General features: G+C 33.8%; 1 protein-coding gene across 1 annotated transcript; it reads right to left on the bottom strand.

The window, feature by feature from the left end:
* Window positions 1–13,431: 13,431 nt before the first annotated feature.
* LOC118204804 (glycine receptor subunit alpha-2-like) lies at window positions 13,432–131,820 on the bottom strand. The gene is made up of 9 exons (XM_085817897.1): window positions 131,520–131,820; window positions 53,366–53,439; window positions 52,621–52,688; window positions 39,978–40,207; window positions 36,949–37,031; window positions 32,895–33,050; window positions 29,498–29,682; window positions 26,530–26,691; window positions 13,432–14,318 (listed from the first exon to the last, which is right to left on the bottom strand). Exons 1-9 carry the CDS (start codon window positions 131,582–131,584, stop codon window positions 14,028–14,030), a joined length of 1,314 nt encoding a protein of 437 aa, XP_085674023.1. The 5' UTR covers window positions 131,585–131,820; the 3' UTR covers window positions 13,432–14,027.
* Window positions 131,821–132,486: the final 666 nt, after the last annotated feature.

Here is a 132,486-nt window from a genome sequence, read left to right as displayed (position 1 = left end):
ATTTAAAGAGTTTTGGTCTTTGATTATATACACTCCATTTAGGATGCATTGATTTTTAATGGAAAAAGGCTTTTATCGTGGTACATCTATATTTGTTTCATATTTATGTGGTAAAAAATTTAAAAAGTTTGAGAACCCCTGCTCTAGATCTATTGAAAGCACTCTGCAAGACAGAAAATTCAGCCGTGTATGTCCTATAATCAAGGTAAAGTAACACGCCGAACAAATATTAATTTAGAAGTCAAACAGAAGAATGCATGGCTAGCCATTCTAATCATATCTTATCACTATATCTTATCTCGTTCATTTGCCCTCTGTCAGCTGAGGATGATGGTTCGGTAAAACCATCGAAACTAGTCCCGTGAAAATTTGAAACATAGCTCTGATTTTTGTTGTTTGACTTCTAAATTAACGTGTAATGTGGTGTAGAGACATTAAGTTAATTGGAAAAGCCGGAAAGATGGAAAATTAGCAACCGCCTTCGCCGGGAATCGAACCGCGGACCTCTGGATTACCGGCCTAGCGAGCAGAACCACTACACCACGAAGGCACGCTGGGAAAGCGGGAGAAATACCTTATACACTCCCTTTTTAAAGGGCAACTGGGGTTTTTAGGTTACGCAATTGCCAACTCCTGAGTGTAGAGAATCCTCATCCAACACCCTTTTAGTTCGGGCGTCACTGTAGAGACATTAGGTTAATTGGAAAAGCCGGAGAGATAAAAAATTAGCAACCGTCTTCGCCGGGAATCGAAACACGGACCTCTGGAATACCGGCCCAGCGTGCAGAACCACTACACCACGAAGGTACGCTAGGAAAGCCTGAGAAATACCTTATAACGGTTTTCTTAAACAATAAATGTTTTAATTATGTATTAGGCAGACTACATATATAACAAAATACACAGTTTATTTTATATTTACACTAATTACATTACTAATGTACTTTATATTTAAAACTAGGCAGACTGTATATATAATTATATACATTATTATTAATAATGTAAGATGTAATATTGTAATTTCATAACAATTTCTCATTTAGCATTAACAACGATTAAATATACTGAAAAATGATAAAAAAGGGCAACAAAATAATTAAATTATCGTAAACATTTTTTTCACTTATCACAATAAGAGCAGTAGTCTGATTTTTTGTACCCGTGATGCTATCAAATAATTTTTTTTCAAGTTTCATATCATTTGATAAAAGAAAAACAATAGTCAAAATTTCTTTTTCATCTCGTAAGAAAAGACCATGATTTTGCGTACATTATTTTAGCATCAAAAAGTATGAAAACAACAAACAACGAATTTTACTTAAGAAGGAATTAAAGTAACACATACCTGTTAGTATTAGAAAAAACGGAAAACAAAATTAGTGCAACAAAAACGCTTAGCTTTTTCCGCATAGTTGATGATCTTATTGTTACCAGCCGCTGCTCGAAAAATCCGCAGATAGTATTTAGGATGCCCGTTATATACTGAAATCGATTTTTGGTGGAAAAGGCTTTGAAGAATTGATTCGATAATTTTCATGGTCGGAAGTTAGGAGTTTGTAAGTTGTATAATTTTCCGGCTGAAAGCATGCGTTTCGCACTTCGTACAAAAAAGAAAACACTTTTTAGAGAAATTCTAGTGATTAATATGCTGCAGTTTTATTATTGTGGTAAAACTTGCTCGACGATCGAAAGCAGAATTTTGCCACCGTATATAATCATGGTAACCACGCAAACAAACATGTCTCAAGAGGATTGCGGGAATTAAGCAAATGACATATACGGCTTCTATTTTTTGCATATTTGTAAATATTACCTCTTAGCAAACACACAAACATGATTAAAAGCCATATGTGAAATGCAAAAAACAAAAAATATAGGAGAAAAACCACTGATATTCTGTTTATTACGTACCTGCAATTTATACTTTTCCACATTTCACATAATTGTGAAATCGGAACTTTGCTCACTGAAATCCTTTACGAATTTGTTTGAGTTTGCCTTTACTTTTTAAATATTGAAGTTTCCTATTTCACACATACTTTTAAAATTTTAATTTGTAATTTCATGTATTTCTGAGCAATGTAGTCAAAGCATTGCCACGACATTTGCATTATGTAGCATGAACGGTCTTAAGAAAAGCAAAACTTTGCCCGAAAAGTAAGATTACAAAGACAAATCTATTCAACACTGAGGTAAATGGCTATTTCGCTAAATCGGCGAGATATCGCCAAGTGTGCGATGATTTTGAAAACTAATGTTTGTTGCCAAATTTGGCGAGAAATCCCCAGAAGTCGCCAACTTCAGGACATTATGATCCAGTCCTTCTATAACTGTATTCTGTAGCTGAATAACTGCAGTTGATTCCTATTTGTAATTGTAGCCAAATCCGGGCCTTATATGTAACTTTAAATAAATACGTCTTCCATTAATTACGAGAAATGGAAGGTACTGGAAATTCCTTTGCAGCCGGAGAAAATGTCATTAAAATTGCAACAGCATAAAGGAAAAAAAAATACTAAAATGATATTTATTGCACGTAAACTGTACGACACGAAGACAAATGATTAAATTTATAAGAACTTTGGAGGTTTACAGGGGTGCGAAATTAGTAGAAACAGCTGCCACCCTGGCAGCTAAAACGGCCTTTACCCCATTAGGCATGGAGTCAAACTGGGCTTGGATGACAGAAATGGGCAACTCATTCCTTGCTGCTTCATGTCTATGCCACACTTCATCAACCGTATTAGCTGGAGAAGGGTGACGGGTCAGTTTCTCAGCAATCCAAATGACCAGATGGTTTCAATGGGTGACAGATTTGGAATCCGTAGAGGCCAGAACAGCAGTCGAATACCATGTGTATCGAGGAAGGTCAGAATGCATATAACATGTGGAATTGCATTACCTTGTTGGAACAGGGCTTTTGGGGCCTCGAAGGTAGCGCACAACCACTGGATGTAAAATGTCAGAAATGTACCCATCTGCCTTCAAATTACCATCGATATAAACTAGAGATGCGTGTCGTGTGCCCAATGGCTGCCCAAACCATCACACCAGGTGCAGAGCCCCTGTGCTGATATCAAATAAAAGCAGACGACGTGCGGTCTCTTCGGACACTCCAGACATGTATACGACCATCAGAATACTGCACATAGGACCGGGACTCGTTTGAGTAGATGGCATTGTGCCACTCCTCTACTTAGCTTTGTCGTTTGGCGCACCAGAGTCTCCGTTTCTCTCTATGTTTGTCGAGAAAAGCCGGCGCCTACTGTGTACTCAGGAAGAAGAAGTGGTTAAAATTTGGGAAAGACGACTAGCAGACAAAAATACCGTCTTTCAGGCAGAGCTTCTTGCATTAAAAGCAGCCATCAATTTGGCAAAATATCAATTAGGATTAAAGGTCAACATATATAGCGACTCTGCCTCAAGTTTGGAGTCCATCCGAGGGCACAAAACAAGGAGTCCTTTGGTGCAAGATATTCAGAAAATTGTTCTAAGTGTCCCACCAGATGACAGACCTATCCTGATCTGGGTTCCAGCTCATGTGGGTATTACTGGCAACGAAGCGACGGACCTGCTTGCGAAATCTGCTGCCAATGACTCCAGTAGATTGGAAAACACAGTAAGTGTTCCGCAGTCTTATTTTAAAAAAACCACTCTCAATAGCCTTTTATAAGAATGGCAAAAAAGATGGGAAAGGGAAAGCACAGAGAGGAGAACCTACAAGTTCTTTCCGAAAGTCACGTGCTCAGCTAATACATACAGCGGAGCACAAACTCAATTCTACACCGGCCGTGGTCCCTTCCCACATTATCTTAAGAGATTCGGCATACGAGCATCAGATTTGTGGGAATGTGGTGCGGTAGGTGATGCAGATCACTTCCTCTTCAACTGCCCACAAACCGATAAACTGCATTTAAAAAGGCCAAGCAGTGAATACTGGCCGCAATGGGGAGCATACCTGCGGCAACAAGCAGACGAAAACTAAAATAGAGGAGGTAATCAGGCTATGCTCAGCAAGATACTAAGAAATTCTCCCCCTCCCTTGAGAATTGTATCTTCGCAGCATAATTTTAATAGCTATTCAAAATACTACAACAGCTGAATATCAACATTAGAAAAATAGCACAACCCGTAGAATAATAACAGGACTGTAAGAGCAAAACTATTGTAATGTAAGCATATTACTATCCATTTTGTATGTACTTGATAAATTTTATTGTAAAGCAGTTTAAATGATATTGAAAATCCAGTCAATGTGTAAATGAATTACAAGTTTAATTTGATTATCTCAGTAAAAGTATTGTAAATATGAATTCATATAATGTTTAAATGTATACATAGCTGTCATGATTTTATGTATCTATCATATGTAACTTGTACAAGACAATGATTGTAATCAACATATCTATGCTTATACACAGGCCTTGTATACCCATGTAATATTTATATGTATATTTTTACACGGAGGAAATTTTCCCTTCTGCCAGGATGACTATTAACACTGTAAGACTTTTACAACAAAGTCAGGTCAGTGGTTATCTCAGGCGGCCCTCAGTCCACGCTGCTGCAAACCTCGAAGCACCTTATGTGCTGATACTGGATGAGTTACAAACATGCCCATTTCCTGACTAATGGTCCGTGATGTGGTCGGACGGTTTTGCAGGCCTGAGCTCACAATATGTCTGTCCTCTAGGGCATTAGTCATGGGAGAGTGTTGAGATCCCGCATACCGTTTAGTATGACCCTCAGAAATCTATTGATTCCATATTTGCATGACAGTTATTGGATGTCGACTATTGCAACCGGCGATATCACGGAATACTACGCTACACTTTCGATAGGCAGCGATGCTGCTTCTATCGAATTTCGAAACTTGCTGGTTCTCTTCTTATTTGAGGCATAACACGATATTCTGAGCAAACTCCAACCTTACAAAATAGTTTGCGGATGAGAAATCAACTACACAACTTTTCTTTTATGCGGTGCTTTAGATGTGGTTTCTCCCTCCTGCGTCGTCTAAATGCCCTGAAATACTAATCATTTGCAAATCCCAACTTCTTATTCCTTTCATCTTTCATGTGATTTTGACGTTCGTCAGATCATACCTTCCTGATGTTGCAATTTTAATGGCCAGCAGTGTATATAAGACTGGAGAGAGCGTCTATTTCTCAGTGTTCAGTATAGAGTTTAGTTCGGAATACTGAAAGATCTCTGTGCGAGCCTCGCTTTTTAGATGCGCTTTGTATTGCGTTGTCTTGAAGGAAACTACTGATTGTGCTATGTCCCAGTGTATTAGTAATTTTGTGGAGAATTCCAGAACTGTAAAGTGTTTCCTTTGGGAAAATATATTTTATCAAGCTGTCCTCAGTTCTTTGTGCATTCAATCAATTACGAACTCGTACTCAGGCAACAGTATTTTCAATATTTTACCAGCTTTGAAAGTGAATAGTGGTTTTGCATGGGCAGAAACAGCGAAAACCAGGGCCGGCGCTTCAGTCTTGTGCTTCCAAAATTTTGTGGCCATGTGCATATATGGGCCTTGGTATTCATAATGCGGTATTGTATTGAACACTGAGAATTTGAACCTGGTTCCAATCTAGTGAACGGGCTGGCTGCATGCGCATTTTCGTGGTTTTTACCCTGTGCAATGTGAATACGAGCTAGCTTCCCTTGGAGAATCATCCAAGAAGGCACACCCCCACTGGTAGTAGCCTTAGCGCGTTTTCCGTAATCAAAATAATCCAATCTGATCCAAAATTTTACTTCTAAATTTTTCTTCTCAGTGCAGACGCACTGGTTGCAACACCTCTAAACAGAGCACCTGATATATTCCTCCACAGAAATTCTTTGCCTTTCTACAAAATGTATTTAGATATGAGACATTCCTCTCAATTGCACAACTGAATGTATGTAACTTATTTGTATGTATGCAACTTATTTGCTCTCTTTTTCCTTCTAGTCTGAAATTACTATAGCTGTTGCTTTTCTGGCTTTATCAAGTTGCTTAACATCAAAGCATTTTATTGTGTTGAGTAATTTGATTCCTATAAAAAGCAATATGCAGAGAGGGTCATAAATTTTTGCAATTAGAAATTACATAAAACAAAATGAGGTTAAATTATCTTACCAAGTTTTTATTTAATAGAATAAGCATATTCGAGAATTTAATTTTTAAGAGTAATTTCAAGGAGAGGTGCACCTTCATATCTTGCAAGTCTTCATGGTATTCTTGCAAGCCAGATTGCAAGTTCCCAACATCAAGTTCACACACAGAGCGGCTGCCTCACCATAAATATTAAATTTCACTCCGGTTAATGCTGCAAGTTGGGTTTTACGTATGTGATATTTAAGATAACCTCATAAAAAGTGGCGGGAGAAAGATATGAGGCCATGGGACGCCACATCTATGAGAAATTAATTTATATAGGAATATTTCTTCAACCACGTTTAAGAGTGTATATAAAACAAGTGTAAACTACTTGCAGGGGCACTTTCGAGGTATGGAATGTGGCACCATCCTCTCGAAATCATCGAGGTGCTCTTTTCATAAGATACGTGCAACTTGATATCAAAGACCCTGGTCTTTTATTAAGAACTGTTGAAGTCTGTAACATCTTCACTTTGCCGACAGCACGGTTATCATATTTATTTTCTATTTATGGTGGAACCAGTTCCTTCGAATATCCTGACTCCCGATTTAATTAAATTAACCCTTGGACATTTACTAATGTCGTGCAAATCGGGATGTAACAGGTAAAGGCGCCACATAGTTACATAAAAATCGTTATTTTTGTAAATGAGTTTCCTACAATAAGTGCGTTGTTCATCTCTTGATTGCGTTGTTCATTCCATGCCTAATCTTTAAAATTTCCAGAACGTACGTATTGCTAGCCACCACCTGCTCTCGCCTCTCTGAAATAATTTTTCAGAAAAATAGTAATGTCGTTTTCAAAAAAATATATGAGGCTCCCTGTATAATGTTTTAAAACGGGACAAAAATTCTGAATTACGCAGCACCTATTAAAAAAATTAAGCTTGATTTCGTAAAAAAAAGCCTGGATTGTCAAGAACCATTCTTCAAACCGTCCTGAGAGATAAAAAATCTACTGAAATAAATTTTCAAAACTTGGTATTCTATTTGGGAAATGAGAATCTCTTGAAAAACAGCTTTGTCTGTTGTTATGCAACTTGTGTTTCTAGTAGCTGAGCTAAGGAGCGATGCAGATGCCAATTTGTTAAGGTTTTTTAAAATGCGCGTTTGGAGCTTCAAGGTTGCTGTGTATTACTGGAGTTCCAATGACGCAGGTGTTCGTTTGAGATGCACGTTCTAAATCTAGAGTTTGCACTTTCTAGAGTCGCCGTTCCTCAGCCAACATAATGTTTGAAGGCCAAATAAAGAGATTCGGTCAAGATTATGACTCTGAAGTTGCTTAAATTCTACTAGGATAATCTAACTTATAGTCCACTATTCATGAACAACTGAATACACATGGTTTTGGTTCGTCGATCACGGAGCTGTAGTAAAATTGGTGAGTCAGAGTATTTCTTTAACGTTTTAAATCAAGATGAAGTAATGTAATGACTGAGATTTCGTATATTTTTAGCAACATTTTTGTAGTTTGTGAAGAGAAAGACATTGATATGCTTATTGAAGAACAAGACATCCAAAACACTCTTGATCAGTATCAGTATCAGTATCAATCTTGCTTTTTAGACAAGAAGAAAGATGATGAGAACTTTGGCGAACGCCGTTTCCTCCAATCCGTGAGGGAACACTCTTGATGAGTTATTTTTTAATGATAACCAGAGTTAATGCTAAGAATGTTAAAGATATCAGTGTGGAAACTAAATTTTGTGAAATAGCAAATATTCGCTTACCTAAGCTAACTTTTCCGATGTTCAGTGGTAGTGCTGAAAAATGGTTATCATTTTTTGATTTATTTAAAACGGCGATAGTGGATAATGACCTATTATTGAGTGCACAAAAATTACAATATTTAAAATGCTCTTTGAAGGAAACTGCATTAAAGATTGCTCAGGGTTTAACTATTTGCAATAGAAATTTTGAAATCGCATAGAATTTATTGTGTAAAAGATTTTGACATAAGAGAGATTTACTTTCATATTTATAAAAGAAAATATATTTATCAAATTTACAAAATGTAAATCCTACTCAGTTATTAGCGTTGGTAGACATCGTGAGAGAATGCGTATGTTCTTTTGAGAATTTGAGTTTCAAAACAGAATAATTCGTGGATACTATTTTGATGTTAATAGTACAATTTAAATTAGATTCTTCTACGACAGGATAGTGGAAAAGAACGTTAAAACATGAGGAAATACCAGCCCTTAATGACATGTTAGAAGTCTTTAAATCTCATGCCAGAACTCTGCAAGCGGGTAAGCAACGAAGTGTTAAAAAACAAACTGTGAAAGACAAATTAACCTCATTGGCTTCGCAGATTCGCGCGCAGTGTACGTACTGTAAAGCCAGTCATTCAGTATTGAAATGTTATAAGTTTTTAAATCTGAATGTTTAGGATCGTGTTAATTTTGTCAAGAAAAACAATGTTTGTTTTAATAGTTTCGTTTAAAATCATAAAGTTTTCGAGTGTAGAAGTATTGATAAATTTAAAACGTGCTTTAAAAATAATCATACTTTACTGCATTTCGAACGAGTTCAAAATGAGAAAAATCGCGCAAAAAAATTACGAACAGTTCGAATGAACTATCGGTGACGTCTAAGCCATTTTTTCTCGGGTCAGAACCTCGTACTGAATCTGCTAAGTCGGGGATAATTTCATGAGTTCTAGTCCAGTAATTAAATCTTGTGTACCAGACTTTCATTTTCAGGGTGAAATTTTATTATGCACGGCTGTGATTCAAGTGTGAGATTCATCTGGTGAATTCCAATTATATAGAGCACTCCTTGATCCTGGCAGTCAAGCGAAATCGATTTCAGAAGAATGCATACAGAGACTAGGGTTACCGAGAAGAAATGCCAAAGTTTATGTTTCATGTTTAGAGCTGTTAGATACAAGAACGAATGGAATTGCGCAAACAAATTTCGTCCGGCATTTTCCAGCGAAAGTGTCATTTACAACACCAGTATTTATCATCAATAAAATTATTGGAACATTGCTGCATTTTACATTAGATAAGAAGCACACTGAGGAATATAAGGAATTAATGTTGGCGGATCCAACATTTTAAAAGAGTATGCCTGTTGACATACATTTAGGCTTAGATATCTCTTTACCTCTTTTGAAGGGGGGTACTATTAAATGCGAGGAAAGTAAACCAGTAGTCTCTCGTTCTGAACTAGATAGATTATTTCGGGTAGTGTGAATAATTCAACAGAGGTTAAACCCACTATCTGTGTCAATAATATACAAGTGGAGACTGAGCGATTGATGTCTAACGATTGGAAATTGGATTCTGTACCTACATTTGATATGCTTACCAGCACGGAGAAAGCATACGAGGATTACTTCAAATATACATTTACGAGAGAGTAAAGTGGTATATATATACTGTGAAATTACCGTTTCATTCTCCGTCTTCTTAGCTTGGAGATTCGACACAATTATCTATGCGTAGATTTCAGACTTTAGAGAATTCACTTTTATAAAGTCCTCAGATATATAGACGATATAAAAATTTCGCAAGGGAATATATTAAGCTGAGGCATATGGAAAGAGTGCCCGAGAGAGAGATTTTTATTGATTCTACGTATTATATGATTCATTATGCTGTGTTGAAGAAAGCAAGTACTACTACTAAGCTGAAAGTCGTTTACGATGCTTCAGATAAAACAACGTCGGGACTTTTTACCAAATGACCTTTGGATGTTGGGCCAAGAGCTCAGCAAGAGCTGTTTCCTATTCTTCTTGGATTCAGAACTTAAATTACGGTTTGTGCCGATATAGAGAAGTATTTAGTTATATATATGTACATATGTATTTAGTTAGCTATTTTTAGTAGAACTGTCATTAAAATTGTTTAATATCCCCGTGCGATGCTGCACGAAATATATTTTAAGAGAGCGCCGGAAATATAAAAATACAGGAGCACGCGCATTTAACATTTAAATAAATATCTCGTAATTTATATTTAAACTGAATAAATGTAATTAAGTATTGTGTTAGCTGTGACCGTAGCTCTACTCTTTTGCTTTTCAGAAATCTCGAAAAAACGGAAATGACGAAAACTTTCTCGCGACCGGATTAAAAAGCCGGAGCGAGACATCTCAACAATTATTGTTGTTTACTTAGCTGCTGCAATTTTAAGATCGGATTAGCTTTCTCTGCGCTTTGGATTGCGTTCTATTTAACGTTTTAGTAGTTTAAAGTATAACTACTGCTTGATATTGTGTTATATTTTGATAGTGTACGAATATCTTTGTAGAAAAATCCAGCGTTTTGTTATATTTCTTGTGATAAGAATAAATTTTATTAACTTTTTTACCGGACTTGTGCATTCAATCTATTACGAACCCGTACGCAAGCAACAATACATTAATACGGAATGTAGTTAAGGAAATATATTTATTCCTTAGCTTTTTCAGTGTATGTTTTCAGCAGGGTATTTATTCCTTAGATAACAATGCTACAATAATAAACCTTTAAAGCTCTTGTAATGTGGTGGATGGTAGTGGTAATGGGTAATGTGGTGGGTGTAATGGGGTGTGTGTGTATAACTGTCCAAGCTGTGCACGTAATTGTGTTGCCCTTGATCTACGCTGTGAAAGTCCTGTGATCTATTTTAAAGTGGTATCCATACAAGATCCACGCGGTGCAAACGCATGATGAAACATTTACATTAAGATAATTCGCACTTGATCTAAAGAGAGCAGTTAACATTTATAACCTGTTACATATGGGGGTACTGCAAGGCTGAGTGCTGTGTATGAATTATATTTACACACAGGTATAGGTGAAAGTGTGCGGCGCACCAGAATTTCACCATTTGTCCTATAGTCCCGCGGCACTAACTTCTCAGTTCTGACCCAATTTTGAGAGAGAAGACTCCAGAGGCTCCGATAGTTTCTCGGCCCTCTTGTCTTATTGCCAAACGAGAGGACTTTCGGGACGACAGGAAGGAAAGTTTAAACCATGTTATAATATAACTTCATCGGCTATACTACCCTATTCAGTTATCCATGTTAACACAAGTTTCAAAATCTTTGTTATGGTCATAATTTTTATTTAACTCGGGCTATTATATGGCAAGGAAAATTTTCACAATACGTAAATCATTTCTTAAGAGTGAATATGTCATGTAAATGAAGAAGCAGATATTAATCACTATATTTGTTAACGTCTAATCACATTGGAACTTTTATTCACATTAGAATTCTTTGGTAAAGTCCGTTCCAATAACAATAATCTATCTTTTACAATTCTCAAATATCATACTGTTATAAATGAATAAACGGAAGTTCATTACTAAGGCAGATGATACTATTATACTTATGTAATGAGGAGGAATATTAACTCCTAATTTGATTTTTCTGAACAATGTTTTATAGAATATATCACAAAAAGTTTGCTTCTTTATTTATGCACCACATTTTTAAATTGTAATTTTTAAACGTTTTTGGTACTATTCGGTTTTGAGGGCCGTAAAAAATTGCCAAACTATTGTTGATGCCAGTGCTGCCAAAAATAATTGCGGCAACCCTAATGCAAGAAAGGAAGTATAATAGTAAATAACTATTTAAGATTGATGTTTTAATTTAGATGAAAGGTTAATTTCATATAATACTTTATTATTATAATTTATATAAAAAAGGCTAAAACATGACTAAATGGAAGCATAAGAGTAAATAACTACTTCAGATCATTATTATAATTTATATAAAAATTGCTAAACATAACTGAATGGATGCCTGCATTCGCTACCGAGTTATTGCTAAAGCATGATATCATCTCGTTGGTTGTTCAAACATAATTTTCTATAATGAATGATGCCTTTTCTTTGAAAAATTCTCGGTAAAGTGCAGAATCGCCCACTTATTTGCTTATTTGTTTGCCGCTTTTTACAAAGGGTGAAAACAATTGCATTTTTGTCAATTTTCTTTTACTTTTTAAGCGAAAAATAGGTCGATGTGTACATAGATAAAGTCAATGGTGTGAGCAGTGCCATTTTTGTGCAATTCTGGAAATTTGTTTTTGAGTGAAAATAGGTCGATGTGTACATGGATACCGAGTATGTGCAATTCTTAAAAACGAGTCAAGCAGTGGGTGATTCTGCACTTTACCCAAAATTCTATTGCAGGCTTTTCGTCAAGGGCAATTCCCAAATTGTTAAATCCATACGATATCAAAAAAGGATTTAAAAATTAAACTATTATTTCAATGGCGTCTTAAGAAATATAGAACTATATAAACTTACGCAATCTGAAATCAGCGCGTACGCTAGATCTGGCGCGCTGTTAAATGGGCGCGTTTGCTAGATTTCGCGCTTTTGCGCATACATTTTCGCTGCAATTTTTTTACGGCCCTCAAAACGGAATAGTACCCTTTTTTTTTTACTTTTATACACATGTTTTCTTATGCTATGTATTATTAGTATTATTAATATTATTAGATCGTATTGCGATTTATTATAAATGCTATTATTTTCTAAGTTACAAATATCTAGTTTAACATTTTTGGGGATACCAATAGATCCTCCCTTCCCTCAATGGACAGTTTTGCCTTATTTTTTGGCCAAATGGCTTTCCGCACTGCTTTTTTACCTAGTGTGCTAAATTTTAACGGGACAGGATTTTGGCTAGATTTTGCTGCTAGTTTTTAGATCGACTTTAAATTTCTAAGTTAGTTATTTTATAACCAGTTTTTCGTTGTCATATGGCAGATCGAACATTCTGGTCATTTTAGCACTGTAATTTAATCTTCATTGAATACTCACAGGAGCTCCTTTTGAGCTTTTGTGGGGTAGATAGGAAAGAAACTCAACGATTTATGAATTTAGTATTTTTCAGTATCACATCCGATCTATCCAAGTATTTCAGTATCACAGTCTACATTCCATGTTTTTTTTTTTTAATTTATGGATGACGATGTCTGTGCGTAGGAATTGGGAATTCCTTGAACGCATACCTCGAACAGTGGTTCGCTGCTGAGGGCTTAAGGATTACCTATCTATTATCAGATATTGTATCAAATCTTTTGGCCTTTCAGTGTATTTATCATATAGGTGTTAATTGCAATATAAAAAAATTATAACAATTTTAAGTTGTGAAAAATGTCGAAAAATATTTTAGTATCCAGATTCGTTAAGCGTATCAGATTCCTTTTTGTGTTAGATTTATGGAGTTAACTTTATGTGTTTTGGTTTAGAATTCTCTGTGGCAGAGGTAGGCGAATTATTGCAGCTGATAATGCCAATGTATCTTATAGTAAATAATAATACACGTCTTAACATAATAAAAACTTTTATTGAGCCAAATTGTATCCAAGAAATTATGGTAATTATGGCTATATACAGATGAAGATAAACATCTTGCTACGACTAGAATTCAGTCTTGAGAACATAGTAATTTCTTTATATTAAAAATGACTTCTGCTTATTAACAACTATTTGCTTCTCGTAGCAATGAAAGTTAAATATTATTTAACTATTTCTTGTCTCAGTAACGGTGCTCTAGGGTAGCTGATTTTAAGGCTCACGCCGACAGTTGTTGCGGTTTCCTTGTACCAGTTCACAGTGGCTGTCTGAAGAACTAGTAATCTCGATTAGTAGTTATTTAACTTTCGCTAGGCCTGTGTTCAGATGAGTAGAAAATAATCTAAACTAAAATCTGACTGACAAAAAAAGATTATTCTATCTGTTTTTCGATTTACAAGTTTTGCAATGCTTTAAAAATACACATTTTCGGTTTCTCAAAATATTGAACATTTTGTTTTCAAATTAACCTTCTGAGACAGTAAAAATACCGATATACTTTGGTTTTCATTAAAAATTTTCTTACTCAAAAAAAAAAAAAAAAAAAAAAAAAAAAAAACTATGTTTAAAAATATTTAAGAATTACTGTTATATATTGTTAAGTAATAAATCCAGTATATAATCGCGAATAATAAGAATAAACCAGGAAATAATTTTCTGCAAAAAACATCAATTTTGTGGCCCAACAAACGATTGTTTAAGCACTCAATACATTCTTTGTTTTGTACAGTCTGTGATGTAAATACAGTATTCGCAGAATTTACGTAAGTAATTTTTTCTGTTTTGTCTTTTGCAACCCATGTATTAGTTATGGTTTTTGGCCGGTCATCTTTATCTTCTTCCTCTGTATCCGACGAGCTAGTTTTCTGAAAAAGAAATAAGAAAATACGTCATTATACGGTTAAAATTAATACTATGTATAAAATTAATATTATATATGATTTTTGTAAGCTAATTTTAAAAGTAGTCATTGGGAAAAATTATTACTTGCAGCTGCTCAAAATACAAAGCAAGAGATTATTAATTATGCCCTAAAGAAAAAGCCCAATTTAGTGCCAAAGATTGTCGAATCTTGTCGAATGAACTAGTGTTTCAAAGTTTCAGCAAAACCAATAATATACAGTTTATAGATTGTAAACCTTAAAGTAGACAGAGTAGCATAAATATCCTCTTATATTATTCGCGCAGCTAAACCAAACAGGGTACTTATGTATTATCGCAACCAGGTTGGCGCGATTTGTAAGTTTGAGTAAAAAAGTATGAATACAAAGAAAATGTACATTTATTAATTACAGATAATTTTTAATACAGTTTTTATATTACTTTGTTTTAAAATATAAAATAGCAATTAAACCCTTCCGGTTTTGAATTTGAATAAGTTGCAAAATTATTTTTTCGGCGGAAATCTTTTGGCTATTGCTTTTAGCACTGATTGAAAACCGTATTCGCCATAACCATGTACACATCGACTTATTTTTACTTAAAAAAACATCCCAGAATTGCACAAAAATGGCATTGCGCACACTCTTGACTTTATCCATCTACACAGCTATTTTCTCATAAATTACAAAAATTTGCACGAAAATGCAGGAAAATTTTGTGAATCTCCACATGCTCTTTTTACAAAACTAGGTATAACACGTAGGGTTGCCGTAAGTAGGGTCGCCAAATTTGGCAATTTATGCGAATTTTGGCCTGGTTGCGTTAATACGTAAGTACCCCAAACAGTTTAGTTTTACTCTCTGTTGCATAACATTATGTATAGAAATATGTCACAAATGAAAATCTGTAAACTGCTGTAATGTGAAAAGATTTATCCCATTTTATGTACATCTTCTTGAGGAAAGTTATTGTTCATTATTCAGTGGGAGTATAATGTGGCTCAAATATGCAGCGCTTGAAATTTCCTGAAAATTCGAATAATCCAATATTTTGAAGTAGAGCCATTGACGTTTCCACAGCACTTTTATTCTCTAGACCCTCATTTTCAGTCTTTGGAGTTAATTCAGTTACATAGAAGTTTCTAAATTCCACCTTTTACAATATTGTCTAAGAACTGTTAGCAGGTGTGCTATCTTGCATTAATTGCTCGACAGCAATTATAATCATCAAATAACTAGGTGCAAAGTTTCCAGACGCTTCGGTATCAAACATTTCGAATGAAATGCTTAGTGAAGACTGTAAGTTGTCCAGACATCTAACAATTGAATCGAAAAAGGTAAAAAGGAGCTATGGGGTAAAAGTCAAAGTTTACACGAGCAAAAAAGAAGCTATCCCATTCCCTACAAGAATTTTAGAAGTTAGCAACCAAACATTACGAGATAGATCTAACTAGAATCCATATAATTCAGCATTTTTCAAACGTCTTCTAACATTGTTGTAAGGATTGAGCTTTGAAGGAACGTGAAAAATCCAGATTTAATTTAATTCTCATCGAGTCTTGAAATTCATAGTTCAGGTTGGGTTAGGTAATTTTAATATGGAAAAGCACACGAGGGCTGTGAAGGACATTCTTAGAGAAACTGGCTCGTATACTCTTTAACACGTGGAATAAAACCATGAAAAAGAAAAATCCAGCCAGCTTAAGTGTATAAGAAATTATGGTAATTATAATTAGACATAGATAAAGATAAACATTTTGCAATAACTAAAATCCAGGAACATGATTGGAAACAGAATTTTATTACGATAAAAATAATTTCTGTTTCCAGACTACTATGCGTTTCTCAGAACAATGAAAGTTAAATATTATTTATCAACTTCATTCAAAAACGGTATTTCAAGATAGTTGAGTTTAAGACCCAATCCTACGTTTTAGTGCTTTCCTTTTTAAATTATGGCTGTTTTGGCAACTCGTAATCTCAGGTATTAATTTTTTACCTTTTCCTGTAGGCCCTTGAAAAAAGATATAAACTGGGCTCAAATCCGGAACGAACTATCAATATCTTGCAGTGTTTTAACCAATTCCTTAGTGGTCGGGCCTATGTGGATTAAGCAGAAAACTTACAATCTGAGTGTAACAGCTATAGCGTATGTAGAGAGCTCCCCATCCAGAAGTCTTTTAGTGCCCTTGATGTTCAGAGAAGAGATTCTGGAATATATCACGTATGTCTCTGTAGCATGGGAATCTGCTACACAAATGCTAGAGAAAGACGAGAAACGAAATATACTTTAAAAAACAAACTATTTTCATTCGTGAAGAAGCAGATTTGCTCCTCTCAATCCGTATTCGAAACTAAAAGAGTTTTATTCAAGTGATAACATTATTTTCAAGTACTGTGCTTATGATTAAAACGTTATTGTGGGTATTAATCTGAACTTAATTTGAAAATTTTTTATTATATTTTTAATTTTAATTTTTAATAAATCTGAACCTTTTTAATTATCAATATAAGCTACAAGTTGGGTCAGTTAACTTTATAGGCTAGTAATAATAAAGTATTGGCTGCTAGAGAATGCAAAAGCCGGAATGATCACTTTTAAATAGAGCTGGCGAAATTCTAACAGTGCAGCGTTAAGGCCAGAAACTCTATTTCTCTAAGATCCAAAACCCTTATCTTTTATATACTAAAACTAACATACATTCTTGTGAGTAATACGGAAAGGAGTTTTAACACAGATTAAAATGATTATAACTGGTTAATTAATATAAGAACCTTGTACTCTCTTAATTTGTATACTCTTTCTAACGAATAAATCTGTGTTTCATAATTACATAAAAAGATTCATTATCATAATCAAATAATCACATGTTCACATTTAAACAAGTTTCGTGTATCTTTTACAACAACATTTTGTTGTAGTTATTTTCAGTTTGTCAGTTTCCATTAGCGACATATTGCACACAGTACAACTCTTTGCGTCATGTTCAAGCTTAGCTTCATTTGTAATACTTGCTTCTACAAAAAAAAAAAAAAAAAAAAAAAAAAAAGCTTTTGTTTGTTTTGTTGACTTTTATTGGTTGAAGCGCTATTGGATTTGTTGAAAGCATAGGTTTATTTAAGTAGGTAAATAGTGAGCTAAAACTAAGTGCTTTAGATTTAGTCCGAACTTTAAAATTTCTTTCGAACCTGAGATTATGAAATTTTCTGTTACTTTGAACGATTTTTTGTATCTGCTCGTGATTATTTTAATTTTCTAACAGGTTGGTTTCCATTATTTGGACTGTATTTCCTGAAGACACTATATTCATTAAATTTTTTAGTGATGAATTGCTTCTAGGAAGTTTTCACTATTGTTGGCAAAAATTACTGCTTGAAGGTTCTGCTTTAATAACATAGTTGATAGTTATAGAAAGCTTTTGATGTTTGAATTATTTCTTTACAACACGCAAGCAGACAATAAATTCTTTGGTTTTCCACAATTAGAAGGAAGGCTAGCTAAGTTTAGAGCCATAGACAATACTAATTTGTATTTTTCCAGATTATCCATTCTTAAAACGTCAACGTCATGTTCTTTAATCAAGTTATAGAGTTTGGTGATCATTGGTGGCATAAACTAAATCCAAGCTCTGTGGAAACAGAGAGCAAATTATCGCTGTGTCTGAAAAGACCAGTAAAGTAGTAAAAGGATTTAACAAATTTTTTAATTAAATCGGAACTGGAACATAAATGCAAGTCTCGTGCTTGACAAAATCAGCCAACCATTTGTGACGATGTAACTTAAAGCAATTATCAGTTTCAAGATTTGAAACTAAGTCTAGTGGGCAAAGGTTGCGCAATTTATTTAACGCGAAGTTGACTCGAACTTCTAACCGGCGTAACAATTTAAATGCTGGAAACTATAACGCAAATCCGAAGACTACAGTTGTTGTCTGAGCTGACAGAAACCTAGTAACGTGTCCTCGAGAGGTAGAAACATTATCTGTTTTACAATCAGAGAAACCTCAGCTTAAATACTCTTAACCTGATTTGTAGTTTGTTAGAGAAATGAAGAGGAGAATAGACTGTAAAGATCTAAATCATAATAACTAGTTAGATTAACATATGCATTGTAACAGCATCATCCAGCAGAACTCTTTTAAGCACAGTCACCAATAAGGTCTACTGGTTGTGTTTATGTTGAAGGGTATTGAACAGGGCCTAAACTGAAGAAAGTAATCCCTTTTCTAGTTCTCTCTTTATCCATATGTTATGCCATGTAGATTGCTATTGCAGAAGGAAGAGCAATTACAAGCATCTAGTTGAATATATAAATAAACTCTTTATCTTCATATTTTTCTATTATGCAAATCGCTCTCTGTGGACATGTGTATTCTCCTCGTTTATTCTTTTTATTATCTCGGCTTTCTATGTATAAGAATGAAACCCCGATTATTCATGTTAAGGGATGATTCGGAATTCAAAACTTTAGTGTTCGTGTCTGTGTAAATACTCGTATAATTTCAACAATTTTAGAATTGAGACTGAAGTACCTTGCTTAATTCTGAGGTCACGGAAAAAATAAAGCAGATGATGCTTTATTCTGAAATAGGAGACACAGGAAATTTAGCACGGATACTCTGATTCAAAGTCTATTCACTTCTATTATTTGTACTGTGTCCTAAGACTGGAAGAATGCTTTTATAATATTCCTTTGCAGATGTCCGTATTGTTTTATGAATCAGAACCTACTTCTTATTACAACGCTGAATATTTTTTATGTAGACTGCAAAAGCAAATGTGATATTTTTCTGGGGCATCTTCTGTCCCAGCATCCAACATTTTTTTGATAAATTCGTGATGCCAGTTTTTAGTTCAGCAGTTAGTGGAGCGCTACTGATAAGATTTCTCACTTATCTGCTTACGTGAAAATGGCGTAAAAAATATTAGATTTTCCAACTATTTCCTTTTAAATTAAAATTTCATTGAAGTTCTTGTCTGCAATGAAAACTGAAAAGGCCAGGGTACATAATTTCATTTTTTTAAATGAAATGATGCTTTAGATTAGTATCCGCTTCTTTGAAAATGGAGGTTTTAGTGCATAGATTTCGCATTTGCTTTTTGTTCGATTTATGCAGCAAATTCCGCGTAACTTATATTTGGATATCCCATCGAAATATACGTCTATGCGCACAATTATTAGAAGAATTATTTCAAAAATCTATCTTCATTATGTTCCATGCTATAACAGACTGAAATATTTCCCACAGAAAATTAAACGCTAGTAAATCGCTGAGAATATCTCCCCCCCCCCAATGTATTTCAAGGAAATTTGTAACTGCAAGGTACTATCAGAATTTCTGAAAGCAAGCTTTTTAGGTACATTAATTCTTTGATTCTCGTCAAATTTATTTTGAAATACTCTTCAAATTAGAATGACCTTATTGTTAGCTTTCTGCAAACTAATTAGCATTTCGTTTTCTTGATTGGTAAATGTTATCACACGAGAACGCCAGCTTCATCTGTATAATGGTTAGCGCTATTGTTTGTCCTATCCTGTGGCCTGGGGTCGAATCTCGGAGAAGGCATGGATTCTTGTAAGTGTATAGTGTCTGTGAGATAAGGGGACACTCAAAATACATGGCGAAGCCAAAGTTCTCTCTAGTGGTTGATAGTAGGGAGGAGGGGTAGAAGTCAAAAGTGTGACGGCGCTTTACACCTGGAAAGGTCCGACAGTAACTAATCTCCCGTTGGAACTGCCCAGTTAGCAGCCTGTACCTGTAAATGCACAGTGTCTTCGCGGCATGGGGCTACTTAAAATACTGATGAGTTCCTAAAGGTGTGATGATAAGGGAAGAGGGATGGAAGAACCTTGAATTCGCCCCCCTGGGGGATCGTATTCATCAAAATTGGGAAGGATTTACCCAGTTTTCGCAGGTGTAAAATCAATCGCCCCCCATAATGTACCTTGGGAAACACTCTCAATGATGATATAGCTAAATGGCCGATATTGCTTATTCTCGATGAATGCAAGAGTCGGACCATTTGAAACAACAGGATGACTCAAAAATTATTTGCGCTTGGTTTATTTTGTGATTATAATGCAGATTAATCACAGTAATCTTTATTCTATTCGATTTAAATAACAATTAGTTTTTGCACCTCATTGGATAGCATAATAATGCAATTTCGTTCCTTGACCAATATTTGTTCAAGGCTTATTATATCATGTCTATAACATATAGTCATTTGTCACTTATTGTCATTAGTAACAATAAACGACTGAGTTTTCTGCATAGAAATTGTTACATGTGCGCAAGAATTGCTCATAATCTTAAAAAATATAAGCATCTTCGATTTTTCTTTCCCCTGCTATCAGTGAAAAATTTGCTTATGCGGGTAAAAGTATTATGAACTGAAAGTAGTTCTTAGTTTAGAAACTTCCAGTTCTGTCTTTAAGGAAATTCTTCTGAGAAAAATAAAAACGTAATTTAACTCTTTTTACTTCCTTGTACGAAATGAAGGAAATATTGTAATCGTGAAAAATTTCGGGCATCATATTTCAACGAAAATATCCATTTCAACGATATTTCTGCCTGACGCCTGTACGTACGAACAGAATAAAGGACTGTTTTGCTCAAAAAAGTATGCAAAATGGACTTAAAATGGATTTAGAACAGATTTTTCCTTGACGTCTGTACGTACGTACGTATGTATCTGGCACAACTCAAAATCGAGTAGCCGTAGAACGTTAAAATTTTGTATATGGGACTGCTGAAATATGTAGTTGCGCTCCTCCCTTTGTGCTCCAATCGCCTGCACCCAATCGTATAGAAATATACATAGATATATTCCTACTTTGTTACCTGGCAGTGAGCTTAGTTTTTTATTCTTATATGTTGGTAAATTGTGCATTTTTCGCTTTAAAAGTGATTGAATGGTGTAGGTTTTATGTTCTGGTTAAGGTTTTTATGCCTTTAGTTAATCTGCAGGCAGTAGTTACAGAATTATGAACAATTTAAAAGTTTAAGTTCCGAGTTAAATCTAACGAACCGCTATTTGTTTGCATTTGAAACTTAGTAGAATAGCGAATTAAGTCAGTTTTTGCACATTCAATGCCCTAAAGTTGAGTGGAACGAAAGGCAAACTTTATGTTTTGTGCACCTAAAAATCTGCCCTCTTGCCCGCTGGCAGAATGCTCGTATTGCGTAGAAACACTAATTTAAAATATCAAAATTTTTTTTTTTTTTTTTTTTTTTTTTTTTTTTTTTTACTGTATTTGGTGTCTTTTATGGTTTTCAGTATTTTACAATTTTTACTGAAAATGTTTGGAGTTTTATGTATTTTTGCTTTGCCGCAAAGGGAGAACTGAATTAACTGAATGATTAATTTATCTCTAATGAAATTCTAGAAAATATTTTGATATGATGTACTGCAAACAAAGCGTATTATTTAATAGGCCATACAAGTCATGTGGCGTTTCCACATCAGATTTTTTTTTTTTTTTAATTTTTTCATTTGGTGTGACGAAGAGTGATACTGATGAAATATTATGGGGTTATTACGTCTAACAACTCGAGACGCGCAATGCTAAAAGGAAATTTTTCGAGAAACCAGCTTCTATCCAGTATTGGTTTAAACGGGAAGGTTCTGACAGTCCCACTGGAAGCTGTATCCCACCTACGTACGCTGAACATTTTGCGACTCTGGCGAATTTGTTTTTCGGCGCATGCTCTATCTCAAATACATTTTCGCGAAAGAACTTGTTTTTTTGGCAAGTCAACCCTTAAATATCCTGAAAGCCAATATTGCAAGTCATCCCACATTCTTTGACAATTTGTTTCGAATTTTCCCTCTTTTTTTCAAAATAAAAAATTATTATTATGTCAAAAATATCCAGTAGGAGCTAACCAGCAACGCCGTCCAAAAACCAAAAACAAACAAACAAACAAAAAAAAAAAAAAAAAAGCAATATCATTAGGGCAAAATTAGAAACTAAAAAATAAACAAAGCAGGAAACACCATCAAAAGCATTTGCGGCAGATATTCATTGGGGTCTGCAGTTGTTTGCTCAGTTTTAAAGACTAAAGAGAAATACTTATCTGAGGTTAAGAATGCGCAGTCTATGCAGTCTGTGCGATTACGAAAGAAAGATTACCCAAATGGAAGTTTTTACCTGCGTGGATTAGAGATCGACACAAAGATTAAATATTCCGTCATATATGGCATTACTTTTGCAGAAGCATTATCTATTTTTAAATGGTCTAAAGAAAAAAAAAAAAAAAAAAAAAATTGAAAGTAAAGTGTTTAAGATTTACTTCGTAATTTTTAATATAGATATTTTGAGTTTTTATGTTTTTTCGCCTTCTCGCGAAGTGAGAACTGAAATAATTAAATGAGAAATACTTAATCGTCTGTGAAAAACTGTTTCTTTTTTGTTTTGTTTGCTTAGTTTCTTTTATACATCATTCTAGCTTTATTATAGTATTTGAATAGAACATGTGGCAACGATAAGATAATTTTATTCTTTAAATGATATAAATTTTGTGCATTATGAGTTATAATATGAATGAAATATATAAGTTAACTGTTATATAATTATTATATCATATAACAAGTTACTTACTTTCCGTTATATAATTATTATATAAGTTGACTGTTATATAATTATTAATACTGTTAAGTGAATCTAGCGCCAGAGTGTCGCTATGGTAAAGTGAATTTTAAAGAATGCATTTATTCTATTGTGGTTTATGCGCTGTCGGCGAAGTAGATTTAATTCAATCCAATAAGTTTAAATGAAAGGCAAGAAAAAATTAGTATAATTTAATATTCCGTACAAGGAAGTCATGTGGTGTACACATCAGATTTTTTCTTATTAATTTTCAACTGTAAAATATGTTCACTTATAAATGTGATATTAATAAAGCGATTATTTTTAGTTCAAAAACTAATGACTGAAATTATTTGATATTTGATAATAATGAATAAAAGTTAATAGAATTTTTCTTCATCACAAACTGAAGAAACTCAGCGTTCAATCGTTTTTTTATTTCCTTGTACGAAGTAAAAAGGAAGTATTGTAATCGCGAAAAGTTTCAGGCAGCATATTTCAACGAAAATATCCATTTTGACCACTTTCAAATGCAATTTAACGATGTATTTCCGTGATATCTGTATGTAAGGACAGAATAAAACACTCTTTTCCTCCAAAAAAATTATAAAACTGCTTTAACATGAATTCTGAAGAGAATTTTTCTTGGCGTCTGTACGAACGTACGTACGTACGTGCGTATCTCGCATAACTCAAAAACGAGTAGCCTCAGAACGTTGGAATTTTGTATATAGGACTGCTATAACATGTAGATGTGCACCTCGTATTTTGGTTGCAATCGGCCACATCAAACGTATAGCAATGTATTTATATATATATCCACTCTGTTACCCGGCTCAGTGATCTCAGTTTCTTTACTCTTATATGTTTGTAAATTGTACATTTTTTGCTTTAAAAATGATTGAATTATGTTGTTTTTATCTTCCGGTTAAGGTTTTTATGCCTTTAGTAAATCTGTGTGCAATATTTTTAGAATTATCAACAATTTTAAAATTGTTTAAGTGCCGCTAAGCCTAATAATGTTTATTGGAGGCCATTGCTTTTGTTTACATTTGAAACAGCAGAATAGCGGATTTGCCAATCTAGAGAAACTTAGCTTCGCAACAACAAAGATAACGCCTTCATTTATTATTTAAAACATGCTTAATCCTTTTTGGAATTTTTTCGGGGAAATAAGAGTTTAAGATTTACTTCATAATTTGTAATACAGATGCTTTGATTTTTTATGTATTTTTGCCTTGTTCCGAAGTGAAAAATGAATGAATTGAATGAGAAATACTCAATCGTCTGTGAAAAACTGTTTCTTTAATTTCTTTTATATATCGTTCTAGCTTTGTTATAGTATTTGAATAGAACATGTGGCAACGATTAGATAATTCTTTAAATGATATAAATTTTGTGCATTCTGAGTTATAATATGAACGAAATATAATACTGTTAAGTAAACCTAGCGCCAGAGTGTCGCTATGGTAAAAAAAGTGAATTTTAAAGAATGCATTTATTCTATTGTGGTTTAAGCGCTGTCTGCGAAGTAGGTTTAATTCAATCTAATAAGTTTAAATGAAATGCAAGAAAAAATGCGTGTAATTTAATATTCCGTACAAGGAAGTCATGTGGTGTACATATCAGATTTTTTCCTATTAATTTTCAACTGTAAAAAATTTTCCTTTAAAAATGTGATACTGATAAAGCGATTATTCTTAGTTCAAAAACTAATTCAAAACTAATAGACTAACATTATTTGATTCTTGATAATAATGAATAAAAGTTAATAACATCTGTATCTTCGAATTTTTGAATAATATTTATGCCACGTTGTAAATTAGCTAGCTCTATTTTAGATTTTCTGATGCGTTATTCACGTTAGTTTTTAATGCTAAAGAAAATAATGCAAGCTCAAATAAACTCTGTAAATACTAATTCAAATCTTGAAATCTTCGTAACTGCATATTTGAAGCAAATTCATAATTGAAATTTGTTCGCGGGCCGTATAAAATTGCTTCGGGGTGCAGTCAGTGTTAAAACCCTGATTTTTTATATGGTTTTCTTTGTTTTTAGTCAAACAATTTTTGATTTATAAGCAGGTGAAATGTTCATTTTTTAATAAATGTTTCTGTCTATTTCTTTGACTTTTTCACCGAAACAGAAACTCCTTTTTTCGGAACCAGTTTCCTTAGCATTAAATCATTTCAACTGGAAAATAACTATCTCTTTACGAGTTCTCAATTTATATGAGATAAATCGGGCCCACGTATTTCATAAAGTCAGATATTAATTGCATATATCACATTTATGCAGCGAATAAAATAAATTATGCTTCTCTATAACCAAAAGCAAGTAATTATCCGGCTGAACGTATCCCGTCATCCGTCTACTAATACGAAAAATGGTTTACTAAAGAATGTAGGTGAAGAAAAATTGTTATTTGCTTCGAAAGTACAGTATCTGTGGAACCATTCAACGCTAGCAAATTTGAAAGAGTCGGAATTCTTGAATCTAGTGCATAAGAATTATTTTACCCAAGTGGTAAATGATACCGCTCTCAAGTCACGGACTCAGGATCTGTCCAAAAGCCAAGCGGCCTCTTTCGCTGCGCCTCTAATTTGACTCATAGATTTGCCACGAGCAAGCTTCCGCTTAAAAGCGAAAGCACTGAACAACTGCTAACCACAAATCACCACAGCACTGCGGTCGCCACAAAGACTTTAAACTCGCTCTTTTCGTAGAATATTTAATTTTATTGATGTTGCAGTAATATTTTATTCGTAGGTACAGGCAAATAAGCATTTCCTTTTAAGGTATTTTCTCCCTCCTTCCAGTCGTGGTATAACGGTAGCACACTCGGCGCATGTTCGAGAAGACCAAGATCGAGTTCCGGTGAGGATAACATTGCTCATTTTTCCCATTTCCTGTATCAAAAACTTTTATGACTCTACATCATTATTTAAAATGTAAGCCAGTCTAAGCCTGTTACAGCTTGTATTTTACTGAGCTTCGATTTCCATTAAAGTTTTGTTTATAACCTCAGGTTTTCATTCCTATCGTTAATGGTCATCATAAGAATATTTACACTACTAGTAAGCAATATTAATGTATATAATGATTTTGGAAGTCATGAATATTTCAGAAAAGCGTTCTAACATGATTAACATTTTCCATATTTCTGATTTAAACTAATTAAAGTAACAAACAGTATTAACATGTTTGATTTCCGAAAGGAAGTTAAGTCATGAATATTTCAACAAACGTTTCTCCATGAATATGGAATCTAATTAAGATTTATGAGACCGATCGATCAGCCTGTCACGGATTAACATTTTACATAGTTCATATTTTAAATAACTACAAGAGGATTGAATAACTTATAATAATAATTGTATTTTAGTCAAAACATTTATTTTTGGAATCTTTTGTTTTCAGAATTAGCATTTTCAGCATTTGTATCCATTTAACAACAATAACTTCTGCCCCCCCAAATAATGTAATGAATGATGGATTGTTTATTAATTATAAAGACATATGGAAAGCAAAACATTTTACGTTGAAAATAACAGTGTTAATTTGAGAGTTAGGACATTAAATTAGAATATGTGAAATACGTACTGTATGCGTATTGCTGCATTTTTGACACTTCTTTGTGTGGATATTGTAAGAAACCGCGAATTCTAAAAGAGTTGAGAAGACCATGATGATGCACATAAACAGCCATATATCCATAGCTTTGATATAACTCACTGGTGGCAGCTGGGCCTTGTACTGTTGGACCTACGTTAGAAATATTGAGAAGTCAAAAAAGAAAACTACTTCTAAATCTAAAAACATTATTTAGCAGCTGTTGCGCGATGCAAGGCTACAGTAAGGGCATTTATAACCATTGCTTGTTTTTTGTACAGCGTAGTAAGCTTGTATATTTAAGTTTTAGTTTTAAAAAATACGTTTCCTAGGATTTATGTTTCCCCATTTTCTGGAATATTTCAAATTGTTCTGTAAGCATACGAGTAGAATAGGTTTTGAGGCCTTAGTATAAACATTTAATGCTGATTTCTGGGGTGTTTGAAATCGTGATGCGCACGATAAAGATTACAATATAAAGGGTGTTTCACAAGGTCTGAAAAACGATGAAATTGAGTAACATTTAAAAGGAAAAAGATTTTTACTTAACATTTTTTAGGATTTACTCATGAAAACAAATTAAAAATCAAATATAAGTTTCTCAAAATGTTTGCCATTTGAAGAAACTACTTAATGAAGTCTCAGTTTGAAGTTCTGAATAACCCGACTGAGTTGGACTATTGAAATAAATCTTATCCTACCTGTTATCGGTGTTTCAGCTTTTCTGTAGCTTTTAGTTGATCTCTGTAGACTTTGCATTTTATGAGCCCATAATGAGAAGTCCAAAGGAGGCAAGTCAGGGCCATAATGGAGTTAAGCAAGTGCTCGGCTAAAAAGATTCGTGTAACCTTTGCGCTGATGTGGTTTTCATAGTGAATTATCAGCACGTCTAGGACATCGCTTGCTGGAGACGGAAGAGGTTCGTGTTGGCGAAGCCGTGTATATTGGATCCAGTGTTTCTTAGTAGTCATCAGGAATGAACCTTGTTCTCAAAAACTTAATATAACGTTCTGAATTTAGCGTACAAAAATACAGGCCACTTCTTGAAACCTTCTACATGGCTCTATTATCAACCTCAGCAACAGCTCTGACTAAACAAACATGGTATTAGACTGAATATTAGTCCAAAAATTTTCTGGGGGGGGGACAGAAACTATAAATACGTTTCCTTTGGACCCTGAAAATCTGGGCAAAAATTGGCGATACTAGCTCAGCTCATTGATGGGTTATTCAGATAACAGATTATTAAGAACATCCTTTAAACACCCTATATATTGACCTCCATGAAAATATCTAGAGCTGTCTTAACACCTCATGGATTAGCCTAATCTTTAAAGTAAATGGGTAAACCATAAATAAAGCTTTCATATCAAAAGAGCACTTTCCATATATAGTGACACTACTGTCTTCAAGAAAGTCTAACAAATATAAACGTTCTTGAGGTATAATGTGCATATTTTTTTTCAAATCCAAATTTTTTTTAAATCCGATTTCTTAAATTTAAGACCCTCGAAACTTTACAACCCCGAATCTTTCTAAACTTTATAATATACTCTATAACAACAAAAATCTACCCACCAAGAAGGAATCATTCGATTACTTTGAAATTTCGTATGCAAAAATGTTTTGACCAAATATGTAAATAATTAAAATTTGGTGTCCAGTGAATGAATAGTCCGATCTCCAGCGCATCGGAACTGCGAATCCAGCAGATGTATAGAAGGAGCTGTTCTTGAACTGATGGTTAAGAATGTTTGTTGCACTGCGATTTAGGATACCTTTCAACGACTGAAAAAATGCCTCGCCGCAGAATTCGAGATCATTACGAGCAACTGTCAGAGTTTGAAAGAGGTCGCATCATTAGATTGAAAGAGGCAAGTGGGCAAATCGGAGAATCGCTTGTCATATGAGTCAAAGCAATACGGCGATAAGAAGATGCTGGCAACAATGGGTGGACAATTTTCCTTGATAACTGGATCTCTTTGGTCGTCATAGGTACACTTACAGCACAGCGGTACGTTTACGACATTCTGAGACCTGTTTTGCTACCGTTTCTTTTGCAGTATCCTGGCCTTATTTTTCAGCAAGATAATGGCAGACCACATACGGCACGTGTTGCTATGAACTATCTTACAGCTTCTCAAACACTTCCTTGGCCAGCCAGATCGTCAGATCTCTCTGCCATCGAGCATGTTTGGGATATGATGGGAAGGCGACTGCATCTACGAGAGAATGTTGATGACCTATCCTGACAATTGGAGCAAATTCGGCAAGAAATACTACAGGAGACCATCCGGGAGCTTTATCAGTCTATGCCACGCCGTGTGGCAGCTTGGATCAAGGCTAAAGATGGGCCAACATTTATTGAGCTCATTACTTTGTAACTATATAAATCGGAAATAAATTATTCAGTTGTTCTGAAATTTAAAACATTTTCTATTCTGTACACAATCTTCCTATCCACCAATTTTTGTCTTCATCGGACAATTCATTCTTGGTGTGTAGATTTTTTTTTGTTTGTTATAGAGTGTATTATTATAAACTTTTATTTCACGTTAAAAGCTTTTAAATAAGGTACAATTCGAAAACTAATTCTAATGAAAAACATATTTAAGAATGCAGTTTTTAGAAATACATATATATTAATTAAGAAAATGCAAATGAAATTTAGTGTATGAAATACATATTTCAATTCTTGAATAATGAGGTTAATTTTTTCAATGTAATTTGTTGAGAAATATTTCAGTAATAGTTCAGACTTTTTGATAATATTTTTCCAGAATCCTTTTAAATGAAAAGAACTAAAGGGAAAGAATTATTTCCAAACTCTAAAGGGGAAGAATTATATTAGAATAATTTTTCAAACGTGAAATGCAAAATTTTCTTCTGAAAATTTACAGTATGTATAACACAGGCACGTGGAATAATAATAATACTATAATTATTCTAAAAAACAAACCTGAGTGCAGAGAGTAAGAAGAGATGTAATGCTTAACGCCACTCTTGCCGGAACTGCGTCAACTTTCAGCCAGAAACTGACCCAACTCATGGTCACGATCATCGTTGATGGGGCATACGTGTTCATGATGCTGCCCGTTAGAAGTCGCACCAGAGTAAATTCCGCGATCAAAGTCGTGTAGTTACCTATTGACAAAAGAAGCTTTAATAAATATCTGCTATATTTCCACTTAGGAAAATCAGCACTGCATGAAGCATTATTTGATGGTGTTTTTAATCGTAACATGAAAAGTAACCAACAAACATATCGAATTTAATTTTGATAGGAATGTTAAAATATTCAATACACATGAATTTTAATTTCGAAATTAATATAATTGGACAGGTAAAAAAATTAGGTATTCTTAGGTAGGGTGTTGGCTGGAGTATTTATGTGTACAAAATAATTATTCTTGTATATCATAAATTGTGAATGAATTCAGAGGCGTAGCTTGTTGAAATTCAGTAGGATGAATCGGAGTTTATTTCTATATTTAGAGAAACATCTGTAGAGATATTAGGATTTTTTGAAAGCATACATGAAAAATTAAGTTTGCCATTGTCAAGATTCAAACCACGGGTCTTTCACTTTACAGCTGTAAAAGCTACTACTTACATCACGAGAGTCCGCACGGGGTAATGAGATAATTCCTTATGTTCTTCCCTACTTAAAAATAATGAGTGGGAAGAGGTACGAAACCTAGTCCTCAAATCCAGATGGGGACGATCACGTTTTCATTCGACAGTCTAGACATTAATTTAGTCGAGACAGTCAAAGACATTTAACTTTTTCCCAAGCCAGAAAGACGAAAAACCAATTATACCCTTGCATGGATTCGCAAGATGGATCTCTCCCTTGCTAGCTGGAAATGCAACAAATTCAGCATAAGGACTTTTAAGCGGGAATGCGATTTTCAACACATTTCCTCAGCTGACTAAAATTTATTGTAATATTAATTTTAAAATTTCTTGTGGTTGAGAGAGAAAACATATTATCTTTAAATCCTTATTTAAAAATAAGGCAGTATTAAATGCTGTTTAATGCTTACACCTTTTCCTTTTTCGATAAGACATATTCTGTCTGTTAAGGATGTCTCTCCTTTAGAATTTTATAACCGTTCGCACATTACAAACCTAGTTTTTCCTGTTTCACTTTTATTCATAGCCTGTCTCCTAAGTTTGATCTTTTCAATTCCGATGTGAAGTAAACATTATGAGGATTTTCCAGCTCTTTTGAAACGGGAAACCACTAATTTTTACTAAATTGGAAGCTCCGTATCGATTATTAAGAAGCTTTGCTTGTGTCTTGTAAAGAAATTTGAATTACTTCATTCCATTTGATTCCATTATGCTCACCATGTCTCGCAACAGTGGATGAGTGGTTTAACAACCGAATACAAGCAGTTTAGCCCTGTTTTGAAATTTATAGAAAGAAAAGGATGCATGATTAGGTTTTGCGGTTTTCCTGATGTGTAACGTGAAAATAAGCCCTTTTTCCTCAGACACTCCTCTATGAACCCATCCCTCCTGTAAACATATAGTCTGGTGTACTTTGCCATGTTCAACTAACCTAATCTAACCCTTTTGCTTATCAAAATGAAGTTGCTACGGAATCAGACTAAAGAAAAGTTATTGTGTAAACAAAAAAATAAAAATTGAACTTATAAATCAATATTAGTTGGACGAGAAGTACATTTTTGTTGGTAGAAAAATTACTGCTATCCCATACTCCTCGCATTTCACTGAAACGCAACAACAAAATGCTACAAAATGTCTAAAAAAGATTGACTTCCACAAAGTAGAATAAGCTGTAATTGTTTCACAACTGAGACCCATAAAAACACCCTGCAAAACTTCCTAATAGAGAAAAATAAATTTTAGAGGCAGTTGGTGGTTGTTGTCACAGATTCGTGCTTCTTGCCAGTTTATCATTAACATGCAAGACACAAAACAATACTTATGCCTTACAAAATGTCTGTAATACTTTTAGCAAAAACTGATTATACTTCAGTGATATGTGATAAATTTAGGAAGAAAGATGTTATTACATTAGCATTTTCAGTTAGACTGAAATTGCTAATATAATTATGATTTGTCTCGATATGCCCAAAACTACAGCTAATGGTATAGGTAATAAAAAAATTAACATTGTAAGTACAGATTACGACTGGATAATTGAAAATTGCATTTACACATAATTTTTAGCCCAGAAATTTTACAGAAGAACGAAATTTACACCGCAAATGATATTGTGTGCGTAGACACATACATACGCAGTCAGAGAAAGAAAGATAGACAAATAAAAAAGAAAAATAAGAAAGAAAAATTAGAAAGACAAATAAAAGAGAACTGGATCATAATGAAACTTAAAGGAAGGCTTGCTAAATGTTGTGTTTGAATGGACTGCTTGAATGTCTCCATAGCACAGGTGGCATTTCGTGGACATTTGTCTAGAAGATTAAAAATAAAATGATGTAAAAATGTGGCGACATAATTGTGACTACAGATGACATAAAAAGTAAACGAAGCAATTCGATATTACACCAGAAACTGTTTATAAATTAATCCAGAAAATAACATAAATCTTGGCTTTTGATTCACAGTCCTCCACTAACACCTTTAAAAAAATAATTAAAGTACTAGAATCAAAATTGGGTGACTGTGTTTTATTGAATTTTGAAGTAAATGCCAGAAAAATTAGTAGAATATTTTTTAGAAACATGTTGCATTACCAACACTCTGGATATCATAGAAAACTATATACATTATAGAATAATTAAGACAGTTCAAAAGAATCAGAAAAGCAGGATCATCTTAGGAAAGAAGCATCTTAGGAAAATGACAAACTAACCTCATTTAATCAATAGTAAAAAGTGGTCTTGAATACTTAAAAATTAATGGTTTATATTGTGCTCTACCTTCTTTCTGCTGTTGTTTCTAATTCTTTTGATCTTAGCCTACAGACAAATTAGACCGACGAATTTTATTATGATCAAGAAGCAAGGACTGCGTTTGAAGAGAACTTTAGGCTCTTCAGGCTTTTACATGCTCCCATACCAGTTAAATATTATACAGTTCCAAACATTCATGCCTGCTCAGAGATACGAATTTGGAACCAAAGCTATGCCAGCTGGCCCTACCAGTATGCCAACAGTGGAACCTTTCAGATATGTGCGAGTGTTTTCAACAGGTTGGTGAAGACAGGTCACGCTTCCATAACTAAATAGTAGATACTTTTATAATTAAAAATTCTGAGAAGAATTTTAACTATACTTACACGCTACGACTTTTTTTAAAGAATTAAAACAGTGATGAAATTTTCAGGAATTGTGAATACCTACCATAAGCATGAAACCTACCGTCAGCAAATTCTTCTGTGACAGAATATGTCGTAGGCGTATTAAGGGAAAATTGTAGAGGATGAACCTCTCTCATCATCGTGATAGAATCCTTTTTATAGGGACTGATGCTGTCTCCTATCCATCTCAGAACAGCAACTGAATCAGATGATGACACTGGAAATTTAGTACAGAATAGATAAATAATTAGCTGATAAAAGTTTTGGTCTTTCCTTACTTCTATTAATTATTCATACAATGCGTCTAGAAAAATACTTTTGTTGCGTTTATTTTCTCAACCATTTATCGTAGAATTATAATACCAGTTAAAAAAAAAAAAAAAAAAAAAACTTTAAATAAGGAAAATGGTCATGAAGGGGTTTTTGTTTTGTTTAAAAAAGCAAAGTTATAAAAATTACGAAATCTAACTTTTTATAAGGTCTCCCTGTCCTTATAGTTAATTATATTTAGTAAAAGTTTATAACTATTCGAACACTCATTCGTAATTAAAAATGAAATGTGAATTCAGAAAAAGTTTCCTGAAGTTAATTGATTAAGTGAAAAGCATTTCGCAGACTGTCGGAAAACATTATTGATCAATATAATGCTTTTCAAAAAGAAGATCTAGTCAAAAAATCTTACATAATTGGGTTTCAAGAAAAGGGTAACAGACTTCAATATTGGTACATAGCCAATTAGTAACATTATGAGCATAAATTTAAAAATGAACAGCGTTTCTCATTCAATGAATTTTTTTTTCAGCTCACCTGGATACGAGTGTCCGCATAGCTCAAAAGAATAGACGTGAAAACTGAGCAGCAGAAGAACACAAAGTTTCAACTGAAATTAAAAAAGCAACCACAGAAACCTGGAATCGTATCTAGCAGGCGTATGGTAAACAGTCGTTACCAAAGCTATGAGGGTTTGAGTAGCATAAGAGTTTGTAAACGGCAGGGAATTGGTTTGTGCGGCCGACAACCTATACTGATGATAATGTGGAATGAATAAGAAACGAGGTATTAATAAGACAGCATGCTATGAGATTTTACAGCTTATGTTGTCAAAAAGGAAACTAAACTGAAGCACTGTGCCTCACTCGCAACCGAAGGAAAACCGTGCATCAGTGTATTCGCAGCTTTTGAAAAAAGCTGAAAGTGATACCATGTATGTTAGGCATACCACTATGGAAAATGGTGTATAATGTTATAGGATTTAATTAACGAACCAAGCGACAAAACGGTGAATGGCGAGGTTTTGAATCTGCATCATAAATAAAGAAGATTAAGCAGCAGTCATCAAAAGATGAATATATGTTTGAAGGTAAAATAATAAGCAATGCGCTTTCAATGTGAGGGCTTTGAAATCTTCGCGAAAAGCAGTTAAGCGAAAACTACCTGATTAGTGAGCATCAGGACTATTGTTTTTCTTGAAAGGCAAAGCCCGCGACGGACTGCTCTGTCTTTCCATGAATTTGCGAGAAAGCACAAAGTTACAGTCATTCCCCCCTTCCATAGTGCTAATATGTCTTCGTATGATACAATACTCTTTCTAAGCTTGAGAATGACTTTGAAGGGGACATAACACAGAGGCGTTCCAACTATCCAAACCAATCACATGAGTTGAGACACCCAAAATCCGAGAAGGGACTTCCTCTGCATGCTACCAGCTCGCTCGGAAACACTTGCATATTTATTCCAGTTCCAGAGGAGATTACTTTGAAGATACTCAGCACACATATTGTTGAGCATTTTGAGTTACGCTTTTTGTGTTTTAATTTTTACACTGCTCGACATTGAAAATGCAACACCAAGAAGGAGTGGTCAGAAATTTATGCAAACTTTAGAGTAGACGCACGTCACTGAGTTATGCGAATGATGTGAAATGCGCAGCTCTCCCACGCATGTGAAGTACAATAATAGGGAAGGAACGTGCAGAATGGGCAATATCCGTGTCGTTATTTCTGCCAGACAAATTATCGAAGAAAGTTGGTTTTTGTACCAGGAGGATGCGTGTAATAGGAGACAATGCCAGGCCGCCGTCAACGAAGGCACTTCCAGCGGATAGATGATTTTACGAGGGGTATGGTGATCGGACTGAGAAGGGCGGGTTGGTCCTTACGTCAAATCACTGCTGATAACCACATAAATGCGAGCACGATGCATCGGCTATGGCGAATATGGTTGGAACAAGGAAATGTGGGAAGAAGAAGGGGTGCAGGTGCAGCCAGAGTGACGACGGCACGCGTGGATCGACGTATCCGCCGACAAGCTGTGGCGGTCCCGCAAGTCACTTGTACCGCGATTCTGCAGCATGTGCAAGATACCCTGGATACTCCCGTGTTGACCAGAACCATTTCCCGTCGATTGGTTGAATTTGACCTGCACTCAAGGCATCCGTTAAGAAGACTGCCATTGACCCCACAGCATAGACGCCAACGTTTAGAATGGTGCCGGACTGGAGCGATGTGGATGACATAATGGCGAAACGTCGTGTTCTCAGATGAGTCACGCTTCTGTTTATCCAGTGACAGTCGCCGCATACGTGTGTGGCGTCGACGTGGAGACAGATCTGATCCGGCAGTAACTGTGGAACGCCCCACCGCGCGATAACATAGCATAATAATTTGGGGAGCTAGTGCCTACGATTCCAGGTCGCCTCTAGTTCGTATTCAGAGCACTATGACGGCCGAACGATACTTGGATAATGCACTGCGGCCGGGGGCAATCCCCTACGTTCAGGGAATACGTAATGCAATTTTTCTGCAGGATAACGCTCGACTACACAGGGCTCGCATCTGCCAACATACTCTGCAAGGTATACAGATGCTTCCCTGGCTACCGTACACTCCTGACCTGTCACCAATCGAACATGAGTGGGATGTGATTGGACGCTGTTTGCAGAATGAAAGGGAATGGAGAGCCATCCCTCAGGACACCATCCGCACTCTTATTGACTCTATGCCTAGACTTGTTTCTTCGTGCACCGCTGTCCGCGGTGGTACTGAGATGAGGCCGTTCTCTCTCTGTTTTCTGACTATCATTTTGAAATAAAGATCACGTATTGCTGCTTGCTGTCTCTGTCTTTTTTCCAAATTTCATCACTTTCTGATCACTCCTTCTTGGTATTGCATTTTCAATCTCGAGCAGCGTATATCTAGTATAAAATTTTCTGAATGTAAATATAGGGACTGGGAGTTCGTGTGGAAAGTTAGATTTCGTAATTTTTACAAAATATTTTTAAATTTCAAAATGGCAAACTGAAAATTTCCATCGTTTACTTAGACCAATGGCTGCGAAAATAAAGGCTGAGGCTTTTTGTGGACATGATGAATAATGGAATATTTATATAACATATAAATAGTGTAAAATTTAACTGGAAAATTTATGTACAAGAAGATTTCATCGACATTAAATGGATAATAATAAAGCGTATCATACGTTGCATTGTATTCGTAGGAATTAATTTTCTCATTTTTGAAATAAAGGTAAAGTTTTTGATGTTTAGTCTAATCCTTTAGAAATGAGCAAAGTAACGAGAAGTATTGTTATTTTAAGAAAAGAATAGATTATTAAAAGATGACAGACCAATAAAAGTCATGGTTTCCCATCAAGCTAAGTATTGCACAAATGCTGAAACACTGGTTCTAAATGCACATGCATATTTGTGCTGAAAGTCGGTTTTGCCTCGGGAAGAAAATATGGCTCGTAATTTGGTTGCTGAATTTCACCAAGTCTTTTCTCGCCTATCAGTTATAATACCTACCGAGTATTATAACTCATATCTCTAACGCGTTCTCCCCCCAAAAAAAAGAACTGGTTCGTAAGAAACTGAGGGCAGTTGAAACTACGGATAATGGATCAGCGGACACGGTCCTACAAATTTATTTGAGTTAAAAATCAGCACCTAATAATTAAATAAAATGTTTTAAAAATTGCATTCAGCTTGATAATTTTAACATATCTTAATACTTTTCTAGAATTTGGAAACCTTTCAAAAATTATTTATGTACGAATTTTTGCAGAGAACAAAGAATTACTAAAAATAAATTAATTAATTAAAACGCTCTTTTACTTACTCAAAGAAACCAGAAAGGAACACTTTTGAGTATCAAATGGATAGTTCTGTAAATCCATATTGCAAGCTGCTGTGAAGGAGTACCTAACAAATAAATAAAGCTCTCACTGTAGATCGAAGCTTTGGAAAATTTTCTAAAGTAATGCGAAATATGTACATTTATATGTAATAAAAATTATTTTTATATCACTAATAAATTGAATTTTTTATTTTATTTTTGAATATATTTTGAATTATGAAACACGACAAGATTGTTCGACAAAACAGTTCCGTGTCTCGATGGAAACTTAAAATTTAAAATTTCAAATCACTAAATTTTTAAATGTCCTCTTACATGTTTTATTTCAGCTAGCAATTCATCAAATTATCAGAAAAACGGTATAATTGATAATTAATATTTTGGTTTTTATTTAATTTCGTTGATAATTAATATATAATATTATATATACATCTCGAATAAAGCTGTAAAGAATATTAATTTGTTTATGGGTTAAAATTGCACCAGAGGCAAGAAATGGGTAGTCTTACACAAAGAATTTTACGCAGATATGATTACTAATTTTGTTTATTAATAATCTTATATAGTATAGTATATTTCAAAATAGTCTGGAATACGCAGTATTACAAGGCATTATTTTCGTTTCCATATAGTTTCACAGCATTTTTTATCTTTAGCACATATACTCTATACTTTCTTTATGGACTTCTTTAAGAAACTTTTTGTGAGGGAAAAATATTTCTTGGAAAATAGTCCCATTGCTTTACTTGTAAACAATGAGTGCTGGTCCCAAGCTTTAAATATGTATTTCCGGATGAAATGGATTCTGTATGGATAACTTTTGAAACTGTACTTTGATAAACATTCTCAGTCGGTACGCCGTGCACGTCATTTTGATTTTCGTGCAACTGCTTATCAGCATGTACAACAGGATGGAGCGAAAAATCACTTATTGAAAGTCATATTGCTTGAGTTATTAAATGGTTCGAAATCGGCTAGAACAAATTGTATTCAAAGTTGAGCCCAAAATATTGACATCTTGAGGTTTCACAGCTCAAGTGAATATCTGTACTGACTTTTTTAACGGTTTTATGCTTTTTTCGTGAATCGCTTGGTCAAAAACGCCATTATTAGCGCGAGAAATTTCTTCCCACACCGATATAAAATGTAATGCCAAAGTATGCCACTAGATGCAGAACAGATTCGAATCTGACTATTGGTTCTAGCTTAGGGTAAGCAATCACGGGCTTCCATGATCTTGAAACGAAATTTTATTGTTAATTAGTTGGTTGTTCGGTGTGTTTTCTCAATACTGGTTTCTCAGTCATTGTTTATGTTGGACTAAGATGGCATCAACTATAAGGGGATCTTTTTGAGATTTTTGTTGGTCATAAATTGAATTGGTTTATATGTTTGCTGTACTCTAGTGAGGTGTTTCTTTGTCGTCATTTCCAAAAAAATTGATGCAAATAACACCTGAGCCACAACAGTTTTCTGGAACTATAGGAAAATCCGCTAAAACATGTGAAATCCTTCCCGTGACAGGTTATGTTCTTATTCCAGTTGATCTATTCGAAAAATTGACAAAAGAGCTCAGTACTGGCCGAAAATACCTCCTTTATATTTCTAAGGAAGTATCATAGGGGTCTTTCTTCAGACCTACCAAACAGGAGTCCTGGGAAGATGGTCCACTCAAGACGTCTGTCTACAGCCAACAGAATTCTTCGCCTTTATGTATCAACCACCGAACCAACAGACGACATGAGGCTACTAACCGATTATGCTATAAAATTTGATGTGCCAGCCTAGTTTGGAATAAAGAAATTCCAGAAGCAACACATGGAGCACGTAACATTCACGAAATGATCAAGAAAAGTTAATTCTTGCCAGAAAATTTTAAGGCAATCGTTCACAAAGTTTCTTCAGAGAATTGTTACTTTGCTCACTCTGAGAACATCCTGTTGGCGATACTAGAAGATGAACGAGCACATATTCATTAACTTGGCCTGAGAAGAATACTGAAAGCAAGAAAGGAAAATGCTGGAAGGGGAAAATACGGCAAGCTGTGCGTCCCAAATTAAATTCCAATGCAGGAGAGTATTTTAAGATGATTCGCTAGAACAATCCCTTAAAACCACCGGCTACCTTGAACCTCAGCGACGAAGACCTAAGATTGATTAGAAGCGATTATCAGTTTGAAATAGGAAAGTTCCTTTGCCATTCTCAAATAAAAGAGAGGCATATGAGATTAGTGACAGAAGCGTCATTGGCAACGTGTTGTTCAGAAGCCAGGGATAGATTAATGCGTAATGAATCATATTCCGGAACGAATTTACGAAGCTCGACACCAAGTTGAATTTCTTTGGTTCTCGGGTGGAACCTGAAAATGACGAGTGATTAAGCTTAGACTTCTTTACTAACATTGCTCTACCAAGTACAATTATAAGTTGAGTTAATAAACAATTAAATCATTAAAAACATTGTTAAAAATAATTTGATGTCTTCATTAATGTTAACATTGATTTTTTTATTTACCTCATGTGGCACCTGAAGATGACGAGCTGCAATTTTTTTAATGTGTCTTTTTCATTGAACAGAAAAATTTGGTGGCTCAGGAAATAATAAAATTTGAAAAATGAATTTTAATATTTTTCACTCCATCCGAACGTACAGTAGCTCGTTAGCGGCCTTTACAAAGAAAAGGTCTCGTTGCGTATGGAACGTCTTGCTAGCGGAAATGGTTAATGTGTTATTGATTTTAGTTTTGTTTGCTTATTTTCCGAATATAGCAAAGCATATGAGGGTTATCTGTCTAAAAGAAGGGTTGCCTTTATGAAGGTAAATTCTAGGAGAAACTGGTTTTTATTTACGTTCCACAAAAAGAAGCCACAGAAAACACACATGCAGACTTTTCCTTTACCAGGATCTGAACCCAAGTTGAATTACTGATTTTCAGCGGTCTTAACCACTCGGCCACTGGGAGGGGGGCGTTATTGATTTCAGTGCATTTATAGATTATGAAGCAAAATCACCTAGTAGATATGACTAGGGCTCCATCTGGGAAAACTTTGACTGCTGTGCTTGGCGACGTAGGTTCGAAAGTTTCGACGCGTTTAGCCGTCTCGAAGAAAATGTCCGGTGTCCACATGTACATACGACAGGGCTCATACACTACGGTAGCATTAAGTTTTCCTTTATACGAGTCCAGTTTCAGTCGCGTATCGTTCCATGTGCTGGTGATGAAGACGTGCAGGTGAAAATCCTGAAATAAAAATAACACTTCTTATTAGAGGTAAGCATAATATTGATACAAAATATTATGCCATGTTTATCCACTACCAGAGCTTAGACATTTTACTGCTGGCCTCCTGGTGGGCTACAAGACATCAAAATGATCACACATTTGAAATCAGATTAAGCACATTTGATACCTTTGGCTTTATATCAAAAGTTGAAAGAATGATTTAAAAATGAGTTTTATGTCTTAAGTGAGTTAAAATAACGTTTTGAGGATTTCGTATTTCTGAAAAGGCTTACAATATTATATTTCCAGAAAGAAATAAGAGAATTATGTTTTATAATATAGAAGTTCATGTTTATGAGTGCGTTTAATACCGTTCTGTTAAACAAATATTCATATTATAAAAGCATGTACAAACAGCTTATTTGACAGCATGACTCTAAAACCAATCTTCTCAGTGATGAAGCTGGTCAATGATGAAATGGATTCGGCCATTCCTGACGAATATTAATGAGCAAATGTCATGCATTCGAGAAAAAGTATTAAATGTGATATTTTATCGTAAAACGACAGAAAGCAAGGAAATGTGGATAATTAAAGAGATATGAGCAAAGGTTTATATCATTCACTATCAAGCCATTCTCCATGAAGGGACTTAAAAATTAGCCATTAAATGAGCGCGAAAAGTGAATGAAGGTAGAGTAGAATTAACAGCTCATTTGATAGTATGACGACAAAAATATACGTATATTTTTGAGTAGCTAAACGCAGTATGTATTTTCCTTTCAAATCACACACGTATCGTTTTGGAGTCCTATTGTCTGAGGAGGATGGTAAATGTAAGACACTGGCATGCTTAGATAAGCTGTTAGATTATAATAGCAAAGAAGCTAAGCCCGAATTTAATATCGCGTTTGTGGTGTCTGTATTAGTTTTTCTAAACTAATGTCAATATGGCCGAAGAAGAAAGCAATATAATTGATGTTTTCTAAAGGGAAAAAATAAATTTTATTATTGTTTTTATTAAAATGTCTTTTAAACAGTATACTGTGTATTATTCATTTGAAACATCTGGTAGAAATCACTTTTTTGCGACATTCATGCATTAATGGAAAGAAAAGAACCTCATATTTATAAGTTCCCTGAATTTGCAAAGATGGGCGCTAGCTCTGTCTAGATTTCAGGTGATCGTTATAAATAAACTTGGAGCAAAAAACTTAAATGCAGATTCTTTGTCTAGTATCTTACACGAGTGTACGATTCGCAAATAAAAAAAAATGTATTGTGAAATTTGATGTTCATTGCTGAAGTGCCACAGAATTATTTTGGCATTATAACTCCTTTTATTGTAACTCTATGAATGGTAATTTTTATTTTATTTTATTTATTTATTTTGTGCGTGTTTTTCTGACTCTCAGTATGAAACCCGTTTAGGCTCTCTTGGCTTACAATTTTTTTTTTTTTGGTTGTGCCTAAGTGGAGAGGGATTTCCTTGCAGCTCCCATTAAAAGGTGGCTTAAACACAAGAGTCGATAATGTAAACCAAAGGACAGTGGGCAGATGTAAAGCTCCCATTAAATTGTTTCTAATAAAACACCTTTCGGAGACATCTTTTTCCTTTGTGACTGAAGAAGGTCTTAAGGAGGAAATCACACGAGGAACTAGGAAATGGAACGAAGGATTAGGCAAACATGCTGCGTGTATGAAGACGTAGTCGGACAAAATGATATTGCGCTTATGTATAAGAAATTTTACGGTGATTTTTTTTCCTTTTGGAGTGAATAACGCTGTAAATATACATTAAACTGGTGTGGGAAATTTTCCATCGAAAACATCCAACTCGTGAAGGCGAGTCATACCACCGTAACTGGTAAACGGTCTAATGCTAATTTTGTATGTCTGGCATTTACTTGCGTATCCCCCCTTTCTCACTAATTTTTTTTGCAAGGAAATAGAGAGGGGAAAATTATATGAATAACTTCCGAAGAACGCAATTAGAGTAAGAATAAAACAAATGAAAAATATTCACGACTAAACTATCGGTAACTATCACAATATTACTTATTTAAAAGAATACACTGAAATAAGAATACATAGTAATATTAACATTACATTATCTAACATGATACCTTCATTTCTACTTTTCTGTATCTTGAATCTCGTCCGCTCTTATTGCCATCAAATACGCGTAGGCTTCAGATTATTTAATGTCACTGGAAGGGTTGCCTTTGTCGGTTACAACCGAAAACATCGCGGCCAAAACATTGTGGACGAAAACGTCGTGTTCCAAAACATCGCAAAGAGAAAACATCGCAGTTCTAAAACATCGTGGTACAAAACATCGTCGTCGAAACTAAAGCTGTTCAAAAACTTCGCAGTTTAAAAACATCGTTGTAAAAAATAAAGTATCTACAAATCATCGCATGACATCGCAGACATGCTTTTTTCAGGCTTTAATAACTGTAAATGGATATTCCCGTAATGATTTGTGAGCGCAAGATGGAAAGAAGGATAATTTTTACTTTCATGTTTTTTTATTAATTATAAATTTTTGCTGAGAAAATAAGAAGGAAACTTAAGCATAGAAAATTAATGCAATTTATAGCACTTAATAGAATTTTAAACCGACATAGTTAATTAACAAGGGCCATTAATAAAAATCATTTTTAATAAAGTTTTTACTGGTAATTTTTCATGAAAAGTATAATCTATAAGTTGCATTTAATTTTCTATTCTTAAGTTTCCTTCTTACTTTTTCAGCAAAAATTTGTTAGTTAATAAAAGAATGTGAAAGTAAATATTATCCTTCTTTACATTTTGCGCTCACAAATAATTATGGGAATATCCATTTACAATTATGAAAACCTGAAAAAAAGCATGTCTGCGATGTTATCGTCATGCGATGATTTGTAGATACTTTATTTTTTACCACGATATTTTCGCCGACCATGCATTTAAACTGAGAAGTTTTTGAACCGCTTTATTTTCGACGTCGATGTTTTGTACCACGATGTTTCAGAACTGCGATGTTTTCTCTCTGCGATATTTTGTTCCACGATGTTTTGTAGCACGATGTTTTCGCCTTGCGTTGTTTTCTCCGTGACGTTTTCGTCCGCGATGTTTTTGCCGCGATGTTATCGGCGGACACCGTTTTTGTCGTCTGCTACAGCTTGGAAATCGTCGACTTAACTGTTGTTATCGTTTTTGTCACCGTTCAGTCTGTCTTCCCACGTGCAGTTATCTTCAGCATCATCAAGAACACCGGATATCTTGGATTTATTGAAACTCTTTACTATTATTTCTTCAGTCATCAGGGCCTATTCACCCAAATCCCACGAGCTAATCAATTAGACAGAAACTATCATTACGCAGACGAATCCCTTTGAAAAGTTTAGGTAAGCTCGCTTTTTGAACATTTTGAGGAAGCGGAAAATTACGTGCATGGTTAAAAAGTTTTCACGACCTTGTGCCAAAAGTCTGTGTAGTGCGGGAGGGGGGATACGTGAGTAAATACAGTATTAATCGATTTCCGGTATCAACGATTATTCCCTTCCATGATGAAAAATTTACTGAAATGTTTAAAATGTTTTAATTCTAATAAATTGCTTAATAAACCAGGTATTGAAATTTTTTAATTGTACCGTTATAAGAACTGCCCACTCTCAATGGAAGCATCCGATTAGAGTCTTCTGGGTTTCTCGTTTGCTTAACTAAAATCCAAACTTTTTAGTCTCTGCTCTCAGAGCTGTATTTAGGTGACATTTTGCATTTTAATGTAAAGCGCTGCAGTTAACTTGCAAGAAGTTTACTTGAGGACATTTTGCTGAAAAACAGCGCAATAAAAATATTCTATTTGTAGAATAGAGCTTTCTTCCAAAATAGTGGTGTAGCTATTGCGGAGGGGCGGTCCCTGAGTTTGTCGTTGGGGCAATATTTGAATTTGTTACCCCTCTTCGTAAAAAAAAAAAAGAAAAAGAAACTCAAAAATAAATAACTCAAAAAAAGTGTCAGAATGACATATAGGGAAATAAATTATAGAACTTTACGTTTACTTTTGAAGAAAAATTTTAATTCAAACATTTTAAAATTATATTATAAATTCGCCTTTTTTCCCGTTTTCCTTTTTTGGTTGCAAAACCATCGATGACAATTCAGAGGTCTACTTGACTTTTCCAGCTGCTCTCATGTAGAACGTATGGAAAGATATCTTAAATGCAAAATAAGCATTTATAGTTCTTAAATGATTTTATTTCGAAAACTCTTCTCAAGATCTCACAACTAACAGAACATGCAGCAATCGTAAGAAAAGTTTGCAAGAATATTACAGTAAAGGGGAAGTTGTTCTACAGACTGTATATTAGAATAAATTGCAAAAATTCAAAAAAGCCGCCTTTCCACGTTCCAACATTTTTGGTTTTTCTTTTGCAATAACACAAATAAAATCTCTAAAGTACTTCTCTCTTAACGAGAAATTATTCCTTATTAATGTCACCTGATCACAATTGAATTGATATTCGCAATACCTGATCAAAAATTTTGACAGAATAAAAAAGGTTTAACAGTTGAAATCTCATGATGATTTATTTGAATACTTCATCTACAGCAAAAATTATTTTTCTACTCAATTTATTTCCATACGGCAATTCAAAATCGCATTATTCATCATCTGCCTCGACGATCCACGTTATAAAATAGTTCTTCACGTGGAAAATGTTGCCTGGGCCGGCTCCTTCCTCTAACTACGCCACTGTTCCAGGAGTCTTAAATTTTTTCAGCCAGTTTGATATATCATATATTTTGCATCTTTGATTACAGATATCTTACCTTCTTAAGAGAATGTTTTGTTTATTTTTGCCTGCGAACAATTTTTATTCCGTGCTTGAACAAACATGTTCTTTCTCTTGGGCGCCTGTGCTTTGTCCTATCCCAGTGTAATGATGGAATAGTTCTCGAACAATTAATATAGAATCATCGTTGAGGCAATAAAAATTCAAATTTAAACGATAGCATAAGTGCTTGTAATTTTCAGCAGTTAGTAGCTATGAAGGTAGACAGGCACTTCAGGATAAGTAAAAAGTTTTGGTAGGAGTTAATTGCTGGGCTGGCGATAAAGAGGAAAGATTTATTCGTGAACTTCTACATACGTAGGAATTTTAGAGCTGAAGCAAACTGCATGTACTCGAAATACCGAATCGGTAATCACAAATTCATTTCGTTGCTTGCATTTTTCGATGACAGTTTGATGCAACTTTTATTCAAATTTACAAAATGAATAAGACGCAGCATGCGTGAACTCAGAACTGGAACACTTCGGCCAGGGAATGAATGTGTTTCGCAGGCATGCACAATGCGCGTATATTTTTTGGTTGGTAATTTCGAATTTTTTTGTTACTTCACTGCAATTCTGGAAAATCTGTGTTACAAACTATTGTTTACATTGTGTGTTTTAGTTGAAATAACACTATTCAATGCTGATGTTTGTATCAAGATAAGTAATTTTGATAACGTAAAGCGATACGTATTACCCAGTATTATCTAAAGCAGCGCTGTTAGACCCGCGGTTTAAGAATCTGGCATTCAGATTTGCAGATGAATCTAGATGAGTCTGCTAAAAGTGCGCTCAAAACTGAACTCGAAAAATATTTTAATCTTAATAAACAATAGACAGTAGAGCCAAACAGATCAATGACAGCAATATCCACTGACACTGACGAGGACTCAGTTCGGGAAGACTTTGATGCAAGGGTGACGTCAAACTCCGTCTCGAACTCCACTGTTTATTTCCAACATCGTCACTATGAGCCAATATCTAGAGCAGGTATGGCGAACCTTTTTCGATTAGTGTGCCAGTTAAATTAAGGTTTATTATTTTCAGATGTCCAGTGTGCCATTTGCTATATTTCTTTTTTAAAAAATCATCTTTAAACCCATGTTTTGATTTCAAACTATCGAATTATGCTTTGTAACTACATTTAGTGTTTAGTTGTTAACTTGTTGTTTAGCTATTAATGGCGCCCATGCTGTTGCTCATTTCTGAATCCTGCTTTGATGGCCTCTAGTCTTGAATTTTTTCGTTTTCTTTCTGTTTTTATATTGAGTGTTGTTTTTAGTTAATGTAAGTGAATAAAAGCAATTTAATATGTACTTGTGGTGTGCCATCGAAATACCTATCGCATCTGACTTATGGTATCGAAATACCATAAGTTTGCTTCCTGATCTAGAGGAATGCATTATCTGTAAAAATAAAAAGTCCATTAAAATGGTGGCAAGAGCGGGCAAAAGAGTACTCTGAACTTTCGGGCTTGGCAGAGAAATATTTATTGGTCATGGCTATTTCGCGAATATCCGAAAGAACTTTTTCGAAGTCAATCAAGCAAAGTGAAAGGCATCGTCATTCAACTAAAACGAATGGAAAAAAAAAATTATTTTTAAATATCAACTAGAGATTTCTTCGCTAAAAATAATACTAAATTGTTTTTTTCTCAATTGCTTTAATTACTTTTTAGAGTTTTAAAAATGTTTAATATTGCTTAAAATTTTTATTGTTTTTCTTAATTCTTATTTGTCTAATACTTTTTATAATGTTCTTTATTGCTATGACCAGAGCCAGATTTGAACTTGATAAGGCCCTAAGTTATTTGAGATATGGAGTCCTTTATAAGTCTATTATAATACATTTAAATACAATTTATATTATATTTTAATTTTTTGGGGACCTTCCCCCCAAAAAAAAGTGGGTTCCCTAAGCTATGAGCTTATGGAGCCTTATACGTACTTTTTATTTATCGTATTATCTCTTTACCAATAACCAACCTAAATAGATCAGAATATAAATAACAAGAGGAGAATAGTTCAAAGTACAATATCGTGCAAAATTTATATTATACGTATTCTAAACATATACTAGATATGTATAAACTATATTATATATATACGTATACTAGATATGTACAAAGTACGAATGAGATCATACACTACTTAATGCGATGCGATGCTTCATACTAGAATTCGATTGTATCGAAAGTAACGAGTACCGATATGATAGTAAAGAGTGTTGCTTTGTTCATACCGATAACAATTTCTCGTTACTCTTACAGTGTTAAGGAATTTACAACCGACGTGCTGTCAGGATCCCGTGTAGCGAGATTCTTGTTAATGCTCTACCTGGTGCTGCCATCTATCGGCACACAATGAAACTATTTACTCATTTGCCATCTATCGGCATACAATGAAACTATTTACTCATTTAATTTTTTCCCCAATTGTTAAAGAGAATTTACAAAATCATACATTCAAAAATAATTTCTAGGAACCTATGAGAATTTTGTTGGATGCGCTTAACTTTTTTTAGAAGGTAATTAAATTTTAATAAGAGTCCCTTTTTTTACCCATGACTGAACTTCTCGGCATTCGTTTTCAATGAAGACATTTTTAAATATGCACTAAATTTGTGTTTTTTAAGTATTTTTTTGGTCGTACTTTTCGTATATAAAAAAAAAACTACAGAAGATAAAAGCGTATACTTCAACACGATTTTGGAAGAGGTACTTTAAAAAACGATATCGACAATAATATACAAAGGCATGGCATGAATTAAAGGAAAGCAATAGGTGAGCAGCATGGAAGTATGTCATACAACATTGCAAAAATGTTCATTGTTTTGAAACTCATTTTGTTTAGGAATTTTGTTTCGTTAAGTTAGATTTCATCCACGTAACTTGAGTGCGTCAAATCGAATGCTAATGTACAAGATTACGAAATATTTCTTAAGACGACAACCATGGGCTTATGAAAAACGGGAAGACAACTATAATGAGAATTAAGAGCTGAATAATTATAAAAAATACTGGAATGATTGAAACCTTAGAACATATTAGGGAAGTACATCTTAATATTAAATAACGCCAGACGACAAATAATACAACTCGTTACTTAAAAAATATTTGAAAAGGAAAGGACCAAAGAAGAAAAGAACCAAACACATTGATATTGCATTTTTTAGAGAATAAAAATTAATTATGAGAAACATGCATTTTAAAAATTATTTCTAATAAAGGCATAGGAATTTATTAATCGTGATTTTATTTATTAGAAAATATGGAGAAAATCTTTTTTTGTAAACAGATTATTATTTTTTGTATAAATTTATGTAGTATCTAAATTAGTCCGGTTCAAAATAGTCTAAGATACCGGCAGAACTTATAATCCGGACTATGCGGGATACATTGCTATGTAACAGAAATTGATATATGTCATAATGTATAGTGAATAATTAACAAGGTACATAAATTATTCATGATAACAGCAACAAAACACAGAAATGAAGCCCGTAAAAACTTCATTAAAACAATTCCGTCAGTGTCAAAGTCATTGCTAAACTGAACTCTTATTTATTGAAAACTGTGTTAAGCATTTTGAGCAGGAATTTCCTGTATCTTATGAGATTGCTTTCTGAGTACTCCTTTGAATATTTGCTTAAAATTCTATAAATAAGCTACAAGTACTTCATATCGTCACTTTCAGAAAACTTGCTCCATGATTCATAAGAAAAACTTCATGAAAAGATCTTGAAATTTCCCAAACTCCATGTTTTGTCTATTTCAGAAATTAAATAACATTTATAAAGAAGGGATTTTTTTTTATTAACTATAGTTTAAACCCACAGATATCCTACGACATTTTCAAGGCCTTTTTATTTATTTATTTATTTATTTTTTCATTTACTGAAAATGAAGGAAAGCTTCAAAAAAAAAAAAAAAAAAAAAAAAAAAACTATATATATATATATATATATAATTCTATATTTCACATTTACCATTCTTTTTCACGTGGATTTTTTCATTCGAGCTGACAACTATTATATTAAATATTTCTCCAATTCGTGACCTTAAGATATATTTTTCTCACTGATCAATTTATACAATTTATACCTGTATCTGTGCATGTATGGGAGTATGGGAGCATGTATGGGAGAAATGCTGAAAGTTTCTATAATAGGCACAGAAGATTAAAATATATATAAGAATGATTGATCAAAACTTTCATCAGATAATGCCTTAAAAGTTGTATATTCTCAGGATTATATCTCTTGTCTCATTAATTCAGAAAAAACATATTCGTTTGGGTACTTTTTAAAGTATTTGTCCTAGTATTTTGCATTTTTAACGCATTTTCAGTTGTGACGGTGAACATCTCTGGGGACGGACTCAAAAATCTGCTACCCGTCTTTTCCTTACCAGCAGTCTCTCGAGTGGACGTTCAACTGCACGGTATTTTAAGTGCGTCCACCTCATGCAGATATTCTTTATTTGCAAGCATTCTTTCTTCTTTGGAATTGCACCTGGGCCCAATGCAATAACAAGCCGCTCCCCGACTACCACGCCAAACGTTTTATTTGATAAATTAAACTTTATTTTGCAGTTCTTCATCAAAATATTACTGAATAGTTTATAAGGAAATATTTTATAACTTCTAAGGTAGCCCAACTACCTAACTAACTGGCTACTTCTACTCTATTCACCCTTGAAAGTTACTTGTTTGTGTCAGCGAGTTATCGTCTTCGCTAAATTCTGTGCACACAAGATACAACACAAAATGTAAAAGTTAACTTAACACTTTATTTCCTCACCGGTGCTGAGTTTAACTTGTAGTAATACGACAGAGAATTAGTCTTCTTGAAATACAGTGGCTCATGTTTGTTTTCGGACACTTACGTGTTTGAAGTTTATTTGCATAGATCATATTCTAAATATTGAAACTTTAGACTTCAAATTTTTTTCTAAGATATTACTTCCTTTCTATTTTAAGCTTTGCTTGTTACAAAATAACTACAAAAATATTTCTTGTAATAAAATAATTTACTTAAAAATCAATTTAATTTAATTAATTTTAATCAGAACTCGAATACACGAAAGTTTTGTTGAGATGATTTGGTAGACGATATTTCTCATCATAAGTCTTTGTTTTATTTAAAAATACATCACAAGATTTGCATTTGGAAATTATTACTTGATTTGCAAAATGTATTAAACTGTTCCATTTCTGAAAGGAGATTGGCAGAATGCTACAAGTTAATAATAAATTCTATCGAAAATTTAATTATTCATCATTTTAAAGATGGGTAAAATATTCAGAATACTAAAACAGTCGTTGATGTAAAGCATTCAACTATATTTGATGTTATAAAACGACGGAAACTATTTGGTACTGTTGGAAGTGCGCTAAAGTTTGAACCACATTTTAGACTAACATCACGAATTTATGCTTCGAAAAGTCAAATAAAACCGGAAACTAATGCGGTAAAACTAACAGCGGACTTAAACCACGGTTTGCAAAGATATAATCCTAAAACTATTAAAACGGTTATTAAAGTTCATGGTTACATTGAGCGATTAGAGGTAGGAGATTCCTCATCGACAAGAAAATTAAGTAAATACACATAGAATTCATAAAATGTATGCTAAGCAAACATTTTTCATATTGGAACTATGTTATACTTGCAGACCAGGCCAAATTAAATATATTTTGTTCGAAGGGTGAATTATTGTGTGGCGAAACTCGAATGAAGAAAGGAATCTAAAAATCCAGTTGCCTACTGCTAAGCTCAGGGATGGAAGTTAAATGGTTTGGAAATATTTTATTACTTTAGTTTTTCTGAAAATTAATGTGAATCAGTATGAATATGTAATTACTTTTATTAAAAATCTGACAGCATCTGCAAGAAAATTTAACATGTAAAATACATTCAAGTTTATCAGGATAACAATCTTAAACATACTTGCTTGTATAAATAATTGCCTAAATACTTGCTTGTATTATCATGCAATAGCTCTAAAATTACCCAAATTTCTCAATATTCTTTGCACCTAAAACTTGTCGAGCATGTGTGAGTGAGTGACTGATCATGGAGTGATTTGTAGAAAAGATAAGACAAACATGATATTTCTTCAAAGTTCTATACTAAAACAACTTCATTTGGAGGAATGGAACAAAATGGAGCATTATTACACGAAAATATTAGTTGAGGCCATGCCAAAGTGCCTGAAAAGTATCATTTTATCTGAAGGATATCCAACAAAATATTGAATGTCCCCTAATTTTCATGTTTTTATTAAATATAATCTGTTTCTTCAAAGTGTTCGAATACGTGTGCGAGTTAATTTTCAGAACGTTTTGAATAAATTTCTTTTAAACGTATTTTGAACAACTTTATTTCAATACAAGCAGAACTTTAAAAAGGTCACAAAAAGTATATGGGAAATGGTCTTTCATTAAACCTAACACTAAGTATAGATATACTAATACTAAGGTATACTAATTAGTCGTACAGAAATGAATATATAAATGGGAAGCTCAACGGATATTTAATACTTACAACCAGGCCACTATCAGGGCATTCACATGTGTCCTGTTCAGCAACATTCCTTCTATAAACAAGCGCAGTATATGTTTATATCAGTTTGCAATTTTTTTTTAACATTGCTTCCACTATTCCTCCTTTCTATTCCTTGCCGAATCACAAAGTGAAGCATATTCTAGCACAGCAGAGAGCGTGGGACTACATCTGTTTAACTGTTAAATACGACGGCAAAGTACTGGTGTCCCCGTCTTCCGTTGCCTGTTACTTATTAGCAAGCAACAGCAGCAGCGAAATCCAAATGTTTGTTAGAAATTATGTTGCTTATAATCACGATTGCCATAAAATCTGCATAACACTCTAAATGCAGCGAGTACGTCAAAAAACGAGACATAAAGGACATAATTAACGTTAAGTTTAAATTAGGTTAAAATAACACGCCGAACAACGATTAATTTAGTGGTCAAAGAACAAAAATCAGCGTTATATTTGCAAATTTTCCAGGATTAGTTTGACATGCTGACAGCTCATTTCACTCTGACAGCTGAAGAAGGTTCGGTAAAACCATCGAAACTAATCCTGGAAAATTTTAAAATATAACGCTGATTTTTGTTTGACTTCTAAATTAATAAGCTTAACTATTAAGGTCGTATCACTCATTTAAGTTATTTGGGAATTAAAGCAGTTTAAGTATAATTTTTCTACTTTGTCACACGATATAAAACAGCTAACACTGGGATCACCTTCATGGTGCCTATATAAATGGGAAGCTAATTCTACATCACAAACACAGAGGCCAGCAATTAACTTCCTTTCAAATTCTTCCATTTGATGCTGAGTGGATCAAAACGCACAGTTTACAATATTTTGTGTAAGAAAGAAAAATTCGCGCGCTTTCCTTGCAATGCTAAAACCAACAGGAAAGTTACTTGAAATAGTTGTTCGTCCAAAACATGAATGTGTGATAGCTCCTTTAATCACCGCAAATGAAATCTAAGAAAATGGGCTTCAAAGCAAAAGTTATGGTTAATTAATCTTGCTTTTATCTATTAAGTAAAATCAAAATTGTTTTTCTTACCATTTTTCCTTCGTCAATTTCACCAATGTCTAGAACTTGAAATTGTATGAAGACATTAATGGGTTTACCTAAAGAACACAAATGAGCTAAAATATTTTGAAAAACATCAACAATAACAACAATAATAATAATAAATACTTGAAAAAATTATACTCCGCCCAAAAGGGCGTTTTTTTCATTTACAGACACATACACGTTTTGAGAGCATTTGGACTAACTCTGCTTTGGGATAAAAATATTTAAAAACAACGTATCTTTAAAATTTCCGATAGACAGTCTCGCTCGCCGGAGACAAAATTGTTTCTTTCCACACTGTGTTGCCACTGCTCGCTTTCAAATTGTTGAGCTTTTTATCAAAAATTCGTTAAAGTTTTACAAACTGTGAAATAGACAATAAAACAAATTCCAAATTTGGGCTTCTAGGTGCCCATGTTCGAGCGGAGAACTACCTTATTCAAAATTTGATGACTCTAGGTACCGTTGTTTTTTCACAATGCACGAAACATTCATTCATTGATGCAGATTCTTCATTATTTAACTTCTTTAAATATAACACAGGGCGATAATATTTGGTGGCAACAATTTGCAAAGAGATACGTCGGATTTAACTGATTCGATGCAAAATGCCGTTTCTAGACTAATAGTCCTTCTATACTCCTTTGGGCTAGTAATAATAATAATAATCATAATAATAGTAAATGCTTCTTTAAATAAATTTTGAACACAGACTAGCCTAAAGCTTTACCTTCGTGTTCTGGAGCTTTGTATATCTTATAATCCTTCGGCAGCAACTCCTTGCAGAGTTCATCAACTGATGCACTAATAAAAGAAAAAGATAAAAAATTAATAACTTTAAACAAAACTTCATTATTTATTTATGCAAAAGAATAGTAACTTCTCAGAAATAAAATTAAAAAATGAAATTTTAATTTAAAAAAATCTCATGTGTACATCACATGACTTCCTTGTACGGAATATTAAATTATACGCATTTTTTCTTGCATTTCTTTTAAACTTATTGGATTCAATTAAATCCACTTCGCCGACAGCGCATAAACCGCAATAGAATAAGTGCATTCTTTAAAATTCAGTCTATTCGTTTACCATAGCGACACTTTGGCGCTAGGTTCATTTAACAGTATTATATTTCTTTCATATTATAACTCAGAATACACAAAATTTATATCATTTAAAGAATTATCTAATCGTTGCCACATGTTCTATTCAAATACTATAACAAAGCTAGAGCGATGTATAAAAGAAATTAAGCAAACAAAACAAACAAAACAAAAAAGAAACAGTTTTTCACAGACGATTGAGTATTTCTCATTCAATTAATTCAGTTTTCACTTCGCGACAAGGCAAAAATACATAAAAACCCAAAACATCTGTATTAAAAATTACGAAGTAAATCTTAAACGCTTATTTCCTCGAAAAAATTCCAGAAAGGATTAAGCATGATTTAATTTGCAATAATAAATGAAGGCGTCATCTTTGTTGTTACGAAGCTACGTTTCTCTAGATTGGCAACAAATCCACTATTCTGCTGCTTCAAATGTAAACAAGCAATGGCCGCCATCAAAAAGATTATTAGGCTTACGGCACTTAAACAACTTTAAAATTGTTGATAATTCTAAAAATATTGCATACAGATTTACTAAAGGTATAAAAACCTTAACCGGAAAATAAAAACAACATAATTCAATCATTTTTAAAGCAAAAAATGTACAATTTACAAACATATAAGAGTAAAGAAACTGAGATCACTGAGCCGGGTAATAGAGTGGATATATATATATATATATATATATATATATTTATATTTATATACGTTTGGTGTGGCCGATTTGAACCAAAATACAAGGTGCACATCTACATGTTATAGCAGTCCTAGATACAAAATTTCAATGCTCTGAGGCTACTAGTTTTTGAGTTATGCGTAGATACCTACGTAGGTACGTACATACGTTCGTACAGACGCCACGAAACATTCTCTTCAGAATTAATTTTAAAGCAGTTTTATAATTTTTTTGGAATAAAAGAATCTTTTATTCTGTTCTTACGTACAGATATCACGCAAAAACATCGTTAAATTGCCTTCGATAGCGGTCAAAATGGATATTTTCGTTGAATTATGCTGCCTAAAACTTTTCGCGATTACAATACTTCCTTTTTACATCGTACAAGGAAGTAAAAAATCAAAACTGAAAATGCAAATAAATTCGCAGTTTCAAATGAAATAATGCACAGAATTCATAGTGCATTTCATTCGATAGGGCCTCTATTACATTACCAGGATTGTTCATGTGTTACGGCGTTTACTAGACATTGTATTCTAATATTGTTTCTGTAGGAGTTCAGCGATTGAAGAAAAGACTATGTTAAGGTGGGTAGGTGTTACTGCAGTTTAAAGAAGGTATACTGTTTTCTCCTAATATATAAAACCCTCTAATAAATTTTATCATTCTTACCCCGTGCCTTCGTAGTGTAACTGGAGGTACGTCCTGCTAGCAGTCGGAAGGTCCGGAGTTCGAATTCCGTCGAGGGCATTGCTTGCTGTCGGCCATCTGCCGCTTTAAAAATTTTATTACGCTCTACAAGATGCTTCTGAACTAAAATGTGGTAGACGATAATTCGTCAGAAGATTTCGATAATTCATCATATTGATTCGAGACGTTCGTCACAGACGCTAAGATTTAGCAAATAGTCATCACTCTATAAGTAGAGCAGAATGTAATGAAATTTTTTGTTATGACCGCTTGCCTTCGTGGTACAACTAGAAGCACTTTCGGATACCAAATGGAAATTCCAGATTTCAAATCTCAAGAAGAGTATTTCAGATTTTTTGTGTTTCCTGCCTCTAAACAAGCCTAATGTCTTTATAAACTTGTCTTGACAAATTAAAACGACACGATCTTGCCTTGAAATGAACAAGTCGAAAAGAACGGAATGAAGCTAGAAGCAGCTCTTGTATTCTGTTGTCATTTCGCAGTCTTTAATTTAATACGACTTCATTTTTCTTCCACATGTAATCATACATAGGTGATGTTCAAAGTGTTGCCATATAACAAAACAAAGACTTTTAATTTGTATTTAAATTTTATTAAGAAAAATTTTATTAATTTATTAAGAATTAGTTGGAAGTGTTAAACGTTCTTATTAATAATTTAAATTTAAATTTTATTTTTTAATAATGTGTTTAACTAATATAATTTAATATTCGTGTGATTTGTAAGCATCTGTAACCCCACAATATCGAAGTCACAATTATGTTCGTAGCACGTAAGAGACATCCATTTCATTAAATAAAGTAGAATTTGGACAAAACATTTCTGCTGAAAGAATGCAACATTATAATACAACAAACTGATATTAACAGAAACAATTTAAATACTTAATGTAGATATCTAACTGAAATAATGTAGTATATGTTAAAAGTAATATGACCTAGAAAGGTTTCGACGTTTTTGTTCTCAAAAAGTAACCCATTCTTGTATTATAGGTTTCATTCTTTGTCAAAACTGCCACATATTGTTTTATATTTATACACGTTTATTACCAGGTTTCAAGCTACTCAGATTAAAAGCTGAATAAGTTAGCTTACTAAACGCAGCTTTAAGGATAAAATATTCACAGAAATTAGACACGCATTCAAAGTAATCGAGTAGTTACAATTAAACTGGATTTTTTTTTTTGTTGGTCGTATTTGTTTTTAATCCTTTCTTTGAACTGGATTTGTCAGTAGTATACTTTGTTTTCATTCATCAATCAATAGTCGAAAGACATGTTCGTGTTTTGCAGTTTGTTATTAATGTTAAAATAACTAAGCAAAGCTGTCAGTTTTAAGAAAATTCACAGGAATTTATTTCTTTTTTAGATTAAAACATTTTTCAAAGTAATAATAATAGTAATAATATAATAGAATAAAAATGGATTTTCTAAGAGTTTAACCGTGATATACTTAACGCATTCTTCATATCCCATTTCAGAAGTATGTAAAATGTTTCTAAATATTTCTAAAATAAGATACAAATCCAAATGTGTATTCTGAAAGTTAGAAGTTTAGCAGCGGCAACTATTTATTTACAAACTGACGCGAAAGATATCTGTGCTAATCTTCTATTTTTAAATGAAGTTGGCAGCATTATTTGCAATCCGACGCCAAAGTTATAGAAGTAATATTAGTAAATAGTAGTCTGTAAATAGTAATAGTATATCTGTAGCAAATGTCTGTTCTGTTGATGATTTGAATGAAACGGTCTGTTGCTTGAAAGATCTCTAGAATAATTTAAAAAATAATGCTATGAAATGGTTCCTTTATCTTTGATGATCAAATCGTAGTTATATCTAGCGAGCATTGTTAATGATTGAACAATTCTCAAGTTCAATAAAAGAATTAATCAATCACTAATTGTGATACACGTACCAAAGCACGTTCGGCAAAAGTATGGAGCGATTCTGCAGGAAGGGTTACCATTCCTTTTGCATCGCTGGCCACAAATTCATGTCCAGAAATGAGCTGTAATATAATACTGGCAGTTTGTTTCTGAGATATGATATTTGTCAAATTAATGACATAATAGTGGTGCATGAGTATCACCTTAATTTTTACGCTGATGAGGTTCTAATAAGCTCCAGTGTAATGGCATGGCATAAAAAGTCTGTACTTTAGCGCTCCAAGTGTGTTCGAGCTGCATCTGAAAGATAGCCATTTCTGTATTTCGAATAACTCTGTTTTTTACCTTTTATACAGAATAAAGGAACTATCACAATCGCGAAAACTTTAGTCTATTATATATTTCAACGAAAATATTAATTTTGACCGTTTTCGAACCTAATTTTTTTCTTTTACTTATTACGGGTTCCGCCCTTAGGCACTACACAGAAAGGAAGGGATGCCCCGTGGAGGTCTTTTTTAAGGGAAATTGGTTCGTATCCACGTTTCACATAGGAAAAACCACGAAAATGCCCCTTCAGCCAGCCCGTTCACCCGAACCGGGAATCGAAACCCGGACCGAACTACCAGTGTTTAGTGACTTTTAACGCTCGGCCGCTGGTGAGCCTCTCAAATCCATTTGAACGAGTTTTGTGCATGATATCCGGACGTACAGGCAGAATAGAGGACTGTTTTTCCAAAATGGATTGTGAAATGGATTTAAAATGGATTCAGAAGAGATGTTTTTCCGTGCAGTCTACGCACTTACATATGTATCTATCTCGCATAACTCAAAAACAAGCAGCCGTAGAATGTTGAAATTTTATACATGGGACTGCCTGCTATAACTGCTATAATATTTATTTGTGCACTTCCGGTTTTCGCTGCAATCAACCGCACCAAACTTATATAACTATAACTATATATATATATATATATATATATATATACATATTCCCACTCTGTCAACCAGCTCGGTGAGTTCAGTTTTTATTTTTATATGTTGGTAAATGGTAAATTGTGCAATTTTTTTCTTTAAAAGTGATTGAATTATATTGTTATTATGTTTCGATTAAGATTTGTATGCCTTTAGTTAATCTACGTGCAACAGTTATAGAATTATCAACAATTTAAATGTGGCTCTAGGTCTAACGAAGCCTCATTTCTTTACATTTGAAATTCTTAGTAGATTAGTTAAGAGTTGGTGCACCAACTTCAGTGGACCGAAAAGTAAACTTTCAGTTTTTCTCAACAAAAAATCTGTCTTCGTACCCTCTGGCTGAGTTGTTTGATTTTGAGTAGAAACTCTAATTTTAATTTTAAAAATCCTTTTTTAACTGCTGTTAACTGTATTTGGTGTTTTTCACCCTGTATTTTACAGCTTTTAATGAAGAGTTTTTATGTATTTTTTGCCTTGCTGAGAAGTGAAAACTGAATTAGTTGAATGAGAAATATATCTCTAACGAATGCATGCAGCAAAAATTGTGGTACACTGCGGGGGGAGGGAGAAATAAAAAGAGAAAAAAAAAAGAGGGGAGAGTTCTATATCTCCCGTTCTAATGGGCCAATTGACAAAATTCAAATTCCGTTTTTCATGTCTTGAAAGCGCGACTGAGGATATATATTAGATAGCACTGTTCTAACATAGGTATTCTGACACAAAATCGGACTTTTTCTGAAATAACATACCAATTTATTTTCCATATTTCGATTCTACGATTCAAATTATGCCCAGATATTAAATTTTGTAAAATTTGATGCGAAATTTACGGAAAAATTCAAAAATGTATCTTGCCGAAGTTTTTTTCAATTTGGCAAAGAATAATTCACTTGTCGAACTTCTTAATATATGGCAACCAATTTTCCTTTCCCTTCCATTATGCCGGAGCGGGAAAAAAGGCACCTCGTTCCTACCTTTTTTGCATTGTGTATGAGCGGAAAAAAGTCACATCGTTTCTACTTCCAAATAATTTTAGCAAAGTGTTTAAACCACATCTGATGTTTTATCGCTTTCAACAAATAAGCCAAATTTCAAAACACGCCAATATTCACGTATATCTTCGGAAATTTTGAACAAAAAATTTTAATATTTTGCAGGTATGCTTAGAAATACGTCTACTTTAAGATGCTGATAAAAATGTTATAGCTTATAATTCAAATTTGTCTTGAAAAATTTATAAAATTATTTACAAATACAAATTTTAAAAATAAATCATAAAAAATGGGTGAATTTTATTTGGAATGAACCTGAACTTCGAAATGTGAAAGGAGGAATTAAATAAGCTTAATAAAAAGAGTGAGTCTAATCTATATATACTAAATTAACATTAAGGAGCTAACATTTTGAGAGCTAATTTTTTAAAAACTACTCTTGCGATTTTTACGAAACTTGGTAGTTTGGTGTAATTTGAGTTGTAGAATTGAAATATGGAAAAAAATTGGTATGTTATTTCAGAAAAAGTCCGATTTTGTGTCAAAATACCGATATTAGAACAATGGTATATATAAATCTAATACATATCCCAAGTCGCACTTTCGAAACATGAAAAACGCAAATTGAATTTAGTAAATGGGTCCAGTAGAACCGGAGATATAGAACTGTCCCATTTTTCTTTCCTCAGTGTACAAAGAAGTCGTCTTATGTCCCCGTCACACATTTCTCTTTCAAGAACATTGTGGTTGCATACGGTTAGACCGCAAACTTACACGATACTATATTTTTCTCGTTATGGCACTTACATAAAACTCTGGAAGAGACAGCCAGTTTAAATAAAGTAGATTAAATATAGAACTAGCGTGTTGTATAATTAAGAATCGCTGATTCCGCTTTATGAAGAACATGCTGCTATTATTAAAAGTCCCTTCCTATGCATATTTTTATCGACATCTTGAAGATTTAATATACAATAAGTTTTGAGTCCGAACTATATAAAATTATTGTTCTAACTTGGTACTCTCGATTAAGGAAAATATGAAAATTATTATTTCAACTTGGTAACTTGATTAAGGAAAATATAGACGGATAAATTTTAGAGTAATCCACAGAAGTAACTAATTTTTCAGTGCAAAAAATATTTAAATGTTAAATTGTTCCCTAATCATCAGTTTTACTTAAATAGAGAAACTCGATTCTGAAAATGGTAACGTAACAATTATCTTTTACCTTCCTAAAGCAATCCCTAATTAGAAGCTATTTTCAAATTTTAGTTTAGAGTACAGTTATATAATTTCGTCGACACTGTAAAATCTTAGTTTTTATTAATTTCTTCAGAGTAATTGTTTTAGTAAAATATTGATTAGGTTCTGATAAGTTAAATTGAAAGTGCTTCGTAATTTTACATAGCAATTTGGAAAAAATATTAGTAATTAATATTTTCACTACATCATCTGCACGGCTGAAAACAAGTGTTGTTTTCTCAACTCGCTATTCTTCCATATAAATATTTTTATATGAACGAAATCATTTATATGTTCATCTAAATACTTTTTTTTCGCATGAAATTATTTATATGCCCATACGAATAATTTTATACGAATGAAATAATTTATATGTTCATATAAACGATTTTTATCTGAATTTATACAAATCACTTTCTAATATATCTGCGAATTATAGATATTTCTTATGTGATATATAAAAGCATATCAAACATTTGATTAAACTGGCCTTTTTTCTCTAAGACATTCATATAAAAGTGTAATTTTATATTTACAGAACTTTCCTATCCTCACTGTTGACACTATTCCATAAAATTCTCTATCATAATTTTGAGAAACTTTTGTCTAAACAATAGTAAATTATAAGTGATCTTTACCATTGTAACCGGAATTTTATGGCTGTATTTGAAGGTACATGTGTAAGATGAATATTTAAGTGAATAAAACCTGCAGCAACGTTTTTGAACACTAAGTCTATTAAGGAAATGTGAGAATGCTATGTAAAATACTAATGTATGAAGATGCATAAAAATGAATAGGAAACTGCATTGTATTTACAAAACATGGCAAAAGAACCTGAAAGAACTGCTCATTGAATCTGCGCATCCTGGTGGTAAATGAAAAGTTCAGTTTATCGGAAGACGACGCGGTGATTACTGGCATTCAAGCTAAACATTTTGGTATTTTTATTTCTATAGTATTTCAAAAATTTTATGACATATCTATTGGCATTTTATATATTTTACATCTTTCTCTCTTTTCTCATCTTTAATTGCCTAAAATTCTAGAGCTAAGTTAGATTATTTGGGAAAAAAAAAAAAAAAAACCGACCCACACAGGCTCTTGCTCAAAGACAATGTACTTCTTTACGAGGAAGACGACAAATGAAATCTTTACATTTGTTTATAAATTTATCCAAACAATTTACCTTTCAAAGAATTATTTTTGATTTGAAATAAAAACAACCTCAGCCTCGTTTAGATATTTAATAATTTTTATTATTATTTAATATTTAATATTTAAAACTCTATCGATTTCAAAAGCTTTCAGACGCAAATCATTCTTCATCAAGAGCAAAGAGTGTTTTTCTCTTTGCAAAAATGGGAGGAGCAATACCCGTTCTATATCGAAGAAATGGGCGAAGTAGAGCGAAAGCGAATGTATCACTATCTGTTGAAAAACACAGCGATACATAACAATACACAATAGTAAAATTTCTATTCTAATATTACACTTGCACTGCTAACACCAACCTTCGAACAGATCACGAGATAATAAAAATCTTAACTTAATCGCATATTTGTATGCATACATTCCGTTTACATTCCGTTATCACGACGTAACGAAATGAAGACTGAGAAGGTTTGTTCACGATGAAACGTGAAGTATACTTCTTTGTTGGTAGGTGCTTCTAAAGCACTAAATCTTTATAAACACTTTGTATTTATTAAATGCACATTAATTTTAGAAATTTCAATATATCTTACAATGGGAAAAACTGAATTTTAAGGATTTGCTTTTTTCCAAAAATGCTTTGTGCGTTCGGAACTTATCGACCATTGCTAGCTGCTAGTAAAATCGGGCGATAAATTAAGATAGCAAGAGGATTATGATACGGTTGCAAGTATCAGCTGTGAATATTTCGTAGAAAGGAAGGCTGCGGAACATCTCGAATACTGCCGAATACATGTTTTTCACTACTCAGCGATTGTGATATAGTATCTTCAAGATTATCACTTGGAGTTTCAATTGCCCCCTTAGATTACTCCATTGCAGTATATCCAATGCTGTACCTCTTCAATGCAGTATCGACGGCATCTATTCACTTATTATTCATTTCTCGAACTATCATTTTATCGTATTAGGTGTTTGCAAGTCACATTCCTAGTGGAATATTTCCTGTGGATCTTTTGAGTGTGGGTGGGTGGGGGAACTCAAAAACGCGTTTGTACTTATTATTTGCTTTGAATTCTCTTTCGATTATAAAACGCAGTCACACCATAACGCAGTAACGTTTGCATATCACTCTTAGGTCCATAATTCTCGTCGTTTCCGATAATATTTTGCAACGAATTTTAGTCAGCTGATATCTGATAGGTTCCATTATTTTATTTCTGTCAGTTTTCTGCTTAGAGATTTACAAGGATTATAAAGAAAGAAGGTAAAATTAAACAGGAGGTGATATCGAGTTTCAGCGAGACACAAAGAAAATTTATAAAGCGTTAAAGAATTTTGCTATGCTCAAAGAGGAAGTGATGAAGGCCAGGAATACGTTAATGTGAGAATTTTAATCGAAGCAAAATTCAAAGTGCAGAGGATAATAATTGTTTCTTTTTGTTTACTAAAAAGCGATTTCTTTATATGGTATATTCGTGTTGAAGGAAATAAATGTTCTTTATTTACAATGTGTAATAACTTCCCGTATTATTCCTGCTCCTTTCTCTCTATCGTATGTAAAAAGATAGATCTGTACTTTTGTACTGTCCGCACTCTTGGTTTCAATATTAGATAAAACTACTGCGTTTTTAGCGTACTGCTTAGTATATATACAGCAACAGGCATTTCACGCATACACGTACGGCACACGAGTGTGAAAGTATGTGGATTTACATGCTTCATATTTAAACATAATTTCTCAAACCAATCGTCCCCCTTTCTAAAACGCTATTTTTTCTGTCATAATGAATTGTATTGGGACTGGGAAGTTTAATAGGTGATGAGAAATAAAACATTGCATTTTTTCAGAAATAAAGGATTTTATCCAACAACACAGCATTATAACAGCAAGCAAAACAGAAAGACGATTTAGGAGAAATAACTAATTCACAGAATGCATACATTTGCGTTTTATGAAGCTGCATTTCCTTGATGACTGAATTTTGTGTAAATGCAAAGTCAGAAATTAGAAGTACAGTATTTTAACACTGCGAAAGGCAGTCATATCACCTTTGTAAGAATTTTAGCATTATTTTTTGTTGGACAGAGGACTATACATAAGTGAAATTCTGTGAAAAAAACTGGAATTATCAACAAGCAAAACTATCAACTGGTTCATTACCTCTGAAGAATGTGCGTGCATTTTACAGTAGAAGAGAAAAGTAGAAGAATGCAAAAGAATAGGTAGTTAGATGCCTCATTGAAGTAGGTAAGAATCTGTTTACGAGACTTAAAAATAATGCTAATCGAGGCTTTTCAAAGCAGTGGATTTTCGACGGAATTTCTCGTGTAACAGGCGAAAATTTCTAGTCACCGTCCCAGATATAAGCTCGGCGATGTTGACGGCAAAAATCTGAAAGCTTCTCAAAGAAGCAACAACCATCTTTCCCCTTGGAAGGAATAAAGGAACCATGAACTGCAAGGAGACAGCACTGGAAAATGAACCACAGTTATAATTTTGTGCATCTGAAAAGGAGTGGTCCACACAACATAGTGAATTTTAGGATTCATTCAGGTAGAGAAACAAGAAGCAGGTAGGAAGTGACGCCTCCATTTTGGAAGACCCAGAAAGGAAAGGCAGTTTCGAAGAAATTTTAAGCATCACAGCAACAGTAGCCACCGGCTGTAGAAACGTAAACATTATCCACACAGATATTTTTCCTCATAATACTCCTTACAAAATGCTTCATTTAATTATCTTATATCTTAAAAAAATAAGTAAGCCGCAAAAAATAAGCCGCGAACAATGACGACTTTTGGTTTTGGGTGAAAAAAATTAGAAAAAAGTGATCGAGATTCCATTGTAATTTGCTTACGGGGCAACTGATTCTCGCACAAGCAGATGTATCTTCTTTCTTAAATTAATTCCTATTTAGTAATTCTTAACACTGAATATGAAGAAACAGTCTCTCATTACTCTCATACTCCAAACACTACATGCATTCACTGAAATATATACTATGTTTAAGAACAGCAACATATTTGTGTCTCTACTCCATTTATAATCATATAAAAGTATAATAATAGTTTAATATGTAACAATTCCGCGTTAACTGAAGTTGCATGTTTCTAAGCTATGCTACTTGCATGTTAGTAGTGCATGTTTATGACGTTTTCACAATATGCAGATTTTAAGTTAAGCATCTAATTTCATAAAATAGTGAAACTTTCTTTATTAATAGAAAGAATATAAATGAGTATACTCTACGTAGTTATTTAGTCCTAATAGAAACCGAGTACAATAGAGTACAACCTTTCAAAGAAGAACTAATCAGATGTTTTGAAATAACTGAACATATTTCATTCCCTCATGTAGTTACTGAGGAAATCGTCAAGGTCTCCAATGAATTTGACATAGAAGTAAACGAAATGTGTCAAACGGTAACCTAGAAACATTAGCTATCAAACAAATAGAAAGCAATAGTTTTCAAACTCTAAGGTGTTTAAGAAGTTTCCTCCCTTTTCGATTAAGCGTATATTTTGTTTTATGTACTTTTTCCTCAAAGAGTGGAAATAATTTTCTGACCTTTTGTTGTATTTCCTTAGTAAACAAACTTTCATTAGCTATTCATTAAAATTAAAAATGCAGTGTGAAGCTAAATAAAGCCATTAAATATGAATGTAAATACAACTCAAACTGTATAATAAAACAATCAATCCTGCGTGTTACTGCATTTGAATGACTAATTGGAAGAATTCCAGTTAATCATGCATTTTTATGGATGCAATATTTGCGCAATTTTTTTAGAATGAGGATAGTGTGGTTCTGTACATATTTAGTGGATCGCAGTGCTTGTGAATTATTATATTTTCTTTTCTCTGTACGCCGAAAATATGCTTACTGTAGTTCAGAGGAAAATTATTTAAATATTTTAATGAAGATTAAAGACATTAGAAGAGATATTCATTATTCCTATAGCTAAAAGTATTAAACATTCTTTTATATCAAAATTAAAGACTATAAATATATTTTTCTTGCTTAAACACACAGTCCATTTCTGTTTTGGCTAAATAAAGCAGTAAAATATTAATTTCGATCGGAAAATTTAAGATTAATATCCAATAACTCAAAAATTTTCCGTTCAAGTTTAAAAAAGTTAAAAACATTAAACAACTTAAAAAACATAAAAATCATGAACTTTAAAAAACATGCAATTTAATCTTCATATATTGATTTCAGTACAAATATCAGATCATCAAATTAATGGGAAATATTACTTTACTTCATGAAGAACTTTTATTTTGGTATATATGTGTGAGCGAGTGTCACCATGGTCTCGAAATCTTGGGTTCTAAAAGCTGGCATTAGAAATAAATAAACGTACTTGATGACATGCAACAGTATTCTTCTAGAAGTGCATTACAGATGTTGTTTTCTTGCCACCCTATCCATAAATCTAGATGACGTTAGAAATGTTATTGTTATGAAATTAGTAAGAATAACAAAGGATAAGTAAACAAATGCGGGCAGAATTAGATTATTGTCTTGATTCTGTTCGTATAGCTAGATGAAGCCCCTTAGAAAATTTGCATACAAGGTGTTTCAAAACTAGAAGCAGAAATTTCTAGGAGCGGTAGGGTACACCTAGACTACTCCAAATCCCATAGCAGTACAGGGTGGGAAATGCAATCCTAATGCGATTCAGGAGTTGTTAGGTGCTGTCTCATAAAAACCGTCGACTGCCACTCTGAAAGGCATTAGGATGACAAATATGAATACACGGTGATCTCGAATTGGCATTTAAAGAACTTAAGTATGAAATTAGTCATAACTTTTCTGATGATGAAGATGCCCGAAGCTTCTTAACGTGAGTAACGCATGGAATCTCGGGCACTTAGAAATATGCAGGGCATCCATCAGAATATGCTCTATTTCGAAACACCATCCAGTGCATTTCAAAACGTCGTTCGAAATTTCATGCTACGTGATTGTCGAGGTGTACCCTACCTAGCTTAGAAATTCGTTCCTCTAGTTCTGAATCACCCTGTATAAAAACTGGATAGTTCTATTTTTTTATCTAATGCATTACTAATCACTCCATGTTAGTATATTTAAAAAGAAATCATATCATCTGAAACAAGAAAAACCATTCTGAATAATACTGCATTTCTTTCACATAACTGTAGTACAAAATAATATACGCAATCATATCCCGTTATAACAAACTTTGGGGAATTGGAAGTTTGATTCACTTATACAAATTTTTTAAAAGTTAATTACAATTATTATTATGCCAAACTATTAAGTTTGTTTTTGTTTTTTACTGTTTCAACTTATTGTTGCGTTCTTACGGGTTCTTAATTCGTAATATATCGAATGCACACAGGTCCGATGATAGGTTGATGACATTTATTTTATGAAAAGAAACGTTTCAGAGTTCTGGAATTTTCCACAGAAATACTCGTACAGGTGCTCAGAATCACAGAGTACTATTAGTGGTTACACTTCAAACTACTAAGAACGTTAAACACAACGCAGTGCAAAGCGCCTCCTAAAGACGAAGCTTTCACGAATATCACAATACTCGGAAGTCGTTCTGAATTAACAACTCACAACCACTTCAGGACAGATGCTCTGTCCGGTATTATATAGTTTACATCCGGCCGCGCGATATTTCTAGTACTTCTAGAAATTACTGGAAGGCATATGAAGGCCAGATACGGTTACAGCCAATATAGTGCCCAATTGCATTTATCAATTACGGCACCTATCACGAAGATACAGGGAACGGACCAAAATGTCGTCAAATAGTCTTCAAGTTTGGTGACATTTGGCGATTTCTCGACAAATTTGGTGACAAAAATTAGTCTCCGAAACATCTGCCAGCATGGCGATATCTCGCCAATTTAGAGGGATAGTCATCAACTCAATGTTTAATACACTTGTGGTTGTATTCTTATTTTTCTCGCAGAGAATCTTACCTTTAAATTTTCATGTTACATTATACAGAAAAATCCAAGAATTTCACATATAATTGCACTAAAATTGTGCAGCACTAAGATCACCTATCTATGTACAAAGTTCGGAACAACATGATGAAAACTTTACATGATAAATTACAAAACGTAAACATCATGCTTCACACGTTTACCTTGAAATATGTGTCTCTCTCAAAACATATTAGCCGTCAACAGAAAGAACCGGCCTCCCCATTCAGAAGACGGAACTTGAACGTATCGAACACTAGAAAATAAGAACTCGATAAAGATTAAAAATTTCCATTCTCTAAAAGATGAATCTGCGGAACAGCCATTTAGGGATTCGTACTGACTGGCAGACAACATGTGACAAAGCAGAAAAATTATACTGATCAGTTGTTTTTCCAAAATGATTTGAATATGTGATATGCTTTAGAACTCAATTAGAAATCCATTCAAGTTCTTTTCAGTCTTCACAGCAGGACGCAATATAGTTTCCGAAGATACGCTTATTGTGTGTCACAAACTCGGCGGCACAAACAGCCCTTAGAGAACCATGACCGGCAGTGCCCTGATATCTGCTTTTCTAGACCGTGGGCGCTGAGGTGCTCGTGCATATTGATTGGTCCTCTCATAATTTAACTTGTCGCAGGACATCCGGTTTTTAGTCCCCAAGCAAACATGGTGCTCATTTTATAGACCCTCTCAAGGGGTGAAGAGCTGAGTCAACCTTGGCCAGGGCGGGGATCGAGCTCCGGATTGTGGTGTTGCTGCGCGACGTTCTAGCCACTGCGCTACCGGTCCTCAAAATATCGTCTCTAGATACAGAAAATTGCTAAAAAATATTAAAGTTGGCACACATCATAAGTAAAAACGAATTCCAAATTAAAAATACAAGCTTAGAAAGGCATACGCTCGGATACAGCAGGGCTACATATATTAAATATTTTGTGTTTCTATGTGAAGCGTCTTTCCACAGTGCGGCAAATTCACATACTCACTCACAGATTCTTCATTTTTTAACAATACAGACATTGTTAAGTGCGTGCGGGTTCGTAATGGATTGAATGCACACAGAACCGATGAGAGCTTGATGAAATTTATTTTTCCAAAAGGAACACTTTACTGGATATTTTCATACAAAAACACTCGTACAGCTTTTTTCAGTATGATAGAGCACGACCAGCAATTACTACTTCTAACTACTAAGAACGATGAATACAGGACGAGTTTCAAATGCGTGAATTCGCACAACAATCTCTCAATACTTTGAGCTAAATTCTGAACTTAACTAAACTGAAAATTGATGCTCTCTCCTGTCTAATATAGTTTTACTCCGTCTGCCGAAAAACTTCCATTTCCTTCAATTTCTCGAAATTTATGGAAGGCATGCACAGTTATTGTTTGATAGGGCCGGATACAGTTATATTTACATAGAAAATGGACCAGTTACAGTTACATAGGAATCGGTCCAAAATATCGCCCAAATAATTGCCAAGTTTGGCAATTTCTCGCCAAGCTTAGTGATCAAAATTAATCGGCAAAACCATCGGCAGCTTGCCGCTGCGCCGCCGGTTGGCAAGATAGCCATTTACCCTCAATGTTAAATAGATTTATCTTTGTCCGGTAATGCTTCGTTTCATTACAGAAGAGATATTACAATTTACATATCTTTTCACTAAATTTATTTTTATATATAAAAAATTCATAACAATATTCATATTTGTCTTTTTAGAAGCAAATAATTTTACAACATAAATTAAACTTATTCAAACCTCAGTCTCCTGTTTGCGTAATCCTTGAATCTTAAAATAATGTTGACGAAATGAAGGATGCCGAGTAGGATTTTTTTCCCTTTAAATTTACGTTTGAAGGAGATAATATAATTCAGGCAACAGTAAACGACTTCTCTTTTTGCTAATGTCTTAAATGACTAATATTTTATAGTAATTGATGATTAAGTAGGAAAATTACTTATCATTATTAATGCCAGATGTTTATATATAAATTTTTTTATTGATACACTGCTGATTTCCCGCTTAGAAAATGCAGCAGTTGATCTTAATAATAAAGATAAAAGTCGACATTTATGGATTAGCCTTTTGTACTTTTAAATGATTAACAAAGACCTCAGAACTAAAGCTTATTACAAATTATTTACACAGTTTTCTTTTTCTGAAGAGCAAAAGCAAGTAGCAAGTTTGGAAGTGTGTTTTGTATTTTCTAAACCACTTTACTTTATTAAAGGTCATAATATGACATGAATACTTTAAAGGGTATTCATTTTTGTTCATATGAAAACATTTGATTAACTGTTTTGCAATAATCGATCAATACTTCTGCTTCCCAATTACTATTTTTTACCTTTCGTGTATATTAAAACATGCTTATTGTGTTTACTTCCTATCAAACTCAAATTTCGAACAATTACACTGTTTCATATCTGTTGCCAACAACAATATCTAGTTGATACAATAAGAACAATGAAAGCACAAATTTGAAATCTATAATTGGCAACTATTATGCACAGAAAATGTAAATTTCCTTCATTGTCTTTACTTTTGTCATCTCCAAGGACAATGTAAAATGCCATATTCAGTCATACGGACTTCATTACAAAAAAAGGTAAATAAAATAATAGAGTAAATAAGTTTGCTTAAAATTTACGTTTGGAGATCGAAAGTTCCTAGCTATTTCGCTCATGAAAATTTCCACGCATGAGGTGGATTAGCTGAAGTTAGTTTGATAACCAAAATACGTGCGAGAACTGTTTGACAAACCGAATGAATATTTTTTTTTTACTCTTACGTACGAGGGATGTTCCGTGGAGGTCTTTGGAAGGGAAACTGACTCGAATCCAGGTTGATCTGTTTGCCTAGGATCGAACACGGGTCCAGCTCAAAGTATTCAGCTGTCTTAACCACTCGGGCACTGGTGTGCGGAAATATCAGTGGAAAATTTGAAGGAATAAACTATTAATATTGTTCAAATAATACATTCAATCAATTGTTCAAATATTGTACAAATAATAATGAATATAAATGTCCAAAACGATTATAATGGAATTTATTTAACAGGATGCTAAAATGTAATGCAGTTTCGCTTGTTTATCAGTTTTGTATTGAGTTTAATTTGTGGGTAAAAGTAATGTGCCTGAAAGAAATCCTCATGTTTTGGCAAAAGCTGTCTATATTACTCGTGATTTTCCATAAGCATTTATTATCTCTTTAAAGATATTAGATATTTTTTAAAAACCAGGAAATATGAAAAATTAAGTAGGATTTGAACTATGCATTTTTCGACTGTTAGCTTTGCATACCATTATTTACACCACGAGAGAAAACAGGGGGAAAGCGATAACTTCTTATCCCCCATATTTAAAAGTCGCTTGGGAAGAGGAACGTAATCCGGTCTGCCAGATGTTGGTAGTGACAAATTATTGCCCATCACATTTTAGTCTGACATCACGGCTGAGATATTAGCTGTTTGTGAAATTAGGAAATATGAAAAATCTGTCATACCTTTGCCATAGATTTCCAATTATTAGGTGAACGTTCTACCTCTCTCATCACGAAAGCACGCAACAATGCAATAATTTCGTACATTTCTACTTGTTCTTTTGATACATACATACATACGATTATTTGTATCTTAGTAAAGTACAGAATGTTTTTAATTTTTGATTAAAAATTCTGAATTAGTGTAATATACGCTGTATTCGTTCCAGGTAGGCTGGACAGGTATTAAACGATTAAAAAGAGAACTGCATGAGTTTTCCTTTCCTTGCAAAATGGAAAAGAAATATTTTTCCAGACAACGCATAAACGTTATCTGCATCAAAGTGAATAATATATGACATTAGTGAATAACTCTGCTGATCAGAGTAGTGGTTGTAAAAATTATTGTTTAGGCCTATTATAAATTAAGTAAATTATACGCATGCATCCTTTACAGATATTATTAGCAGATAAAATCAATATAAAGTATTAAGAAGTACGTATATTGTTTTTAAATCGCTTAATTAACTGGAATTTGAAAGAGTTTATCCCGCTCCGAATGGCGCACTTTCTGAGGACTGACGATATCGCAAGCCAGGTAGCTTACGCAAATTTTAAGCCATACGAAATGACAACACTTGCCAGAAATAATGAATTAACATGTTGTGGTAGCTTGATGTACCGTAACGTGACTCATGAAAATGTGAAGCTATACACATTTGTAGTCTAAAACTTTGATGGATCATTTTGTTACACGTACGGCATAGGCTTTTGCAAAATGTGACGACTGAAAATATGGTGACGAATTATTATAAGCTATAAATATCTCATTACAAAATACAGTTTATTCAGTTTTACCAGGTTCTTCAATATCTACATTAATACTGGATCAGTAAGATAACACAAATATTAAAATCTGAATAATATATAAATTTGAAAATATAATTTTTGACAATATTCCGACACGATCTCCGCCCTTACAAAAGACAGTTAACTAAATGTAGTATGTCACGTAATACAGAAAGTCCTTGATTGTTTAAATGAAAATTAGTTATTGAAATTTTGCGTAATGCGCGCAATTTGTCTCTGTTTGTAGCAACAGTGGTGAAACTTGAAAAAACAAAATGTTGCTAAATATGTTTCTTTAACGTCAGCTCTTTTCGTGTACTCATGGTTTCTGAATTTAAATGTTTATTTCTATTATCATAAGAGTGAAAAATCTGTGCGTGTGAGAACCCGTTGCAATGTGAAAGAACAGTTGCACCTTGAGAAACTAAATTTTTGACACACGTAAACGTACAGCCAAATATGAGAATCTGTAGGGTTTCTCTTATTTTGCATAACAAATTATTTAAAATTTGATACCTTTCTTGAACTCCTCAACTTCCTCTCGCCTTTCCTTGCCAGGATGGACATTTAAAGTTAAGTGAAGTGAGTATTTAAACAGGTGAATATTTCAATTCAGGGCGGGGTTTTGCTAGCCAGAGGAGGACGTTTCGTTGCTATCTCGCTGTTACGCTAGTACGCCTCTTGGCCATTCGCGGATGATTGTCATATCTACTAGGTTTTGTTGAGTTAACCTCAGTTAGCCATACTTTAGCGTTCTAATCCAGTGAGTGCTATTCTAGTCAGACTTTGATTTATATTCTACGTTTAAGTTTTACCGCAAGTTGATGGTGTTATTGTACAGCACGGAGATCGTGCCATTCTATTATTAGTTGAATTAATAAAGGGTTATTTTTCACCCTTCTTCTGTGCTGGTATTTCATTGATACCTGTGCGAGAATTCGCCAATTGTAGGATCCAATCGTGGAAAAGAACAGACAGTCTGACAGTTACAAATCTTGAAGACTGAATCTTAAATTTCAAACTTGTTTTATGCCATTCTGACAAATTCTCCGGTGATCGTGTGGTTAAGACCACTCACGGAATATTGGTAGCTCGAAACCAGTGAATGGGATGGCGTCATGGGTTTACGTGTTTTTCTCTATGTGTAACTCCAATGTGTACAGGTTTTTCCTTATAATGTCCTTCACGAAACCATCTCTTTCTTTAACCAGATAATCTTGTGGATTTTGCTGTGCCAAACCTAACCTTCTTTCAAACGATATGTGTTCCATCTCTATTTTTTAAAAACTGGATATTTTACGACTTTTAGAAAAAGTGTCATAAAATAATAGCGAAAATTATTTTAAAATGGTTCATTAGAGGTCCATTAGAGAAAGCTATTTTGATCGCAATGTACACTGCGAAAGAAAAAAAAAGGGACAGTTCTATATCTCCCGTTCTACTGGACCGATTGACGAAATTCAAATTGCGTTTTTCATGCCTCGAAAGCGCGACTTAGGATATGTATTCTACTTTTATATAGCATTGTTCTAACATAGGTATTTTGACACAAAATCGGACTTTTCCTGAAATTACATGCCAATTTGATTCCGCATTTCGATTCCACGACTCAAAATATGCCAAACTCCCAAGTTTTGTTTGGTTGGGTTTATTTAATTATGGCAAAGCACACTAGGGCTATCTGCCTAAGGGGAGGGATGCCTTCATGGAGGACTTTCTAAAAGAAACTGGCTCGTATACACGTTACACATGAGGAAAACCACGAAAACGCCCATGCAGCCAGCCCGTTTGCGGGATTCGAACCTCGGACCGAACTACCAGTGTTCAGCGACTTTACCGCTCGGCCGCTGGTGGGCTTCCCGAGTTTTGTAAAAATCACACGAGTAGTTGTTAAAAAATTAGCTCTCAAAATTTTACCTTCTCAATGCTAATTCAATTTGCTATGTATTTATTTATATCTCTCCTTTTATGAAACTTACCTGATTCGTTCCTGCACAACTCAAACTTAACCCATTTTTTATGATTTATTTTTAAAATTTGTATTTTTAAATGATTTTATGAATTTTTCAGAAAGAATTTTGAATGACAACCTAGAAAATTTTTACAGTCATCTTAAAATAGATATATTTCTAAGTATACCTGCAAAAATTAGAGCTTTTTATTCAAAATTTCCGAAGATATACGTGAATTTATATATTGGCGCGTTCTGAAATTTGGTATATTTGTGGAAAGTGATAGTAACGAAAATGTGGTTTACGCACTCTCTGTTAAAATTATTTAAAAGTAGGAGCGATGTGACTTTTTCCCCACCCATTCAGAATGTAAAAAGATAAGAACGAGGTGCCTTTTTTTCGCTCCTGCACAATGGAAGGGAAATAAAAATAGGTTTTCATATATTAAGAAGTTTGCCAAGTCAATCATTCTTGGCTAAAACCGAGAAAAATGCGCCAAGTTAAATTTTTCAATTTCTCCGTAAATTTCTCATGAAACATTACAAAATTTAATATATAGGCATAATTTCAGTCATTGAATCGAAATATAAAAAAAAATAATAAATTAGTATGGTCAAATTGTGTGTCCAAATGCCTAAATTAGAACAAAGTTGTATATAAATCTAATATATATTCTAAGTCGCGCTTTCGAGACATAGAAAACGCAGTTTAAATTTCGTCAATCGACCCAACGGAACGGGAGATATAGAACTGCTCCCCTTTTTTTCTTTTTTTTTTTCGCAGTGTATATGTACACTATTTTAAAGTAAGTCATTTCAACATCCTATATCTTTTGTTCCAAGTTTGCATTCTAAGAAATGATTTTGCTAAAGTTGTGAAAAAAATACGAAAATTATTTTTGAATTATTAGTCGTAAAAAACTAACGATTGCAGAATATATATATTGTTGCGTGCGTACGGGTTCATTATGAAATGAATGCACAAGTCCGATGAAAAATGAACAAAAATTTATTATTATCACAACAAAAATGCTTAAATTTTCTCAAATATTCATGCAGTATTACAATATCTCACAGTAGTTATCTTTTAACTACTCAAATGTCCAATAGAACGTAATTCAAAACATCTAAAGAACGCTAATCCGCGAATTCGCTATAATCGACAAGAGCAGTTTTCTAAACAACAACAAACTAAGCAACTACTACAAACTGAGATGTTTTCCTCCTTTTATAAGATTTTAAAATCACGCGCTAGAATTTTCCAGTACTTTCTCGAAATCAAAAAGAGATATTTATTTATTTAATGCACGCGCTCTTGTATTTTCAATTTTCCGGCTTAGCTTTCTTTTAATATTCGTCACGCGCTGCACTGCGCGAGAAATAAAACCATTTAATTTATAATTGAACTAACATTAGCTTTTTAAATACCAAATTCGTAACACTGCCCCCTTCCCAAGGACTGCACGTCCCGGGCAGTACAATCCCTGGACAGGAAGCTAAACTTGCAACTGTGGCATAAATGCATTAATAAGCATTACATTACAATAATAAACAACATGAACAATAAATGCAATAAATAAAAAAAATCAAATGCTATCAAATACAAATCAAATACTAAATGCAAATCAAATACTAAATACAAATCAAATACTAAATACAAATCAAATCAAATACACATTTCAAAACAAAATTGACCATGGTCTTATACTATTTACAATTATTTACATTATGTACTATGGCCATAGTAATGAGCTAACCTGTCGTAGTAATGAGCTAACCTGACTATAATTTAGGAGATAGTCTTTCAATCGAATCAGATTCCACAACCACACCTTGTCTCCTTCGTGGAATTGATGTTCAGTAGCTCTTGTGTCGTATCGGGTCTTCATCTTCTCCGTCGCCAAGTTGACTCGCTCTCGTGCAAAGTTGTGCATCACTTCAAACCGGGCCTGGAGATCTTGAATATATTCCTCAGATGAAGAAGGAGCATCCGGCGGGCGGACAAACAGTAGATCACAAGGCAGACGAAGATCACGACCGAAGAGCATCTGTGATGGAGAATAGCCGGTAGTCTCGTGGACAGCACTGCGGTAAGCCAGTAAAAAGAGTGGTAATTTCTTGTCCCAGTCCTGTTGGTTTCTGGAAACCACTAATGAGAGGTTATTAAGGATGGTTCGATTGAACCTCTCTACCATGCCGTCCGACTGGGGATGCAATGGCGTCGTTTGAGTTTTGTCAATGCCGAGTAGTTTGAATAGTTCTTTGATTACTGCCGAGGCAAAATTCCTTCCCTCATCGGAATGTAACTGAAGAGGCACTCCGAACCTGGAAATCCAGTGCTGTATCATTACCTCAGCTACTGTGACAGCCTCTTGATCAGGATGAATCTCTGAACAGGGTACGCTTCAGGCCACTTGGTGAAGTAATCAATTACAACGAGTATGTATTTGTTGCCATCAGCAGTTCGTGGCAGAGGTCCCAAGATGTCAAAGGCGATACGTTCAAAAGGCGCCCCTACGTTGTAACGTTGCAGCTTGCCTCGGCTGCGTTTCCTCTGTCCTTTCCGACCTGCACAGGCATCGCAAGATCGGCACCACTTTTGCAGTCATCCTTTACATTATTCCAGTAAAAGCGCTCACGAACTCTCTGTAAGGTCTTCATAATTCCAAAGTGACCTCCTGTAGGGCTGTTATGTAGTTCTTTAAGGACATCAGGAATCCGGGATCTTGGAAGTATAAGTTGCCATCGGAACGTCTTCCCATCTTCCGATTCGAATTTCCGGTATAAGACGCCGTTTCGAATGTGAAGTGAATCCCAGAGTGCCCAATATTGTTTGGTTGTCGGACTACAGATAGAAATGTGCCTGCCAGGTAGGTTTTCTGTTTGATGATTCCATTAAATCAATTATGGGGTTAATGTCGCGGTCTTCCAGCTGGTCTTTCCTGACTTCATCATAACTCCACGGTTCTCGATCAGCCGATGTTGATGTTGTAATTTGTCTTGCGACCGGAGTCAGCAGCTCGTATTTCGCTTCGACCCTGGAACAATATCGGCAGCTTTCCGGACAAGGTCGTCTAGACAGGGCGTCAGCGTTCCCGTGTGATGATCCCTTACGATGACGGATAGTGATGTCATATTCTTGGAGTCTCTGTATGCACCTGGCTATTTGACCCTCAGGATTCTTGAAATTTAAAAGCCAGGCCAATGAGGCATGGTCCGTGCGGAGGAGGCATTTTCTGCCGTATAGATAATGATGGAAATGTTCTACAGCTTTGACTATGGCTAGCAACTCTTTCCTAGTGACACAGTAATTCCTCTCCGGTTTAGACAGGCATTTGCTCCAGTACGCTACTACACGTTCTTGGCCGTCTATTTCTTGGGACAAAACCGCACCGACACTTTCATTGCTCGCGTCCGTGTCGAGAATAAATGGTCTGTCGAGCTGAGGATACGTCAGAATTGGAGCAGATGTTAAAGCTTCCTTTAAGTTGTTAAATGCATCCTCGCATTCTTTTGTCCACAAGAACGTTTGCTTGCTTTCTGTCAGCTTGTTAAGGGGTCTTGCGATGGAAGAAAAGTCCTTCACGAATCTCCTATAGTAGGTGCAAAGCCTTAGGAAGCTTCTCAGCTGATGGACATTTTCGGGACGTTTCCAGGAATTAACCGCTAATACCTTTTCAGGATCCGCGCGTACACCTTCTGCAGAGATGACATGTCCCAGGTAAGTCACTTCCTTTCGGAACAATTTGCATTTAGCGGGACTCAGCTTCAGATTGGCTTCTTTCAGTTTCTGAAGCACCTTCCTAAGATTTTCTAAATGTTCTTCAAAACTCTTTCCGACGATGATGATTTCATCCAGGTATATCAGGCAGGCTTCGTAGGAAAGGCCTTTCAAAACAGTCTCCATAAGACGTTCGAATGTTGCCGGCGCATTACGCAGTCCAAACGGCATCACTTTGAACTGCCAAAGTCCTTGTCCCGTAGTAAATGCCGTCTTTTCTCGGTCATCAGGATGGATTTCTACCTGCCAACACCCACTCTTTAAATCAAGTGATGAGAACCACTTGCTTCCAGAAAGAGTGTCTAGAATGTCATCAATTCTAGGAAGAGGGTAACTTTCTTTTTTCGTAACCTCATGGCGATAGTCAACGCAAAATCTTGTTGAGCCGTCTTTCTTTCTGACGAGAACGATGGGAGATGCCCATGGACTCGCTGAAGGCTCTATGACATCGCCTTCTTCCATATCTTTTAACAGTGTTCGCACCTCTTCCTGTTTAGCAAACGGTAGACGTCTTGGATGTTGCTTGATCGGGGGATGATCGCCGGTATCTATTCTATGTTGTGTCAAACTAGTTCGACCCACGTCAGAAGACGAGCGGGAGAAAACAACTTGAAGATCTTTAATGACGCGATCGGCAGCATTTCTCTCTTTATCGTTTAATTGTGCATTCTGTAATAACTCCTATGTAATGCTCTCTGAGGACACAGATTCTGGGATGTTACTCTTTCTTTCAACGCTGGTTACTGGAGTACATGTTGCAACCACTTCACCTTTCTTAATAACTCTCGACTTTTCATTTACATTGGCGACTCTCACCGGGATAACCGTTCTGGATAGGTCGACGAGGCTACTAGTACTCCTTTTGGGCTATTACAGTTATTGGGATATTCTATGATGCCGTAGCGGAAATTTCTGTTTTCGGCTATGGGTCCAGGAAGTAAAATTTCTGTTCTTGCCGGTATTGTGATATTGTCTTGTGCTATGATTTTATGGACAGATTTAACTTCTTCATCATTAACTAGAAATAACGCCATGTCCTCAGATGTAGAATGCAATTCGTTATTTTTAAAATCCAAGGAAAAATTGTATTTCCTTAGAAAGTCCAATCCGAGTATGCAAGAATCAGTGATCTCTGCTACATATGCCGTGTGATGGTAAGCGGCACTTCCAAACGTGATATTAACATTTACTTTTCCGTCGATGTCGATCTTCTCACCGGACACAGTCTGGAGGGTAACGCAGGGCGGCGTCCAGATAAATTTGTTTCCTAGTTGTTGAGCAAAATCTTTTCTGATGATGGTAACGTTGGCTCCTGTATCTATAGTCATATTGCACGGAACTCCATTAATATGTCCTATTATGAAAAGTCCAGTACTGCCGTCTCTCACTGCAGAAATCTGAAGCGCTTTAAACGGGGGCTTTTCATTATCTGGCAACCTCCGCCCCGCGAGACGGCCACTAATTAGTTTCCCTGCTGCTTGTTAGAAGCGGTCTTAACATCCGTACCCTGGGGTATTCTGCAGTTTCGTCGTATGTGTCCTTCAGCACCGCAGTTCCAGCACTTAACGGTCGGTTTCTTCTCACCAATATTCCGTCTTAAGGCGTTCAGTTGTCTAGTTAAATCGTCTAGACGAGCGGTGACTTGATCCCCTGGCTCCTAGACTTGAGCAGCTCTGACTGGGTGGCGGTCTCGATGAGTGGCTTGCTGGGCAGCCTCGAATTTCATGGCGTACACTAGAGCGCTTTTTAAAACTTTTACATCCGCCATTCGTAGAGCTTTCTGTATTTCAGTATCCCGGATGCCGTCGATAAAGTATTGCAAGGACAGGATTTCCCTTGTTTCTGTCGGGCATTCCGAAAAGGCGAGATGGGACAGCCTTTCAACATCCGTGGCGAGCTCCTGAAGTGTTTCGGTAGGCTTCTGTTGACGAGATTTTAATTGGAGCCTGCTGTAGTCTTTTAAACACTTCTCCCCAAAGCGCAGCTCCAAGGCGCCGGACAGAGCTTCGAAATCTAACATTTTGTTTTCGGGAAGAGTCTGAAGGATATCTGTTGCGTCGGCTTTTAAAGAAGCGGCGAGATGACAGGACTTAGCTTGGGAATCCCATCCATTCGCATCCGCAACGATAGAAAATTGTGTTTTATACACCTGCCAGGATGTCTTCCCATAATATGTAGATAACTTCAGAGAGGGACGAGCAGGCATGGGTAGAAATTTAAAGCCATCACTATTGTTCCTTGCCGTCGCTACGAATTTCTTTAAAATATCCACTTCTTTGGCTACTGCAGAAACCCTATCATCAATTTGTTGTTCGATTTGGTGTTGGACGGCACAAACTCTTCCTTCAATTCGTTCTTCCACAGCAGAAACTCTCCCTTCTATTTGTTCTTTAACGGAAGAGACTCTTTCTTCAATTTCTCCAACCTTACTTTCGACAGAGTCTATTCTACCTTCTATAGCCTCGAATTTGTTTTCTATTACGCAGGTAATTTCTCTTTTCATTTTTTCTTGACCTGCTTTCATCTCGTCTTTAATAGATTTCATCTCGCCTTTAACGGATTCCTGTCCCGCTTTCATTTCTTCCTGTCCCGCTTCAATCTTTTCCTGATTAGATTTCATCTCCTCTTTCATTTCTTCTTGACCTGTTTTCATTTCCTCCTTAAATGCAGTAAAGGCTGATATCAGCTATCTTAACTGCTCTTCCATCGCTCTTGTGATTGGCATTCAAACCCCACTCCTGACACCAAAAATTGTTGCGTGCGTACGGGTTCGTTATGAAATGAATGCACAAGTCCGATGAAAAATGAACAAAAATTTATTATTATCACAACAAAAATGCTTAAATTTTCTCAAATTATCATGCAGTATTACAATATCTCACAGTCGTTATCTTTTAACTACTCAAATGTTCAATAGAACGTAATTCAAAACAGCTAAAGAACGCTAATCCGCGAATTCTCTATAATCGACAAGAGCAGTTTTCTAAACAACAACAAACTAAGCAACTACTACAAACTCAGATGTTTTCCTCCTTTTATAAGATTTTAAAATCACGCGCTAGAATTTTCCAGTACTTTCTCGAAATCAGAAAGAGATATTTATTTATTTAATGCACGCGCTCTAGTATTTTCAATTTTCCGGCTTAGCTTTCTTTTAATATTCGTCACGCGCTGCACTGCGCGAGAAATAAAACCATTTAATTTATAACTGAACTAACATTAGCTTTTTAAATACCAAATTCGTAACAATATATATTTATACAAATGCCAGACATTTGGCCCCTAAACCATTAGTCTTAATCCTGCTTTCCGATACTTAAGAACAATAGAATTAAAATATAATAAGTGCAGTGCATTCGTCAATATGCTCCTTATCCATGGACTGTCCAGAGTTACAAAGAGTGAAGAGTTCTGAAGTCGATTTTTAAAAAGATGAGTATTCAGACAATCGTGCCCAGTCAAAAGACGAAATATCGTACGGCTACAGGATGAAGAAAATCTGGAATAAGAATATATATATATAAAATATATGTTTATGTGTGTGATATATATACAAACACACGCACACACATATATATATATATGTGTAAGATAAAAATTATAAGTCAAAATTATAATTTAAATTAGCAATAGAACCTCAAGTCTTCATTTTTATTGAGTATTTTCCCTCTTTATTCTAATAATAGTAAGAACGTTTTTTGGACTGCATCATTTCTAGATTAAGCCATTATAACGAGATGACGTAGCTAATTCAGAACTTAAAATTTCGAGAACAGAAACTTTTCTTTGAATAAGGTGCCATATTGGATTACTAGGCACTCTTGCTTTCTGCACTTCGGCCTAGATTAGATTGTTGCTTTCCGCTTGTCTTCCTACCTGCAACGGTATCTATACTATCAACATTCCTACCTTTATTATACACACACACGCGCGCACACATATAATCCGAATACTAAGACGTTTCTATTCCTAATAGGTGTTATTTCAACTCTGTTTTTCAAAACGTTTTTTTTTTTGGGGGGGGGGCTGAGGGAGATTTTTTAGTAAGTCCTTTGAGATGTCTTTTAATAAATTTTTCGCTTTGATAAAAACACCCTTAATCCCTGTTTCATTGTTAGGAGGAGAAATTGACTTCATTATAACTGAAAGATTAAAATGCGAAATTCCATACTTAAGGTTTTACTATATTCTAGATCTTCATGTTTCATTTATTAACAATTTTTTAATTTTTCAGCAATAAGATTAAGTTTTCTTTATTTTTCAACAAAGTTATTATATTAAACTAAATTATTTAGATATGTTAAAGCTAACTAGGGCTATCTGTTTAGTGATATATTTAATAATAAACCAAAAATACGGTTTTTAAGATCTGCGTTTGACATTTAATTCCGTCATTTTTCATCTTCTGCGTATTTATTATTAGTTTTTATTTTAACAATAACGATATTTAATTTTTAATTACAATTGCGAATTTGCATGAATCGCCGAAAAAGAAACAAAGCATCAAAATAAAACAGGTTTTTCTGACATAACAATAAAGAAGAAGGAACGGAAAACATTTGACGAAAGATAATTTAATGACATATTCAGTTACAGCATCATGAGCGGGCAAAACATTTGAATAAAAAGAAAACAAATGCTAATGCTGTCGTATAACCAAGGTGATTACGTGGACAAGTCTGTTAAAAATAACAAAATTAAATTGCAATTGTTTACTTGCGAAAAATACGTACGCTTAGAATGGATTTAGTTCATCAATGCAGTTTCGAGTTTTATTATTTTTATTTATGCACATCAGGTTGAAAGCTGGTTTTATTAGTTGTAATAAATTAGAAAACTTTACAGAAAATAAGTTTGCTTATTGATTCGGGAAACAGTGCTGCGACAAGAAACGAAAGTACAAGTCACACTTCGAAAACATGAAATATGGAAATAGATATTGTTGAGATTTTTTTTTTTTAAATTTGTCTTTCTTTTCTCAAAATTGGAGAAATCGGAACGGTCACGTTAGTATAAGTTTATGCATCGAATAATCGGTCGGCACGAGAGAAAAGTCACGATAGGGTGATTTGCAGACTTCTCGAATGAAGCAGATTCGATTGAAACCAGTTGTAGTTTGAGTCAGTAAGCGTGCTCTTAGCTTTTTCTTGGCAGTATGAGTGAAATGCCATCAAACATCGATTTTAAGCAGCGCGTAATAAATAATACATGCTGTGAGTAATATACTATTGGTTAGCTTCAAAGGAATCAACGATCTACCTCGACAAGTAAAAAAAGGTAAACATTATCGACTATTTGTAAAAAAATTTCTTACAGTTGATACTTTGTTACGCTTTTCTTCCTGTTTCCGAAGAATAGGACGTATGAACGGTTGCACGAAAGTTGAAAAGAATTTTATCGACTATGTTCTAAGAATTCTCACCCTCAAATATAAAATGCGACAACTCAGAAATGGTTAGGAAACTTTGTAGAGACATTAGGTATTTTTGGAAGCAGGCAAGATAAAAAATGAGCAACGCCTTCGCCGGGAATCGAACCGCGGACCGGGTCGAATCCCGGGAATCGAACCGGGACTTCGAACCTTTTCCCAATCGCCAATTCCTGGCTGTGGAGAATCATCATCCACCACCCTTTTAGTTCAGGTGCCACTGTAGAGACATTAGTTAATTGGAAGCAGAAGTGATGAAAAATAAGCAATGCCCTCGTCGGGAATCGAATCACGGACCTCTGGAATACTCGCCCAGCGTGCAGACCACCACACCACAAAGGCATGCCAAGAAGGCGGGAGAAATACCTTATAACTTTAGGTGACACTTTTAATGGTAATTAAAGGCTGCTGGAATTAAGGTGAATATTGGAAAGAATTACATAAAAACATGTTTACGAAAAGTCTCCTTGTTTTTAAAATAGAATTATTCATAAAATTATAGTTCATAAATTATATTCATAAAATTATATTTAGAAATTCAAATTGTTTTGTTGTGTTAAATTGTAGAATTAATAGGCCTTTTATCAAAGGAGGAAACTCGATATATCAGCAGTATCCTAATAGGGATTCAAACTCTAGAGATTCCGATTGCTAATCAGACGTTGTTCCAGTTACATCACAAAGGCACACGGTGAAAAAGAAGAAAATTCATTACCTGTCTAAAAAATACTATACCCCCTATATCTAAAAAAATACAATACGATCTGTTAAGGGGACTCACACACCTTAAACCCCTTATGATCTTCGAATATGTGATTGTTGCAAGAGTTAAGATAACTTATTTATTTAAAAACCAATTACTTCCAACTTTTTGCAGCTGACTACATAATAAAACTGCTTTGGAAACTAGTAACCAGAAAGTTTGTGTTGCCAAAAATACTTTTGTAATTTAATTCGCTTTATGACAAAATTTTCGTCATGTTTCTACCCTGCGCGCACGATATATTAAAAATGGCTAATGGTACATACTTGAAATTTGATGGAATTCTTTATATGGGCACTATTTTCTAACTGAACCAAAAATCTGATGAATATTTTATCATTAAAACATTTTATGGACGAAAGCATTACAGATTATTTAAAAAAAATACATTTTATAAACTCAACTCCAAATAAAATAAAAATTTAACATGAAATTCTTAACATTTTCGGTTCACGGTAGTTCCCAAATGTTATAAAAGCTATATATTAAATATGGAATTAAGTTATGCAACAGAATGTTTTAAAGTGTGCGCGCAATGTGGAAACATGACGAAAACTTTTGTCACGAAACGGATTAAATTATAAAAATATTTGTGGCAACACAAAGTTTCTGATTACTATTTCAGAAAGCAGTTATATTATGTAGTCAGCTGTAAAAAGTTGGAAGTAATTGCTTTTAAAATAAATAAGTTATCTCAATTCTTGCAACAGTCACATATTCGAAGATCTTAATGGGCTTTAAGGTGTATGAGTCCCCTTAACAGTAATTTGTTCAATCTTGAAAAAAAGACAAGTGCATAGGGACTCATTTTTCGTTTCTTTCGGATTCCTACCAAAATACAAGAATATTATAAATACAAGCAAGCAACATGTGCACCGCGAAGAAAGCACATTCACAAAAATTGGGAGAAACAAAGAGGACACTCGCAGATTCGAAGCACGAGAGAAAGATTTTTGAATACTGATCTAATTTACAAAAACCAAACGCCTTCATTTTTCGGAGTGTACTGTTTGTAAATACAGGTAAACTGTCAATAATATATTTATGTTAATTACAATATTGGTTATTTCTATTTTCAGTGTTTTTTTAACTACTCTCGGTTTAAGCGTCATTTTGAGTTAGTCGTGGTCTGAGTTAGTCGTCTTAGGTTTTAATCTGGTTAATCGAGTGATGAATATATTATCCTGGGTAATTAGTTATATAGATACTGGTTATATACTTTCACAAAGAATGGAAACTAGATGATATTAAAAAGTTGATTATTTTATGAGTATGAGGATGCCTATGCCAGTGTTGAATTCTGTTTAAAATTTTTAAATAAGAAAATGAAAAAAGGGTATACTATTGTATCTAAAAATATAATTTTTTTTGTTACGAAGCTAATGATCCAAGAGTTAGAAAGCTGGCGCAAAAGGAGGATCGATTGTTACATTTTCAAACCAGATTATTCCAGCAAGGCACTGAATGTCCAGGAATAGACAGTTGGAATCGTCCTAACTGGTGGTGAAAAAAATGTGATATCACGAGTTTTGCATAACCATCATTTTGATGGAAAATAGCTATGATGGATTTAAATTGGTAATTATATCTATAGTTATTTATTAAATCTCTCATTCACAAAGAAAAAAATACCTTGCCAATGAACTGAACCCTTCACGCAAAAACGTGATTCACAAGACATTATTGCAGAAGTTACATTGAAACTTGGAGCCGTGTACGGTGGGAATCATTTTCATCTCCCATTTACATAATTTCGGCCTCATATTGATGTCATTTGTTTATGCGAAACAACTGTGTAATCAAACTTTAAAATTTATATCCAAAGCTATCTTGCATTGAGAACCCTTAAGAATATTAGCACCAGTTGCTATGCTGTAGCCTTATTGTTTGCTGTTTTCAAATGCCCACTGTTACAGTGACTTTGTGTTATTTAAGGTTTTCAATAACTAAGATATAGGTCTATGAGTTTTACCGCTTTTGGAACAGAAAATGGTAAGCTCATCAGCAATAAAACGGAAAATTCTGCCATCAGTCATGAAGATAATTTTAGCTCATCCTTAGATCATAAGCGCCATTCTTCTTCACTTGAAATTTAGAAATAGCAGATCGCTAAAACTTTTTATAAATTCATACGTTCTTTCCTTTTTAATTTCGCTTATATATGTTTATAAATTTAAGTTTATATTTACTTTTTAAAATTGTCCAAAGAAAATTATTTAAGACTTTTCTAAGGTTTTTCAAACTAATGTAGTTAAATCACATACAGTTACGTAAGTAAAATACGTAGCATAGCAGTCTTACAAAATGATAGATAAACGTATTTTTTAGTTCTCTTACTACCACTTGCAACGCCCCCTTTGCAACACACTTTGCTTCTAAATATGAAGTATAGTGAATTATATTGTTGTTGCTTTACTATCTTATACATTTTGCCAATACAAATGATACTTTCGAGGAAAGGCATGACAAATTTATCGCAATCATTTGCTTCTTTAAATTGAAAACCAATCTCAGTTTAAGATTCAGTTTAACTGCATGTGATTTCTGACAGCAAATACTGTGCATGTGTAAATAATTTAGGTACAGATACTTAATACTTACGTATTTCACATTCGAAAATTTATATTTGATGTTAAAAATTGCAAAATACTAACATTTATAAATATACTTTAGTTGCCATCTAGGCATTCAAAATAAGAATATGACCGGAATTTCAGAATTCATACTCAGTGTCTGGATACGACTACTGCAGAGAGTTGAATTGGCAGCATTTTGATATCCATAAATCGGTTTGGAAGACTCCTGATCTCGTTTGAGATTACGAGAGGAGTCCTTGAAACAGCAACCTATTAGTCCTCACTTATCAAAGTGAGGCCACAATTCCCTTGAACGCGTAAACATCTATCTCTGATAATTCAAAGGCGAAATTGGAACTCAATCCCTGCTGATGGACGATGGAGAAGTCATTTCTATTGACCAAACTGCAGGGTCATTGGTTTAACAGAGACAGCGCAGACTTACGAATAGATTTTGCAGTACTTATTGCCACTTACATCTTTGGGGTAATATATTATACGTTTGAATACGGGAAGATAATGAAATAAATATTTAACTCTTGCTTACTGTTATTTACATTTTAAATTATTAGTTGCAAATGACTACTTTACATTACATAATCACAAATTTTTAAACGTTTAAATGAAATTAACCAGTGAAAAACAAATCAGTTGGAAAGGACAGAAAAATAAAATGAAACGAGAAATATGCATAGCTGATAATGTAATGAAACGAAAACAGAGGTATATAAACTTAATTTTTTCTTAGCTAATACAATGAAAAAATTTAAATTTATATTTGTAGCAGGAAAAATTCTGCATCTTGTGAACTTTTATTGGAAGTTAGCTTTTGCAATTTATAATTAGTCCAAAGGGGCTTTGTCCCTGAAGGACTATTGTTTTCTTTTTGCGATTTTGCGTTGAAAATTTTAAAAGGCTGTATCCCTTTTTAAATCGTTGCCACCAAATACTATCGCCCTGTATTATATTTGAAGAAATTAAATAATGAAGAATCTGTATAAATGTATGTATGTTTCTTGCATTGTGATAAAACAACGGTACCTAGAGCCATCCAATTTTGAACGTTGTAATACTACTGCGAATATGGACATCTGAAAGCCCAAATTTGAAATTTGGAATTTGGTTTAATACCGATTTCATATTTTGTAAACCCTTAACGAATTTTTGATTAACAAACTCAAGGATTTCAAAGCGAGCAATGGCAACACTCTGTGGAAAAAAAAAAAAAAAAAAAAAAAAAAAAAACCTTTTTATCTCCAGCGCGTGGAATTGTGTATCGGAAATTCTAAAGGTATGATCATTTTAAAATTATTTTGCGACATTGCTGTTGAACTGAATTTTATGGTTTAAGTGCAGACAGCATGATATTTAATAAATAAAGGTAACACAAAAACGTTAAAAAAACTCTCCTTTGGACGTAATTTAAAACCTGAAACCTTTCACAATTTTTTATTGAAATGAACTACATACGAGTTTTTATCCTATGACAAAGCATATTTTGACACCTATAAGTAGGAAAACTTTAAGTTTTTGTAAAATGCACTTTAAGTGTTATTTCTAATCTTTTGAATGCTATTTGATAATATAAAATGTTATGTAAAAATGCTCCTGCTAATAAAATAATCTAGTAAAGAAGATTTGAAAAACCTTAGAAGTTTAAACTGAATTCTTTTCTTCACGGTGAACAATTAAAAGAGAATGATTTACTTCGATATACAATCAAAACCAAAACTAAATCTTAAAAATTCAAATTATCTTTGGGAAAAAATGTAAACGACAAATAAAGTGGATTTTAATATACATTTGTGGCCGTGATCAGCAACCATATCCACGATGTAAGTAAAATATGATAATGATGATGTGAAGTAATTAAAAGTTTGTAATAATGAATAAAAATAAAGCAGTAAATTAATTAAGCAAATCCCAAGCCTGGAATACTCTGGCGGAAGCCGAAAAAACGGTGTGACTGTCAAGTGGCAAGAAAATATCGTTCAAATTGCGATGGCAGTGTATTTTGTAGCCAAGTAAAAAATTCCTTTTTATAAGAAAGAAAACTTGGATTAAAAGTTCAACATTTCTCTCAAAATTCTTCTTTTTTTTTATCTATGTATATATATATATATATATGCACACACCCCTCAGGGTCTAAATTAATCTCCTTAAACACCGAAATAACTTTTCAACACAGAAATCTAGGACTTGCGTCTACCTACAGTATAATCACTGGTTTATTATATGTAATTAACTGCCGCATCTCTAGAGCGGAATTTCGGAAGTTAATTATCTTGTCTGGAAAACAAAGTGAGAGAGAGTGAAAATCAGTAACAAACGTGTAAAGCGTCACTGATTTAATATAAAATGCGGCCTTAAGTATACAACCAATGTGAATGAACAACTTGAAAAAGTTCTATATCAAGAAATCTATACATCAGATCTCTTGTTATCCGACTGTCGACCTTAATATGCCGTTAGTTGCGAGTGTGAGATTATAAAACAGATAAAAATTTACTAATAAACTAATAAAGCTAAAACATTTTAGTAAGATATAATTTATTATAGAAATTCATACGCCAGTAAAACATAGCGAAGAAGAAAAGCACAAAATAACATTCTGGAGGCACAAAAACTCAATATTAATAGTTACGTATGCTTCGCAGCAACACACCTATATATCAGCTAGAGCGTTTTATTACATATTCCGCTGCATTTTAGTGTTATGTTACTGCATGTTTGGATATTACGGATTTGTAGATCATTAGTGTCGCGGAATGGAACATAGCGTTTCACGTAAGCCCACCAGAAGTGACAAGCTGTTTACACTGATCAGGTTATTTGAGAAGGCATCTTCATCCTGGAAACACAGGAAACTCAAATAGACTAAAGGCAGACCATTTAGGGATTCAGATACTGTCATCTTTTAATAAATTCTAGTATCTTCATCCAACTCAGTTCTATCTTAGGCTTCATTCTATGAGCCAAGTGTTTAAATTCCCTACCAGACGTCGAGAGACCACTGCTCGAGATGACGAATCTCTTGTTTCCATAAAGAGTTTCTAAGTGCCCAGCAATGCGAGTTAGATTAACCACAGTGGTCATCTAAAGTCTAGACTATCAGTTGCTGCGGTCTGCAAGAGCTCCAAGTATTTTCATTCAGTTAATATTCCACCGTAGCACGCAAGTCTTCTGAAGTGAACGTTTCAAGCTCCAAACGATACACTGACGGATTTTTGCACCTGATGGCGAACCTTTTGCTGCCATGATGGGTCTTCAAGCTACCAGTGCCCAACTATACATGTTGCACTAGTTTAATAACCCACTGCAGAGAATTTAATATCATCTATCTACTTAATATTAGAAAGTAAAATCGTCTGTCCATCCAGTGTAGTAATTTGTACTATCTTTGACAGTTTCATGGCAGCAATCCTTGCGTTAGTGTTAAACTTACGGATGAACTGTCAACTCAAGGAAAAGCTGAGATACACGACCAAAGTTTAAGCCGCAAACCACCTTGTTGTCTTCTATACTGTAGTGTGAGTAGGTTGGTGCATCGGAGACCAAGGCATTCATTGGCTGCACATGCCCACCTACAAGGTTTTCCTACCTGAAAGAAGACAAGTTGTAATGTTCTATATGTCTTAAAGTAGCCGGATGGCAGCGTGCTTCTTATTGAAATAACTAGCCATATTTAGACTCAATGATTCTGGCCACGCACTGTACTTCCCTGACTGTCAACTTATGCCTCCCGATGGAATACAATGTAGCGTTTCCCTAGGCATACTATCATCCAGAGTATTACCTAGTTATTAGTATTTTGGAAGGAAATTTTGCTAGAGACTTTATGTTTTGCGAAAGCATTAGTGACTCATTTATTATGATGGTTGATGCCGAGTGGTCTGCATTTTCGGGGTTCTATTCATTGACTTGTTCTCTCCATTTCTCATTAGTTACTGATATAGGATCTCTAAGAATTGAATTTGTAGGTAGAACTTATATATATATATTTCAGAATATATATATATACTGTATATATGTGTGCAATTAAAATCAGGATATATAGAATACAGTTATGAATAGGGAGATTAATTATAACTCTCAGTATTGCAAAATGAATTACTATATTGAGGTAACTTGCAGAAAAGGGGAGCATAATATTGACATTTGCTTTCCTTTCATATACAAATTACATATTTATGAACTATGTGGCAAGAATCCATGTCCTTCCAGTTATTAAAAAATAATGTATGAAGATAAATTCCATTTCGCGTTATGTAGGCTAACTATCGCATCGTACAGTAAGGCCACCGAAATTCAACCTAGTTCTCGTATTCCTTATTTGAGATTCTGAATATTGCGTGAACATGCATAGTGGTTAATGTGATTGAAAATGCCTTAAGATATTGTTAGATAACATCGTTAAAATTTTTTATTTTATATTCATTTGGGATAATGTTACCATCATATTTTTATGAAGGTAATAATTTCGAAACATATGTACATTTAAATGCATATGACTTATTATAGTTTTATTCTGAGCAATCACCCATAGTCCCGGGCTTACTTTGCACATGATGTCCATATTGGCAATCCCAAATCTATAGTTACATCCAAAATCTATAGTGACGTATTTTAAGCTTCCTAAAGAAAAACGCGCAGAGGTGCAATTTAATGCATTATATTACCACCGGGACCAAACATGATTTTCAGATTAACCCATATTTCCTCATCCTCCTAAAAATAGGACAGCACACATAAATGGCCTTTGTATAAAATATTTGTAATAAATTTTTTAAAATGGGGATTTTGGCAGATTTTTTTTTTGCTTATGTTTTCAGTGAACAAGATTTTAAAATTTTGAGCTTCAAGGAAAACATGCGTCTAAATTTATTGAGGTACGAGTAATACTCTGTATTTATAAACTAGCAAAAAACATTGTCAAGACATTTTACCTAAAATATAAATTTTCCTTGAATTTTGAACTGTCGTAAAAATAGGACGACGGTAAAATCACTGCTACCTAATCCCCATCAGTTTGCAATGGAGGTAATCCTTTCTTTCTCTGTTACATTGCAAGCACTGCTATTCTACAAATAACTCAGGCACTTTAGTCTAGTTGACAGGTGCACGTCAGACGAGTATGTGACAGACAAGTATGTGAAATGTGGGTGAGGAGGTTTAGTAAATGTTTCAAACACTGACTCATGAAGTCACTTTGTATTCTGAAATTTATCGAAGTAGACTAAATTTTTCTCGTTTTTACATGCTTGAATTTTACGTTTTCTTTTAGAAAATTATTTTGATGTTAGTACTATGTCACGTAAATTTGTAACTGCGCAGGGAGCCTGGGTTTTTTGTGGACTTCAAATGACAGTAATTCAGTCGACATAGACAATGAAATAATGAATTTACCTCCGGATCCCGCTGCACTGAGCTACACAGAGAAGGTTTATGATTAATCTACAAGAGAGATGGAAGAAATAATGTGTGATTAAGTAGGTCCGAAAGAGGTTGCGGTCACTACTGAAATTTTAGCTTCAAGTAGCAATGAAGCACATGCTATAAATCTTAAATAGGTAAAATGTGAACCCAAGTTCGAACGTATTCCGAAGGCTTTTCCTCATGAGACAGCATTTGTTGCTTCATGGAAGCTCAAACACTTAGTGATGATAGTATGAGCCTGCTTGATTTTCGAACACGCATAACAGTTGTCTATTTGGGACTTTCTATTCCAAGAAAACCACCTCGCAAAAAACTGGGTGTTCAACAAGTTAATGAAGATTTTCTAAAGCTTCAAAATGAACATGTTATAGTGAAAACCCAGAAAATAGACAATATATATATATATATATATACTGATGATGCCAGCTAAAGATCTGCGCAGCAAACCCAACAATTATCTGTAAAAAATGTAACGTTTGACTATCCTTAAGAAGGTTTCTCCCATTCCATCTAAGTAAGAATGATTATCAGTGCACTATACCATTGTCCTATTTTTAGGACAGGCTGTATATTGAACAAACTAATAAAAATTTGATAATTTTGTTTTGGTTTTATATGTATGCACAGACTCAGAGGACCACGTATTTAAGAATTTATAAAAAATTATGAATTTTTTTCAATGCTTGGTGTGATATGGTTTAAAATTCCTATTTAAAATAAAAAGAAAAACAAACTTAAAGCAGTTTTAAATATTGTTAAATAAAATCTCTAGATATAGATCATCGCTATCATTCATCTGAAACGAATTGATTCTGCGGCACAAGTTTTATCTAGTGTAACGTTTCTCCAATCCAGGAGATATGAAGATCTTACAACATTCGCTTAAGAACAAGAATTCTGCTGTTTTTTCGCAAATAGAAACAAGAATATTTAAATAAGTTTGATTTCTTGCTTATGTTTTAACTGAAGATAAAAGAGAACCTAGAGCCTTTCGACTACAGTATTAATAACATTGGGTTAATTTTTTAAAAAAGGTAACTGGTGGCAAAAATTCAATTTCGTGGTTGATAATTTCATTCTGAATAATATTTAAGCATTTTGGAGCTTAAAGACAATCTAGATTAGTTTTGTTTTTGCTGTCATTACACTTGCTCACTAGTAGATCTTTTGCGACACTGTAAATTAGTGGACTCCAAACACGCAGCCCATGATTACATTTCAATATGTATGTGTTGCGAATGTGATGCTTATTGTTTCAGAGACGTTAAGATATGGATTGAGCTTATGTGCGAATCTGGTTATTGAAGGAAAAATATAGAACAAGTAGGTTGCAGTTTTATCTTTGTCTCTCTATACTTGCGCACCAGGCCACCTGACTAAGCTAAGGTAAGAAAGTTTTCTGCGTTGATACAATCAGTAAATTTAATTTGGCAGCCGGTATTCTGATGTTTCCAGCTTACGTTAAAATTATTAGTTATTTAATATTTATTTAATATAACATATTAAATTTACCTGGAATAAATGTCAGTATAAAATTTAGTATTTAGCTGTCAAAGCGTTTAAATTACAAATTATTATCAAAAGAAATAGAATTAGAAAAGACTTCAGAAAAGAAATGCAGATTGGAATTTTTTCCTTTACGTTACTGTTATAGCTCACGTATATTTTTATAAATTATAAGGTATTTCTCCCATCTTCCCAGCGTGCCTTCGTAGTGTAGTAGTTCTGCCCGCTGGGCTGGTATTTCAGAGGTCCGTAGTTCGATTCCCGGCGAAGGTGGTTGCTCATTTTTCATCTCTCCGGCTTTTCCAATTAACCTAATGTCTCTATAGTGGTGCCTGAACTAAAAGGGTGTTGGATGATGATTCTGCACACCCAGAATTTGACGATTGGGTTCCCTAAAAACCCCAGTCGCCCTTTAAAAGGGGGAGTACATAAGGTATTTCTCCCACCTTCTTGGCGTGCCTTCGTGGTGTAGTGTTTTGCACACTGGGCCGGTATTACAGAGGTCTGCGGTTCGATTCCTGGCGAAGGAGTTGTTAATTTTTTATTTCTCCTGCTCCAAAAATACCTAATGTCTCTACAAAATATTTTAAATGAAACTTAAAATTTAGTTTAATTTGTTTTTTGTTGTGTTAAAAATGTTTTAAAATTTTGTTAAAAATTGTTCTGGCCTATCAGCTGCTTTCAGGCCGTGCATGTGGCACGCATGCAAAGCGAGTCTGAGACCACTGCTGTAAAGTATCTACACTAGTAACGGTGATAGTCGTGGAATACAAGTGAAAATATATCCATTTACTCATTTGCTTTATCAAAGAATAACATATAAAGATATAATGAAAAGTTTTCCAAAAATTTAATATTTAATTGAAACGTATTTGTACCCCACAGAGTATAGCTGCCTGAGTGATCACTTGTACAACCCGTTTCTTAATCAAGCAATGATTTTCACTTGCTGTTGCAGCGCATTGAAATTAACTGCACTTCTCAGTTTGCTCTTAGGAATTGCATTAATGGATGTAGCATTTAAATCAACAACAAGGGACAATATAGAGAGTTGCGACATAATTGATGATATAAATTAATATCATAATTCATCTTCTGTTATTACAGCGAACACGGTAATTATCATCACAATATAAACCATATAGTATTGCTCCTTGAATAATGATTTGGCTAATATTTACCATATGTTAGCTTAAAAGGGACACTTTGAAATACATCAGTTAGAATCCCGGGGTACTATTTAGGCTATAATTGTTAATAAATTATGTCTTCAGTGCGATGTTTTTAATATTTTATAGAGTCTTTCTATATAAGATGGAAGAGAAGTGAATAAATAAAGTTACAGAAATATTAAAATCCGTTTATCTAAATGATAATATGACATTTAACGCAAAATCGTACTTATATTTTATGTAAGGCTTTCTTCTAAAGATTCACACGAAGATCATGCAATATTGAATAAAGAACTGAAGAATAATGAATGACTGTTAAGCAACAAATATATCGAATAAAAAGTAAAAACTATATTTCAAATAATTAATGGCATTTAAATTTTTTTCTTCTTTCATGCAAGGGTTTTAAGTGTTTGTTACATATTACAATCTGCTGAATTCAACTATATTTAATTTTTACTACTGTTCACTAGTTGAAGCAAACAAGGAATTGAACTCAGTTCCAGAATTTTTTAAATCTACATTATTTTCCCCATTATTTTAATAAATATGCATTTTCTTACAGAATGTGAAAAGTCTTGGTGATAAATGAGAAGATGAGCGATGTTAAACGAAGTTCTATCATTAGGTTGAAAGAGGCCGTGTTTAGTCAAATTTACGTTTGGCATGGGATAGGAATGATGTAGCAATCAAATTATGTTCATAGTGTGAATAACCCATAGAAAGCTCAATGCAAAAACTTTCGCTTGTTAGACAGTATGGGAATTTATAGGATGGTTTGGAATCCTTATTATCAGTACCTCTCTCATTGCTTTCCTTCATCCGAAAAATATGAATGCGCATATTCACTTATAATGATTTTCGAACGGGTTTTAATTTAGAATGGACGTTTCGTCAACAGGAGCAATACCGCTCTGCTCTCTGCTCCCATAACTCCGTATAATTTTCGATCATGTATGTGGTCTTTAGCGACGTGGTACTTTTCGCAATGAGCTCAGTGGCGTTGTGTACGTGCTGGGAAACAAGCTGTACATATTGTGGATTGGCACACATCTTTGTGTGTAATGATTATCTGAAGTTACATCATAGTCATTGGTATTCCTACATACAGTTGCCATGTTCATGCATACTGCAGTATGTTGAAGATATTTTGAGATAAATTTTGTAATACCATTCTTGTCATAGTACTTAAACAGCAGTTAAAGCCAGTTTGCAAGAAGATAATGCGAAGACATATATGATACTGTACTTTTAGATCTGGACTGTCATCACAACATGGATATCCTCTTGCAGATATTCCGAAGAACTCCCTTCTGATTAACTTCCTTGATCAGTGTGCTTGATGCCTTTTGGAATGTATCTATCGCCACTAGAATACAATTTTGTCTAAGAATTGGCCAGTCATTTAAGATTTTATGACAGTTTAAATCTCTGTACTCTATATTCAAGTAGAGGTATTAATTTTTCCACGAGAATTGCAAGTGACTGATTCAGAGAAAACTACAGTGTGATGATATTTTTTTTTTTTTTTTTTTTTTTGTAGAAAAATGTTTGTTTTTATGCAAATCAATGTCCTCACTGCTTTACAATTAAAATTATTTCTTTTTTATTTGGGGATAGTTCAATTTTCTTCATGTCTAAATGATTTCTTATGGATACAACTCTTACTTTGATCAATAAATGCACATATCAGTTTTTAATACTTACTACAGTACTCAATCTAGCAAACTAATAGAAATTATTCTCAGAATATTTAGTTAAAAATTTCTTTTCTATGTTTCAATATGTTATATACATACGCTTACCAGATACCGCGTGAATGAGGCCACTCTTCCCTCGCTGTTCGTTTTGCCTCCGAGTGGCCAAGTGAATAATATCACAGATGTTCCATGTTTCCACATATGATTCATGTTTGCCTCATATGTAACGTGAAGGCGAGCCATTTTCGCTTAGAATGTCCTATACGGAAAAATTGACTCCCTTCAGGAAAGAGTTTTAGTGTACTTTGTCATATTCATATGATACAATCAACTTGGTTCGCATCAGTGCAGCTTCATCAGTGCACAGATTAAATACACAGTGTGTGTTAGTTTAAATTTTTTTTTAATGTTGTGAAATTTAAATACGAGCAAGTTTCCTATAGAAAGTACTTCAAAAAAGCATCTCTCCTGAAGTAATTAGTCCTTGCACACTTTGAGGAAATAATCCATCAGATATTAAAAACTGTGATGCAAAGGCGAACTAGTTTGTTGTTCTGTATCAGTCAGTTGATATCGTAAGCATACAGCAATCTTAAGATTAAATGAGAGGGGTAAAAAAGAAACCTTGGAATATTAGAATTTAAAAATTCGTAACAACATACATATTTATGATATTAGACACAAGGTTTGAAGAAAATCAATATTTGTACTTTTTAAAGTAAGTGCTGTAGAAATACTGACTTTTCGCGTGCAGCAACTGATAAGACACACATTGCATGCTTATAAGTAATTTTTTACACGAAGTAAATTGATGAACAACCAAAGCACATTATTTTTTGCTGGTAGATATGTTTAATAATAGGGAAACTGAACCTTCTTATTATGTAGAATAGTGCGTTTTATTTGTAGCTTATTGCTTTGTTCACAAATTAATTTCAAACATTTTGTATATTGCATTTTCTTCATCAAGCATGGAACAAAATGCCTGTTGATAAGCTGCTTGAGAGCATTTTTTGAGCAGTATAGTTAATTTTCAGTTTTTTTAAATGCTTCATGTAAACGTGTCTTTCAATACGGATGGCAATGCAGAAATAACTCAATGTTGTCAGAGTGAAAAAAAGAAAAATAAGTTCTGTTAATTTGCACTCTTCTCTTCACTGAGATTTAATAAATTGCTGTTGTTTCAAATGACCGGACACTTGCAACTTATAATTTGCATTGGTTGAAAATGAAATGTTCAGATGCAATTGATGATATAGTTTTCTCAGTAACAAGAACGTCGTCCAAAGTTCGCATAGAGGGAAGGCCGATTTTATATCGCGTCCTATACAACAGCCGTATTCTGCAGCGTATGCCGTGATTTCACATCTAGACAAATACTATTTAGAAAACAAGCATTAAAGGCAGGGACAATGTTCGAATGATCGTCTGAAGCTTGCTTTTATACTGCCAGGAGAATGATTCTGGGAAAACCCCTGCGATTAAACCATCGACCTCTAAGACTGTTGAAGAGAGATCAGGTCGTGGTCCGGTTCCAGAGCTGCCGTCTTTCAGACTTCAGGGAGAATGTGTGGCAGATATGATCCCTGAGACAGCGAATAACTCCTTGCTGTTTGAACGATTCATCAGCATCTGCTTGTATGTAAAGTTTATTTGGAGATAATTGAACACACAGACAGTGTAGAAATATGTAAGCCGAGCTATTTCAAAGAACCGAGCAACAGCAGTAACGAGAAGCAGCAGTGGCGAACCGCAATAGACTGCTTCAGCCAGTCCCTGAGGAGACGAGTACCTGAAGAGAGACGCTGTTCTAGCCGGTTTCAGATCCTACAACTAGTGTCCTGAAGAAAGCAAAGACTAGCCGTCCCCGAAAAATATATTTAATTTCAATTTTTTAGCATTGCTGGTGTAACTTTCTTGAATATTACGTTCTTTTAATTTAATTACAAAGTATCGTTTTCCAAATTTTACTTCGTTAGTTTACTAAATTTTATTACTTAATTGGGCCATAGTAAATAATAGCTGATTTATTAGAAAATTTTGCCATATTCAACAAAATTACTGATTAAATAGACAATTTGATTAACATTCTGATTAACGGAGTTATATGAGAGCAGGTTGTTTCTTGCCGCAACCAATTTCAAGTTTTATTTAATTAGAAAATCACAATTCATTAAACTGTCTTACTGTGTTTGGAGGACATAACTGCAACTAAACAACTTTCTTTTCTTTTCCAACAAGACGGAGTATTACTGGCTTAATATTGGTACGCATAAATAATGTACTTCTCAGCTAGTTTATATTGACGGTTCTAATGCAATTGTCCAGACCAGATTCCCAGGTATTGTTAAACTTTAAAACGTCATTGCTGCCATATGGCTAAATTGTCCATTTCTGAGGTGAGCTTTTACTGAGCCTAGAGGAAGTTGTATGGTGGTATGTAGTACGGGAAAACAAAAGTGAGGTGGATCTTCTAAGTCGAAGCAAAGAGAAAAATAGCGAGTATAGAAAACATTGAGTATAAAGCTGAGTGCCGATAACACTACCGCTGCTCTGCAAAGTATACATCTTGGCAGTGGCACTTCATAAGGTGATATACATCTCGAAGTTATACACAAAAAGTGGGAAAATATAAATGTATGCATGACATATTACAATATTAGAAGAAGATAAAAGATGCAATATAAAAAAATGCAATCTGAAAGATACAGTATAAAAGATTGCAATACATTATAAAAAATTACAGACAAACAACTGAAAAAGCATTCCAAATTTGTAATTAATTTATATAGCTGAAAGATAAAATTAAGCAAATAATGAAGTCTAGATCGTCTTTGGGCAAGCATGGTAATGAAGGTCAACATATTCAGCGTTTATTAAACTGAGAAGCTTTCTGTTCCTTTAAAAGCCAAAATTGCCGTCTGCTGGCTTAAATGAATAAACATGTTAAACGTTTAACATTAAGTAATGATATAATTTGAAATTATTCATACAATTAAAAATGTGCATAATGAAGTTCTTTCAAACTGTCATACATATAATTGCTCTAAAAAAGAAGTGGACAAAGGGAAATTTTTGGAATTAAATAATAAATTAACTAAATAATAATGAATAAATCGTACAATTAGTAATAATCTATTAATGAACATAAATACAGATGCACATCTTGGAAACAATGGAAAAATATTTTCAGAATAATTTTGCAGCTCATGGAACATATTAATGACTCAAAGCTGGATCGCGGAACACGTTTCAGAAATCCGTACTTTCAGAACATAACATCAGTTTTAGGCCTTTGTCTGTTAATTGCTTTGCTTTACATTGAAAAATCCCTAAAATTCCTTTTCAGTGCTTTTTTTTTAAATCAAAGTTCAAGGTTTTGTTACAGGAAAGTACATGGAAAAGTAGCTAATTGGTTCTATTTTTAGTTTAGAAAACAGACATTATGCTTCCCCGAGGGTATAATATTTGAAATAGAAGCAACAAACATATAGAAATAAAGACATACAAAATAAACAAATGACATATCCATTGAAGATGTTCACATGTTACGAAACCATGGAAACCTTATTTATTTTGTTAATTCTTGATTACTTGCTTTTCGAATTTTGAATGACCGCCAAAAATAAAACTATAACTAAGTATAAAAGACTAACAAAGATTAAAACGATGCATGCGCGTTTCAGTTCATAACAAAAGGGGGGGGGATGATGTTTATATTTATACATGAACAAAGGTAAAACATTCTTCAGTAATTCCCTTGTAGAATAACATTGCCATGGATTTTATTAGCAAAGATATGAATTTAATCAAGCAATTCAAATTACACTTTCATTAACATAGTAATATCACTTCACCACAGAAAAGGTATTCCAGAATTCTGTGATTGTTCTACTTTCTAAAGTTTAATCCAGTAATTTTTCCCTTTTTGTCTCGTTTTTTCAGAGTCACATTTAGACTTGATAAGGCCTTAAGCTATTTGAGATATGGGGCTCTTTATACTAAGTCTGTTATAATAGATTTTTAATACTATTTATACTAGATTTTAATTTTTGGGGGCCCTCCAAGAAAGTGCGGGCCCTACGCTATAGCTTGTATAGCTTATACGTAAATCCGACCCTGCGGTTTTTAATGACGTCTATAAAGTCATCCAGTTCTGATTGATCACTTTCCTTCGACCTGCATTTTGATTTAAAATGAGTTGAAAACTTTTAATTTTGTTACATAAGTATATCCAGAAAAAAATAGCGTTTAATATTAAAATTTACTTGAAAAGAGTTTTGTAATCAAGATAAATCAGCCTGTTTGCTGTAAAATACTTGTAAATCACAGAGAAAAATTTGCCAATAACACCCATACCTTTAGATTTGCAAGTTTTGGAAATAATATATATATCTATATTTGAGTAATTTTTGTAGTATAGAGCTGAATAACAAAACTTCATTTTTGCCTTAAAATGGCAGGCAGAAGCTGCTGCAGTTCCTTTTTCTTTCTTATTGCTATATATTGCTACTTATGGTATTGTATGCGTTATGTTAAGATATACGTGAGCTTCATTTAATGTAATTGATAACGATAAGAGGAAAATAAAGAAAATAAAAATAGTATAGTCATATATGACTTTATCTATAATAATACGATATTTTACAGTTCAGTTCCACTAATATATATAAATTATATCTTTTCTGCGTGCTTTATTTCATCACAGACTCGCTCATTCCAGAGAATTTTGTAGAAATATCCAGGCATTAATAATGTAAAATAATAAATATAGAAAGACCAACTGCAAAAAATGCATTGAAGAATTCGCACATGTAGATTAACAAATGCATGTAATATATGACGCATAAAATGGAGAACATAGGCAAAAACAAGTATCACAAGTACTAACTAAATAATTTGAGGAGTTATTCGAGGCGTGAGTGAAATTTACATTTTGATATCTATGACAGCGAAATTTTCGAATATAGCTTTCCTTGGCAGGTTTTTATGCGCAAAGCCTTTCGACATTTAGTTTGAAATTTTAACTATTATGCACCCAAATCAAGTATTAATATATATTTAAACATGTGTTGCTGTTATTAGTGCCGGAAGGTGAAATTGGCAAAGTAATCATTATTGATACCTAAGAAGCAGTTAAAACCTTTTACTGGTCCTCAATACTTTCCTTTTCACAATTTGCAAAGCTATTATTCTATTTATTGTAATTTTTTAAAATCTTGTTACAGACATTTACAATCTTTTTTTTACACTCGCTTAAATACTTATATTCATTTAAATAATTAATTTATATATATATATCTATAAATTTTTAATTTGTTTCCTCAACTTTCAAATTTGTTTTTTTTGTCAGAAAGTTAAAAAAAATTTAATTGTCTTTAATTTTAATTCAATTTTTCATTCATTTGTAATTTTTCGCAATTTATTTCGCCATTTCAAACATTTAATTTTTCATTTTTAAGCCATTTCATTTCTGTAATTAAATTTCAGAATTTTATCGCTGTATTTATATCTATGACATTTTCATTTCTCAGTTTTACAGGCTACACCATACTACTCAAAACATTTCTTGTTTTTTATTATTTCCACTTTATGAAACTTCCTTACTACTACTCTACACTTCATAAGAGCATTCTCGAAACTCTCGCGAAGGATCAGCATGAGGTTTTGAATTACTTTATTCAGAGTTTAATTTCTTTTTCATATTCCATTCAAATTAATTTTTAATTTAATTTATTGATTTATTTTAATATTTAATTAGTTCTTTTCTCTAGTAGTAGGCATTTTCTTGTATGCTTTTTGTTCGCTTTTCCGTCAATTTGGAAAGTTTATTGTGCATAACCCCATCCTTATTTATTTTACTCTTAAAATTTTCTTCAAAAATAAATTTGTTTTGTTTCCTCAAAAATGCTGACTAAAAATGTTGAAATATACTTGCTTTTTATTTGCAATAGTTACTTTAGAGTTGCAATGCTTTCTAACAGTTTTGTATTTGTTTCAGTTCATTATTTATTTCAAATAATTATTTAGTCGATTTGATTTTTCTGGCTTCTTAATTTGAGAACTCGTTTTTTATAATGTTTATTTTTATAGTTATATCTGTTTCAGGATCACGTCAGAAGAGTTTTTATCTTGGTAATTAATTAAAATTTAAAAATATTAAAATTTTATTTTTTCTTTTATTATATTTTACACTTTTGAATTATTTCAAGAATTTATAATCATCCAGATGTAATTCAGAAATGTTGCTTTTTGAAAATTCGTCGGTTGCTTACTGAAAATAAGCAAAGAATTTCTAACAATTTTTTCTACTATTTCTTGTATGTTATTTACTTCAGTTTTGCTGTGTGTACTTTCGTTTAGACTGTTAACTCCATACCCTTTTTTAAATTAATTAATATCTTAAATATTATGTAAGATAAAAAAGATATGAAAGGAAACTCATGATTTCAGTTGGAAACAGCACCTTTTCTTTTTAATTTTAATTTACGTATTTTCCCTTTCTGTCTTAAATGATGCTTATAATAATAAATCTAAACTGCGTCATTTCAAATTAATCCATATCATAGGATCTTGCATAATGCTGCAATTTAGGTACATTTTAACGAATCAGGGAATAAGATTTCGGTTGAAATCAAAACGTTTTTGAAAACAAACACTTTTTTACACTTTCCAAGGCTTTCTTCTGAATATGTCGCACTTTCCCACTTACATGCTTCCAATTATTAATTGAAAATTCTTTGTATGACGCATTGTGATAAAATGTACTAAACTTCCAAAAATGTGGGGGGGGCAGATTGCACTCATAATCATGTGTGAACTAGAATATGCGTTTCAATTACTATTTTATCTAGAAAAAAAAAGTGGTCAATATATAGTTATGTTTGTATGCAAGTTCTATTCTTCTAATACGCAGTTACGCATTCTGTATCGTCTACAGAAGCGCTTGTCAACCTTTTGACCAATGCATTCCATCTAAACAAAAATTGAAAACCTTTAGTACCACCACTACAAAATAGTATTATCATCACCACTCTTGAACAAAGCTCAGATCGCATAAATTTACGAGTGTTAGAAAAAAAACTAAATTAGGATGTTGGGGTTTTAACTTTTGAATTTAAAAGTTAAAAATACTTTGCTTCTTTGCGTACCACCAATGGTACGTGTACCACCGGTTGAGAATCCCTGGTCTGCAGCCATCAGCCATGATTAAAATTGTATCAAAAATTAGCACATTTATAAAAGAGTGAGAACGTCATTTTTGGGATTGAGCGGTTGCTTCAGTGGAAAGTTCAACGCAGTGGTTCACTACGGAAAATTTCTTTGGCCGTCTATTTGAATCATTGCTCGCATAGTGTCAAGTTCGTCTGTGCAATAAAGTTTTTTGCATCATTATAAAGAGTCGACAAGGCAGTGTTTACCTGTTTAGTGCGAGGCTACTTCCAATGGAAGTTTATTCAGCCATCTAATTTCTATTATCATCCACATAGTGCAAAGTTCAAGTGTTAAATTACAAAGTATGTTAACAAGAAGATTACAGTGGGCTATGCTTGTTGATTTCATTTCGTAGAGCATCCATATGAAACTTTACTCTTGACCCATTCGATATCGAAAAGTGGAAAAGGAAAAAAATATCCTTATCATCGTTCTGCTGCAGCATTTCCACTGCTCTGAAAATCATCAATCTTCGTGTTAAAATTTATTATTTCGCTCTTTTGGCGCGGATTGATTTATGCTTAAAGAATGTTTACCATTAAATGAAAATTCAAAATTTATTTTCACTTCCTAATTGAAAAATGCGCTACGGGTATCTTCATCAAGTGCTTCTGCTTAAATTATTTCTTAATTTTTCTTTCTTTTTTTTTTTTTTTTTTTTTTTTTTTTTTTCAGTTTTCCCCCAGGCACTTGCCTATTAAATTGAACAGAAACAGAATTTTTAGTTCAAAAAACTGAAATAAAAATTTCAATAGCTTTGAATTAGATTTTTTAAAAGTATATTTAATGTTGTTTTATCTTGTTAGTAATATAAGTTTGAATTTTTTGTTATCATTATGAGTAGGAAATTTGTTAATTCTTATCATTCTCTTTTATTCTTATTATTTTATTATTATGTTTATTAAAATTATTAATGATTGCAAGGTTGAAAGTTTAAAAGATGTAAGAAGAAAAGTCCGAAACTGTTGCCTTGAATAAGAAAAATTTACTTGTCCTGTATTTAATTCTACAATGTGTATACTTTTTGATGAATCACTTACGTTTTTTAAAAAACCTTGTATTGTAAAAAGTATTTTTAGAAAAAATAAATATATTTCCAGATTTTTTAAAAGGCGAGGTCTTGTCATTTTATATCCGCGGTTGAGGATCAGAATTTGTTACAAGAAAAATTGTTAACGTACTTTTCTCTGGTTCTGAAAGTATTTGAAAATTTTGTCTCGGTTACATACTCGTACAACAGTTTCAAAGATGTTAGAAATTTCCGTTAAAAATTAAAATTATGTTCTGCATTACGTTTAAATGATAGCAATAAGGTATGTTATTATCGGTTCAAAGTATCAGCTTGCTACAGAACTGAATTTCCCTAGAACGAAAGTTATTTCCAACTTTACATTCACCTCAACAGCAAGAAACTACTAGTAATATACCCAAATTTACTGTTCCTAGAGAGATTCCTGGTCCATATTTTAGTTGTAATACTCGAAGACCATACTATCCTAGATTTTATTTGCCTCAAAATTCGTTCTAGAGATATATTCAGCCACTACCATTCAGATATCCAAATTTGCAATAGCCGCCACACTGAATTGACCACTGTCTTATAAAACTCTAACTTCACCTAGAAAATGACAGTATTTTAAACTAAATCTAAAGGTAGAAAATAATACTATTATATACAAGTATACAAGTAGTACAAAATATACAAGTAGTCAGGTTAATGGAATTTCTGAGAATAATTTAGGTTATACTAATAATTTTGAAATTTTTGAAAAAATGAAACTTTAACGAAAATTATTGTCTGTATCTGTAGGTCTTTCTTTCTTGAATCTTTTTTCTTGAATTAATTAACTGCCACGCGAAACTGGAAGAATATGCTATGTAGAAAAATGTCTGAATTTATCGACAAGAGAACTGATAAGCGTAGTTGTAATTATTTAAGAAGTACTAGAACTATTCTAGCTTAATTTTAATAAGGGATTTTTTTAAATTTCACTATATCAATTATCTGAAAACCAGCGCTTCAATGCTAATTTTTGGTTTGTTAAATTTAATTCGAAAATTCTGAAAAGAAGGAAATAATTCTTGTATGTAAAAATCAAGAGGGCTGGCGAAGCAAGTTCTGTGTCATTTTATTTTCAAAAGGCGGAAAGCACGTAGAATGTTCTCGCTTTTCCCATTGTTTCTTATCTTAAGGATTGGAGTAAGTCATATCTTTCAGTAAAGGTCAAGTGTAATGTTAGATTACGCTAGAAGGTCAACAGGTTTTGACGTGGTATTGTCCATCGTTGACTACTGGTTTGACTGGCCGCGTTTACGCAAAAGGTTGTTTTTGATTGATTTGGCGGAATAGTGGTTTTAGTCACGTTTAGGGGAAGCGAAATTCTGGTGTTCAATGGCCGTTAATCAAATGACGCCGGAGTGAGAAGTTACGTTTTGAAATAACTTTAATAAATTCAACTACTTCCAGTTTATACAAATTAAACTGTAAACATATAATAATAAAACATCCACACGTTAACATTTAGTAATAATTCAACAATACAGATAAGCTTTAAAATAACAATTACAACAGTTAAAGGTCAGCTACGTTTTTAGCGAACTAATTCTTTCGAAGACATAAATCAAAAGCGTGTTGCCAACGCAGGGCAACGAAAAAGGGGAAATTAATTCGATAGGCGTGGAATTAGACATACTCCCACCCTATCAGGTTTAATCCTGATATGCAGGTGTGAGAACACAGAATTCTCACAGTGAACACGGTGGCATTATCGATTCTTGAATCGTTATCGTGCCCTACCACGTGCGTCGCAGTGGATAAAAACTGGAAGGCCTGGTTTTGTCTTTCTCTTTCTGCCTGTCGTCGTGTTAACGAGTGTGTGGGCCTTTGGGCCACACACACAGCTTTCGCCATCGTCCACTGTAAAACATCATGTAATCGAGCTGATATTCCTTTGCATAAGATGGAAGAGAAAACATGTTCTTGTACGAAGAAAGCTGCATAAATGAGCAATAAGAATTCAGGTAAACTTTACTGGTTATGCTGCGAGGTAAAATGGTTTCTGTGCTGTGATTCCACGTGTATATCCTGATAACTGGATTTTTCGAAGTGACGACCATGTGCGCCAAATTCAAGCCTATCTACAAGAAATCTTCTCTCTTCTCTCGCGAATAATTGCACCGCCTATTAATTAAGCTTCTTGCAAGATGCTGACAAGTAATGTGCCATCGATGCTTTAGGATTAGGAATTACAGTATACCGTAAGAAATGAACGCTGTGAGAGTCCCGTAGGACTAACGAGTAGGACATGCCGAAAGGCATTCATGAATGTAGTTTTTTTTTGTAACGTATATAATCTAGGCTAATCAAGAAAAGTTTGTTTTATGATTTAATAAATGTATATTTAAAAGAGAGCTACTGACTTATGCATGCCTTATTGGGTAAGTCATTTTATTCTTATTATTAAAGATCATGCAATGTACTAACCACTAAATTTTAGTTTAACTGTTTACGAGGAATTAATTCACATTTGATACTCTTAGTATCGTTACTTTGATACGAGCACGGCCATCAACACCACATAATGGTGTGAAAGTTTATTATATTGGTCTTTTGAAGACACTAGTTTTAGTTTTGACTGTAGCTACGCGAACTAATCCGTCCTTGCCCGGATGGACATCGATGACCCTATAGACCAAGCTAAAGGTGGAGATCCATCTTCGATGACAAGAAGCACCGTGTCGACTTCAAGTTGGGTTTGGTGTGCTGCCACTTGGATCTCTGCTGAAGAAAAGTTCTTCTCTGAACGGCTGTGAAAACAATTTTAGGAAATCGAAAACTAATCAAAATCTCAAAAATATCTCTTTGTAATTTCGGATCTACCCCTAAAATGGAATTCAATGTAATACCATTTCCAAATATACTATATGCATGAAAAACTACTCTTAATTTTGTCGTTGCGCTAGAAGGTTTAATGACCGCATGATGAGGAAGAAAAAAATTTTCTGTATCCGATCTGTTAGATAAATCATCATTAATCACAGTCATATACCCTAACTGTTCATATTCATGTATAAAATCTTTATACTGTTTTTTCAAATTCCGGATTATCTTTGAATTTTTGTTCCATGAAACGCAACCTAGAAATTGCTGCCGGTTTTGAATCACTGAACTCTTCAAATGCGGTTTATTAAATGGAAGTTTTGCAACCGGAATAGATTTAATGTATTCTATATGCTTTACATTTACGACTTGTTCCGGCAATGCAAAATTAACCAATCCAAAATGTATGCGTTAACATCAATTATTTCACTATTTAACCTTGATCCAATCTTTAAACTAATAGAGCCACGAGTCTTGGAAGCTGCCACTCCACCAATTCCACACAAAAGTAACCTTTGATTCGTTCTTTTTAACCCTAATCTTCGAACATCTCGTTCAGAAATAAACGAGCTTCCCTTCCGGAATTCAGTAACAATTTAATTCCGATAGTTTCACCGCTCGACAAAAATGCGAGTGAGAGAACCATATGCCAATGCATTTCTGGTATCCTGTTTTTTTTTTTTTTTTTTTTTTTTTTTGATCGTGCGAAGAATTCGTGCGTTGCCATTATTTAGAACTGTGTGAAAAAATTCCATGTCGTACCTCTTGCGTCGAACTGGAGTACCTCCCATAAGATCTTTCAACATGACTGTTCCGACGGTTTTATCTAACTCTTTTCCTGGATTGGAAAAGTCTCGTCCAAGTGCGTCGTCATTTCAATGCCTTCCTTCGAATTTTTCCTTTGGAGACCAAATCTCTTGGAGTTCTCATCGTGGAGCCGACTTTTCTGCCTAGATTTAGTTCCAGACTACACCGCCCAGACGGTATAGTGATTAGGGAAGCCTGATTGCGATAACGAAGGGCCCGGGTTCGAATCCCGGAGAAGGCATGGATGTAATTGTTTGTCCCTTCATAGGAGGCAAAGATGGCCCACCTATTAGATGCCTCCATAATAAAGAGACCACCACCTCTGGCCTTAGGTAGCCGATGCCGACATACGCAAGTGCCCGCTATTAGAAAAAAAAATGTTCTAGACTTCGCTGGGTCCAGTAGTCTCCCAAGTACCGGTCGTCATCGGCAAGCGGGTCATCTAAGATAAGTTCATTTAAGCTGTCTTCTCTAATTTTACCAGCTTACGCTTTATCCGCTTAATGAGTAAAAATTTAGTGTTAATGAACAGTAAAAAAAAAGGACTTCGCTGATTTTCTTGGTTTTTGTATCGTTAAAATTTAATTAAAATTTTATTAACTTTAACATGGATTGATAATAGTATTAAATTAGAAGAGTAAAGAAGACTTTATTTTTTTAAAAAATTATGTATAGAATGAATTGATAAAGATTGATAACTGTAACTGACTTTATGTGCAAGGAGAGTGTAATAGGTTTTGAGTACCCTTACACTCTTATTGTGATGATATGGTTTTTAAATATATGTTTTTTCGTAAGAATAAAAATGGAAAATGTTCATTTAGAATCCAAAGTCTAAAATTAACAGAAGTTAATCAGTTAAAATGCTTTGCCTATTACTTATCACAATGTTCCTCTTACTAGGGTCATTCAATGGGGCACAAGCCCGGCTGTATGAAAACACAACGCACTAACTTTACTATACTCGGTTTTAATTTTGAGATTTGGTGAAATAGAATCTAATAAGGTATAGAAGTCTCGGTGCTTAAAATGTTTTAGAAATTGAAGAAGGGCCCTTGAATTTGTTTTGTTCTAAGTTAATGATACCTATCATAATACCTTAAAAGATAATGGTTCTTTTTAATATCTGTGTCGTGGCGGTACTTTTCTCCGGTACCGAAGCGCCACGAAACAATTAAGTAAATATAAAAAGGTATTTTATGTCATAAATTATTATTTAAATTATTTATTGTCGTCTTCAACTTGCGTTCCTTTATTTAAATAGCATTTGAATGTCATTGATTATGAAGCATATCAGTTTAAGGTAATCATAAATAAAGGTGTGCACCTAAGTAATGTTTTTAATAGAAATTTCTTATATTTAAGTGAAAATAGTGAAAATAAAAAGATCTTGGTTCTCAGAAAAGTTTTGAAAATTTCAAATGAAATCTTTATTCGTTGATTGACTAAAACATGCATAAACTGCAGCGTTATGTAAGATCGCATGATATGTATTAATTTGAAACAACGCAGTTTAGTTTGTTTATTATAAGCAGTTACTATTTTAGGACAGAAAAGGGAAATACTCAAACTAAAATGAAGAATAAAAGCCACTGTTGCTAATTAAAATCAGATGTTGCTTTCATTTTTTATAGTATACACGCACAAATATATAGATATATGTGCCTGTCTGTCTATATACTACTTATCTATCTGAATATATGTACAAGTATGCATATTTATATTTTATATATTTCTGCAGATACGTATATATTTTCCTATGCAGCTTTAACAATGCATCTCTATTATTACAGCTTTATTGGAAGCTACCACAAAAGATGTGTGCCTCAAATGAAACGATAAGGGTAGGTAATGATAATAATCATACCCGCAATCCCATTTTCCTAGAGTCATCACTGGCGCTGCTATTGTAGCTCATTCCCTTGCTTCTAAAGGGGGAGATAATGGCCTATTCCGGTAATCGCAGCATTTTGACCGGTATGGATTTCGAGCCTTTGATCGAATACCCTTTTACCCCTTCTTCGCGCGGGCGATTAGGCCAGCATTGTGTAAATAATCGTAAAAGCAGAGAAAATCGACCGTCTTTTAAGTAAGGTGAGTATTTCTTTATCTGATCATGTTCTGCTGTTTCTTTTCCTTTTTCTTTTAATGCTGTCATATATATTCGTAGATCTGTAAGCAGAGAATTCGGAAATGTCTAAAGCTATAAACGTGAATATTTTTCTTTTGGTTTGCGTAAAGAACTGAATTTAAAGCAGTAGAATGGCAACCAGATGAAAAGAATTCATGTAGTTGCTTATATTTGGGTTATTTTGCAACAGATATTTTATGGATAGAATGCTTCATTTTATTTGAGAAATAAAAAGTACGAAACGTATGCGAAAATAATAATCATGTACGTTTTAAAAGAGAAAGAGAAAACACACTTGTAGAATATAATCTCTCAGTTGAATTTTCTTGTTAATTCTTTTCATACTTATGACTATCAATTTATGTATGTATTATGAGTTATTATTAACTTATATTACTTGATTTATTTTATTTATGATTCAGAACAATTGTTATGAATTAAATTAAAAGGGTTTTAAGCTAAGTAGCTAATATATGCATTAGAAAATCTCTGGATCATTACCTTATAAGAAAACAATTATCCGCAGGAAGATGCGGAATTAAAGGGTGGTAATGCCAATTAGCACCCTTAAATAAACTTGTTATCACCCATCAGCTGCTCCATCTGAATTTGCAGAATAGTATTCAAATCTAGGCATTTCAACAAGTATTCAAATCTAGGTGAACAACTTGGCTGCAGAGAAGTTTCCCTGACTTTTGTTATATATAACATAAACAAGTGTCAGTTCTCTTTAAAAGTGCTTTGCGAAGACATCCTTTCCCTTAAGCAGATAGTTTTTTGTGTTCTTTCCCGTACTTAAATGACCTAACCTAATCTATCTGTTACGTCTTATAAAATTCTTGCATTCAAAATAAGTAATGTTAATAAAAATATTTTAAAAGGGTGTCATTCTATTTCGCTCTTTGTTCATTGAAATAACTGGAGATTGTAAAAAACCTTATTACAGTCGAAATAAGCTGATGACAAAAGTATGCTTTTGTCTTTCTAGAGGGACTGAATTGACGCATATATCTTTCTAGAGAAATATATTTAACGCATAGTATCTTGTAACAGAAAAGATCAACACATTTTGCTAGTTACACTGCAGCTGCCAATGTATGTAAAACTTATCATTTGGGATATGTAATAGACTAAATGTATTTTAATTTATATCAATTAGATAAATTGAAATAAATAAATAAATTAATTAAATACGTATTTAATTATGAAGACGTTAATTTCTTTTTTTTTTTCAAAGAATTCAGCTAAATAATTGTAGACTAATGTTAAAGATAAAAAGGTATTGTCATATCGTGAACTCATCATGCGAAAGACCACTTCTGTTCTCCACAGTGGCAATACTTCACACCTAGGCTTCTCACCTCTCCCGGAATTGAGGCCTGAAAACTAAAATCTCCCGGCTCCCGGAAGGAAATTAAAATAAATATTACTCTCCCGGAATATCAAGTTTCTTGAAAATAACGATACAATGCGCACGGATGGTTGAGAGCATCAAAAATCACACGATCGCCCACAGCAGCCTTAGAACGTCATGTGAATACATGTTCTTTGCAGCAGCGATCTATGGTGAGCGGTGAGTAAGCGCCTTACGGGATGAGTAGTAGTTTCATGCCGGCGTGTCGCGCGCAAGCACCCTTATTTCCCCTCACCCTCTCATTTTCAATTCATTCTTTCATTTAATCTGCAGCTATCCACACACAAGTGTGTATTTTGAAATTTTTTAAGTGCTTTCATAATAATGTCCAGTGAAAAAAAAAAAGATTCTGATTCTGCAGATGAACAAGTACCACAAAAGAAGACAGAAAATTCGACGTCGTTTCAAGATAAGTGGTTAACTCAATTTGATTGGCTTATGAATAAAGACAACATTAACGGAAAATATAAAGTATGTTAAAAATACTACTTATACGTCAGAAGATCCAAGATCCAAGGTTAATATTAAGTACGAGGATGTTAGAGCTTTAACTGTACATTCCCAAAGCAAGGACCGCCAATTGCTAATACTGAATAGAGATTCTTCGCAATCGGTTTCGAACTTTTTTCTGAAGAAATCTTCAAAAGAACAGTACAATTATATCAGCAATTGAAATTACTTCAGTCTCTCATAGGATTAAAAAGCACCATCATAGTTTTAATAGCCAGGATTGCTCAAGCAAATTGTACAGCACTCTGTTTCCAGATTCTTCTTTGGCAAAAAAGATTTTTTGCGGTAGAACAAAATGTACAAGTATTTGCGAGAGTGTGCTTGCTCCTGCAGTTCAAAAAATACTTTTAAATGAGATTAAGGGGGCGGAGGTCTTTTCAATTGCGATTGAAAAAAAAAACTTTTTTTCTTCTCTCGGAAACTTTTTTTTCGCTCCCGGATTTTGACAGCCAAAAGGTGGCAACGCTATTCACACCTGCGAGTGGATAATATAAGCATAATAGAATACTGTTATGTAACGGAACGAAAGGGTACAAAGATTTTGGGAAAGCTTCATTAAGGTCGTTTGTGAGTTCAATTTTTTTCCCCATTTTAACTAAAAGAACAGACTTAAACATTTCGTTGCCAATAACATTTTCTGGAATTCATAAAAACTCTCACAGTTTGCTGGAGAAACACAGTAGTTCGATCTGGGTTTCACTCTCGGTGAAGGGGCTGGTCACATGGGAGTTTTCGTGGTTTCCTGCATGCGTTATGTGAATAACAAACCAGTTTCATTTAAAAGTCCTTAACTAAGGCATGCCTTTGCATGGGCAGATAGCCCTCTTGTACTTTGCTATAGTCAAAATAACGAAAATCTATAAACTTTTAAATGCTTAATTCAGCACTATTATCTCATGCTTTTAGCGCTTTTAGGCTTTCAAATATATCAAATTTATACTATTGACTTTACAGGGTTTAGTTCATTATATTATGAGAACAGTATTTCTTATTCCAGAAACTTCTAATGTCTTTACTACCTACAAGACTTTACTACCTATACGGAATGAATGCTTGTAATTTTAAGAATTTGTATGAATAATTTTTTTAATTAAATCATATTACATCAGAGGCTGATAGAAAAAAAAATCTCTAAACCCTGCTAGATTCAACGAGCTCAAATGCCGTCTAATGGTATCATTGCAGGGACATTTTCATGGTTTTCTTATTGTATAATGTCAATAGAAGCCAGTTTACTTTCTCTATGCCTTCTCTTAGGTAGGTAAAATCGCATGCTTTGCTATAATTCATTAAAGAGAGCCAAATGCATTACACGGAATCGTTACAATAATATACAAATATTGCAAGAAATTATGGTTTCATCTTCATTTTTTTTATTGTGACAAATTGCAGAGCGAGTTTGCATGGATTGCAGCGAAAATCAATGACCTGCTTCTCTTACTATACTTGAGTTGATCCCATTTCCTTTTGTATATTTTGTACATCTTCTATATATACGTTCATCCCATTTTCTTCTGTATAGCTATATAAAATGGTAGGCAATATCTTGTCACTGAGCTATTCATAGACAATATTTTTTCTAAAATTCTCTTCCGTTCTTTCTCTCAGTGGTATTGAGGCTACTCTGCAGAAGAAATATAAGGGGAAATTATGAAATCCTTTTTATATGCTATAACAGCGTCGGAGCGTATTCTTCTGGCAAATATAATCCCAAGTTTGAGTCCTGGCAAGGACACTGTTTATTTTATTTGAATACCTCGTTGCAACTCCATTATCTGTTGTAGATAATTAGAATTTAACGCTATTATTTTCGAATTTATAATAATTATTATTTTTCTGAAAACATTTACAATCATTTTCTTACTGATACTCTAACTTATTTATGTATGTTTTCACATTTATATATTTATTTCTTACATGTGTGCTATAAATGTTCGTCTTTGGTTGATTGCCTAAGTCGTAAATTGGTTCGAATACAGACGAGCTCTTAGCCATTTCTTTTGATGCACCATTAATGGCAAAACTTTCCCTAGATTTCCCTGCATCGAAGCTCGAAGTTCTCCTCTTTTCCCTGCATCGAATCCTTACCTCCTGGGCGGAAAGAGGGATAACGCTTTCAGATATGGTTATTAATGGCTATTATGCTGTCCATCCATTTCCCTTCAAGTCCCATATTCTGTTGAGGACGACTCTTAGAGCTTTCTCTGAGGATACGCGTCTCCTTCGGCTTTTCATCAATTGATTACGAGGAATTCATAGACATTCTAATACTGGAATAATTCCTAATAATAACTCTTAAGATTTTGCATTATTCATTGCCTGCATTTGGGTTTTAAATAAACGTAACATGTGATTAGCAGTTTGTTTCTGGAACTCTTATATGGAAGAGAGTTACGCTAAGGTAATATTTTCCATTATCTTCTCATTATGTTCTTTGATTCTTCTATCTTATGCTTGATAATACACTGAGTAACACTGAGACAGGCAATTTTGTTAATTAACGTAAATTTACTTTGATTCGCCCCTGCGTTTGGTAAAAGAGTTAGCAGAACTAGATTCCATATCGCTGAACCCAGCTTCGAATATCGATCTTTGTAATTGTATATTCCCCTTCTTGCGAGTGTAATGTCAATTACCCATTGTAATACAACCTGCGAATTGTTTTTGGCAAACATGGAGCTAAATGACCGCCTTTCCTGTAAAATGCTTGACGAGAGAGAGTCTGGCAACTGGGATGGGGCAGGGAGGATTTTAAATCTACCCCCATTACACACTTCTCCCTCCCTTTAATCATTGTTATAACTTAGAAAACTGTTTCGTTTGTCTAAGATTCTTTCTTACCTTTCCTTTTTTCCATAAAAAATATGAATTCATCCTTATTTTGTTCTCATTACATAATATTATTCAAGGATATTAATAGTCATGTGTATTATGTTGCCATTTAAAATGGTAATTTTGACTTCTCCACCCACTCTTTTTGATGTACGTGTGTTTAATACTTTCTTCTTTTTTCAAAACACCTACAGACTGTTCAATTATTTCATGCGATAAACATTTCTTAATGCATTTTTTTTTCTAATGTCTTCGTGGAATTTTTTGTTTTCTCCTAGCTTCAGCTTTCGACTCCGTTCCTTCGAAGCTTCCATCGTTTCTTTTCAATTGCTTTCTGGGTTTGAGAATTTTCATTTTTTAACTCATTTTTCATTTGAAGCATTTACATTTAAAATTAATTGTCTGTAATACTTTTTCTGTACATAATAGAAGCATTTTATAAGTACTTATCTCATTTAAATCACTTATTCGAGATTTTTAGATAATATTCCCTAACGGTCTAAGTCAGCATTTTCTAGTAATAGTTAACATCACCACTTGCATGAGAGAATATCTTAAAAACAGTAACGTGCTTTGATGTTTTACAGGGTTATTCAAAATACCCTAAAACATTTTGAAAATTCAAACCTCAAACAACACCAGATTTTATTGCGCTTTTTACATATTTCATTATTGCTAAAAGTATTCACTTTTGATGATAAGTCAGACATTACATACGTAATAATCTGTTTCGCCCACGGTCGGAATACTACGTTTGTGGCGAATGAGATAACATTATTATTTTCGTTGTGACTGGAGCCAATTTTCTAGTACGTCAAAGTATTATATATGCAGTTTTTGAAATGGCTTATCTAACGCACAAAAAGCAGTTTTAATTTGATTAGTGGCCACATTGTTCCACTGACGTCAAAAGCACTCACGTGATGCTGACGGCACGCGAACAAACGAATCGAGAAAATTCATAAACTTGAAGACTTATAAACTATTCTTAATCCCGTTTACGGGGTAAAAGCAGACCCTTTTCGATTGATAAGCATTTAATTTGTCTATTTGTTTCAGGCTAACCCTGTATACTGTGTTAAAAGTTAAGCAGTATTGAGGAGTCATAACTTTAAGAGTTTAAATAGCTTTTGTGGATAGCCATTATATGGTAAGATTATTTCGTACCGCAGATGTGTCGCCCTGATTTCTGAAATGGTTAGCATTCCTGAGTGCCATGCCAATTGGTCCGGGTTCGAATTCCAGAAAAGGTTTAAGTGATTGCAAGTGGACAGTGTCCTTGCAACATGAAAGAACTTAAAGTACACAGCGAGCAGAAGATCCTCTCGAGAGGTTTGATGGTAAGAAAAGAGTGATGGAAAATCTTTGAACCCCTTCCTCAAAATTTGGATGGAATTGGGCAAGTCGAACTGTCACTTAAAATGGACCCAAACACTATGACAACGAAAGACTCATTCTTGCCTCCTTATCAGGATAAAATTCGTTGACTTGCTCTGATGTTACTATCAGACAAGTGAGAGAAGTCACAACAACACCGTCATAGAAATTATAAAGCCACTTGTATAACATCGATGTCTTTCCTCCAAATGTATTCCAAGGTCAAAGTAATGCATACAATTTTGCATTATGTAGCTAGAGTTTTCAGTCTGATAATCCCATTGCGATAAATAATCCAAATAGAATTTGCTCATAAAGGAGTTTTTGACACTACAAGGTAATTCTCCCACCTTCTTGGCATGCCTTCGTGGTGTAATGGTCTGCACGCTTAGCGCGTAATTGAGAGGTCCGCGGCTCGATTCCTGTCGAAGGCGTTTCTAATTTTTCATCTTTCCGGCCTCGAAATAACCTATGTCTCTACAGTGGCGCCCGAACTGAAAGGGTGTTGGATGATGATCCTCCTCACCCAGAATTTGGCGATTGGGTCCCCTAAAAACCCCAGTATCCCTTTAAAAGGGGGAGTATATAAGGTATTTCTCCCACCTTCTTGGCATGCCTTTGTGGTGTGGTTGTCTGCACGCTCAGCGCGTAATTGAGAGGTCAGGGTTGCCACTCAAACAGGAGAATGAAATTCCCTGACTTTTCCAGGTTTTCCAGGTGTGTTTCAAGAAAATTCCAGTCTATCCGCGTAATCTACGTTGGCTGTGCTAAGAGGTAAATTAATTATGGTATTACTTGTATTGTGTAGCAAATTCACTTAATTATTCAATAAATCCCAGAGGACATTTATTCTTAATTATTCTTGGTATACTTTGTTTGATAATTTTGTTTAGTTTTCCACTTAAGAAACTTAATAAAATTTAAGATATATATATTGGATAACAAATGTATGTTTTATTTAATTATTACTCATGATCATCACCAGTTCAACACAAGGCTAATCCGGTCCTTATAAATCACAACGCAATGCTAAATAGTTAGGTTAGATTTTAGGTAAATTTAATTTGCGTGAGGTATATTCTTAAAACCTTAACACTTGAAAACACAAATATAATTATAATATTTGTTGTTTTCTCCACTGAAGATTGAGATTAGAATCTTCCCAATCTGGAATAAAAAAAGGCTTTTTTTGCAGACATTCTGCAGCTAAACGAAAGAAAGAAATCTATTTTAATAAATTGAGGTATTTTATATTTATTTTGCAGCACACATAAGGAAAAAATATGTGCATTAAATTTCGTGATGGTATGTCATCATACTGCTATAATTAATTTCAGGATTATGCCAGAGAAAATTTCCTGAAATTTGGAAATATTATTTACTAATAATAAATAAATTTAGAGTGAAGAAGCAACATTAAATTATATGAATAACTTAAAAATAATTACTTAAAAATTGAATTAGAATAATCATCTATATTTTAGCAAATATAGTTATATTACATGGCTCTAGATGACTGATTACTATTTTTTTATTTTACTGCAAAATGGCAAGGTATTTATTAAAAAGAAAAAAAAAAGGTTAAAAAAGATTTTGCGGTAAAATTCTAGTATACGGTAAGGCTTTGGCACGATTTTGAAAATTGTCGCCAAGACCAAAATGACCCGTTTACTGCGCATCAAGATGTCGCCAAATACCATTATTATTCTAACCAAAGAACGTCTATGTAAAGAAGAAAAGGTTCCATACAAGTAAAATGCTATTATGCCGCTAGAATGCGGAGGGAAAATTTGCCAAGGGATTTGGCGACGGAACCTGGCGGTCAGAATTTCCCTCTCCGCGATGTGTACAGGAAATTGAGAAACACGTGTTAAGAAGAAACGCTTTTTGACAAAAAGAAAACTACGAAAATCCGTTTTTAAATTATTGCGAAAAATCCAAGAAGAAACGTTTTATCAAAGGACGTTTCTTCTTGGATTTTTCGCAATAATTTTAAAAACGGATTTTCGTAGTTTTTTTTTTTTCTTTTTTTTCTCTGAAAATAACTAATCCATGAATTAATTTACTTGCGCCAAAAAATATTTTCTTTTCCTTTAGAGTTTAACCACTTGCGCTAAGACTAAACTTCACGGTTGCGGTGCCGTGCGCTACAATATAACAAGCGGTAAAGTGTCTCATTTACGCCGCTCCGCATCTGCGAGTGCAATCCAGAGCTGTAACTCGAGAAATAAACAATCTCGTTGTTAGGCGACATGTGCACCACGTTATTTTCATTTTTGCGATAAATGCTTATCGACGTGGTGTTCACGTCGCTCGCGGTTTGAGACAAAAGCATCTTGACGTGCGTGGCACGTCTTTTTAGCGCAAGTGGTTAAAGAAATTTTAAACGATATTCATTTTATGAACTCTTGATAACGTGACCTTCGAACTTCGACACCGGTTTCGAGCTTTGGTGACAGATATATCAGACATGCACAGCTGTTTTCCTCTATGATGGAACGGAGCCACAGCCACGTCTGTTGCAGAGAGGTTTTCCTTCTTTACAATACATATTCTTTGATTCTAACCTCCATAGTACCGTATACTAGGATTAAACCCATTTTGTTTTATACGAGAACAGGTACTTTCTTTAGTTCATGCACTGCACATGCGATTCTCGAGAATACTGGAAACCAAAAGTTGCGGGAAAGTTGCTTTGCCTTTCTAAAAGACAATCAAATTGGAGCTGCGAAAATTGGCTCTATGCCAGCTACCCGAATGACACTCACGTGATACATAATTCGCCAAAAAAGTTACCTCTTCCGACGTCGGCGCAAAAATCGCTTTTATTGGCGGGATCGTTGTATGAACTTCCCTGACTTTTCCAGATTTTGACAAAAATACTTAAATTCCCTGACTTTTCCCTGAATATTTTGGTCAATTTTCGAATTCCCTGACTTTTCCCGGTTCTCCCGGTTTTCCAGGTAGCGTGGCAACCCTGAGAGGTCCACGATTCGATTCCCGGCGAAGGCGTTGCTAATTTTTCATCTTTCCGACCGCGAAATAACCTAAAGTCTCTACAACACATTAGAATATTCATATAATCTAAAACTAATTATGTGTACTTTATTATCATGATAGAATGCTCTTCATGTTATAACTATAGCTGCTCCTTGTTTCCATTTCTTTTTTAGCTTATTTTTGTCGCATATCAGTTGCACCCAAGTTTAATTTTACTGGTTATCAAAAAGACACCATTTCTTTCTATTCGGTAGTTCAATACATGGAACGTTTTGATTCCTGCTCTCGATTTTTATGCTTATCAAATATTTTAATAGCTTCTCGGATATTAAAAAAAAGCCTCTAATCTCATCTTAATGTCCTAAAAGTTTAGTGCCATATGTAAGACAATGGAAGAAAATGTTCTGCGTTTCTTTTAGTACCAGTAAATAGCTTCACGTATTTGCTTTTATCACTCGTATTAAGCATATTTTACAGCAAATGTAAATATCTTCAACATACCTTAGTAAGTATTCTTTAATTGTTTAAATCTAAACAATGCAACATGTTCCATTCTGCATTTTTATTATGGTATAAATAAGCTGTTATATGAACTAAATAATTTCTGTTTTCTGTTCCAATGAAACACTAGTCGCTTTTAGGCATTGGCCACCACTAAGGCCGGAAGCGGTGGACTCTTATGGAGAAACGCATTAGGTGGGCTACCATTGCCTTCTATGAAGGGACAAACAAATTATATCCATGCCTTCTCCAGGAATCGAATTCAGACACATTGGTAGGACAGTCAGAGTCATTAAAAACGTTCCCGTCTGGGCGGCAAATAAGTTCAATTTGATAAAAATATTTGAATATAGCAAGTTGCTTTTGTATCGCGAATGATATAGCGATTCCAGTTCTTGATGTTACTCAGGAAGCGTAAAGCTAGCAAAAAGTACAGGATTACTAATTTTCATTGTTACGGTAAGCTAACAATTGTTATTTTCTAAGTCTACGGTAAAATACTTATCAAGTGTAAAAAAAAAAAAAAAATACTGCCATCGATGTTAATCTTGGTTATTTCCATCGTGAAAGTTATTAGTATCAAGAGAATATTTTCATATTCTGTTATGTTGATTAATAATGGTTGCTATAATTTATCGTTTTGTGTAAATAGGCAGTTTCACTCAATTTCTTCTTTATTTAAAGATGATCGATTAAACTTTCTCTTCACGAAAACTTGCAGCAGTGTTAATGCAAAAAAATGTGATTAATACTTCTGTAATTTCATGAATATGGCTCACGTGTTGATTCTATGTTGCCGGTTCCTTGTGGATATAAAAAACTACATAAATATTTTTATGCTTCACGGACATGATATTTCGGAAGCTCATAACTAAAACCTTTTGATTGCCAAAATAATTATAAAAATAATTAGTTTGTCACTGCGAAGAGGAAACTTTAAAAAAATTAAATATAGTAGTGTATTCTCATTATTGAAATTCCTCTTGAGTCTTTAGGAAAAATTGTGTTCATCATATAATGCTTCAGATAATATAGAATAATACATTAGAATCAAATTGCATAGGTGCTATAATAAATATTTGGCTCCACTAATCACTGTATTGTATAAAATGCCTCCAATGTCTTTAAACAAATGTCTGCTCTTTCATCGTTCTGCTCAATTTTGGTAGAAGATTTCTTGCTTTGTCCGAAAGCTCCAGACCTTACATACTTTGACTAATGTCATGTATAGTTTCAGCATTTTATTCCTCATCTCTATTTTAAAATTAATGTTTATTAATAATTTCATATTTATTTGATATTTCAAACCTATTTGAGTACTGGATATAACAAAATTTCTCCTTGTCTTTGTTTAGGTGAGGATGGATTATCAGTGGGCCAACAGCGATAAGAATCTAAATTCTGTAGTTTTCTTCAGGGTATTCTGAGTTGATTGCACTGACAAGACTGCATAGGTTTCACAGTTTTCAGTCTGTGTATCACGTTTCCTTAGAAAGTTATGTCTTGAAGCTTCCCTACGAAGGGTCAACGAACTTCGTCTGCTTTGGGAACTAACGAAGCGAAGGCTCCGAAAAAAGAACTAAGAGAAGGCTACGATAATAATGAAGTATTAAAAAAACACCGTATATGAGTAGAATATTATTTATATTTAAAATTCATTCGATTATTTCACATTTATTAAATGTTTAATAATTATATCTGTCTGTAGTATCTGCTGTTATTATTAGAAGCCATTACAAAACTTTGGGAAAAAAGTTAAAATAAAATAAAATGAAAAAGTATGTATTTAGGCAAAAATTATCAGTTTTATTTATAAAACTTTTGATTTTATGTTTTGTACAAAAAGAAACATTAAAATTATAAGAAAAAAAGGTCTTTTTTTTTTTTTTTTTTTGACCGTCAATTGCTATTTTTTTTATTAGTCTCTCGGCAAAAGAAGATTTAAAAAAAACCTATTCAACGATGATTGAGTTTGTTGTTTGTTTAATACTTTTCTAAAATGATTAATGAGATTGTCACTCTGATGACATTAGAAACAATGGCTTGATAAGGATCCCATGTGTTAACCATTTCTTCTAATTCGTTACAATACTGCAAGAAATTCTTTACGTTATTTGTTTTTATTGCTCCATTTTTCTTTTACCTTCCTCATTTTCTGAACTTATTTGCTTTTCTTCTGCATCTGTTTTTCTTCCCTCTCTCTTCTTGATTGCTGTAGTTCTCCATTGTAAACTCAATGTTATGCTCCTCTATCAGTTCTTCTATATTTGCTTTGTGAATATCCAAACCATTGTCTTACTCAAGAAAACAACAGCATATACAATGTCAGTCTCGCTTTCTAGTCGTTTGAAAGCAAGCAGCTCTGTAAGATATAATTATTAAACATTTAATAAATGCGAAATAATCGAATGAATTTTAAATATAAATAATATTCTACTCATATACGGTGTTTTTTTAATACTTCATTATTATCGTAGCCTTCTCTTAGTTCTTTTTTCGGAGCCTTCGCTTCGTTAGTTCCCAAAGCAGACGAAGTTCGTTGACCCTTCCTAGGGAAGCTTCAAGACATAACTTTTTAAGGAAACGTGATACACATACTTAAAACTGTGAAACCTATGCAGTCTTGTCAGTGCAATCAACTCAGAATACCCTGAAGAAAACTACAGAATTTAGATTCTTATCGCTGTTGGCCCACTGATAATCCATCCTCACCTAAACAAAGACAAGGAGAAATTTTGTTATATCCAATACTCAAATAGGTTTGAAATATCAAATAAATATGAAATTATTAATAAACATTAATTTTAAAATAGAGATGAGGAATAAAATGCTGAAACTATACATGACATTAGTCAAAGTATGTAAGGTCTGGAGCTTTCGGACAAAGCAAGAAATCTTCTACCAAAATTGAGCAGAACGATGAAAGAGCAGACATTTGTTTAAAGACATTGGAGGCATTTTATACAATACAGTGATTAGTGGAGCCAAATATTTATTATAGCACCTATGCAATTTGATTCTTAACTAACTAACAACAGCTTTGCTCAAGGTGATATCAGTATTTGCACCGAAATATCTGTCCATGAATGATTAATAAGACGAAAACAATGACGAATATTAAAATAGTTTTTCAATAATCTCTAGATGGTTAACCATGTGTCTGTGGTAACCTCAATTTGGAACAGCGCTGTGGTATAAAGATTTTTGAAATTGGCAATAACATTTTGATCGATTGGTTCTAAGCCTTATACAGTATTAAAGAATCAAGAACGTAATTTTGATGCATTTAAACTCTTCATCCAAACCTTCATTCAGCTGTGGTGGATGTGCTGGAACATTTCCATTGCAAGCAGAACATTCTCAAGTTGACCTTCTTCTTGCGGATATAGTTTTGCGGCGGAAGCCAAGACTTCTATCATCGATTCAGAGAATAATTGCATCCTTACTCAAGCTCTTCTGTTAGTTGTCGACATAACACCAAATTAGTGCTTATTAACATTACTTTTTCCGTAGACTCGAGAATTTTCAGAGTAGTAAACCAACGTAGATTCTTAAGGTACCACTATGAATTCAAGTTTTAGCATTTTTAGAGTTGAAAATCAGTTAATAAAGAATTTTATTTAACTATTAACTATCATGTATATTTTTAAGAAAATTTTGGAAAGAACTGACGAAAACGGGTGATACATATACACATTGTTATAAAAATTTACGCAATAAGAAGTAATTCTTGTATCGTAGTGAAATTTGGCCTAAAGATAAGTATTAGGCAAATATGCAAATGATTAGAAATATAATGTGATTGCGCATTGCTTAATGCCGCTGAAAGTCATTAAAATTCGTTCTCCATGGACAATGAAAAGATGCGTAGCGGAATTTTGGCTGTCCTTAATATTGTTGCGTTGTACGAGTTCGTGGAGTTGGAGTGACTGATGACAACACTTGATGAAGAACCAAAACAGCCTCCATGCCGCACAGACGCTATACATTTAGAAACATCCTATCCTTCTCCGGGATTCGAAACCAGGCCTTCGGTACGTCGCTAATCACTATCCCGGTTGGGTGGTTGGACAGCAATATCAAATTTGATTTCTTTTTCTGAACAGTTTTACTTATGCTGCTAGAACATAATAACAAAGTTTTCAATTTTACTCTTAATGCTGCTGAAAGTCATTCAAATTCGTTCTCTATGGATCATGAACAGATAAACAGCGGAATTTTGGCTGTGCTTAATACTGTCGCCTTCTACGAGTTCGTGGATTTGGAGTAACTGATGACAACGTTTGATGAAGAATCAAAAGACAATTTATTCGTAAGTATTACATAGAAGAGTTCCAAAGACAAATTTACAGCCGTCGAAAACTACGATAAACACGCTGAAACAATCAGCAATACGGCCTTAAGCCTATCAGCTGTAGCGGTGAAAACAGCTTCAGGGTAAAGCACTAAAATACAGCTTACGATTCGGTCGATCACTCTGAAGCTAATCTCTGAACTCAAGACACTGCTACTGAACTCAATATACTAGATACTCTCCACGCCACTTAACGATAAACTGCCGCTTCCCGTACACGCGGGTTTATATAGCTTTTGACCTGCTTTCGAGAAATTCTGGGGAAAACCAGTAAGAATTCGTTCTAGAATGTTCTCGCTCCGTCTATGGCATATTGCCAATTTTGTCGCCAAATAAGCGATTTCGAGCAAAATTTAGCAACCCTGCCATTTCTTGTCACTTTCTGGCATTCCTAAATTCACTTTGCAGGGAAACTATCTTATCACAGCTGGGCATTTCGTAACAATATGTTGTAGAGGAACGCGATTTCATTGTGGAACCTCTACACCGCCGTCAAACGCAGTATGATTTGTAGTTAAAGATTATTCGCATATTAAGCGGTTCATAAGTCGACGTAACACTACATTAAGAAGTAATACGCAGTTATTTATTTACATTACTTTCATATTACATGTTTATGAACTTTTAACCTACTCCACTGCAAATTCAAAGTTCTTAAATCTCTTTTGCTTTAAAAGGAAAATTTTATATAATTTATATCAAAATGCTACTAAAGGAGCAAACATTCTTCGGTACTTTGTGAAACTATTAAAGTTCATGTTAAAAAAATTGCGGTTCTGTTTTGAGCCAGCCAATAAAATAATAAAAGAATTTGAATAGAAATTCGCGAAATGTATTCTTTAGGCGAGTGCTTACTGCAGAACTGCATTTGTTTCTTTGGTACTATATAATTTAAGCACTATCGATTATTTAAGGTTTTATTTAAAAAAATTAAACGAAAGTTACATACACGTAACATTTCATTGTCAACAGGATTTGAAATGAACATGTCTCATAAATATTAAACAGGTTAAAATCTAAAATTGTTGGGTTATAGAGTTACCGAAATAGTTTGAAAAAGCTGTTATGATCATTCTATTGCGTGCATTTAGTACAATTTCCGTATAAGACATTTTATTTTCTAGTTGTTATTTATATACAGAAGTTAATTCTTTTTTCTTTGGCCGCAATACGTAAGTTTTATTGCTATCGTCATTTTCAAAAAGCGAATCCATTATGAACTGGAAAATAAGCTTTACTTCTAAGTTCAGTGATAAGCAAATTTGTTAGTTTATTTACGCTTGACTTAATGAGATTTCGAGCAAGAATGAATCTATATTAAATTGATGAATTTAAGCTGTGAGTTTCTATTGACAACATTTTGAAAATTTTACGAGGTATGTGCAACGAATACATCATTTGAAGCCTTTAGTGTTTCGCACACAGGTACGGTATTTTGTACGCGGTTTTTGTCTTAAGCATTGCTAACATGCAAACTTCATAAATTAAATGTCATTCGTAAATATGGATAAAATTGGTTAAAGTGATTCTTCTATAATGGGTTCGAATAACACGCTTCAAAACAAAACCTCCCACCTTGGAGCTGCAGTGTGATATATAACGACAACAAAACTCAGAAAATTGTGACTTTAGCTCTAATGTTATTGATTTAAATGTGATGATACAAAGTTTATTTTGCTTATTTTAATTAGCACGTTTCTTTTACGTTAAAATCAGTTCTATATTCTTGCGCTAGAATTTGTAAATGGTTTGTGTGTGTGTATGTGTGATTATGGCAAAGCCTCGAGGGCTATCTGCCTAAGGGGAGGGATGCGTTCGTGGAGGACTTTCTAAGGGAAACTGGCTCGTATACACGTTACACATGGGGAAAACCACGAAAACACCCATGCAGCCAGCCCGTTCGCGGGTTTCGAACCTCGGACCGAACTACCAGTGTTCAGCGACTTTACCGCTCGGCCGCTGGTGGGCCTTAACTGTGTGAGTGATGCAAGCTACTACGAATTTATCATATTAAAATATACGCAGTTTTTGGTATTTCTTATAAGACAATGATTGATATATAATAGCAAACTTCAAATTCAGCAGTTAAAGTTTAATAATACTTATACCTTATTTAAGTATATGATAACTGCGTATAAAAAACTAAAATTCGTGTATCTGAAAAACAAAGATGTGTACCTATGTAAAACGTTAAGATATTAAAAATTATTGAAACGAATTTAACCGTCTTTGATTTCGTATAATTTTAGTTCTAATTTTTAAGTTTTCTCAAAAATCTTCAGATATGATTGAAATTTATTAATTTGAAAATTTTAGTTTCTGAAATTCAGACTGACATGCTTGATCTGTAGTAAATTAACACTACTGGGGTATAATTAAAATAATGATACCAATAATTTCTTCAGAACCGTGAATTTTCTATGACTAATGATAAGATCATTTCTGACTTCAATTACAGACTAATCAGTCACAGTTAAATATTATAGTTTGTAAAACTGGTGGTTTTCTTCTTAGTGAAGTTTTGATTCAAAATTTAATGACTACAAATTTTACCTTTTCGGCATTCCTAAATTTCTATTCTTATGCTTCTGACATTTCAGTTAACAAAAAAGGCAGTCACAGGGGCAGTTAATGATGCTGGAAGTAAGTGAATGGCAAATACGTTTATGATCCGTCGAAACTGAAACCTCGACCGTTGTTGGAAAACATATTTTAAATGTTAGTTTAAGCTTTCGCATATCAAATTAACTTATCGACTATAAAATTATAAAGTTGCAAGATTTACTTTTAATTAATCGATTAGATTTTATTTTTAGTCCTTTTTTGTTCTCATGTTTCAGGAATTCTTGAAACATATTCACTCCAATATTATGAAAATCAGTTTTGTGTAAATGGAGACACAAATCTACAGGTGAAACCAATACTTGTCCATACACTAAACAGCGTCTTATGAATAGATAACGGACGATAAATTTAAACAAGGATAAGTAAACATTGTTTTCGACGAATGTTCTAAGTTCGTTATTGGATTGTTGCAAATGACGTCTTCCCTAAAGGACGCTAGGTTCTACTGTGACAAACGTCATACAAGGGATGTGCAACGGTAACATTTGTTTCGTTCAACAACCGTTACATATTGAATACCACCGACATTAAAACAGTAGTGGAATTTAGTTAGTTAAGGTTTCTATGCCTTTACTTGTTCAATTTAGGAAATTCTGAAGCGGTTGCAGTAAAGATATCACTAAAGTATTTGGTTCAGGAATAATTAATGAGAGATTCTCTCGCCTTTGGTTTTCAAATTTCATTTGGAAGATCTAATGAGCAAAAGCGAGTCTTTTAGCCATTTGTACATCCTTCTCTGATTCAAATGAATGAAAAGATTTAATAAATCCAATGCAGAGCAAACTATTCCCGTGATACTAATATGTACTTTTCGACTGTTTCGTGGTACCCGGCAATAACAGGAAAAATAAAGAAGTTCGACAAGTGACAGTATAACGATTTCAGTGCTGAAAACAAAGCACGGTATTTGGAAGTGCTATCTTATTTCTTGAAAAGAAATAAGAAAGGTTCCCGCAACAAATTGTGACTGTGACAGAGTAATGGATTATCCTTGATAATCATAAACATTTATTGCAGTAGTTAAAAGGGAAAGATGGCTTACGAATGACTCCAACGCCATTTTTGCATCCATCAAAGATGCTGTTTACTGTATAATATGTTATTCACTATTCGAGCCTTCCATGAGGTGGAATTGTAAATGCAACTGGATATTGTATAACGATGCGGAAAACGCAAAACTAATTGCAACAAACTAATTGCTTCATCTACATGAAGTTCTGTTGTTTCAGGATAACGCTCAACTGCTATAATAAATTACAAACTTGGGATACGAAATTACCTGCTTTGGTTTCGATCTCAGGCTATCGGGCTGGCTGCACGGTTAGTTTTCGTGGTTTTCTCCATGTGTAACGTGAATATGAATTAGTTTCCTCAGAAAGTCCTCAACGAAACCATTGGTCTTCCTAGGCAGATAGTCGTCGGGACTTTGCAGCATTCAAATAACGAAACCGGGATACAAAATTATACCTTATCTTCCATATTCTCCTGACATTTTTCTGACAGATTACAATTTTTTCGGCACTTGAGACATAATTTGTTCTAAGAAATGATAACGATACCTGAACGTATCTTGAAGTTCATTACTTCTCAGAGTACTGATCTTTACAGGCATGGTATAAATGAGCTTGTCACATGCCGGCAGTATTGTATAAATGCTACTGGGAATTATTCTGATTAAACAGATATTCCTTTTCATTTCATTCTCTTTCGCAGTCGTTCTTAGAACCGGCCATTTCATTTCCAAGAACCCAATGTTATTGTTAAAAATTAGAAGAAATAGAAGAACTACTAAACTGCAAGATAAGGAACATTTCTCAAACAGTATGCAGCAGAAACTTTTTAAGCAGCCATTAGTTTTATTTCGTAACCATAATCTACTAGTTAACCATCAACTTTTTATCGCACCTGTAATTCTATATTTGTATTTGTTCAGCTTTAAATTTTATGTTCCGTGACGAATACAATACAGAGACTGGATGGAGTAGTAGCAGATTAATGAGGTAAAGGCCTACATTTAATAAAATGACTTTTCTTTTTCAGAATGAATGAATTCAATATCCATAAATAATGTTTTCTGTATTAATGGAAATGTCTACACCAATAGATGGTTTGCGATTCTAGATTTTCAGCAGTGATATAGTTAGAAGACACTGGGATATTTGGAAGACAAATTTTTGGAAAATTCGCTACACCCTCGTCAGGAATTGAATTTGATTTTTAGATTATCGACTTGTTAGGCATACCGTTGTATCAACAGCACATGGCGAGGTGTCTTGAATGTCTGCATTTCATGCACTTCAAGTGCAAAGAGGCAGCCAACTGACCAGTTATAAATGACCAATTATCATTCATTGTTGAATCTGGATATCGTTGTACATATATTGCAGTTTCCAGAATAGAAATTCTTGATAAAATGAATGCGTCTTCTCTGGAATCGAAACACCGTCTTAAGATTACTGAATTTATATGCTATAGCATACACAGCAATAACACTTTCCTATAACAGAGCTGAACAGAGAAAGTACATCTTGTAGTGTTGTATAACCACCTTGTACGAAAGTCATAAACATTTGCCGTAACTAATGTTACTAAAGGATTTACGACCAAACAGTTTTATGGCTTTAGGGATTTGCTTACTAACAGAAGTTCCACATTTACGCTTGTATGCTTTTCCTTGGCATATTTTACTTTTTGATTTTTTCCGCATAATTTGCAACATACTCTCTGGATTCATGAAACGATCTTGTCCTCAAGTTTGACTAATTCCTGGACCATTTTATACTTTTGTTCTTTGTACATGCATTACAAATTCGTTTATTTAACTTCTACAAATTCCTGGGTATTCATCCTCTTTATAGAAAAAAAGAGGACTTAAGTGAACACCCATCATAAAACCTCCACTTTTAGGTATAAAAATCCAAGAAACCGTTAGTACGCCACCCTCTTGCCTTTCTTCCTAAGGATTACAGCCAAACAAGGCAGATTAACCAGGTAGTTAGAGGGGGGTGGAGAGGACTATAGGACAATTTTTAGGGCCTTGCACTTTTCCTGCGAAACATTATTTTATTAGGGTTAAAAATAATGAGATTCTGAATTACCACACGGAATTAAAAGAGAGAAAAAGTGTTTATACACAAGATACAGTGTTCAAAGAAATCAGCACACGATTTGAACAGCTACGTAAGTTTAATATACGTTTTCCACCGTGGAAAATTCTAAGTGAAAAGTACGAAAATTAAGAAGATGAAATATTATACAGGGTATAATTTAAAAATGTTTTGTCATAAACCGTTACTTCAAATAAGTCTTGAGATTTTAACTTCGTACCTTGACAGGAGATTATGATTTTTTTCGTAGTCCAAGAGATTTTTAGCAATGTGTAAGAAAAAAATTAGTAAAAAAAAGTATTGAAGCGTTAAATAGCCGTAATATTAGTACGTCTAATTAAATATTATTTTAACTGGCAAGTTCTTCATTTGCACTTCTTTAAAACTTACATATGCCGTGCAATTTTCTTTTCAAGATTTACAGGCAAAATGGAGAAAAAAAAGGAAAAATTTCGAAAATAAAATATAACAATTGCTGAAAAGTATTTGAAACCAGTTCATGTTTTGTCAGTTAAGAATTCCATTAAAATTTATATGCATTGTTACAGAGATAGTCTGAATCTTTGGTATTCATACTTTATCATAATAATGCATTTTTAGTAATTGAAAATCATATTCTTTATTTTTGTGCTCCAAAAATATTATTTTGAAAATGTATGAATGCGAAATATCATTCCCATGTACAAAAATATTATTTTGCTAATTTATTATGAGAGTAATACTCCGTTATACATAAAACAATATTTTATAATTTTAAGTGAAATTAATGATTAATATTCGACATAATTAATACGTTTAGTTTTTTTTAGTGGTTTCAGGTTTTTAAGTCAATGAGGTTTCTACCATACCAGGAAAAATATTTTATAAAAGTTATTCTACGAGAATCTTTGCTCTGAAATTTTGTTACTTTTTGAAAGAAGGGAAAGAACTGTAATATTCTCTTTTCTGGTCAAAATTAAACATCTAACGTTATTATGCTAGAGATTTAATCATTTGTTTCCTGATTGCATTTAGTTAGTTCAAATAATGAATAAAAGAAAGGCGAGGATAAATTTTTATAATATGTGCTCGTGAAGTGAATGATTTTAATAATAAAGAAACAATATAAAGTTTTCTTTGGTAAATATAAAACTGGTGGTTACTTCATTGGTCTCATTACAATAAACGACTTAATACTTGCCGTTTATATAGCGACATAAAAATGCTTACTAAATGCTGTATGATTATTTATAATAATCGTTAATATAAAACTGGTTATATCCGAACGACAATGGATTAATTTAGTTTTTGATATTTATTGCGATAAATAAATGTTGAATGAGTGGCAATAAAAGTAATTAGTATAAAGTGGTTGCGCTGCAAGAGTTTCCGCCCCATAATAGTGAACGATTTAGAATATGAGTCGCAAAATTTTAAATGATTATCAATAAAAATTTTAATTATTCAGCAGGATTTTTCGTATGTTGTGCTGATATTTTAGACTGATGAAAAAAAATAATTATAGCACGAAATAATTATTTATATAAATCTCATTTTCATAAGCTAATAAACTCTTAGCACATTTAAATGCCAACTAAACTTTTAACATAATTTTTTTTAAATCTGTAGCAGGTTTACAAGTGATTTTTAATACTACTTATTTTAAGTAAAAGTTTTAAGCTTTAAAAAATCTATCAGTTTGAGCTTAGAAATTAAAAAAAAAACAACACATGTAAAATTGTAAATTTTACTTATAAAAAAGAAATAAAATAAAAGATACCTTTCAGCATTAGACGAAGGAAAAAACAAAATGATTTCAATGAAGACTCGAAGCCATTTCAACATTTTCTCCGATCTTTCTGTAGCAGGCAGCTACACAGGATGATCTGCAAATGGCATTTCACGAAGACAGAAAAGCTTTTTATACGCAAATCGATTTCGCGGGGAAAAAGTTTTTGAAGGATTGATTTGTTAATTATCATATTTTTGAAGTCACGAAGTTGTTAAGTTCTCGCATGTTATCTGGAATAAACCGCGTCCGTGGCTTCTTTATCATGCAGAAATTACGATCTGTCATAATAACGGATCCTTTTACAACCATTCCAATGTTTAATCTGTTGTTTGCTGTTAAGAGGCAACATTCTCACATCGAGGGAAGAAAAGCAATTTTGCTGCTCGAAATAATCATGGTTACCGTGCAAACAAAACATTACTCGAGAAATAGTTTGCACAGATTAAATGGCTAATGATCTTGTTTTCATAGCAGGCACGAAAGTACATTTAAAAGCACAGGATAAATTTAAAAGCTATTCAGTATACAAATTAATAAGTTTTGTTAAACAAATATAAGGCAAAATTGGTTTTAATGTAAAATATATGTTAACATAAAAGTTCTAGTAATAATGCAATAAAGTAAATCAAAAACATAAGGAACTGTTTATTGGATAATGTAAGAACGTGCTTGTTTTCTTTTTGTGCTTGATAGCCCGTCCTGCTGACAATTGGAAGATTCGCTGCTTGAACCATCTTGAGGTTATTAGTTGATTTATCGCATTACCTGGTTTCGAAAATACATAATGTTTGCAGGAAAATATGGTAGATAATAATTTATCATCACCTGGATTTAGTCAACTGGGTTTCGTCCCCTTCCCTGTTGCCTTTTAATTAAATAATTGTGTAAGGAATTACTGCATACCCCGTTCATAATATCATAGTATTACAGGTAGTACAGTATCACAGTCTGTAAC

Source organism: Stegodyphus dumicola, chromosome 6 (assembly GCF_044657685.1).
Source record: "Stegodyphus dumicola isolate Sdum_Otavi_A_Nest chromosome 6, ASM4465768v1".
NCBI classification, from domain to species: domain Eukaryota; kingdom Metazoa; phylum Arthropoda; class Arachnida; order Araneae; family Eresidae; genus Stegodyphus; species Stegodyphus dumicola.
Note: the sequence above shows the minus strand (reverse complement) of the source record. Positions and strands in the feature narration are given on the sequence as shown.

Excerpts from the sequence above, each read along its gene's own strand:
- LOC118204804 (XM_085817897.1), bottom strand. The coding sequence starts at position 131,584 with ATGTTGAAATGGCTTCGAGTCTTCATTGAAATCATTTTGTTTTTTCCT. Across the intron at positions 53,440-131,519 it reads CCTTCGTCTAATGCTGAAAG|TGCATCAGTTGATGAACTCT; the intron begins GTATCTTTTATT and ends TTCTTTTATTAG. Across the intron at positions 26,692-29,497 it reads TTCTTACTCTCTGCACTCAG|GTCCAACAGTACAAGGCCCA; the intron begins GTTTGTTTTTTA and ends TTTCTAACGTAG.